Source organism: Carassius auratus, chromosome 22, assembly GCF_003368295.1.
Source record: "Carassius auratus strain Wakin chromosome 22, ASM336829v1, whole genome shotgun sequence".
Taxonomy (NCBI): domain Eukaryota; kingdom Metazoa; phylum Chordata; class Actinopteri; order Cypriniformes; family Cyprinidae; genus Carassius; species Carassius auratus.
The window spans coordinates 20625105-20769283 of record NC_039264.1 but is presented as its reverse complement, the minus strand read 5'-3'; the positions used below and the strand labels follow the sequence as shown (position 1 = coordinate 20769283).

The following is a 144179-nucleotide window of genomic DNA, read 5'->3' as shown; positions in this document are numbered from 1 at the left end:
AAATTAATCCTGGCCCGCAGCTCTGAGATGGTCCTCTTCCCACGATGGGAACATGACACATCCGCAAATGCCGCCTCAGCACGTTTGCCCAGACACGTGAGGCAATGATCATGACCATAACCCAGCACCAGAAAAAGACCGCATTCAGAAACTCACAGGTAAAACGGCATCTTTAAAAAAACGATCAGTTGTCTTTACAAAGACGCACCCATTTATTGCTCTTTTAGAGAAATTGCTCTTTTAGGGAAATGTTTTTTTTTTATGTGCCGAGGTGTACAGGGGAATGACTGCTTGCAGCACAACAGGGGGTAGTGCAACCTGAAGTGCGCCATCCACTCGACACAGGAATGACCACCACTGAAGTGCCGTACCGCCAACACCAAAAGCTTCCAAGAGCGCGTTGAACTCGTAGCTCACTGAAGACACTTTGATGGAGCAGAATAATGTTGTCGTTCAGCTCCGAAGCGAAAAGCTTGTATGCTTTGCACCTCCTGCCTTTTTATGCTAATGCTGTGATCAGCTGCAGCTGGATGGAATAATTGCATATTAATGTGCATTGACTCATTTAGTTTACACTCAAAGTAGATTGGTCTATCGAAGCAATATCCCAATTTGTTGGTCATCCAATGTGACGTAGAGAGTGACCGACTGAAAGGGAGCTGCTTGTTCCGTGCGTCATATGCCATTACACTAGTTCTGTGTCATTGCACATAAGCAGTCCTTTCAGTTTCAGTTCATATGCCTTGGGGAAATGTGTATGAATGGCAGCAATACAATAGTGTAGAACAACCTGAGTTTATCATAGCAAAGGCAACATATCATATGAATTACATGACTGTAGCGCCAGAGTTTATGGAGGTTAGAATAAATCTCTAGCATTAATTCTAATCTTGTCTTGAAAAATTAAGACATTGTAATCGTAGAAGTCACACTCCAGGACTGTGTGCCAAATCTTCTGACACTAGCATCATTTTTGGATGTCGGTGAACATGTCAAACCACCGATTAAAGATTATATATTATAGCCTAGGATTATAGAAATCTTTTAGGATTTTCAAAAAATTGTCTTCAAAATAGCCAAAATCTCACATTGTATACTGGGTTTAAGACTAGAGAAGACCACATAGAGGAAACAAACCCCAAAACTATGTGCTCACATGAACAAGACCAAAAGTTATACACTCAAAACAAAACACAACACAAGAGCACATGAAACGGGTACAAATAATTTCTGACCACAATTTGGTCACAGCAAATGAAACAACTTGGAGAATGACCATCCAGAGTGTCAGGATCCAGACAGCAACCTCCAAACACACACACCACACCACATGATGGTCAGGATCTTCAGCAAACTGAGGACAGGACATGACATTACACTAGACGTGAAAAAGTTACCTTTCCAAATCATTTGGACTTTCAGTACATCCTAAATTAAATGAAACATTTGTTTTCTGTTGGAATTTGTTGTGTCGTGCCACATCCAGTGTAGACAGCATCACGGATTATAGTGGGTCCTACAGTATTTTTACACTCAATTGCTTATATGATGTGCATAGGTGACTTGAGGTTAAACGTTAGTTTTGAGAATTTGAGAATCAAATATCAAAAGATGCTTAACTTAATGAAGTGATAATGGTGAGGAGGGATTAAGTGGTCAGAGCAAATTTGACTTTGACTTCCTCTGTTTGATGTGGAAACTTTTTCTTCCTGTCTTTGCTTCAGAGCTGCAGTAGGTTCTTCAGTGTTGTGTGGTGAGAAGCAGATTCATTTTGAAACATTTTATTCACTGCAGCAACATGACGATCTTTCAGCTTCAGCTCTGTGAGTCTATTGCATAATAATAATAATTGTACATGCTTTGTAAACAAATTAAAATGATAAATAATTTTATGTTATGCATCACAGGGGGTTTATTGTTTTTTATTAATTAGTTTATGTATTTATATCTTACAGATGTATTAATGTTTTGTCAGTATGCAGTGACAGATCTTTTAACTGATGTGGGATCAAATGTGACCATAAACTGTGATCTTGATGAAAAGGAGGTTTACTGGATTTTACTGAAAGCAGCAGATCCTCCAGCAGTCATTCTACAGTCATTCTCAACATCAGCTTTTTACCATAATGTAATATTCCAAAAGAAATATTCAGTGCAGTTTAAACATCGTCTGGTTATTAATAATGTGACTGCTGATGAATTAGGAGTTTATTACTGTATGAACACACGCATACCTCCAAAACTCAGCAACAGCACCAGAATATACTTCAACGGTAAGGTTATTTATTCCTTTAGCGATTAAAATATATTGATGATCACTGTTTATAATAACTACCTTCAATTTTAAATAATTTGATATTCAGAAATTACAATACACTGCCTGGCCCCAAAAAAAAAAAAAAAAAAAAAACCAACAACAAAAAAGTGCTGTCTGGATTGAAATAAGCAAATTCTTGAGATTTTAAAATTAGATTAGCCCTGTTGTTGCAGCGATTCATGTGTTTCTTGGCATGTTGTATATTGGCGACAATTATTTTCATTCTAACTGATGCATAGCTTTTCATTTACTAAACAACCATGACAGATAAAGTACACACTTACATATTCCAGGTACATATACACAGCCTGTCCAAACCATAGTTTGCCTTTAGCTTTTTTTTTATAACATTGTGCTTTTGTTGTGGCATTGTTTCGACAACAATATGCGACATCGCAGCATTTAATTCCATCAAGAGTTGCATTAACTTTTCGCAGAGATCTTTTATTGATAAAGAGAGAGTCGAACCAATCTCTAAAGTCAACTCCAGGACATCCTAAAGACTTTAAAATAGACTTTTAAGCTCAGGACTCAGTGATGATCAATGCATACATGAAAAAGATTACTCAAGTTCACTGAACCAGAATTTCACAAATTGGGTCCAAAGAATCTTGGTATTGGCATCCTGGAATATGGAAATGCTACATAATGCATAAGTTAGAAATAAACCAATTTTGGCCAAACATAGCCTACAACATGCCAGAAATATTTTAATCACTGCAAAAATGACTCAATCAAGTATTAGCTTATTGAAGTATAAAGCTAAATTGTTTCCAGTATAAACTGTCATCGATACAAATATGTAGCCTAACAATAGCATTTTTTACAGTAACAGACTGTGGACAATTTTATTACAGAACCAACTGAGTGTCACAATCACACAGTGACTGAGTATATCGAGCAGAATCAGACACTATGGAAGAGTATTATCATCATATCTGGACTGATGAATGGGCTTCTGGTTATTGTAGTTGTCGGTGAGATATTTTGCTCTATTTAAGCCATTGTCAGCTGAAGTTTATTAAATGTTTATATTCTTCATTTAGGCTTTTGACTGTTTCATTATTATTATCTTATTTATGTGATATAAGATATAAATATTGAACATGAAACACCATTTTTAGGACTGGTAAAGGTTTTTGTTGTTGGAAACAGAAGGTCTGCAAAAAAGCCAGAACAACTCAACTCTTATCTACAACAGACACAAGTTACAGAGCCACATCGGGACCAGTTACAGGTAAGAATATGTGAAACCATCATAAATAAAATTCATTTCTGTCTTGATAATCATTGAGGATTCTTGCTGGTATGAACAATTGCATTCTATAACACTTCATTTTGCTCTTTCAGTATGCCACGGTGGACTTTTCCAAGCTGCGTAGAAATATTCCGTCCAGCCAAATCAACAGCACGTATGCTGCTCTTAACCTGCCGAAGTCATGAATATATGAGTATGATTGATTTTATACTTCTTTGGTTCATATTTTCAAGATGTTCAACGCAAACATTTCTTATATTTTAAACTCGACTGGATTAAATATTATTAATATTTCAACCTGCTTTCTAAAGACTGGTTGGAAGTCATGAGGTCACATTTATTTTACAGAATTGACAATCACAATTTTGTATTTCTTTTTATGTATATTTCTGAAGAGTACTCAAATAATTAGTAGAAAATATTACCTGGAAACTATTCAGTAGACACTTGTTTGAATGTTTTATACATAAAAATATGTACCAGACTTTAAATGTATTAAGTGGGTCTTGTAAAGGACTGTTTATTTAGTCAGAATAGTTTAACTAATACATGTATAAAAAATCTGTTAAATGCTCATAAGGTGGTTAGGTCTGTTAGTGTGAAATGTTGTGGTTTGTCAACCTACTTTTCTCGAACTCGGCATTTAGGGCTTTTTTTTTTTTTTTTTTGATGTTGCATTTCAACCAAATGTACGTACGAAGTGTTTGTCTGCTGCGCTTTTTCTATTTATATTTTGAGAAAGTAAAAATATCTTTGCATTCAAATAGGAATCAGAAATAAATACTGTGTCGTGTTTGCAAAAAAATATTTTCTAGATGGAAGAATGTTATTCTTTTGCTTTAACCTGTTAACTGTCACTCACGTTTTTGAAGATAGGCTTGAATGTGCATGATACAAATCTAAATTTTTATAATTCATGACTGAAAACATTTTGTAACATGATTTTGATGTACCATTTACATGGTAATGCAATGTCTGATTTTAAAATGGGTTTTGAAGGATGAATTTTGAGATTTTATGTTTTCAAGTGATATATAACTTCTGATGATTTCTAAAATGTGATAGAGAAAAAGGCAACAAGGAAGTCTTTTTTTTAAACAAAGGTCAAAGCTCCTTTTGTAATGTAGATTTCTGAGGGTGCACTCTTCTCATAAATTCACGGGGTGACATTTAAATGTACTTATTTTATAGTTTTATATTAATGTGACTGCATTTAATACCTTATTATATCGACATTAAATTAAGTTAGTTTCACAATACATAAATAGTTTATAATTACAAAATAATTATATTGATAACACACAACAATTTGGTCTGAAATTACATTTATTTATTTGTTTATTTTTATTTCTCTTTCTCTGTTTCCCATGTTTTGTGTGTATTGGTATATTTTGAGTATATGAAGCACCATAAAAGTCTGAACTAATTGCCCCAATGGGATTAATAAAACTCTAAAACTAAAGACTAAAACGAACTATGAGATACAGCCTCACAAACACGATTTAGCCTTATAGTTAACCTTTATTATGACGTTGCTTCATTATGAACAAATGTATTTCTTTGTGTCCGTTATTGAGTATGTCATTCTTAATATTCTATGAGAAAGTTATTTAGCTGGTTACACACACTTTTACACAAAATAAAATAACACTGTGAAGTGTTATTTTCAAGTAAACTCATCTGAAGTGCTAAACCAAAACCAGAAACATGTTCCACGGGGTTTGGCACTTGACAACCAGCTACTTCTCACCTTTGTCTAGAGAGGAGGTTTAACTGTGAAATGACAGCAGTGTTTTTTCAACACCTTCATGTTTATGAAGTTCTCACAGTTGTCTTAACCTCAAATGGAAAGTATGTCTGCTTTGTTTGTTTACTAGACTCACACAATGACCAGATAGCATTTGCAAAGTGTTAATATAAACCATGTTCACAACACGTATACTCAAGTTTTTATTGCTGTGATTCTCCAAATGAACGGAATCTGGCAGAGTCATTTCACACAAACCTAGGCTTAATCTTGAAATAAAATAAATGATTTTACACAAATGTCATACTAGAAGGGCTGAAACAAAGCATTTTGGGGAAAGCAAGTGAACTAAAGGTTTGAACTACTGAAGGAATTTGCTGAAAACACAAACAAGTATGGCGAAGTATGCTGCTGACTAATCAAATCTGAGGATCAAAACTAACAGTTGTTTAATAATTATACAATATTTCACTATAACATTTTCTTTAACAAATGTATAATCCCGGTACATTTTTTTTTTTTTTTTTTTTTTTTGTGCAAATACCCTTGCATGTGTTTATTAGTATCTTGCATTTAGCTTTCCACATTCTTGTTGACTGAACAATCTAAAAAGTGACACTAATAGTTGCAACTTGAAGTCCTGGTTCAGCAATAATAATTGTAATGCATAAAAAATGGGACTGTTCCATAATCTGGGGACCAATCTTCATTCTATCATTCATTCATCTATGGCGAGGTGCTAAGAGGTTGCACCTTTTTATCTCTGCTTCTAGTTTGAAATTAATCCTACAATACCAACCAGAACTGTATTTAAAGTATTTAAAGTCCATCAACACTAATATAAGAGTACAGGGAATCAAAATGTTATATAATAGAGGCAAAAAAGGCAAGAAATGAAGATGAATATTCAGAGGGAGAAAAAATTAGCAAAGCATTGGCAGCTATGGAAGATGGCCCTGATGACAAAATTTATTGATTTATTAACATTTTACCATTAAATATGACTATGTCTCTTTTTCTTTTAAATTCTCATGGCCAAATATGTGTTCATTTTTTAATGATTATAAATAATTAAAAACAGATTCGGGGTGAAAGGGGAAAACAGCCTTTACAACAAATTAAAGCTTTTTTAAAAGCTTAAATAAAAGTGAGAGACAGCTGGCTCTTTGTAATACATGGACATGTCTTGGTCATAAGCGGTTGGTTTAAAGGGTGCATTTTATATTGTTGTATACTTGTGTGTTTCCATCAAATCAAGGAACACAAAACGAATAACCTTGGCACCAGATGACATATTGAGGCTTTAAGAAGTGAAATGATCCATTTAACTTAACATTATTTCAGAGGGGCAGTCGTGGACTGATGGATAGAGGGTTGGACTTATAACCTGAAGGTTATGGATTCAAGTCTCAGGTCATGTATTGTATGTAGGGGGAGTGAATGTACTGCGCTCTTCTCCTACCTCAATACCACGACTGTGGTGAGACCCTTGAGCAATAAATCCCCCATTGGCTGCCCACTGCCTTCTGTTTGTGTTCACATTGTGTGTGCGCGTGTTAGTTCATTACCTATTGCTGTGTGTGTGTGTGTGTGTGTGTGTGTGTGTGTGCACTTGGGTGGGTTAAATACAAAGCACAAATTCAAAGTATGGGTTTTATACACCATACTCGGGCTCATGTCATGTCCTTTCTTGGTTCAAATATCTCATTCACTGGTTTGTTTACAAAATCATGCAATGATGCAGCGTATAAACTATTATATTATTAAAGCACCCAATTTGATGTGAAATGTGGATGTTTTACATGTCTAAACATATGAAGTGAATAAACTTTTCTTCATCAACTCACCTTTTTACATAAACAATGAGAAACCATAAAAACTTTCATAATACCCCTTTATTCAGTGCATCCATGCATTCACATATCACATTTGTCCTTCAGTCTGAGTCAGAGCTGTTTAATCAGTTCAGTGACTTTTGAATATCTGAAGCGCTAAATGAGTTAAAGGGTTAGTTCACCCAGATAGCAAAATTATGTTATTAATAACTCACCCTATTGTTGTTTCAAACCCGTAAAAACCTCCGTTCATCTTCGGAACACAGTTTAAGATATTTTAGATTTAGTCTGAGAGCTCTCAGTCCCTCCATTGAAGCTGTGTGTACGGTATACTGTCCATGTCCAGAAAGGTAAGAAAAACATCATCAAAGTAGTCCATGTGACATCAGAGGGTCGGTTAGAATTTTTTGAAGCATCGAAAATACATTTTGGTCCCAAAAAAAGCAAAAACTACGACTTTATTCAGCATTATCTTCTCTTCCATGTCTGTTGTGAGAGAGAGTTCAGAACAAAGCAGTCTGGATATATGGTTCGCGAACGAATCATTCAGTTCACCAAATCAAACTGAATAATTTTAAACGGTTCGCATCTCTAATACGCATTAATTCACAAATGAATTAAGCTGTTAACTTTTTTAATGTTGCTGACACTCCCTCTGAGTTCAAACAAACCAATTTCCCAGAGTAATTCATTTACTCAAACAGTACACTGACTGAACTACTGTGAAGAGAGAACTGAAGATGAACACCGAGCCGAGCCAGATAACGAACAATAGACTGACTCGTTCACAAGTCAAGAGCCGGTTGCATCGGTTTTCGGATCAACAGTAGTTCTTTCGGACAGTTCGATTCAATAAACCGGTTGAAGAAAACGGTTCACCAGTTCTTTTGCGCTCGACGTAATGGTGTCATTTGCGATGATTGCCCTTGATTCAAGCCTTCGGTTTACCCGTGCTCATAACACTAACACAGAATCAGTTCAATCAATCAATCACCTTTATTTATATAGTGCTTTAAACAAAATACATTGCGTCAAAGCAACTGAACAACATTCATTTGGAAAACAGTGTCTCAATAATGCAAAATGATAGTTAAAGGGTAGACGCTATGAGGATTACTTGCATAATTGTTAAACAAATCCAATGAGCTGCTTCTGATAACAAGTCAGAAAATGCAGTCATTGTATTTTTATTTAAAATTAAAAATTAAGCATACAACAAATAAATTGAATTTCCTGTTCCAGTGTACCCCAAATAAGTGCCCTGAATCAGCGATATGGTCATTGTCAAATCGTCATCTTGTCAGCGTGTGAGATTGATGATACGTATCGACGATGTAATCGTGCTTGGGTGGAGTAAGAGAGATACTCTGTTCTTGTCATGGCATGACTATTTGCCGTTTGAAACCATGCAGGTGCACGAAAGAGAGCCTATGGATCACTGATAGTCTAAAAAATATATACTTTCAGATGCACTGATAAACTGACGTTAAATAAAAAATTACTATATTTAAAACAGCTAGTTAATGTAGTCGGGCACTACTGTCATCTCGCTTGTCCTGTGACAAATTTGCCGCATCTGCGCATGGAAGTTATCAGTGTAAATGTTCTGCAAAATCAGTCAACGGTGAAAAACAATAGTAGATTTCATTTAAAGTCCAACATTTTGACCCTAATATGGACGTAAACGAACAAGTTAAATATAAAGTATTCAAAACAGGTAAGTTCATTTATTTGGACTAAAGTTCAGTTGAACTGATGCATTGGTCGTACACGCTCCGCATTTGCTGCAGCCTGGAATTGAACTACTGGTTTCATCTGGTCAGAGGAGAACTGGCCCCCCAACTGAGCCTGGTTTCTCCCAAGGTTTTTTTCTCCATTCTGTCACCGATGGAGTTTCGGTTCGTCTTCTTCTTCTTCTTCTTTTTCCAGCCGGAAAATTTTTGTACACTAACTCCTCCTAGACCGTTCAAGCTACATACTCCAAACTCGGGTCCGACCTTCATACTGTTCTGACTTGGTGTGCTATATCTTTTCAGACTGGTTTGAGTTATGGTTTTCTTAAAAATTAATATAAAAAATCATAAAAATGCCCTAAGACTTTCATTGACAGGATGTTCAGATGACCCAAGCTCCAAATCCCATTAGACCCAATCAAGCTTTGAAGCTAATCAATTTAAACTCATTCAAACTCATCTAATCTATCTATCTATCTATCTATCTATCTATCTATCTATCTATCTGACTATTTCTATCTATCTATCTATCTATCTATCTATCTATCTATCTATCTATCTATCTATCTATCATATATCATAAATCACGGTAAACTATGATAAATCCTGCTAGAATCAGTAAATCATAGTTGAACATGGTAAATCGTGGTATACTATAGTAAATCATGGTAAACTATGGTAAATCATGGTAAACTACGGGTAAATCGTGGTAAATCATGGTAAACTATGCTAAATCAGGCTAGAATCAATAAATCATACTTGAACATGGTAAATCATTGTATACTATAGTAAATCATGGTAAACTATGGTAAATCGTGGTAAATCGTGGTAAACTATGGTAAATCATGGTAAACTATGATAAATCATGCTAGAATCAGTAAATCATGCTTGAACATGGTAAATTGTGGTATACTATAGTAAATCATGGTAAACTATGGTAAATCATGGTAAATAATGGTAAACTATGGTAAATCATGGTAAACTATGGTAAATCATGCTAGAAACATGCTAGTCGCATGCTAGTCATGTTATCAACATGCTAGTCGCATGATAGTCATGCTAGAAACATGCTAATCATGCTAACAACATGCTAATCATGCTAGAAACATGCAAGCCGCATGATAATCATGCTAGAAACATGTTAATAACATGCTAAAATCATGCTAATCATGTAACCAACATGCTAGTCGCATGCTAATCATGCTAGAAACATGCTAGCAACATGCTAGTCGCATGCTAATAATGCTAGAAACATGTTATTTACATGCTAATAATGCTAGAAACATGTTATTTACATGCTAACAACATGCTAATCATGCTAGAAACATGCCAGCAACATGCTAATAATCCTAGAAACATGCTAGCTACATGCTAGTCGCATGATAATCATGCTAGAAACATGCTAGCAACATGCTAGAAACATGTTAGCAATGTGCTAGTCAAATGCTAATCATGCTAGAAATATACTAGCAACATGTTAGTCATGATAACAATATGCTAGCAAACATGCTATTAACATGCTAATCATGATAGAAACATGCTAGTCATGCTAGAAACATGCTAGTCATTCTAACAAAATGCTAGTAATTTGTTAATCATGCTAGAAACATGCTAGCAACATGCTAGCAGCATGTTAATCATGCTAGAAACATGCTAGAAAAATGCTAGAAACATGGTAGCGACATGCTAGTCATGATAACAAAACACTATTTGCATGCTAATTATGCTAGAAACATGCTAGTCATTCTAACAAAATACTAGTAACTTGCTAATCATGATAGAAACATGCTACCAACATGCTAGCAGCATGTTAATCATGCTAGAAACATGGTAGCGACATGCTAGTCATGCTAACAAAACGCTATTTGCATGCTAATCATGTTAGAAACATGCTAGCAACATGTTAATCATGCTAGAAACATGCTAGCGACATGCTAGCAACATGCTAATCATGCTTGAAACATGCTAATCATGCTAGAAACATGTCGGTCGCATTCTAATCATGCTAAAATCATGCTTGCAACATGCGAGCTATTTGCATGCTAATCATGCTAGAAACATGCTAGTCATTCTAACAAAATGCTAGTAACTTGCTAATCATGCTAGAAACATGCCAGTCGAATGTTAATCATGCTAGAAACATGCTAGCATCATTCTAATCATGCTAAAATCATGCTAGCAACATGCTAGTCGCATGCTAGTCATGCTAGAAACATGCTAAAAACATGGTAGCGACATGCTAGTCATGCTAACAAAATGCTATTTGCATGCTAATATTGCTAGAAACATGCTAGCAACATTGCTAGCAACATGTTAATCATTCTAAAAACATGCTAGCGACATGCTAGCAACATGCTAATCATGCTTGAAACATGCTAGCAACATGCTAATCATGCTAGAAACATGCCAGCCGAATGTTAATCATGCTAGAAACATGCTAGCATCATTCTAATCATGCTAAAATCATGCTAGCAACATGCTAGTCGAATGCTAGTCATGCTAGAAACATGTTAGCAAACATGCTAGCAACATGCTAATAATGCTAGAAACATGCTAGTCGCATGCTAGTCATGCTAAAAACATGTTAGCAACATGCTAGCAACATGCTAATAATCCTAGAAACATGCTAGCGATATGCTATCAACATGCTAATCATGCTAGAAACATGTTAGCAACATGCTTATCATGGTAAAATCAACTAGCAACATGCTAGTCACATGCTAGTCATGCTAGCAAAATGCTAATCATGATAGAAACATTGTAGCGACATGCTACCAATATGCTAATCATGCTAGAAATATGCTAGCAACAATGCTAATCATGGTAAAATCATGGTAACAACATGCTAGTTGCATGTTAATCATGTTAGAAACATGCTAGCGACAAATGCTAGCAACATGGTAATCATGCTAGCAACATGCTAGCAACATGCTAGTCGCATGGTAATCATGCTAGAAACATGTTAACAACATGCTAATCATGCTAGCAAACATTCTAATCATGCTAGAAAAATGCTAGCAACATGTTAATCATGGTAAAATCATGCTACCAACATGCTAGTCGCATGCTAGTCATGCTAGAAACATGCTAGCAACATGCTAATCATGCTAGAAACATGATAGTCGCATGATAATCATGTTAGAAAAATTTTAACAACATGCTAAAATCCTGCTAATCATGTTAGCCACATGCTAGTCGCATGCCAATCATGCTAGAAACATGTTAGCAACATGCTAATCATGCTAATCATGCTAGCAACATGCTAATAATGTTAGAAACATGCTAACGATATGCTAACAAAATGCTAATCATGCTAGAAACATGCTAGCAACATGCTAATCAAGCTAAAATCATGCTAGCAACATGCTAGTCGCATGCTAATCATGCTAGAAACATGTTAACAACATGCTTATCATGCTAGAAACATGTTAGCAACGTGCTAGTCAAATGCTAATCATGCTAGAAATATACTAGCAACATGTTAGTCATGATAACAATATGCTAGCAAACATGCTATTAAAATGCTAATCATGCTAGAAACATGCTAAATCAGGCTAGAATCAATAAATCATACTTGAACATGGTAAATCATTGTATACTATAGTAAATCATGGTAAACTATGGTAAATCGTGGTAAATCGTGGTAAACTATGGTAAATCATGGTAAACTATGATAAATCATGCTAGAATCAGTAAATCATGCTTGAACATGGTAAATTGTGGTATACTATAGTAAATCATGGTAAACTATGGTAAATCATGGTAAATAATGGTAAACTATGGTAAATCATGGTAAACTATGGTAAATCATGCTAGAAACATGCTAGTCGCATGCTAGTCATGTTATCAACATGCTAGTCGCATGATAGTCATGCTAGAAACATGCTAATCATGCTAACAACATGCTAATCATGCTAGAAACATGCAAGCCGCATGATAATCATGCTAGAAACATGTTAATAACATGCTAAAATCATGCTAATCATGTAACCAACATGCTAGTCGCATGCTAATCATGCTAGAAACATGCTAGCAACATGCTAGTCGCATGCTAATAATGCTAGAAACATGTTATTTACATGCTAATAATGCTAGAAACATGTTATTTACATGCTAACAACATGCTAATCATGCTAGAAACATGCCAGCAACATGCTAATAATCCTAGAAACATGCTAGCTACATGCTAGTCGCATGATAATCATGCTAGAAACATGCTAGCAACATGCTAGAAACATGTTAGCAATGTGCTAGTCAAATGCTAATCATGCTAGAAATATACTAGCAACATGTTAGTCATGATAACAATATGCTAGCAAACATGCTATTAACATGCTAATCATGATAGAAACATGCTAGTCATGCTAGAAACATGCTAGTCATTCTAACAAAATGCTAGTAATTTGTTAATCATGCTAGAAACATGCTAGCAACATGCTAGCAGCATGTTAATCATGCTAGAAACATGCTAGAAAAATGCTAGAAACATGGTAGCGACATGCTAGTCATGATAACAAAACACTATTTGCATGCTAATTATGCTAGAAACATGCTAGTCATTCTAACAAAATACTAGTAACTTGCTAATCATGATAGAAACATGCTAGCAACATGCTAGCAGCATGTTAATCATGCTAGAAACATGGTAGCGACATGCTAGTCATGCTAACAAAACGCTATTTGCATGCTAATCATGTTAGAAACATGCTAGCAACATGTTAATCATGCTAGAAACATGCTAGCGACATGCTAGCAACATGCTAATCATGCTTGAAACATGCTAATCATGCTAGAAACATGTCGGTCGCATTCTAATCATGCTAAAATCATGCTTGCAACATGCGAGCTATTTGCATGCTAATCATGCTAGAAACATGCTAGTCATTCTAACAAAATGCTAGTAACTTGCTAATCATGCTAGAAACATGCCAGTCGAATGTTAATCATGCTAGAAACATGCTAGCATCATTCTAATCATGCTAAAATCATGCTAGCAACATGCTAGTCGCATGCTAGTCATGCTAGAAACATGCTAAAAACATGGTAGCGACATGCTAGTCATGCTAACAAAACGCTATTTGCATGCTAATATTGCTAGAAACATGCTAGCAACATTGCTAGCAACATGTTAATCATTCTAAAAACATGCTAGCGACATGCTAGCAACATGCTAATCATGCTTGAAACATGCTAGCAACATGCTAATCATGCTAGAAACATGCCAGCCGAATGTTAATCATGCTAGAAACATGCTAGCATCATTCTAATCATGCTAAAATCATGCTAGCAACATGCTAGTCGAATGCTAGTCATGCTAGAAACATGTTAGCAAACATGCTAGCAACATGCTAATAATGCTAGAAACATGCTAGTCGCATGCTAGTCATGCTAAAAACATGTTAGCAACATGCTAGCAACATGCTAATAATCCTAGAAACATGCTAGCGATATGCTATCAACATGCTAATCATGCTAGAAACATGTTAGCAACATGCTTATCATGGTAAAATCAACTAGCAACATGCTAGTCACATGCTAGTCATGCTAGCAAAATGCTAATCATGATAGAAACATTGTAGCGACATGCTACCAATATGCTAATCATGCTAGAAATATGCTAGCAACAATGCTAATCATGGTAAAATCATGGTAACAACATGCTAGTTGCATGTTAATCATGTTAGAAACATGCTAGCGACAAATGCTAGCAACATGGTAATCATGCTAGCAACATGCTAGCAACATGCTAGTCGCATGGTAATCATGCTAGAAACATGTTAACAACATGCTAATCATGCTAGCAAACATTCTAATCATGCTAGAAAAATGCTAGCAACATGTTAATCATGGTAAAATCATGCTACCAACATGCTAGTCGCATGCTAGTCATGCTAGAAACATGCTAGCAACATGCTAATCATGCTAGAAACATGATAGTCGCATGATAATCATGTTAGAAAAATGTTAACAACATGCTAAAATCCTGCTAATCATGTTAGCCACATGCTAGTCGCATGCCAATCATGCTAGAAACATGTTAGCAACATGCTAATAATGCTAATCATGCTAGCAACATGCTAATAATGTTAGAAACATGCTAACGATATGCTAACAAAATGCTAATCATGCTAGAAACATGCTAGCAACATGCTAATCAAGCTAAAATCATGCTAGCAACATGCTAGTCGCATGCTAATCATGCTAGAAACATGCTAACAACATGCTTATCATGCTAGAAACATGTTAGCAACGTGCTAGTCAAATGCTAATCATGCTAGAAATATACTAGCAACATGTTAGTCATGATAACAATATGCTAGCAAACATGCTATTAAAATGCTAATCATGCTAGAAACATGCTCTGTTTTCCAAATGAATGTTGTTCAGTTGCTTTGACGCAATGTATTTTGTTTAAAGCGCTATATAAATAAAGGTGACTTGACTTGACTTGACGCTCCGGACCACGTGCCTCATGATGAGACCGATGCACTGCCACAGAAACAAGAATGAGATGCATTCTAACGTAACTGTGGCATTAAACTCAGTTAGTGAGAGCTCGTTTAAAATATTGCACATTTCATTACCTGTTAAAGTGCAATGAAATACCTTGTATCTGCAGACGACAGTGTGACAGTGTGTTCACATCATACCAGCCCACTAACTCACTCTTCTACTCCGATAACTATCATCCTGAGTCTCTACTCTCATTAGATTGAGAATATTACAGACTCTTTACAGCACTTGAACAGTTTGTCAGAATAAAATTGAAAGAGAGAGTATATGAGACAGGTTTTGCTGGATTGAGAAAAGATATATATAAAAAAAAAAACTTGTTGTCAGCTGTTTGTTTTCATTGATGAAAACCATGTGAAAGGCAAGTTCATGTAAAAGTGACTGTATGTCACAAATTAGGGTATGTATAACTGGAAGCTCTGTATTCTTGTTGTTTTTTTTTACAGTACATACATTATTATAGACACAATGACAACAGGAATGTGTGGGAGACATAATTCAGAAAACATCATATTGTAAAGAACCAGAATGTACAGACATGCTGTAACTGATAACTCTCTGAGTGTGTAATACTATTATTTATAGTTTGATAATCTTAGAGGGAGTTCAGATTGACTGAATCTCAAAGGAAGCTGTCATTTGTTTCTCACTGAACACATGAGTCACTCCTCCCATCAGACTGAGTATATCACAGAGTCACGGACCCCTATTTCTGATGATATAAGAGCAACTTTGGTGGACCATGTCATCAACCATGGCCTGACTGTGAGGGAAGCTGGGCAGAGAGTCCAGCCACACGCCGCATGTCTCTTCTGCAGGTAATGGAACTGTGGTGACATTCAGGTGACAGCAATCCATGGATGGTTTCGACATGCAAGGGGATATTTTCCCCGGTGCCTAGCGGGAGAAGACATTGCTTGCGATGTGGATGAGGCCAACAGACGGTGGGATCCATGAGCCCACGAATGCACAATTTCCATGATTTTCTGTGTTTACAGTATAGTGATATATATATATATATATATATATATATATATATATTTTTTTTTATTATTTTTTTTTATTTTTATTTATTTATTTTTTTTGCTTTATCTGAGTTTATGTTACTGCAATGTACAGTGCTACAATGTACAATATTGACTAGGCCTATTTGCTTTTTTGGTTGTTTGAAAATATGCCTTCTGAATAAACAGTGAAAATTAAAGACTGCAGTGTTTTATATAAAGTAGACCTGTGTGTTCCCCCTGATCTGAAAGTGTATGCATAAGATGCAAGTATGTGTCATTTTGTCATCCGAGTTACATTTTGACAAAGGAATGTTAGGTTTTGATATTAGAGTTTAGGTTTTGATAGTAGAGCTTCAATTTGACACAGATGTGAATGGTATATTTCCCAGTGTTGTGTCGTGTTTACTTGTGTGTAGAGTTTTGTCACAATGAGCGAAGTTTTGCAAAATGTGTTCAAGCAACGGGCAAAAACTGTAATATGGGAATTGAGCTCTGACTCATAACACTTGGGCACATAAAAGAAAACACACTCCAGATCACATAATTCAGTGGATAATTCATAGAAATTCTATTAAGAACATGTGAGAATAAATTTGTTGTCAGATACTAAAGATAAAAAAACTCGTCATCCACTCTCTTCTATCTCAGGATACTCTTCTTCTGTGTTACAGAAGAATTTTTGTTTAACTGGTTTTCGGCACCGCTCTTGCTTTTTTGTGCATCAGTAGCTGCTCCGGGCACATGATGTAATGTTCAAATCCTATTGGACGGCCTGTGTTTTTACTGAAAAGATTTGTCGGACTGGTTTGAAAATAAATAAAAATTCAAATTTTTGCGACTGTTTGTGATCTATGCGGAAGCATCCATAGTAATCTGTTGTTTTATTCCAGCACGTCATTGAGTCTTATATTCGTTTAGCTTTTTTGCACTCATTGTGGAAAGGCCTAGAGTCTCCAGTACTCCAGCTCCAGACAGTCGAGACACTCAAAACTGTCTTGTCACTATAGCTACAACAACAGCATATCATGATTCTGCGAAACAAAGCAAATCCAGTGTTACTCACCTGTCAAGCAGAATCAGAGAAACTTCTCCATTTACTTTCCCAAACAACGCCTCTTCGACGCTGAAACTTTCTCCAATATTAACACGTTCAGCTTTTTCTTGATCATTACCTCAATTTTCCAGTGATATTCCAGCCATCTCTCTTTCTACAGATCTTCAATGTCATTTATCAACACTATCTCAGTCAAACACAACACATGCATTGTCATGTTTGAAGTTGTTTTGTGTAGTTTTATTGCACAGTGATTTTAAGAGGAAATCATAACCTATCTTGACATGATTGCAAAAATGCACCGTTCAAGACAATATGTTTTAATGATGATCAAAGAAAAACAAAACAAGCAAAACAAGCAAAAAAAAAAATAAATAAATACATAAACTACACATCTTGCACTTCATAAATCATTTCTAGTGTGTTTCGAAAGTGTGCTGTATATACAATGCTGGGCATAGAAGATATTCTGAAATGTATAATGCTCTTCATATGTGATCGTTTTATGGTAGGCCCTGAGACCTGACTATTAAAGATACAAAAAAATAAAAAAACATGTAACCAAAGGAAAAAAAGAGCAACCTCAGATTACAGCATGACAATAAAGAGATACCCCGTGTTTCTCACACGTTTCTCTCCCATTCTCATTTTGGACTCCTTTCTCTAATGTCTCATTTAACTCTGAGCATATAATGGAGTGTTGATCAGAATAGAGAGCAGGTCAATATTCACAAAATTGTTTGTTTGTGTGATTTTTGTTTATCAGTAGTGTTTCTCAGGATCACTTACTGCACCATTAAACTATAAAATCTATGCCACAGGCTGTGTTTGTCCTGACAATTTCTGTTATTTCAGTCTCTCTGCAGGTCACAGTAGATGGTTTCATCAGTGGTTCTGTTCTCCTGCCGTGTTCTTCAGCTGAACATCATATTAAACTTCAAGACACTAACGTGCACTGGAGACACAATGGCAGCATACATGTTTATGATATTACTAAAGGTGAAGATTCAATAGAAGATCAGGACCCACGATACAAGAACAGAGCCAAAACTTTCCCTGAAGAGTATGTGAGAAGAAATTTCTCCATCAGTCTCTCTGATCTCTCTCACGCTGATGCAGGAAAATACATCTGTCTCATCACTCCCTCATCTGAACAAGAGACTGTAGAGCTGATCATCAACGGTGTGTGAAACTATCTGTAGTCCATGATGTTTTAATCTAAAGATGTATTCTTTAAAATCTAAATATAGACTAAATGATTGATCTACTATTAAGTCACTAGTAATGTTTCAGTCTGAAACTGCTGTGTATAAATGATACGGATCTGTTGTCTTAATCACAGTGCAGTAATATTGTCTTCTCTCCTACAACAGAAGAAGGAAACACAAGAATTGAAGAAGAAACCAGACCAGACTGTGTTGAGAAATCATGGCTTTGGATCCTGATTGTCCCTCTATTAACACTGGTTATACTAATCATTGTAATTATCTTTAGAAAAAAGATCCCAAGCTGCTGTATGTCAGGTGAACACGGCATGGGTTCAGACACTCGTGAGGTTGTGAACCCTGACGCAGGTTATAAATCAGTAACTGATGATGATCGTGATGAAGAAGCAGGCAAATGAGACAAATGTGCAGCTTAGCAACAATTGTGCAAGGGAGAAGTACATTTTTAAATCTCAAAACAAATTTAATTTTAAAAGGCGAGCATGGAGGGAGGTACAGGTTAATAAACTGCCCTTTGATGTTAAACCATTCCCTTACCTGAGCAGCTCGGTGAAAACTGACATTGCCCCACACTATCACATAGGGGGTGAATGGGATTCTCATTTAGCTCTTCGCCCTGCTGCTCTTGAACCAGCTGCTCAAATAAAATATCTCTTAGATTTGCAATAAATCATAGAAGATGCTGGGTATCATATGACCCGAGTGTGACATGGTGATGCAGAACACCATGGTTACTGACACCAGCACTTTGCCACCTAGGGACTTCAACAATGGCCCGCTGTCCAATCATGTTTCGGCTTCTCCTTTTCCTCTTCCTCTTTCTTGTCCTCCTCCTCATTGCCCAACTCACATACACACTCGTCCTCTTACATTGTTTCTTCTATCCATTTTCAGACTTTCTCCTTCCCACCTTCAACAACCTGTTTGCTCTCTGAACTGGTTTATATTGGTTGTGTCACATCTTTTGAAACAGGTTCAATCGATTTTCAGTGGTTGCGTTCAATCAATGATGTTCTCTATTTGTATTTGATTGTTGACACATGTGTTTACCAGTATGGATGACATGTGCATTAGAGTGCAGTATGTGTTTTGAGAATGAGAATGTGTTTAGCGTTTTTCTGAAGAGTCTAAGTGAGATCTGGAAATTGTGTTTTACCATGTGAAATGGTTTAAGGTATTGACAACAGACTGAACAATTAGCTAAATAAGTTCAGGCAACTGAGAACTTTGTTCAGCCAGTGGGTTTTAGTGTTTTAGCAATTGAGAAAAACTGTAATAAATATATTAATACAATAAAAACAACATTAAAAGCATTAGTATTCTATAATCCAGTGGTTATGCAGTAGGCTGATTCCAAGTCCTTGTGAGAACATCTTTTTTTCCGTTATATTAAGGAAGTATGACACCAAGTAAGTTCATGCTATTGAAATTAAAACCAATAAAGAAATTAATTTAAAATAATACACTCCCCTGTATCAACTTAATGGTGTGTGTCTTGTTATTGTTTTCATAAGAAGAGTTTTTATATTTGTTTTAGTCACAGAACTATGTTATTGAAATTCAGCAAATAAGACAAAGCTGGAAAAGAGTGTTGTTTTGAAGTTGTTTTAACTTGAGTTTGAAAATCTACATTTTAATAAATTTGTTTATAGCACACACAGTTTTATTACACAACTTAAAAGGGTGTGTCTTGATACATATTAGACAAACATTTTGATAGCCACAGAACTATAATAGAACTCTTACTATTGGAAATTAAACCAATACATCATTTAGTTTCAGAAAGGGGGAAACTAAATGATGAAATGATTAAAATAAGAAAGGGGGTGGGTAGAATAAAATAGAATTATAAACAGAATTTTAATAATGTTATGTGAGCAAAATATTTAAAATAAAAACTGGTATGAATGAACTGCAAGAGGGGGAAAAATGTGTCCTTTTATTTTTTTTTTGGGGGGGGGGGGGTTTACATTAAAAGGTATCAAAAGCATGGTACAGTAAATGTGATTACTGTGATATCTGTCATATAAAAGCACATCAAAAACGACCATTACAGTTGTACAACCATAGTTAGTTCGATGATTATTGTATTGTTGTATTGATTATTAATATACCATATACCATAGTAAAACTACAGTATTAATATACCATAGTAAAACTACAGTTACTGTAGTAAAAACATGGTAAATGTCCTGTTCCTGGGTTTTAACTTCAAATTTAATTTGTTACTATTGTACGTGTCGTGGTTACCATAATTTTATTACAAATTTACATCTTTGAACCTGAAATGAATATAAAACGGACTGAAAGTCTATGCCATGTCACGTGACCGATAGTTTAATCACACTAGTTTGCAGGTGTGTTCATTTAGTTAAACGCAATGAAACTCAAAGACAGCCGTGGTTGACAAATATAATACAGCGAGTAAACAATACGGCGCTAATCTGATTAATAAAGAAGACAGAATACATTTTATAACAGGCATTAAAAGAGCGTATTTACGTCTACTCACCGAACCTGTGGTACATGTAAACTGATGGCAAGTATCGCAATGTGTGCTGAATGAGACTTCTTGAACGTGATTTCATAGCGATAAACTATGAATAAGCGATAAGGGAGAATGGGTTGTAAGAAAACGGTTAAACTGCTTACTTGCACGCGCCTTGGAGCATTGTTAAACTCACCTTTAATGCCGTTTTTCCTGCAGTTGCGCGTTGTTTTGGTCAAACTCACCGCTGAATGCTGTTTTACCTGCAGTTGAGTGTTGTTAAACTCACAGCTGATGAACGCGCTAAGCCTTTGCACCGAGTGCACTTTGATATCAGATTGCTCATGCAGTCTTTGACAATGCCACTGTTGGTAAACCGTGGTCTCGAGGTTTTTCACTATGTGGGTGAAGTTTGTGTGTTTCGCGTCAGCACTGATTGTTTCATGTGGTCGTCTCCGCTAATTGTTATCAGCAGCAGCTGTCACTCATTACTTCTCCCTATATATTGCCCTGTCTAGCGTCTTGTGTTTGTCAGAGTGTTGTTTCAGTTCCGTGTCTCATATTCTGCCCTCCTTGTGTTTGTTTTCTTTTTTGGATTGTCTTGTCTTGTCTTGTCTTGTCTTGTCTCCCCGGAACCCCATCCACTAATCTCATCTCATCTCACCGCTGGATACTCCACTTACCTTCTCGGCTCGCTTCCCCGCAGTTCCTGTGTCACCCTCTCCTGCTGCCAACTCACCACAGCACCCCGGATCCTCTGTACACCTGCATCTTCCCGGACTGTGTATCCCCTGCCAAGTATCACCTGTGTTCCTGTCTTCATGTGCCTTGTTTATTTACTTCTTTAAAGATCACTAACTCGCACTTGCTTCCTGCCAATCCTTTCACCAGTCATTACAGGCAACCCCTCCATCAGTAAATGGCTTTTTGTGTTGACCCAAAATCCAACTCTGAGGGAACACTCATGAGCAACAACACCACTTTTCTTTTTTTGGAAAATGCCATTTGTTCCTTATTTTTCTATCCCTACTCCATCTCACTTGCCTGTTTCTCTCTTTCTTCTCACTCATCTTTTTCTCAACTTTCTTCTTCTCCCTCGTCTTTTTCTCAACTTTCTTCTTCTCACTCGCCTGTTTCTCTATTTTTTTCCGTCTCACTCTCCCATTTCTCTCTTTCTCCGTCTCACTCACCCGTTTCTCTATTTCTCCATCTCACTTGCACATTTCTCTCTTTCTCCAACTCACTCACCTGTTTCTCTCTTTCTTCTCACTCACCCATTTCTCTTTCTTAAGTGGCCATCAGCACTTATTTGCATCATAATTCATTGTAAATGCTGCATTTCTAGCAATCTCATGATTTTCTGGCAGATGACACCAGAACAAGAGCAGTTTTCCTTTAATACACAGGAAAAAAAGAAAGATGCTAGATGTAAAAATCAGTAAGACAACTGAACTACGAGATGAGGATATTGAAGATACGGAAAGTGTGATTCGTCTGAATGCAGTGAGAGTTTTTCTCAAGGTGAACTGAAATGTATGCAGTTATGAATCTTGAGGAGATTAAATTCTTTCTCAGGTCAACAAAAATAAAAGAGGTGTAAAAGTGCAAGAATATTCAGAAATGCAATATATATCTGCGATGATGATATAAGACTCTAAAGACTCTATGTTTAATAGGAATAAGGGATGATTTATGAAATATCTGTACTGTATTTATAGTTAATGATGACACATTCACAAATTGAGTTTGTAGTAAACAGAACATGAACACGAGTAGAGCAGCTGATGATACTGAACTGCAGCATGCCGGTTAGTGCGATTCTTGTTCTCGAGTCAAGAACCGGTTGAATCGGTTTTCGGATCATCAGTCCACTGAACTGAAAACTGTTTCATTCAGATGACTCCGATTCAAGAACCGAGGAGCGGATGATACTGCACATGCGTGATTTAGCGTGAAGCCGACTGACACACAGCACGTCGGAACTGAAATCGAACATCACGTTAGTTCAGTCAGGTCATGTTAGTCATGCTTGCATCAGCTGACAGTCAGCTGTTCCTGACGTGTACCAATCCAGTCTTGACACATATCACCTGCTGTCTATTTAAATTCCCATTATTCAGTGTCTCTCCATCGCATTGCTGCTTGCAATTAACTCCCTCCTCCAACCCCAACTCCACCAACTGAACCTGTAATCTGATCTAACTTGTTCTTTCTTTACAGTGTCTTCATTGGAAGCATTCTGTACCCCAGAGGGGTTTGTCTTGCTGCTCTCCCCGCTCTCTCCAAGCATGGCTGCATGGACAGGCGTGTGGAGTGTTGCCCAGAACATAACCATACCACCAACACTAACTGTATGCAATTTTAATTGCCACTTAAATATAATTTCTGTGCTGATGACACCTAATTTATTTACTTCATATCTTCAAGACTTAAATCCTTGTATGCACATTATTGCTGTTGCTGTATTTGGGTGCGTTGTTGCAAAACAATTGTAAACTTTTCATGATTATGAGGTTTTTAACTGACTAAAGTTATGATTACTGACTTTATATATTTGAATGTATGATAAACGTGACGCCAGTACGTCATCGCCAATGACGTCATTACGTTGAGCGTAAAAGAACCGGTTAACCGTTTTTTTCAACCGGTTTATTGAATCGAACCATCCGAAAGAACCGGTTCGCGGAAAAGAATCGAACTTCCCATCACTAACACGATGGAGACTTGGAGACACTGGAGATTGCTGGAGAGGGGTAAGTAGAGAGATAGTTTAGTCCTTAGAGTAAGCATGCAGGTTAGACCTTGTTGCAAACGAGACCGGATGCTGACTGGGTGCGTGTGTGGTATTTATGTGAAATGGTGATTGGAGGTGGAAGAGGAGCAGGTGGGAGTGATTAGTACTCAGGTGAGGGAGTGCGCTGTGATTGGTTGGTGATGGAACCTGGCGTGTCTGTTACAGTTCCAGGATATTGTATGAGGCATTCACCTCTACCGTAAATATCGCTCAGGGAAAGTCTCAAATGTACCTTTTGTCACCTTATATGTCAAATAAACAGTATGCTTGCCATGTTTTCAAGTAGCAGTCCCTAAAATAATATGACATGAAGACATAAGACATTTTTGTAAAAAAAATGTAGTGGGACTACAAACAGATAAATGAATACAGTCAATCTTTCTACGGCTCTTCTTTAATATATATATATATATATATATATATATATATATATATATATATATATATATATTTTACAACTCAGGCCTCTGTGGCTCTCTCCGACAGGCACCGGAGGGCACCTTCACCGGAATACTGACATTCTTATGGACTACATTACCCTGTGGCCCCATACCTCGGACTAATCACCACCAGGTGTTCCTCATTCCACGCCCTATTTAAGCTGCAGCCAAACACACACACAGTGCAAAGTCTTGTTTTGCCTGTCTGACATTTCTGAACGTTTATCCCTGCCTGCCTTTCCGTGTATTAACTTGAACTGTTCTGATCCTGATGATTCTCTGCCGCCTGCCTTACTGACCCTTTGCTCTGCCCACGACTTGTCTACTGCCTACAGCCTGCCCGGATTCAAGCCTGGTAATGGACCCTGTCTTTGATTGTCTCTGATATCGCTGACGCTGTTGTCTGAACCCAGCCTGTTATCACTACAAGTTCTTAATAAACATTGCACATGGATCCGAATGACCCTGACTTCGCCACCTCAGGATCAAGCGATGTTCTTCAAGTTATCCTCCGAGGTTTCTGCTCAGGCCTCCGTGCTGGTCACACATCAACAACAGCTACAGAGACTCACCTCTCTCACAGAGGAACTAGTAAAGACACTACAAACTCTCCATGTGGCCGCCCCAGCAGTGAGTTCAACACCAGTCGCCACGCTCAACACCACCGTCTCGACTCACGCATCTCATGGCATCCGTCTCTCACTTTCAGAAAAATATGACGGCTCCCCAAGCAAGTGCAAGGGCTTCCTAATGCAATGCTACATCTGCATCAACCAGCATCCCCTCACTTACTCTACGGATGAGAGTCAGGTGGTGTTCGTCTGCTCACTGCTGGTCGGGAAAGCGCTGGAATGGGCAACAGCGATGTGGCAAGGTAATCACATGTCTTTGCTCCCTAATGACCGTTTCATTCGCCAGTTCCGGGATGAGTTTGAACATTCAGCCAGTGTAAAGGATGCAGGAGAGGAGTTAATTGTGCTACGTCAGGGTCGCAGCACCGCTGCCGAATATACCTTGGCCTTTCGCACCCTTGCTGCTCAAACGGTCTGGAAGGACAAACCGCTACGGCTCAACCATGATCTACAGTCAGAGCTAGCCTGCAGAGAGGAGGGAAGGACTCTGGATCAATTCATGGATCTTGCTATTTGTGTGGATAATTTGATACGTTCCCGGCGCACATTCAACAGACCGGCCGGTCGCTCAAGGACTCTCCGAGCCAGAGCCCTTACAGATCGGTGCCACCCAACTACCCTCTATGGAGCGAGAGAGACGCATTCGCCAACATCTGTGTGTCTGTACTGTGGGCAGGCCGGTCATCTAAGAGTCTCCTGTCCCATCAGACCCTCTCTCCAGAATTCCACTGCGGTGAGTACCCACCTTCATTCTTTTGGGGTACCAGTGGTCATTAACATTGAGCGGAGGAGAGTTGATTCCGATGCCATGATAGACTCTGGGGCTGCGGGAAATTTCATTGACATCTCTTTCACTGAAACTCACGACATTCCTCTCCTTTCGTGTGAATCCCGGGTGGCAGTGCTAGATGGTCATCCGCTGGGCTCAGGAAAAATTGAATACATCACGCCAGATATCAACCTTCAAATTGGAGCTCTCCACACCGAAACCATTTGATTGTTTGCCATTGACTCACCTCAGAATCCCATCACTCTAGGACTACCCTGGCTGGTAAGACATAACCCACGCATATCATGGTCAACCCAGGAAATCGTTCAATGGTCTCAATCCTGTCAAGACCACTGCCTCCTCACACATCTGCCATCCACTCATCCCCAGGACAAGGAGCGCAACCCTTCTGACATATCAGGCCCGCCTATCGAATATCAGGACTTAGTTAAAGCCTTCAGCAAAACCAAGGCTTCCAAGCTTCCACCTCATCGACCCGTTGACTGTGCCATTGACCTCATCCCAGGTTCCACTCCTCCCAAGGGCAGAATCTTTCCTCTATCGCAACCTGATTCAGCAGCCATGAAGGAGTATATAGAGGAGGAGTTGGCCAAAGGCTTCATTACCCCATCCAAGTCACCAGCTTCAGCGGGGTTCTTCTTCGTCAAAAAGAAGGATGGAGGCCTTCAGGCTTGTATCGATTATCGGGCACTCAATGAGATCAGTGTGAAGTTCCGTTATCCGATACCTCTGGTTCCGTTGGGACTGGAGCAGCTTCGCAATGCCCGGTACTTCACTAAACTAGATCTATGCAGTGCCTACAACCTGATTCGCATTCGCAAGGGAGATGAGTGTAAGACGGCCTTCTCTACAACATCAGGGCACTACAAATAACGGGTTATGCCGTTCGGGCTTGCCAACAGTCTTTCTGCCTTCCAGGCCTTCATTAACAATGTCTTCCGGGATATGCTTAACCAATGTGTGTGATCGTCTACATTGACGACATCTTGATATACTCTGAATCCATGGAAGCCCATGTCAAACAGGTCAGAGCGGTCTTGCAGAGACTCATTCGGCATCATCTCTATGCCAAGCTACAGAAATGTGAGTTTCACCAGACACAAATTTCCTTCCTGGGGTACATTATCAGTGCAGAGGGAGTCGCCATGGATGAGAAGAAGGTAGAGGTGGTGTTAGATTGGCCTAGACCATCCACAATCAAGGAGCTGCAACGCTTCCTAGGGTTTGCAAACTTCTATCGACGCTTTATCAGAAATTTCAGTGTGGTAGATGCACCTCTCACCTCTCTGTTACAGGGAAAGAGCCAACGTCTCACATGGACATCTTCAAGCGAGCAGGCCTTCCAGCAACTCAAGCGAAGATTCACGACTGCTCCCGTCTTGCATCACCCTAATCCGGAGATGGAGTTCACGGAAGAGTTGGACTCATCCAAAACGGGCATTGGTGCAATCCTCTCACAATGCCACAGTAACCCACCTAAACTTTTTCCATGTGCTTTCTTCTCCCGCAAGTTAAACCCAGCTGAGAGAAATTCCAACGTTGGAGACAGGGAACTATTAGCCATGAAGGCTGCCTTCGAGGAGTGGCGTCATTGGCTGGAGGGGGCTAAACTACCTTTCCTGGTACTCACCAACCATCGTAACCTGGAGTACATCTGTTATGCCAAACGCCTCAACCCCAGACAGGCCAGATGGTCCTTATTCTTCTCCCATTTCGACTTCAAGGTAACCTACAGACCTGGAGCCAAGAATGGCAAAGCAGACACCCTCTCTCGACAGTTTGATCACCTGCCCAAAACTAATGCTGTTGAGACCATCCTTCCTTCTACTGTAATTCTAGCACCTATCCAATGGGACATCATGATGGAGATCTCCGAGGCTCAGGTTCACGACGGACATCACTCAGTTCATTCAAGACTGCAACACTTGCAACATCACAAAGACCTCCCATCAACGGCCGGCGGGTCTTCTCCAACATCTGCCCTCAACGACCCTGGTCTCATATCACTGTCGACTTTGTCACTGACTTGCCCAGCTCCAACAGTTTCACCACCATACTGACCATAAGTGAAGTGAAAAGTGAAAGTGAAGTGACATTCAGCCAAGTATGGTGACCCATACTCAGAATTTGTGCTCTGCATTTAACCCATCCGAAATGCACACACACAGAGCAGCAGAGATGTATAAAGTACTAGAGAACCATACTTGAGTAAAAGTACAAGTGCTCTATCAAAAAAGTGACTTGAGTAGAAGTAGAAGTGCTCTTTAAGCACCACACTTAAGTAGAAGTACTAAAGTATTCAACATTTTTTGTACTTAAGTATTGCAAGTAGTCTATTTTAAAATTTACTACTCAAGTACTGAAAGTAAAAGTAGAAGTATTGTGTTATGTAGCTATTAAAGAAAGTAGTCAAAAGTTTGAACATTATTGTTTTTACTATTTCAAATGATTAACCTAAAGGACAATCACAATTCCTTTGACTGTAACTTCTTGTAAACAAAATATGGTTACTAGGGTTAGTTAGCCCAATTTGCAAAATGATGTCATTAATAACTTACCCTCATGTTGTTTCAAACCCGTAAGACATCAAGGGTCATTTAGAATTTTTTGAAGCATTGAAAATACATTTTGGTCCAAAAATAGCAAAAACTACGACTTTATTCAGCATTGTCTTCTCTTCCGTGTCTGTTGTATGACAGTTAAAAACAAAGCAGTTTGTGATATCTGGTTCGCGAACGAATCATTCGATGTAACCGGATCTTTTTGAAACAGTCCACCAAATCGAACTGAATCGTTTTAAACAGTTCGCGTCTCCAATACGCATTAATCCACAGATGAATTAAGCTGTTAACTTGTTTAATGTGTCTGACATTAAACAAGATTTTACCTGCCAGTTACCGTATCACACCCACCTTTCATGTCTCCCTGCTTAAGCCCGCCGGTGGTCCTGGAGGAGAGAGGGACCAGGAGGAGGTCTCTCCGACAGCCACCGGAGGGCACCTTCACCAGAATACTGACATTCTTATGGACTACATTACCCAGCGGCCCCGTACCTCGGACTAATCACCACCAGGTGTTCCTCATCCCATGCCCTTTTTAAACTGCAGCCAAACACACACAGTGTGAAGTCTTGTTTTGCTTGTCTGACATTTTGAGCGTTTATCCCTGCCTGCCTTTCCGTGTATTACCTTGAACTGTTCTGTTCCTGACGATTTTCTGCCACCTGCCTTACTGACCCTTTGCTCTGCCCACGACTTGTCTACTGTCTGCTGCCTGCCCCGATTCAAGCCTGGTAATGGACCCTGTCTTTGATTGTCTCTGATATCGCTGACGCTGTTGTCTGAACTCTGCATGTTATCACTACAAGTTCTTAATAAACATTGCAGATGGATTTGAATGTCCCTGACTCTTTGTTACAATATATACATTAGGGGTGTAACGGTATGTGTATTCGTACCGGACCGTTTCGGTACAGGGCTTTCGGTGCGGTGCACGTGTGCACCTAATGACCGAATGCAATATTTTGTATGCGGAACATAGGTTCATTGTCGTGTTTCCAAACGAACATATTAAGTGGCGGAAGTCTCCGCGTTCAGCACAAATCCCTCCCTGCAGCTGATTCTAAGGCTGGCGACACACTGGATGCGTGGCGCAAGCGTCTCAGCTGCGTGTCGTGTCCGTTTTTAATTCGGCTCCCATGTTAACAGGTTAGAGCTTGCAGACTGCCTGCGTGAGACGCGCATCTCAGGCGCGGCTCGAGCCATGTGGAAAACGCGTGCATGCTAGAAAGTGTTGGAATCGTTTCAAGGCAAAATAGAATAGGAAACTATATTTATATGTCATTTTGTACTCAAATACATATTAATTCATGACACTTTGATGTTTGAAAGTCTATAGGTTTATATATATTCAGATATAAATGTAATTAAAAAAATTAATTAATAATTATCGATTTTCAAATATTGCACCTGTCAAACATAGTCTATTTTGCCGTCAATACTGTTGACAGGTAAAATATGCCAGTGTGTCACCGGCCTAATGTTTTCTAAAGGCATCACGCGAGTGTGCATCACTACAACTAGGAAAAAAAATTATTGTAATTCAAACGCAGCTCCCGTCGGCATTTAAACAGACCTTTGCTCTTAATTCCGATCGGTCCAACGTGGTCCAAAGTTATATATATATATATATTTTTTTTTTTAAATTTGAGCAGGCCTATAAGCTGGGATTGGTAATGCTCCACTGTAATCATGGTTATTTTTTTATATTTTCATTATATTTTATTATATGATATTGGTTTGAGACTGAGAGTATTTTATTTAATGGGGAACTTTGCAGCAATATTTTATTTCTAATTCTTTATTTTATTTTAAATATATTTTATTAAAAAGTATTTTTAAAAAGTGTAAACAAATTGTTAAAAAAAAAAAATCTAGTTATAAACAACCTGCAGTTTAATGTTTGCATTTCTTTCCCTTACTGTACCGAAAATGAACCGAACCGTGACTTTAAAACTGAGGTACATACCGAACCGTGATTTTTGCGTACCGTTACACCCCTAATATATATATATATATATATATATATATATATATATATATATATATATATATATATATATATATATATATATATATATATATATAGGAAACTCAGAAGCTTGTCGAGGAAGAAGTAGCTGGACCTTAGGGGCTTCAAGTGAGGTCTTTATGAACTATGAATTATTAAAGTGTGATTAAAGGAAATCATGCATCTGAAAAGTTTTAAAAACTATGTCCCCTTCATATTTAAATTGCTCTGAAATATAAATATGATGCGTTGAATGCATACTGATACGTGTGTATTTGATTCATTAGTTTATTATTTAATTACATATAGGGAACTCAGACATCTTGTGAAGATGTCATAGAGAATGTTGTGGAAGAAGTAGCTGGACCTTCAGGGCTTAAGGTGAGGTCTTTACGAACTATGAATTATTAAAGCGTGATTAAAGGAAATAATGCATGTTAAAAGTTTTAAAAACCATGTCCCCTTCATATTTAAATTACTCTGAAATATAAACATGATGCGTCGAATGCATATTGATAGGTGTGTATTTGATTCATTAGTTCAATATTTAATTACTGTACATATATAAGAAACTCAGTCATCTTGTGAAGATGTCACAGAGCATGTTGAGGAAGAAGTAGCTGGACCTTCAGGGCTTAAGGTGAGGTCTTAAAGTGAAAGATCGTCTTAAAGAGAAGGTCTTAAAGTGATTCTGTGATGAGATATACTACTATTGATTAATAGCAAATTATTACCAGCCTGATCCAAAATTCATAAAAGTACAGCAACTTCGAAACAAGAAGTTAAGGTTTCTGGCAAAGTGGTTTAGTCAATATCCATGGCTGCATTATAGTCCTACATTACAGAAAGTTCTTTGTTTTGAGTGTGTCAAAGCATACACCATCAAAAAGACCACTCTAGAGAAATGAAATGACCCTGCCTTTTGCTCTAATGGGTTTAACAATTGGAAACATGCTGTAGAATACTTTAATCGCCACAAGAAAAGCAAAGCCCACCATCATGCCATTTCTGTCAATACAATGGAGCAAACTCCAGTTCACACACAAATATCAGGTTCAATGCCTAGATTACAGGAGGAGGCGAGGTACTGTCTCGAGCAAATTATGGGCTTTTTGAAATATCTAGCCAGGCAGGGAGTTGCCTTTCGAGGACATGAGGTTAATGAGGGTAATTTTTACCATCTTGTGAAATTCCTTGCAACCAAGGACCCTATTTTATCCTCTTGGCTCAAACGTTGCCATGATTATATCAGTCCACAGTGCCAAAATGAGTACTTAGCTTTATTTGCCAACACAATTGTGAGGGAAATTGCCTCAACAATCAGGTCCTTGTCTGTGGTACAGTTTTCAATCATAATGGATGGTACACAGGATATACAGGGGAAAGAGCAGGTTTCCATATGTCTCAGATACTGCAGCCAATATGGCAGGGAAATTCTCAGGAGCACAGGCAGTGTTGAAGAGAGAACAGCCATTGGCTTTGTATGTGCATTGTGGTACACATTGTGTAAATCTAATAACACAGAGTGCTTGCAGTGCCTCTACCTTACTACGTGAGACATTGCAGTGGGTCCATGAGCTTGGAACTCTGAGCAACCAATCAGGAAAATTCAAAGGGGTACTGGCTAGCTAACATCTGAGGAGCCTACCAAAACAGTTAAACCTCTGTGTCCAACTAGGTGGACAGTGCTTGGTCAAGCTGTTGATAGAGTTCTTAATCAGTATGAAGCTGTATTGTGTAGTTTGGAGGAAATGTCCTCTGTTGGTTCTCAAAATGGCACTAGAGCCAATGATATCCTAGATCGGTTCCAGAAGGGTAATACTGTTTTAGGACTGCTGGTAGCATCAGAGGTGCTGGGAGAGCTTGAGTCCTTAAACAAAATCTTTGCAAAAACAGTCCCAAACAATTAAAGGCATGCAAGCTGCTGTTGACTATGTTGGTTCAACTCTTCAAGAAAAAAGGAGTGAGGAAAAGTTTGCAAAAGTGTTTGAGAAGGCAGTGTCAATGGTAGACTCCATGGGAATTGAACCTATTCAACTACCTCATCAAATAAATCCCCCCAAAAGATTCACTGGCGGGGCAAGTCAGCATAAGCCAAAAACACCAGAGGAATACTATAGAATATAATTTTTCAAGGTGTTGGAGAGTTTGGGCATTCAGTTCAAGGAACGGTTTAACCAACCAGACTTAAAGAAACTGAAACAGATCGAGAATGTTCTCCTCACTGGGCAGATGGATGATATGATTGTACAGTATCCAGAAATAAACATGGATATTTTGAAGGTTCAGCTACCAATGTTTCTTTCAAAGCATACAATCACATAAAGTGATGAAGCTGCATGCATTCTGAAAGCAATGCCAGTGAGGTGAGAGGCTTATTTGATGAGGTTGAGAAGCTTGTTAGGTTGTTGTTGGTCGTCCCTGTGGCCCCAGCTGAAGCTGATCGAAGCTTTAGTGCATTTACAAAACTGAAAACCTGGTTACGATCTACTATGTCTCAGCAGCGCCTTAATAATGTAACTGTATGTCATGTACATCAAGAGGCCCTTGACAAAGTGGACCTTAACGATGTAGGCCAACAGTTTGTATCTGTAAATGACAGACGTAGGCATCTGTTTGGAAAGTTTAGATAAAAGGATGGAATCAAGAAAATGCAGTAAAATGTGGAAAGTAGCCATAATGGAGTTATAATTTTGAGTGCCAAATAGTAGAATGAAGATGTTTTTATGCTTTGTTTTTAGTTTAGTATGCTCCAAATGTTCTCAAATTCTACCTCTTGCAACAGTGTTTTTTTTTTTTGTAAGTATAAATAGGCTACTAACGTACATAGTAAATTATTTTTGTTTGTTAATAAACCGTATGGTTGTTCAGCATTTCACATTCCCAGGTATTAACGTGTACTGGAGGGTAAATGTTATAAACTAAAAAAATTAATTAAATTACATTTAGCAGACGCTTTTATCCAAAGCGACTTACAGTGCATTCAGGCTATCAGTTTTTACCTATCATGTGTTCCCGGGGAATCGAACCCCCAACCTTGCACTTGCTTGCTTCCTAACACAATGCTCTACCACTTGAGTTACAGGAACACTATGCTTTATGACAACGGAATTCCTGTGCAGTTACAATAAATCTCCTGAGGGTTTAAGAAAAACAGAAATGCAAAACAAATACATTTTTCAGCCCCAACATGACCCAGATCTCATCTGATCATCTAATTTTGTAGCTGCGAGATCACTGAGATGTTAATCATAAAAAACAAGAGCAGTGTGTCTTCACGATACAGTGAGTTCATGTGTTCCCAGTTAATAAGATTAATTGTGCAAAAGGCAACTGTTACTTTAAGATTTTTTCGAAAAAATATTAAAATCAACACAGAAAGTGTGTCGGATTCATTCAAATGCACTGATATAAAAATTATTTTGGCACAAACAGGATGAGAATCCATGAATATACTAGTAGAACTGTGTGTGTGTTTCCGTGTTTGTTTTGCTTGTGTTAAGGCAGATGACAAGACAGTGGGATTTGTTTAGGCTCATAAACTACCTAAACAGAAAGAAACAGAATACAGAGAGAAAGAAAAGGGGAACAAGCAATAACCAGCTAACAGGAGACTTTCCCACAATTTTAGTGAACATTTTGACAAGGTCCTTTCAATGTATATATATATTTTATTTTATTTTTTTTATTTTATTTTTTTACAGGAACATTAATTATTATTATAGTTATTTGTTCTTTAATAAGCCTTTTGTTTTTCAAAACATTAGCATCATTCATGCAGGATTTATACCTGAAACATTTTTGGATAATCATTTTGTATTAAAATGTTACAAATAAAATGTCATTTGTTTGTTTGAAGAATGGTGGAAAGGAATGTTCCCTTAATGTTCAAATAATCAAGAAAAAAATATTCTTAAAACATTTAAACAGATATTTAAATTTAAAAAAAGGTAATCTGATTTAAAACTAGCAAACAAAGTTACATGCTCATACATTTGCTTTCTGTCTTGTTTAGTTTCTCCGTATTTCAGAATAATTTTCTGGCGATTTGAAACTAAATCAGATAACACACTGTACTTGGTCTCTGGCCAGCTCATCTAGTCTGACAGCTACTTCCTTCTCCTCCCATCAGACCGGGAGTAAATATTATCTTTGAGTCTTGCAGCAACTATAAAATCTGTCAGGATCAAAGCTAGACAGAGGAACTATGAGGCACATCTTTACGGATTAAACCAAGCTATAAAAAAGAAAACAGGTAATTTATTGTTGTAGAAAACTTTGTTCATTCTTTTTTTTTAAATAGATTTGAAAAGCCAATTCGTAATTCCAGACTGTATTTTCTAATTCTCTCTCTTTATTATTATTTTTTTTATGTACTGTAGATCAGAATGATATAAGATGTTATTCAGAGAAATGTTTCACTTGAGGAACAGGAACCTTATGACATGAAGCTTCAATCGCATATTAATGTAAGTCTATTCATGTAGATTAATGTAACTCATTTTATGTTCTGCTGTTCATTTCATTATTGGATTAAATGTCATTTTATTTTGTATTACTACAATTTAAATTATTATTATTATTATTATTATTATTATTATTATTATTATTATTATTTGTGAAACTAGCTCAATAGAACTAAGCTTTGTCATATTGATTAATTAAAGACATAACTGACAGATAATTTTGGAGATACAATTAGATCTGAATCATGTCAATCATGCCAAGTAACTATTCAAATCAAAATTGTAATTTACTGAAGAACAAACCATGGTGCCAAAAAGACTTCAAATGTCTTTATTCACAAATTGTAAACTTCCATTATAAAATTCCACAGGAAATTCAAGAGGGAGTGCCCAAAATGCAAAGCATTAACTCTACCCCAAGCCTAAGATAACATCAGTAGCCCCGAGCTTCAAATCTGATTGGTCGATAGGGATGTTGTTCCAGGATGTTGAATGAGGAAATGTCCTGCCCGCCGAAATCACATTCATCTGTACTGTAAATATTGCTCAGGGAAAGTCTCAAATGTACATTTTGTCACCTTGTACGTCAAATAAACAGTATGCTTGCCATGTTTTCAAGTAGCAGTCCCTAAAATAATATGACATGAAGATATATTTTTAAAGACACTTGTATTAAGTCATAAAACATTTTTCATGTTTTAAACATAAACAAAATGTAGTGGGGCTACAAACAGATAAAATAACACAGTCAATCTTTCTACGGCTCTTCTATACTATATATATATATATATATATATATATATATATATATATATATATATATATATATATATATATATATATATTAATGGTTGCATAGTGTTTGTCCCACTGTTGTGTGGCGCCATCTACTGGACAAAAAAAAAAACCTGACTCTAATCTTTGAATACTGTATTCGGTGACTCAGCACACTGTCAGATAAGTGCACTTAGACTTAAGTGCACTTGTCCTTAGTTTCTTAGTAACCACATCATTCACATATCCATACTTATACATACTAATCATACAATCTTGACTGGCACTGACTGGTTGCTGTAACATTTATTTCTGTTGTGTGATAGGCTGTTAGATTAATCCAGTCCAACAGTCTGCATGGCCACTGTTATAAAAGGGTGCCTGAAGTAAAGTGAAAGTGACGTGACATTCAGCCAAGTATGGTGACCCATATTCAGAATTTGTGCTCTGCATTTAACCCATCCGAAGTGCACACACACAGAGCAGTGAACACACAAACACACACACACACTGTGAACACACTACCGGAGCAGTGGGCAGCCATTTATGCTGCAGCGCCCGGGGAGCAGTTGGGGGTTTGATGCCTTGCTCAAGGGTACCTAAAGCCGCGTTTCCACCGCAGGAACTTTACCCAGGAACTAGGGACTTTGGCCTGGTACTTGGTGTGTTTCCACTGCAGGAACCAGGAATTAAATAAAGTTCCGGGTAAAAAAATGCCCCTCAGAAAGTCCCTGCTGGCGAGGTGGTACTTTTCAAAGTTCCGGAACTTTCGGGGGCGGGACTTTGGCGCTAAACATTCTGTTTATTGTTTATTGACTTTATCAGCTTCATTACAGGTACCCAAAGACGTTTGTCGTAGGGGAACACTGAATTATTTTGCTGTTACAGTGAATTGTCAAAGCATATTTACTCAAGTTAAAATACAAGATTAAAAGAAAAAGAAGAATAAAATACTTAATAAAGGCTGATTGGTTAAGTTCACGCAGCATTGGTTGAGTTCAACCACCATTTATTCGGATCAACATTTTCAAAATATTACTGTTATTGTGTCATGAAATGTAATTTTAAATGTCATTGTAATGGCTGTATATAACGATACACATATCCCTGAACTAAGTACATTTCTGCAGCTGTTATTATGTTTAAATGAAAACGAAAGGAGGCAGTGGTATTTTATATCCTATTTCGTGTTATTGTAAATATACTGAGAGGAGAATTGCTATAGCCAAAGCCATCTGAGTTCACGCAGCATTGGTTGAGTTCAAACACCATTTATTCGGATCATTTTCAAATATTACTGTTATTATGTCATGAAATTTTAAAAGTATTTCAAGCGAGAATGTAGTTGTTCAAACTCAAATCTATGGTTTATTTATAAAGACAGCGCCTATTTAAAAATGTGTTTCGCCGATCTCTGAGACGGTGAGCTCCACTCGATCAGCGGGAGCTCAGTCCTCATGTATCCACAGAGAGCAGCCCCTCCTGGGATAGACCTTCTGATATGTGCCGCTGGCTCTGATGTGTCTTTAGTGGTTAAACATAAAATATCATTCAGCTGCGGGGTAAATCTAACAGGTTTTCTTTGGTCTGTATTAAATTTATCTATATGTTAAAATGAAAATAAAAAAGGCAAATTTATATAATATTGTTTTTCATTGTAATGGCTGGATACACATATCCCTGAACTAAGTACATTTCTGCAGCTGTTATTATGCTTAAATGAAAACCAAAGGAGGCAGTGGTATTTGATATCCTATTTCGTTTTATTGTAAATATACAGTAAGGAAAATTGCAGTAGCCTAGACGAGCTGACTGAAGTTATCAAGTACACTGCTGTTCATAGATTTACCGGACTTGCGTCGTTGCAGACATCACACTCCCCAGTCGAATGCACAAAGTCTGAACTAACTACCGATGATGCACGTCCAAAATCAGCGTACTTTTTTTTTTTTAAATCAGCGGTACTTTGTATTGAGAAACGCGCGCGGACCTACGTCACCAGTCATTTGCCTAATCTTCCCGGTACTTTACACCGCGGTGGAAACGCAGAAAGCAACAGGTCTGGGGGGAAAAAAGTTCCGGGGAAAAAAAGTTCCTGGGAAAAATGTTCCGGGTAATTTCGGTGGAAACGCGGCATAAGTCGTGGTATTGTAGGTGGAGAGAGAAGTGTACATGCACTCCCCCCACCTACAATTCCTGCCGGCCCGGGACTCGAACTCACAATCTTTCAATTGGGAGTCCGACTCTCTAACCATTAGGCCATGACTTCCCCACAGTACTCCATCCACTTGTTTGTCTGAAGGAGACGTGTGCAGGAAGGCCCAAAACATGGCACCATGAAGCAGTGTCTTGTTCCTTTTCTCAGGGCCATGGATATCTATGTACCCAGAGACATTCCCCTTCAAATGGAATTCGCACTGCATCCTCTCGTGGACACAAGCCATGCTGTGGGAATGACTGGCTTATTGATGATACAGTTAGGTCCTTTTAGGACAGTTAGGACATTTGACAATGACACAGTTTTCATAATTTCAGCTTTGTATACCGCCAGAACAGAATTAAAAATAAAACAATCAACATGAAATTAAAAAGCAGACTTCAACCCGGTCAAATCACGCTTCGCTGCTGTCATGTGTCTTTATGGCTGATGTTTCTTACTGGCTGCACATCTCAGGAGTTGAACTAAATTATAAGATAAAATGCTTAGGAATTACAACCATACTTATTGTAACGAGGAGTGAGAGGCGTTCGGATCCATGTGCAGAATTAAGAGAATGGTCATACAGGCAGAAATCAGGAACGGCGCCAGGTGTGTTAGGGATATCCAGAATCATTAACGGTAACAAGCAGAGATCAGGACAGGCAACAATCCAAGGTAATACACGGGAACAACAAACACTAAGAAAAACGCTCGGAAATGTCAGGCAGGCTAAACAAGACTTCGCAATGTGGCTGTGTGTGAGTGCTGCTTATATGTGTGTGTAAATGAGGTACATGTGTGGGAAGTAGATTAGCTGATGAATGAGGTGCAGATGTTGCAGGGTGATAGGGATGCAGAGGCTCATGGGAGATGTAGTTTGGGTGTGGTGCAACAGATGAGAGGTGATAGTATCCAAGTGATATGGTGACATCTGGTGGTTGATGGGTGGAATGGTCCTGAGTGGAGTGCCCTCTACTGAAGTTCGTGGGCACTCCAGCCTCATTTTAAGGGACTCAAAAATAATTGGAGAATAAATATAATCATAAATGGACATCACCAGAGTTTCTTCCTTTGTGACGCTTTGCCAGGCCTTTACTGCAGCTGACTTCATTTAACTTTTTTTACCTTCAAAAAATCCTGGGTTATATTTGCTGCATTTGGGTCATCATTCGTACTAGGAATCAACTTTTTGACTGAATCAACTTATCCAACCGTTTGACTGAATCTGGCCAGACAGTATATCCATACACTTCAGAAGTCTTCCGGCTGCTTCTGTCCTCTTTCAGATCATCACTAAACACCAGTAAGTCAGTGCCACTGGAAGCCATGCATGCTCATGCAAGCACACTGCTCCATCATGTTTACAGACATGTTTACTTAATTTCAGCCATCCAAAGAATGCTTTCCCAGAAGTGATCTGGCTTTTTTTATGTGTTTTGAACAAAGTCTAATCAGACCTTGTTTGCAACTTGTGGTGAACCCTCTGTACACTTGAATGTAACCTCCTAGAGAATGTTCTTCTCTTGGCTGTATTTTTTGAAACTTTTTTTTTTTTTATTTATTTTTATATATATATATATATATATATATATATATATATATACCATAAACAGGATTCTCTGATCATTCACCGCTGTTGTCTTCTGTGGACGTCCAGGACTTTTTATTCCAGAGGATACTGGAACATTGATTAGAAAATTATTTTCTTGTCAGCCCAATGTTTTTTTTTTTTTTTTTTTTTCGTTAAAAACAAAGCACAAACTATGGCCACTGCATCCTCTTTGTCCGCCATGATTGTTTACTCTGAAGTCACGTTTGATCTAGAGGGATTTTGCAAGATTTCCCGTCTGACCTGGGAATGCTCGGGAGTCAAATCGGTTCGTGTGTGATGTATTGATTTTGCCGTGTGGCTGCACACCATACACTGAACGACCTAAACTGTTAGACCTCTGATTTTTTATCGCCGTGTGTGGGGTCTCTCAGGTTTGGAAAATCGGCCGACAATTTTAAAATCATCCCGTGTGAACCAGGCCTTAGTTGGGGTCACTTCATCTACAGCGATATCATTGACTTGATTGCAAATAAATGCACAGACACTATTTAAACTGAACAGATATGACATCACTGAATTCAATGATGAACTGCCTTTAAGGCAACCAAATTGTTCTTAGTATTGAACTCCCTGTCAGGCGCTGAAGTGTGCTCCCGGTTGAGCCAACCTTTGCCTTTTCCGTTCAACTACCAGAAAAAGCTGCAAGAGCTTTCCCAGTTAAACAATCTTGGCTTTTCTGTCTTGCATCAGTGAAGCTACCTGTTCGATGCAGTGAGTATTGAGCTCCCATCGGATGTCGGTGAAAGCCTCCTGGTTAGGCAACTGACTTTTTCTTCTCCAATCCAACCATACTAGTCAATCTTCGAATAAATACTTGCCAAATACAAATACCAAATACTGGCTATTCAACTTTACCTTTCCGTCTTGCGTTCGGAGAGGCTTTCCCGTTTGATGTCGTGAGTATTTACCTCCCATCAGACATTGGTGAGAGCCTCCCATGTAGGCAACATTACTTTTTCCTTTCTACGGTCAGCGATTCGACGCTGTGAGTATTGAGCTCCCGTCGAATGTCGGCGAGAGTCTCCCGGCTAGACAACTTTTTTCATCCTATGGTCAAAAAAGGCTTACACATCCGATGCTGTCAGTATTGAGCTCACATGGGATGCTGGCGCGAGCCTCCAGGCCACACACCCTTACCTTTTCCTCCTACGGTCAGCTAGGTTTACCCGTTCGATGCCTTGAGTATTGAGCTCTTATCGGATGCTGGCGAGAGCCTCCTGGCAACACAACTTTACCCTTTCCGTTTTGTGTCCGGAGAGGCTTACCCGTTCGATGCCTTGAGTATTGAGCTCCCATCGGATGTTGGCGAGAGTCTCACAGCCACCTAACTTTTGGTTCCTGTTTGACGGCTGACACTGCTCGCTGTACGACGACTACAGTCTCGACCTCCCACCAAACTCTGTCCAAATCTTTCCCCCCCACCTGGTGAGGCTTACCCTTTCGATGTTCTGAGTCCTGATCTCCCATCGGATGCAGCGAGAGAGTCCGCTCAGTCGTGTTTTCTTTCTCCTGCTCCCCGGCCGGCAAGGCTTACCCGTCTGATGCCGTTGAGTTTTGTGCTCGTGTCAGATGTCGGCGAGAGTGCTCCCGGATGGGTTTTCTTAATTTGCTGCCCACAAACAGGTCTTATCTGATTATTTTTATTAACTTTAAAACGTAAATATAGGTAATAATAAGGTGCTTGCACAATTGATCTATATGGTCGTTTTTTGTTGGAGGACAGGCTCATTTATATGTAAGTGTGAACTCGTGAAATGTAGTTTCATTAACAAGATTCGGGAGAAGCACGTCAGATACTTAGCCTAGTTAGCACAGGTGGAGCCACTTAGGATAATCAACCCTAGGGTATAAATAAAGCTGACTTAGCCTACCTGTCTCCATTGACCTGTCCCCATCTCCTCCACCAGAGTTAATTTTACACTTTTATATACGGGGGTACTCTAGGTTCGGGCCATTCCCGAGCTCAAAGCCCTCCCCAGACAGCACCCTAAATATGCATTATAATACTTTGGCTAATTATATGTAAGTGTGAATTCGTGAAATCTCCATTCAATCTTAAAGTTACCTCATATCGGATCCACCGATATGAAGTAGTCCTTGGGCTAAATGTGCGTGACACTCTGCTTCACTTTAATCATTCTGAACAAGTGTTTCAACAGTGATTAGTTTAGCAGTTGTAAATCCAATATTGGTGCATTCCCCATCCTTTTTCAGGGCGAGTAATAGCTGCTATATAGTCCTCAATCACTCAGTGTCAAGTGCTAAGGTGGCTTTATAAAGAGGATAGCTGTGTTTGAAGAGCCAAGGGCTGAGGCCCAGTGAATTCTAAGTAAATATATAATATATATATATATATATATATATATATATATATATATATATATATATATATATATATATATATATATATATATATCATACGTTATTGCTTACATATATTTTTGCAGTCATTGTGTTTTTAATACAGTGTTATAACTTGACTCCAGTTTATGATATGAGCAGCACAAGAATGCAGATATTCCTACATCCTCATCCATGTTATGCAGAGAAACTGAAATGGAGATATAAAGAACTGAAAACAACAGGGGTACAGACTGGATTTTCCTCTGACCTTTCAAATTATGTTTATTAACTGCACCAACAGATTATCTGCTCTGTTCAGTCCCTCAATTGAATTAAAAGTCTGCCCTCGGCAGGCCCCCGATCTGCACCTGCACACCCTGCATAGCCAGACACTGTGCCCCTGTTAAACATCTAACACACAAGCTGTCATTCTGTGCATTAGTGGTGGATATTAGAACAAGATTTCAGTGCAGGTTACATAGTTACACCAGTAGGTGGTGGCAAGGGATTGTTTTTATGAGGGAGTGAGTGAGTGAGTCAGTTTCTGACACCAGAGATGTTAGATCCTTTTAAAGTTGCCATGAAATGGTTTGTGGTAGTCTTGGGTGGAGACATGATTTTGTCCACCAACATTAATTGAAACATTGTGGCTTGCTATAGCCACAGAACTGAATCCACTGACTGTGAATAACATGATGATTGTGATTACATTGTTACAAAGGCACCTTTCATGTGGTTAGAGATATTACACATCTAGTGAACATTTCATTCTTGAATTTCATGTGTTGGAAGCAGGGAGAATGGGCAAGCAAAACAATCTGAGTGGCTTTAACAAAAGTATTGGCTAGCAAGTCAAAGCCCACCTGTCTAGTCTGATCTCAAAAAGAGCTACTGTAGCTCAAATTGCTAAAATATATATATAATTCTGGCAATGGTAGAAAGGTGCCAGAACACAGTGAATCACAATTTGCAATTTGCAGGCCACTGTCTAATTGGCACAAGAGCATCAGAACTGAAACATGTGCTCCCAACAAAATACAAAACAAAAAATAGAGCATTAGCTTCTGGATCCTGACACTAAACTGAAACCAAATCAAACAAGTGTGTCAGGATCCCAGCCTTCACACACACTACATGAGTGTCCTGAACAGATGAGCATTTCTGAATTTCAGACATAATCTAAGAAATCTACCAAATATCTGAGAAATATCAAACGTGGTAAACTTAATGAAGTGATGATGGTGAGGAAGGATTAGGTGTTGTGGACAGAGAAAATTTCTCTTTGACTTCCTTTGCTTGATGTGTGAAGGTTTTTTTTTTTTTTTTGTCTTCCTGTCTTTGCTTTCGAGCTGCAGCATATTCATCTTCAGTGTTGTTGGGAGGAAAGCAGATCTTATACAGAAGTGTCTTAACCCACAACAACAAGATGAAGATCATTCAGCTTCAGCTCTGTGAGTTTTTACATGATATCTGCACATTTATATACTTTGCAACTTTATTAAAATTATCAATAGTTTTATGCTATGCATGACAGGGGTTTAATTATTTTTTATCTTACAGATGTATTAATGTGTTGTCAGTATGCAGTGTCAGATCTATTAACTGATCTGGGATCAAATGTGATCATAAACTGTGATCTTGATGAAAAGGAGGTTTATTGGATTTTACTGAAAACAGCAGATCCTCCAACAGTCATTCTACAATCATTCTCAACATCAGCTTTTTACCATAATAAAACATTCAAAAATAAATATTCAGTGCAGTTTAAACATCGTCTGGTTATTAATAATGTGACTGCTGATGAATTAGGAGTTTATTACTGCATGAACACAGGCATACCTCCAAAACTCAGCAACAGCACCAGAATATACTTCAACGGTGAGTTCATTTTCCTGACATGTTGATTATCACTGCTTGCATACTTACTAGTCATTGGTAATACACATAAAAAAACAAAAAAACTTTTATTTAAATTCCAATTAATATATTATAATTATCCTAAGTGCTACAAATCTGTAGTCATTAAAAAAAAATTATACAGTAACAGACTGTATATTTTTATTACAGAAGCAACCGTGTTAACTGAGTGCCACAATCATACAGTGACTGAATATATTGAGCAGAATCAGACACAGCGGAAGATTATTATAATCATAGCAGGTCTGATGAACGGACTTATGATCATTGTACTGATTGGTGAGTTGTGTTCAGCCATCTGTAAAAATATTGGTATGATTTGTATGATTTTGACTACATTATTATCGTGCAACCTTTTGTAAATACTGAATCTAAAAAAAGAAAAAAAAAAAACTGTTCTATTTCTAGGGCTATTAAAAGTTTTTGATGGAAACAGAAGGTCAGCAGAACAATCACAACTCAACACTGATCTACAGCAGACACAAGTTACAGAACAAGATCAGGACCATTTACTCTTAAAAAACTGTGAATCCATCCTTATTACTAAAATTAATTTCTGTCTTGATAATTATTGAGGGTTCTTGCTGACCTGCAGAACAGCGTTCTGACACTTTTTTGGTTAATTTTTGTATTGCTTAGATAAATATTTTTTTAGAATGCAATGGTAGACGTTTCCAAACTGTGTAAAAAATGTTCAGTGCAACGAATCCAGCGGACCCTCCCCCCCACCACCAAATAAAAAAATAAAATAAAAATAAATATACAAATAAGTAAAACAAAATACTACATTTCATATTGTTAATATTTAATTCTTCTTTCTAAAGACTGTAGAAGTTAGAAGTCATGGTAAATGGACCATAATTATAGAACCAACGGCTTTTATATTTCTCTTTATGATTAACATATACAAACCCGATTCCAAAAAAGTTGGGACACTGTACAAATTGTGAGTAAGAAAGGAATGGAATAATTTACAAATCTAATAAACTCATGTTTTATAGACAACATATCAAATGTTGAAAGTGACACATTTTGAAATGTCATGCCAAATATTGGCTCATTTTGGATTTCGTGAGAGCTACACATTCCGAAAAAGTTGGGACAGGTAGCAATAAGAGAACAGAAAAGTTAAATGTACATATAAGCAACAGCTGGAGGGCCAATTTGCAACTTATTAGGTCAATTGGCAACATTATTGGGTATAAAAAGAGCCTCTCAGAGAGACAGTGTCTCTCAGAAGTCAAGATGGGCAGAGGATCACCAATTCCCTCAATTCTGCAGCGAAAAATAGTGGAGCAATATTAGAAATGAGTTTCCCAGAGAAAAATTGCAAAGAGTTTGAAGTTATCATCATCTATAGTGCATAATATCATCCAAAGATTCAGAGAATCTGGAACAATCTCTGTCCGTAAGGGTCAAGGCCAGAAAACCATACTGGATGCCCGTGATCTTCGAGCCCACTGCATCACATACAGGAATGCTACTGTAATGGAAATCACAACATGGGCTCAGGAATACTTCCAGAAAACACTGTCAGTGAACACAATCCACAATTTGTACAATGTCCCAACTTTTTTAGAATTGGGTTTGTAACAGCACTCTAATAATCTGTAGAAAATATTACTGTCTATTTACTGTCTATGCAGGACACACTTGTTGTTCATTGTATAAATATTTTTTTTTTTTTTACAAATGAAATTATATCCCTGTCTTTGTATTTTATTGGGTCCTTGAGAGAAACATCATTTTTTGGTGTCGTGGCATCAAAACATTTGCAATATCCTGCTTCAGATGAAATGTGGCATTTATAATTTTTTATTATTATTATTCTTATTCTTATTATTTACTTAAAAAAAAATACTAGCTGGTTTCTTTGTCATTTGGAACAGTTTATTTGTCTTAATCACTTCTGCTGAATATTGTTTATCTGAGAGGTTGTCGATGTGGATATTTCTTTGTCTACAACTTTGACCTTAGATTGGATTCTGTACACATTATTCATTATTTGTGTGAAGCCTGATCATTTTCTTTTCAATGTTTTAGGACCAAGATGAGGTTACATTTGATACAATACAGAGGACTTTTTTATTTTGTCAAGATGGTTTAATTGATGCCTTTAAATGGAATCTGTATTAATAAAAGAGTTAAATTAAGTCTGTTGCTGTATTTTGTTGTGGTTTGTATATACTTTTCTCTTACTCAGGGTTTTTTAAAAATATGTTTTAAAGATGAAAAAACGTATCCTTAAATTTGAAATATACTTATTTCAGCTTTCCGTTTGTAATATGACTGCCTCTAATGCCTTCTTTTATTAAATAGTTTATCAATATATAAATAGTAATTATTAAATAGCAATATTTAAAACTCACATAAATACTTTTCCCAACCTGACATTTATGAAAAACACCATTATTCTAAGAACACAATTCAGTTATCATAACCTGGAATTCATAATGAAGCGATTTTTAGAATTTAGAATGTTTATTATAGAGTTGCTTCATTATGAATACATACTTTTCATGTGTACGTTTTGTTGTGTGTGTTTGATTATGTCACTCTTGATAATCTGAGAAAGATGTTTTGCTAAATAATTTCAGCATCATATTTAGTGATGTTAGTATCGCAGAATTTGGAGTTTATGACTGTATGAACACAGACAAACCTTTAGATCCATTTCCAGATTCATTGTTAATAAATAATAATATAACAATTAATAACACTACGCGGTTACTAAACTCAACTGATGAAGTGCTAAACCAAAACCAGAAACATCTTCCACTGGTTGTGACATTTGACCACGAACATCTTCTCACCTTTGTCTAGAGTTGAGGTTTAACTGTGAAATGACAGCAGAGTTAATATCTTTATTTTGATCAAGTTCTCACAGTCTTAACCACCAATGGAAAAAGAGCAGCATTGCAGTATGTCTGCTTTGTGCGCTAAAAATCTTTTTCACTTTCTCGATGAAGGAAAAAAAAATCTAAATAAAGCTACCTTTCTTGAGCCTTGAACGTGTTAGTTGTGATGCTTTCTATGAAGGGTCAGAAAGCTCTCGGATTTCATCCAGAATAACTTAATTTGTTTTCTGAAATGGATCAAAGATCTTACAGGTTTGAAACAACATGAGGGTGGGTAATTAATGATAGACTTTCTATAGTTTTGAGTGAACAATCATAAAACAACAAAAAAGCCCCAAGTGGTTACTACTGGAAGTGCAGGTTTTAAAGCAGTGAAGCGTTAAAGACAAAGACACCATCCTCTCATTTTGTGGTTTGTGTGTTTCTGTCCAACAACTAGTTGTGCTCTTCTGACAACAGTCTGCAGAGCTGCAGTATATCAATATTAATCAGTCTACTCTTATACATATTGTATGTCAACAGAACTAGAGATTTATTTGGAGAAAGTATTTAATCGTGCTATTCTGAAACCTACTCTAGAAATAGTAGTCAATATGTTTTCAGAACTGTGAAACTTTTATGTCATAGGTGATATTTTTGGTTAATTAAAAAATGACCATATATAATTTTTCTGACGCTTCTGCTGCCCTCTGGAGGCTGCAAGTGGTAGTTCTCAATTTAATGTTACAGTGGTCCAGCAGACATTTCTGGGCCTGCTACTACAGTAAATGCCAAATTCATGTGATGTTGATGATCACGTAATTAAAAAATTACTATATTATTATAGAAGCCAAAATGATTAAACAAAATCATTGTACTTGTTGTTAATTATATTATTTTAAGTATTTACACAAATAGTTTTCTAAAACCTGTATGTATCACAGTTTATAAACCTCAAATAGAAACAGCAGCATTGCAGTATAAACACTGTTGTACTTCATGATGGTTATTGTTTGTATATAGATATACATATTTAACAACATGTAAAGCAACTTCTTCCACTTCGACTGCACTGATCAGAATCAGAATCAAACAAAATTTCAGATTATTATCTTCATATCTGCTCTGATAAATGGACTTCTGATCATTGTAGTGATTGATGAGTTATCTTTGCTTATTGTTCTAAAATGATAAAATCATATATACGCATTAGAGGAAATAAACAAATAAACATCCAAATAATGCAGTCCTCCATTGGTGAAGTTTTGAATGTGGCCTTTGGAGTGTGTCTTCATATATATATATATATATATATATATATATATATATTACACACACACACACCATTTAAAAAAATAATGTAACCTTTATTAAATAAATTTCTGTTTAATTCTTAGTTTTTGTTGCTGGAAAAACAGAGCAGTTAGAAAAACACATTCATAATGCTGATCTGCAGACAGTGTCTCAGAGTTATCTGAAACTCATATGGAGAAAATAACATTGCAGTATGTCTGCTTTATTTTCTGTAGCCTGCTGCATGTCATATCTAAACATTTAATCTGTGCATGTTTTATATTGCTTTGAATATAGTTAGTAAGCTTTTAAAGGGAAAGTTGTGGCCTAGTGGTTAGAGAGTTTGACTCCTAGGGTTGTGGGTTTGAGTCTCAGGTTGACAATATCACGAATGAGGTTTCCTTAAGCAAGACACTGAACCCCCAACTGCTCCCTGGGGGCCACTGCATAAATGGCTGCCCTCTGCTTAGGGTGTGTGTTCATGGTGTGTGTGTGCACTTTGGATCGGTTAAATGCAGAGCACAAATTCTGAGTATTGGTCACCATACTTGGCTGTATGTATGTCACATTAAAGCTATTGTTAAATATTTACAATTGGACTTCATTGGAAAGGTGTGTGTTGAGGAAAAAACAGTGACCCTGAGTGTCTAACATTGGAAGTAAGTTTCGGATTATTAAAAAAAAAAAAAAAAAGAAAAGAAAGAAAAAAAATGTAAAAAGACGATTTATTCGTGACATCAGGTTTTCAAATCAAAAATGAAATACATTTAATTACATTGTTAATTTATATTTAAAACTCTTCAAACAGAAATTTTAAAACAGTTCTGTAACTTCGTCTGACTGAAGAAGAGAGAAGCTTTACGGTCTGACAAGGGCTGCTTCCACTGAGACACTTCAACAAAACTATTTCAACAAACCCAAAGAGAAATAATAAGAGACAGACTATGACCACTACAGCTGCGTTTCCACCGCTTGAACTTTACCCAGGAACTAGCTGGCGAGGTGGTCCCCTTTCTGTCCCTTTCGGTTCCTGCAGCTCATTGTGTACGTGGAGGATCCTCATTACTTTCCCGCTCATATGCAGTGACGATAAACTGAAGTTATGAAAATGTATTGCGACACAGTGACAGCAAGATCATATAAAATATCATTGAGAGAAAGGTTTCACTTGTGGATCGGGATTCAGAATACAATTTTATTTATTTTTTCAGAGGAGTTACAAAAGGAATCTTCCCCCTCATACTCATGTAAGTCCATGAGTTTATTTACTCATTATTTGATTCAATGCTGCTCTTTTTCTATTCAATGCTCTCTAACAGAATTAGATTGAACATACCTTGAACTTTTATTTTATTATGTAGAAATATCAGAAATCATATTACAAATGCCAATACATGTTCTTTTTTTTCCCAGAGACTCTTAATTTATTTACACTACTAAACCAAATGAAACAAATGTTTAATTTGTCATTTAGGATAGCACTTAAGTATTTTAATAAGTATATATATATATATATATATATATATATATATATATATATATATATATATATATATATATATATATATATATACACACACACACACACACACACACACACATCATTAAATTATCATTCAATTATTAACTAACCAAAATAATATTGTTCCTAGTTCAATTATCATGATACACTGATTTTATTTTATACAACATATTTATTGTGAAATTGTGTTACTGTTGTTTGATCCAGTTCATTTTAAATGTATAATTATTAGAAGAACAAAACAAAGACTTTCATAACTACTGTCATATGTCTTATATTTCCAGAAAATATAACAAAACACTTGCGAATAGCTTGTCAAAACATTTACTTCTTCATATTCACTTTATTCTTCCCTTTCATAACACATTCTACAATAGCTTACACAAATATTGTAAAATTATATTAATCTGTAGAATTCAACAGAAAATTGCTTACCCATGGAAATCTGTTGAGTTTAAGATGATTAATGGCTTTTGTATAAATGGCCACAGTATAAAATTAATATCGTATTTATATTATATAAACAAACAAGGAAGGCGTAAGAATACAAAATACATTTATACTGGCAAACAAGATACATTTATTCTGGCAAACAAAACATGAAGAAAGGACAATTGTGGTAAAGTTTTAAGGCAAAAAACGTAACAACTGACAGCATGTTCCCGTTTGAGTGTTTCACAATCTCATTGTTACACAATAAGAACAAGCAGCGGACAGTGATTTGTGTCCACAAGAATATCACAGCACAAAACAGTGTAATGCTTGTTTCACACTGTAAGGGGAGCACAGCATCAGATGTGCTCCATTGAAACCGCAACATAAAATGTGATTTGGCAAGACATGCCACTAACTCTTCTGATGAGAACATTAGTTACAATGGGTGCCAGAAAACATTAGTTATAATGGGTGCCAGAAAACATGCACTGCTAGGTGCAAAAGGCCTTAACAGTATTATACACCAGAAAGAAGCAATGAAAGCGGGACAAATTTGACTAAAAGTAACATTAAAGGTGCAATAAAGTTAGAAAATGAGAAAGTGTACTACTGTTCTTTCTATATGGGAGACTTCTTGGGAGAGTTCTTTTTCCATGCTGAAATATGAAATAAGACAAACCGAAAACAGGTAATAAAGTAAAAACACAGATCAGTAATATCTTCCACCAGTCTAATATTTGTGTTTCTGGTCCATGGTTTTCTTGATCTGTTGATTCTGTGGGGGGGCACACACATTACTGCACTTTGACAAATGAATGAAATGCATTCAGGCAGGAATTCAATCTGTTTTTCATTTAAAACTACAAACATAATGAACTATTTTTACCCACCTTTGATGATCAGCTGTACAGTACCCCGTTCATTTGAGCGTGTGATGAGGCAGATGAACGTTCCTTCATCAGCGTGAGTGAGATCGATGAGTTTGATGGAGAAGTTTCCTCTCTTATACTCGTCAGGGAAAGTTTGCACTCTGTTCTTATACCGTGGGTCCTGTGACTCTAAAGATTCTGTACCTTTAATTAAATCATAAATAGACTGACTAGCTTTGTTTCTCCAAAACACATCAGTGTCTTGAAGTTTAAGATCATGTTGAGTTGAAGAACACGGCAGGAGAACAGAACCACCGATGAAACCCTCTACTGTGACCTCTACTGTGAGCTGCAGAGAGACTGAAAAAACACATACTCTATCTGTAAACACAATCTGACATCCATACAAGTGGTATTTATTTACCTTTTTTAAACTTAGTTCAGATGCTCACCTTTGTTTATCAGCACCGCAAACACAATGATGAAACAGAATCTGCAGAAACAAAACAAAACAAAAAGTTATTTTAGCTTTATTAATCTTAGCTAGTACAGCTTGATATTGGCATCAGGCTTGTTTGAGATGTGCAGAACTGATAACCAGTGATCATGTTGGTTAAAAAAGTTCTAGAAATAGCTGTGATGTCAGTAAAATCGCAAAAACAATGTATGCAAAGTTTGTTTACCAGTTGCACAAACTAAAAGTATGATGGGACCAGGCTTGGACTTTATTTTGTGTTTTGGTTCTGTTTGTGTGCGACAGTCGTCCATGAGGAGGGGCTGACGCACTCTTTTGGCGAAGCTGTGGCCTAGTGGTTAGAGAGTTTGACTCCTAACACTAGGGTTGTGGGTTCGAGTCTCGGGGCAGCAATACCATGACTGAGGTGCCCTTGAGCAAGGCACTGAACCCCCAACTGCTCCCGGGCGCCGCAGCATAAATGATGCCCACTGCTCCGGGTGTGTGTTCACTGTGTGTGTGTGTTCACTGTGTGTGTGTGTGTGTGTGTGTGTGTGTGTGTGTGTGTGTGTGTGTGTGTGTGTGCACTATGGTTCGGTTAAATGCAGAACACAAATTCTGAGTATGGGTCAGCATACTTGGCCGTATGTCACTTCACTTCTTTTAGGTATATTTTATAATTAAAGTTTTGTTTGAATGTTCGCCGGTTCCCGCCGCCTCCTTCCCGAGACTACGAACGTTTGTTACACACTGGATGACTAAATTCAGTACACATTACACACCATATTCTTAAATCAGACAGACAAGCAGAATAGCCCAGAATATGAACATAACCCAGTCAATTGCACTTTAAGCGTAGGCTGTCCCTCATAGAAAGAAAATGCTTAATTAATGGACTAAGACAGTAACATAAAAATGCCAAATTCAGGATACCGTTTATTAAAAAATTTAAAGAATATCCAAAATATTGCATATGTGACATTGATTTTATATAGGCCTAACAGTTTAAGTGTGTTATATATAAGTGTATTACATACTGTATTAAGTGTACATTAGGGCTGCACGATTAATCGCATGTCTCGTCAGTAAAGCTGGTTCTCTGATTAGCGGTAAATGTCCATCACCTACTTTCAAGGGATACGCTTAAAGTGCAATTGACCGGGTTATGTTCATATTCTAGGCTATTCTGCGTGTCTGTATGCTTTATTAAAGGTGTGCACTGAATTTAGTCATCCAATGTTTTACATGTTTTAGTATGTCCCAAAGCTGTACCTTTATAAGAATGCCATTTCGTCCAAGTTCAAAATAAAACTCTATGAACCGCTCTATTGTGAACTTAACTTAAAGTAAACAGGAAGTGTATGTCCGAACTCAGGGAATGCAAATAATTTTGCGAGAGAACTCAAAAAGTTTTGCGAGGGAATGCAAAGTTTCTCGAGTGAATGCAAAAGTTTTGCAAGAGAATGCAAAAAAAAAAAAAAAACTATTTTTTTTTTCTTGTTGCTGATTTCTTCTGAGCGCCACATTAAAAAACCATTAAAAAAAAATATAAATGTTTAAAAAATGAATTTTTTTAATAAATTAATTCTGTACAACTTCTTACCATTGTGCAAATAATATGTAATCATGTAATCTATAAAAAATTGCTGTAGTCTGATTACGAGTATTTTAAAAATTTACACTTATTATGAGTACTTGAGTTATGGAGTCTGATAACGTAGCCCTGCATAGAATTCACTAAATCTTGAAACACCCCTGAAATAATTGCTCTCTTATTAACCTTGACTAAGTAAAAAAAAAAATATATACATATATATGTGGAAATGTGGAAATTTAAATTCTTCTAATATGCTAAATTCCATCTGATTTTTATAAAAATGTACATTAAATAGGTTATAAATATTAACTTCATTGTCAAAATGTATAACTGAATTAAAAGCTTCTGTTTATTTCTCTTAACAATATACTGGATGTTGCATAGGCCTAATTATTCTGTAGATTGCTAAACTCTGAATATGACTTAGCTGTAAATTTTGTTCATAAGGGAGCATCTTCACCCATCTTACCCTACTGGTCAAATATTTAATATGTTAATATTAAATGCATGGTCTCTGTCAATCAAATTACTATCAAAAAATAAGAATTACAGCACATGCATCACGCCGCAAAGACAATACAACGTGCCAATGTGAATAGCTACAACAGATATTTGTGATAACCTGCAACTCGCTAATGGCTATTTAATTAAACCACGATTAATGCATTAATGGCCTTGAGAGGAGTTTGTTTGTTTGTTTACTAAGTTGTTTGTTAATGCCAGTTTAAATAAACCAGGCCAAATACGAGCGAGCAAACGTCCCCGGTTACTCACGTAACCTTAGTTCCCTGAGAGGAGGGAACGAGACATTACGTATGGGGAAATCCATTTCCTCGAAATTATGAAGTCTGATTGAATAACTCTTTTGCTTGCAAATAGCCAATGGCGCCCTCGCCCTCACCTGATTGGCTGACAGCCATCAATATAGGTGACGGTGGGCGCCAAAACCCTCAGAATCTTCCACTGAACGAGAGTAATGAGGCTGGAAGGTTTTTCCACACGGCAGGTTACGTAATGTCTCGTTCCCTCCTCTCAGGGAACTAAGGTTACGTGAGTAACCGGGGACGTTCCCTTATCGAGTCGGTCTCTCGACATTACGTATGGGGAACAATAAAACCCCCGCCGTGTGGGAAATACTGTCCGGCCCAGCTCGCATCGAGCCACAGAAGAGCATAAGCACTAGCTCTTACAGCGCGTTAGCTCTAGGTCGGGTACCGGACCTGGTTGAAACACCTCTTGGCACAGAGCCAAATCAGCTCTTACACCATCGTAATCCAGTGCACCCAGATAAGCAACACTGGTGTGATATGGGGAAAATGCAGCAATATGTTGGTGCTTGGGAATACACTGCCGGCTTATAATGCGGGCATAATAAAGGGACCACATTAGATAGTGAATGAATACCTCAACCGCAGCTATTACAACAATAACTGACGCTGACCTGGTAGAAAGAACCACGGCTAGTGCACGCGCTAGGTAGGGCGTGCCCATAGCTTAGTCCGAAGACTGCTCAACTCCCTCCTCCTGCACTGACAGCACATGTGATGCGAACGAGGGAATGTCCAGATTATAGAATCTCGCAAACGTGTTGCGAGACGACCAGCCCGCTGCGAAACAAATGTCCTGAATAGACATACCTTTCGCCCAACCCCATGACGACGCCAAACTCCTTGTGGAGTGGGCGTGCACCCCGATTGGGCAGGCGGTTCCCCGGGAAGCATAAGCTAGTCGCACAGCCTCCACTATCCAGTGTGATAGCCTCTGCTTCGACAGCGCGCTGCCCTTCTTGGCACCCGCGTAGCAGACGAAAAGCTGCTCTGAAGTTCGAAACTGGCTAGTTCTGTTCACATATGCACGCAGGGCACGCACGGGGCACAAAGCACACTTCTGAGACACTGAATTACTGTCCTCCTCGGGGCAAAATGCTTGAATTGTAACTATCTGAGCTCTGAACGGCGTTGAGAGCACTTTAGGCGAATAACCGCGTTTGGGTAAAAGTCTGACCATACAATCGTCCGGTCCAAACTGCATACACGCGCTGTTCACTGACAGGGCATGCAAGTCTCCCACTCGTTTCCCGCAAGCTAGCGCGAGCAGTAGCGCCGTCTTAATGAGAGCACTTTAAGGTCGCTTAACTCGGCTGGTTCAAAAGGTGGGTTGGACAGCGCACTAAGCACTAATGACAGGTCCCAGACCGGCATCTGACGAAGGCGGGGTGGATTAAGCCGCCTAGCTCCCCGAAGAAAGCTCGTTATCAGGGGGTGCCTCCCCACTGAATGGCCGTCTAGCAAGTCACGAAAAACGGCGATAGCGGCCACGTAGACTTTCACTGTAGATGGGGTACTGCCAGCATCCAGACGTTCCTGTAGGAAGGTCAGAATAATGGAGATATCGCAACTCCTGGGGTCCTCATTTTTGTCAACACACCAGTTAGCAAATACTTTCCACTTCAGAGTGTATAAACGCCTCGTCGAAGGGGCTCTAGCCTCTGCTATTGTCTGCAGCACTCGCTGATATACTCCACGCTGATCTGCCACACATGCAGATCCCAAAGCTCTGGGTTGGGGTGCCATATGGTGCCCCTCGCCTGGGATAAGAGGTCCCTTCTCGGCGGGATCCGCCACGGGGGAAGCCGCGACATGTTCACCAGTTCCGGGAACCACGGCTGGTTGGGCCATTTGGGTGCTACCAGGATCAACGCACATCTCTCCTCCCTGATCTTCTGCAGCACCAGCGGCATTAACTTGACTGGGGGAAAACCATACTTCCGTCCCTTTGGCCAGCGGCTCGACAGCGCGTCTCCCCCCAGGGGGGATGCTGTCAGCGAGAAGTACAGAGGGCAGTGGGCGTTCTCTTGCGACGCAAAGAGGTCGATCTCCGCTTTGCCAAACAGATTCCAGATCATATTTATCGTTTGCGGATGGAGCCTCCATTCTCCATGTACAATGCCGTCCCTGGACAGTATGTCCGCGCCGCAATTCAAGCTGCCCGGTACGTGCACTGCTCGAATCGACAGAAGTACCCTGTCCGTCCATGGCGATTGATGTACGCCACCACCGCCGTGTTGTCCGTTCTGATGAGAACATGACGGTGTTTCACAAACGGAAGGAAACTCTGCAGCGCTAGATGAACCGCTTCCATCTCCAAGCAGTTTATATGCCAGCGCGTCTGGTCCCCTGTCCACGTACCGAATGCTGGTCTGCCATCGCATAGGGCTCCCCAGCCTGATAGTGAAGCATCCGTAGTGACCACTACACGTCTGACCACTCTCCCCATAGCAGTACCCTGCTCGAATATGGTCGTGCCGAACCAAGGCGCCAGAGTCTCGAGACATGAACGCGTTATGATAAGGCGTTCCGTTCCCGCTCTCCACGCCCGCGGCTTCACTCGGCTCTGTAACCAGTGTTGAAGCGGTCTCATGTGTAACAAGCCCAGTCTGCAGACGGAGGCTGCGGCCGCCATCAGACCGAGCAACCTCTGAAACGTTCTTAAGGGGATAGCTCTGCCTTGAACGAAGAGGGCTAGTGTATTTTGAATCGACTGGATTCTCGGCTCTGACAGCTTCGCGGTCATAGAGCGCGAGTCCAGTATCATACCCAGGAATGTGATATATTGGCGCGGCTGCAGTGTGCTCTTCTGAATGTTCACAGACAGCCCCAAACCTGTCAGATGGGCGAGGAGTCTGTGTTTGTGTTCCTCGAGAGCGCTTCTCGACCGTGCGATGACTAACCAGTCGTCGAGATAATTCAGTATGCGCATTCCACTGAGCTTCAGGGGAGCGAGCGCTGTATTCATGCATATTGTAAATACACGGGGAGCCAAAGCGAGCCCAAACGGCAACACTTTGAACTGGTACGCCACACCCTCGAATGCAAAACGCAGGAAGCGCCTGTGATGTGGGGCTATCTGGATGTGGAAGTAAGCATCCTTTAGATCCACTGCAATGAAGTAATCGTCGGGCTGAATGTGCGCGAGGATCTGCTTCACAGTTATCATCTTGAACGTGCGTTTCGCGAGCGCTTTGTTCAGTAATCTCAGGTCTAAGATGGGGCGCATACCTCCGTCCTTTTTCGGAACTAGAAAATAACGGCTGTAGAAACCGGAATTTCTCCGTTCCACGGGCACTATCTCTACTGCTTGTTTGGCCAGGAGAGAGGATATTTCTGCTCGTAGCAGCGGGGCGCTCTGTTCTGACACTTCTGTCATAATCACACCGCCGAAGCGGGGTGGTCTGCGAGCGAACTGGAGCGTATAGCCGCGTTTTATCGTGTTGATCACCCAATAAGATGCCGCGGGGAGCGTCGCCCACGCGCTGAGATGACTCAATACGGATGGTATTAATGCATGCTGCGGCGGGGCGTGTGCGCCAGCCACTGGGGAAGCGTTGACCGTTATATGAGTGGCAGGTGACTCGTTCGCGGCTTCTTGCACGGGAACATACATAGTCACCTCCTCGGGTTTCCCCGAGCTTCCGCTTTGCGAAGCGTCTCTCGGAGGAGAGGCTTCGCTTATGTAGCGGGTAATAGTAGAGGGAGGAAGAAAGCTCTTTTGCTGAGGCATGTAATGCATGTTTATTGAAACAGAACATAGCGGTTTCATTCTCACAACATTCACATCTTTGACGAACTCTGGGCGGGAACGCGCCCTTTTCGCCGCGGGTCCGACGAACACGTCCCGCGCTCTCTTCCCCCTGGCACGAGCATCAGGAACGCTGCTCCTTCTTGCCAGCCGGGCGCCCTTGGCTGCTAGAGGCCGGTTTCGGACCAAAACGGGGCTTCCTGGGCTGCCTCTGGCGGAATGGTGGCTCTGGCTCACGACGCTCTGCCGCGCTCGGGAACGCGCGCCTGGTATTTCCCGCTTGTCGCTGTGCCGAAGAAGATCTGGACCTCGCTGCAGGGGGGGCTTGAGACCGTTTCGGCAAAAGATGAGGCATCATCTTAGACTGCTTGACGGTCTCGGCGTATTTCTCCGACAGAGATTCCACCGCGACACCGAAAAGACCGGTGGGGCTCACCGGTGCATCCAGGAACTGCCTCTTTTCGGCATCGCGCATGCCGGACAGCGTCAGCCACAGATGGCGATGCAGGACCACAAGGCTGCTCATATTGCGGCCGATTCCCTGCGCTATCTTTTTTGACGCCGCGAGAGCGAGATCCGCCAACGTGCGCAGCTTCCTGAGCGACTCTGGGTCCGGGCTTCCCTCATCCAGGGACCCAAGGAGCCGAGTTTGGAAGACCTGCAGGATTGCCATCGTGTGGAGGGCAGATGCTGCATGTCCAGCAGATATGTACGCCTTCTCAGCGATGTGAGCAGTAGCTCGACATGGCTTAGAAGGCAAAGAGGCGGTTTTCCAGCCGGGAGAAGACGCGAGATGGGCCGCGATAGCATCCTCGACGGGAGGCGGTCGCGCGTATCCCAATTTCTCTGCCCCTTCCACCATCGTCAGCAGCTGGGTCCCCTGTGCATGGGCTCGGGCTGAGTAAGGGGAGCGCCATGACCGGGTGAGTTCCTCGTGGACCTCAGAGAAAAAAGGCGCGGGTCTCTGCGGGGCTTCAGCCTGGCGGCCCGCGCCGAGGAAAGAACCGTCCATCCATCTCTTAGACGGCAGCTCCTTGGGGGCTGTCCACTCCAATTCCATATCTGCCACCGCCTCCGTGAGGATCGCCATAAGCTCGGCATCCAGCGAGGCGGGGGCGGCTTCAGACGGGGCCTCGGACCACGCTCCCGGGTCTGAGGCATTAGTAGACATGGCGTCGTCCTCGTCATATCCAAACGAGACCATTTCCCGCGCTTCTAGTGGAGGGCGGTAACTGGCCTCAGAGTATGAGAGGGGATCTTCCACGTGAGGGTGGCGTGGGCGTTGGGCCGACGCCAGTACCTCGACAGAATCCGTCGACGGAGCTCTCTGCAGTCTCCCGGTTCGCGGCTCGACGGCGGCGGACGGGGGAGAGGCAGGAGATACAGGGCCACCGTTACGGGTAACGGCCAGCCTTGCACGAAGGATCTTGATGGGAAGCTCCTCACAGGCACGACATCCGGATCCTTCGAATGCCGCCTCTGCGTGAGCCCGACCCAGGCACAGCACACACTGCTCGTGTGCGTCCGGGAAATCAATGGGCCCACCACACATGCGGCAAAGAGACATTTTAAAAGTAAAATCACCGGAACGCGAGAGGGGATAATTTTCCACAATTTTCCGCTCTGTATGCGTGAATCCACGGCGAAACCAGACTCAAGTGAAGAAAAAAGATTCTGAGGGTTTTGGCGCCCACCGTCACCTATATTGATGGCTGTCAGCCAATCAGGTGAGGGCAAGGGCGCCATTGGCTATTTGCAAGCAAAAGAGTTATTCAATCAGACTTCATAATTTCGAGGAAATGGATTTCCCCATACGTAATGTCGAGAGACCGACTCGATAAGGGAACTTTCACTTTGCACATTTCGCGGCAGATCCGAAATATGTGGGAAGCACGATACGGCTCGTTTTGTGAAAAACCAAGTATCATGTAGAAATTATGAACATACCCGATGATCATGTTGTCCCGAAATAATTAATTTAGCTTATACATAATTTGCGAAAACAGAAGGTATCTAACGCGTTGCCCTTTCCGGGAGGAAGTTGTCATACAGCAAAAAAAAAAAAAAAAAAAAACATCCGGCGATAAGCAAATATATGTCATATATAATCAATAAAAAAATATTAATCAATAAAAAATGTCGAATACGTTTTTCACAAATATAGAAAAAAAAAACAGAGACAGAAGGCTAGACAATTACAAAAAAAAAAGTAAAGAGCACATTTACAGTCACTTCCCGTTCCTCTTTTTGTAACTTCCGGTTAGTCACTGCTAGTGGATCATGGAACTACACCCGATGGCATGTTTCTCCATTCTCCCATATACACCCTTTCAAAAACAGACATGATTTCTACTGAAAAAAAATCATTAAATTGTAACGCAAAGTAAAATATTACCATAACATTTAAAAAAAACGAAAATGTGGAGCTACTTGGACCAGACATGCATGAATTATATACCTATATAAAGTCTGTGTGAATTATTTAAAAGTTTTTTGTTTTGTTTTTATTTTATTTTTTATTGCCAAACATGTAAACATAATCGGGGTGTATGGTTGTATCTCTAACAACATTTACAGTGTGAACTGGGAGTTGCAGTCGCCTTTTCAGTGTTGTGACATATTTCCAACTGAAACAGAATAAAGGCATGTTGACTTGAAGCAGTGCTGCGCAGATCGATCGGTGTATGATGTCAAAGTACGGCGAGGGCGATTAGAGAGTAGATGGCTCATTATTCTTTTGAAACGCTGTTGCGGTACTTTGATGTCATAAACTGATCTATCTTCGCAATGATGTTTCAATTCGAACGCCTATTATTGAATAGGGGGGCAGTTTTTCTATCACACTTCCTCTCCTTCTCCCACTTTAAGCAAACCGTTGGAGGGGTGCGATTAATCAGTTATTATTCTGCCCACTGCTGTTAAACTGACAAAATCGGAGAGGGAATAACATTTGCAGAGACGCTTGAAACCAGAGTTGCATTCTTTGATCTTTGGAGCTTTCAAAAGATGTATTCGACAGATGGCGGTTAACGAGATTAGACGCTTGCAGTCGGGGACGTAGTTGAAATGGAGCAGTCAAGCTGGACACTTTCAGCTCTATCACAGATGAAGTGTATATAATGCAGTATTGTGCAATATAATACACAGACGTTTCTGAAACGTTTTCATGAGCAACAGAAACACTTTTTACAACTCTGATCGGAAACGAACAATGAAATGTAATTTTCTACCTAGATTGTGTTTTATTAACGTCTACACCTAGCTCGGCTAGCGTGATTTCACAAAGTACAACATGTTCCTGGATCAATATCCTTGTTGATCCTGGAACAACATTTCCAATCAACCAATCAACCAATCAGAACTGAGATATAACTTTTCAGAAAATATCTATTTTAGGCTTACAATCAGAGTCAGGTGCTTCTACACCCTTGTTAATCAGCTATTATTTCCCACTGATTTTAGGAATAAATGATGGGTAAGGTTAGGTTTAGGGGTAGGGATTGGGATTGGGTTAATTCTATATTTTTGGACAGTAATGTTGATCATCAGAAGATGTTGATCCAGTAACATGTCTTACTTGGCAAAATCACGGCAACCACCTAGCTCAACCCTAAACCTACCTCCTTCAAAACAAAACCACATTTGCATGATGTCGCAACTGAAAACGTGTGTAAAACGCTAGGCGCGCTCTCCTTATTTCCAAAGCACTCTGTAATCTGTGCTAGGGCTCCAGTGGCGTCTGCTGTTGCTGGGCAACCATGACCCACTCTCCATGAAGACGCAGAAGTTTCAGCAAAGAATAAATTGATTTCTAGCACTAAACATCAGGCGGCAAGGAAGTCAACCAGAAGTTGAAGTCGGCTGGGTGCCGCCATCTTGTAGCAGAACTTCACTTGTGTTAGCATCCCATTGACCTCCCATTCATTTTGGCGTCACTTTGACAGCGAATAACTTTACATCTGAGGCGTTTAAAGACTCCAGTTGTCCATTATTTATTTATAAAGATACACGACAATGTATAAAGGGCTCCATTACCTTCTATGTTACATTATGGCCCGTATAAACAGTTTTTGTAAAAATAGGCTAACAATTGCGTCATAACCACTCGACTCTCTGTCACATTACTGTACAGACAGGAGGAGAAGCTCGCAGGCAATTAACTTAATATGGCGTACTGGCGTTACATTTTAAAATACTATACAAAATAATTAATCAGAAAACTTACTCCTGCTCACTCACGCCAAAGAACTCCCCGCTCAAGCTCGCCGTCTCTGCAAGATTAACGATGGCAGTTTGCACGCACAGCTACTAGAAGATTTACATCTGGCAGACAGGTTGCTGACGTCATCAAGCTTAGTTTGAGTCTGCGCGTCAGAAATGGAAGTGCTAAAAAACGCTAAAAACGGGCATCACTTGTCTCAATTGAGTTCCAATGGGGTCGCTGTCCATTTCTTTTACTGTCTATGCTAAACATCCCGTTCAGTAGCTCTGCTAATAGATTCATTTAAAAAATGGCTATCCTTGTACAGCTATGATCATCTTTTTCTCCATCTTAGCTTTCAGTATGTTCCGGGAAAGGATGTGAATGACTAGCGGTGCACTTGCTGCGACCTGAAAAGTTTAGATGTTTCTAATTTAATTTTCTACCTGTTAGATTGTGTTTTATTTACGTCTACACCTACACTCTCAGAAAAAAAAGTACAAAACGGTACCTTTAAGGAACAAAAGCTTTATACCTTCTAAGGGCCAATACTGTACCTTTTAGGATCAATAATGTACCTTAGACAAAGGTACAATAAAGTACCTCTGGAAAAAGGTACAATTTTGTCCCATTAAGGTACCACCCCAGTGATAAAGCCATTTTGTACCTTTAGGTGGCAAAAAAGTTCCTTTTTATTCCTTAAGGAGTGAAAGAAAATAAAGGCAAACAACAACTAACTGAATTTTAGACATTTATTTTAGTCCTTAAATGGAAAACAGTTTAATTCACAGATTCAATTATAATTCATCTCACAACCATACAATGTAACAACCCAAAATAAAATGTAACAATGTTTAGGATGTCATGTCTGATATAAAAAAAAAACAATAAAGGGGGGGGGGGGGTGAAATGCTATTTCATGCATACTGAGTTTTTTACACTGTTAAAGAGTTGGATTCCCATGCTAAACATGGACAAAGTTAAAAAAATTAAGTTGTACGTTTGAAAGAGTATTTCTGTTCCAAAAATACTCCTTCCGGTTTGTCACAAGTTTCTGATAGTTTTTTTCGAGTATGGCTCTGTGTGACGTTAGATGGAGCGGAATTTCCTTATATGGGTCCTAAGGGCGCGTCTGCCGGAAGAGCGCGCTCCCGTATAGCAGAGCACTGAGAGGCTGAGCACAGACAATCACTGATCAGAGCGAGAGTACTCCAATATTTACCCGTGTCTTGTTGCTTCTCTTGTCCCAAAACCATCTCGGGTCATTTATTTCACCCGTGCGTTTGCGCTTCACAGAACGTGCAGGCAAAGCATAATCATGATCCATAACTAAGTTATAGATTGAGGTTAAAATACGAATATAAACAATATAAATATAATAGTCTCGATAAAGGCTACTACTTTTTCTTCTGCGTCTCGTCTTTGTTTCTGTTCACCTTTGTATTTGGCGATTCCGCAGGAAGTTAGATAAACTTGAGGGGTCAAAGTTTATATGACGTCATAGACGGGCGACAAAACGGAAATAAAGAAACGTGCCGTGTCTTCGAATTAAACTATAATTTTCTCCGGATTTGAAAGTTCGTGGAAACTGTCGGGATGATGTAAGTACACAACAAAAATATATATATAACATAGATATAGTGATTTCTGCTATTTTTAAAGCAGAAAAATTACATATTGTGGCTTTAATTAGAAGCACCACAAAATAATTTTCATCTTTAATAGGGACTATTGAAAAGACATTTAGAAGTTTCTTTTAAAATGCAAAGTTGAAATGAACTTTGTCATGTTAATATCGACACACACTTGTGATCTTCATGCTCACTTGGGCCAATAAAGGAAATGTGCAAAGATGGCAAGTGTGGGTATTTGGACCGTACAACAGTTTAAGAAACAACAAATGCTGTGCAAATGATAACAACAGGAATGTTTGATAAAAGGGACAAACTATCAAACTACCTGCCTCTGCAGCTTTCTGTCTTCTCCATTTCTGAAGGAATACCTCTCCACAAACACCACTGGGGTGACTGCTTCATTTACGTCTTTTCAGCTAAAAAATTAATACAAGGGAAAAGAAAATAAAACAGAATTATTTACAGAATGTTAATAGTGATCTGTGAGCACAGTAAATGTGATTACTGTGAAATGTCATATAAAAGCACATTAAAACATTACCATTACAGTGGTTCAACTATACCCAGCCGGCATTTCAACGTTGAATTTCCTTTCGATTTTGCAAATTGGATCAACGTTGAAATCACGACGTGGATTCACCGTTGAAATCGCGACGCTGTTTCACCGTCTTACCTGCATTACGGGTGAATTAGGGTCGTGCTGCAGACCTGGGATGAAAGCTGAATGAGGTGTTGATTTTGAAAAGTTAATCAGCGTTGATAACACAACGTTGTTTCCCCGTCGTACCTTGCACCGTGTATAAATACACCTAGATCCTAGTTGGCATTTAGATCAACATGGTACATGCAAGGCTAAAAATCTAATGACTGGCAGCAATGGCTTTACAAACAACTTCAATAAACTACCACATGGTCAAAATTGTCAAACAGCAGTTTAATTTTGGAAACATACTGTATAAAACAGATGAAAATAACCCCACACTTTATTATGCAGTATGCATGGAGGTAATGCCAAAAACAGGTAGTAGAACAATCCAAATACAATAATATTTAAAGGTTTTTGTGAAATAATTTGGCACATAAATGCATATTTTTTGCAGCACTTACAAGACAAACCCTTGTACCTTTAGGACTGAAACCAGTGGATCTTTTATTTTGGTGGAAACCTACAGTTTCTGACAAAAACATGTTTTAGTAATGTGTCTCATTACAAGAGTTGTGTACATTTGTGCAGTGAAAATGTGTTACACAGTTCGAGAAGGGAACCTTCCACCAGTTGATTTCTAATGGGAACCCCCCCGGACTGTGCCGTCTTTACCGTGGGGAATGCAGAATGAGATTTCTACTGCAGGGCACTCTAAAATGTTAGAACCAGCAGCCTCGTGTATATAGTGTGGTCGTGCTTCGGGTGATCCTTGAAAGTGTCCCAGCGCTAGGTCCATTCTGACGCCGTCCCCTCCACTCTCTCCCACTTGTGCACTTTCTGTACCGTCCTGTATAAACATTTACATTTAATCATTTAACAGACGATTTTATCCAAAGCGACTTACAAATGAGAACAACAGAAGCAGTCAGGTGTACAAGCGAACAACAACAGTATACAAGTGCCATGACAAGTCTCAGTTAGTCTAGTGCAGAACGCAAAGCCAGGTTTTTTTTTATTTTTTATATATAAAAGACAAGAAAAGAAGGAAAAGTGCTAGCATTAGTAGGTTAAGTTCTGGTGAAAAAGATGTTGGTCTTTCAAAAGGGGCCTAAAACCATCTTTTCAGCCTAAATTAAATAGTTATTATGAGTTATGGTTTGTATATTATTATTGTATTTTCATTTAAACCATAACATGCACAAAGTAAATACAGGTAGGTCTCACATAATTAGAATATTATGGAAGTTTGTCAATTTCAATAATTCAAATGTAAAACATGAATCTCATACATTATATAGATTTATTAGACACTGTGTGAAATATTTCTATTAGGTGTGTTAATTTTGATTACTACAGCTATATCTAAATAAAACTAAAAATCAGTATCTCACAAAATTAGAATATCACAACCAATAAAAAACAAATATTTTAATACAGAAATTAGGAAATCTCCCTGAACTCTGTCAACACCACTCGCTGTCAGCAGTCTGCCTTCATCCAGAAACAGCTCAGATAACGTGACAGCAGTGTATAAAACTGTTACAGGCACCGACATAATATTTCGATCTTCATCATATTTCCTTCAGAAATATAAAAATAGTTTGCAACTTTATATTTTGGAAACTATGATAAATGTTTTCATGATTCTTTGAACTAGAATTTCAAAAGAACAGCATTTATTTGAAACAGAAATAATTTGTAACATTACACGTTAAGTTCACGATTTTGATCACTTTTCCTTACTGGAAAAAAAATCTGACTAACCAACACATTTTTGAAATATATTGCAATATAAACACTGTCAGCGTGATCAACAAAGTATCCTCTTAATTTAGCAGTCGGAGACGGAACAACTTTCTGCTCTTATGTTTACTCCGTGCACTGTCAAGGTCTTCATCATATCTGTCGTGGTACCAGTCTTTGGAGTAATTATTTTACTGCAAATACTGCATCGCGCGCTGTTGGGATCGAGCCTGGAGAACTGTAGCCACACCTTAGATAGACTTTTCCACATCTTTAGTGTGTGTGTGTGTGTGTGTGTGTGTGTGTTTGTGTGTGTGTGTGTGTTTGTGTGTGTGTGTGTGTGTGTGTGTGTGTTTGTGTGTGTGCCCCTCATAGGAGTATGTTTTAGGTGTGTCGTTGAGCATTTCTTACGTATTTGTTTAAGCATTGTGACATTGACGAGTTAACTCTTTAGGTATCGGAATCTGATACTAAACAAGAAGTCATTTTTTCGATAGTATTGAGGCAATTCGGTCGGTAACGTTACCTAAAAAGTATCGAACTCGGTACCCAGCCCTAGCTAATATTATTTCAAATTCCCACACTCACTTACCTCTTATAACGAAATTTGCAACCACTCGCGAGACCTTCTTCTTTAACACCGTATCCACTAACCCGTCAACCAAATATTGCCTAACGGCATCGTAAAGGGCAAACTTCTCATTTCTTCCGCTGAACTCCATTTTCTTTCGCTGTGAGGGAATTGAATTCTCGCGGTACAAATTTGCGCATGCGTGGAACGGATCGTGCAGCGTCGTAAATCATCACAAAACAGAATTATCATTTGCGCATGTGCGTTTTCTAAAGAGTCTACTACGCATGCGTAGAACGGATCGTGCAGGTAGACAGCCTACTCACTCCGTGCTCATATCACAGATTTGAGTTAGGCTAACAGAATCAAAGTGAACTTGTATGATGGCAGGACAATGCAATAGTTACAATAACAGTCAGGTTGGACATGGTATTTGGTGTTGAAAAAATAAAAAATACTTCAAATGTTGCGTTTCCAGATGAGATAGCATGTCCATTGAGTGAGGTCTGTACTCCATCACTAAAACGAGTTTCCGTTTAAGGACCACGGAAGATAAGTGTCATTGACTTGCGTTAGAGTTATCCGTGATCTCAGCACAGACTCCCCTGCTAACAACATTACGTAACTGTTACGTAACTGCAACGTAATCTGGTGACCAAAGTTTCGTCGTGGTGACGTACCGGAAAAGTGAAAGGTGCGTATACGTCGCCACAACATAACTTTGTGACGTTGCCAGTAAATAACTGCGACGTCATGGCAACGTCGCGGATCGGTGATCGTGTGGTGATCGTGTGGTGATCGTGTGCTGGTAATAAATTGGTCATTTTTTTTTTATAATTATTCTATGGGCGGACATGCAGTACTTGAACCTAATTTATGTCCTCATATGCCCAAAATAAATTAAAGGCTGTTTCAGCAGCTGTGAATGATGAATCAACTCGAAATTAATTCAGTTAATTTATTAACAAGCAAATATGAACAGTAATACACCCAGATTATTAATAAAAACAGGAAATACAGCGAAATATGAATGAAAGCATTCAGCCCATACAGAAGCACATAGATTGAGATATATTAATAATAAATACATTTCCATATATTTAAATATCTATACCCTTCTGTAAGCATCCAGGGTCAAAACATCATGCACAAACATGCAAGTCTTAGTAAGCACTCAGCACATTGCATTTAAATATTATCATTAACAATGCACACATTCATCAACTAATCACAAGCTCCCATAATAATATGTCAGCTAATCACACCCTTAACCAAACCACTACAAATAATTCATTAAAAATATTATGCAATGGCTTATGAACAGATGTATTATAGCAAATCAAGTTTAATGAATCTCACACCTATCATACAGCATTATGGCCAGTTCACACTGCCACAAAAATATATCTATATATATATATATATATATATATATATATATATATATATATATATATATATATATATATATATATATTTAAGCAATTAACATTAAATTCTAAAATCTTTATTCTTACTTTCTCTATTCTTGCAATATTCAAGTGTTCTTGTCCCTGAGTAATATCTGCATCCGCCAAAGTCTGAAGAGAACACAATATGCTAGTAGACAGCAATCCTCGTGAGACAGAGGTCTGGTGTGGAGGGTGGATCTGGAACTGACTTCTCTTGATTATATGTTTTCAAAAACTGCCCTGAAATACAATTCAAACATTAACAATGATTGTTATAAATGTAATGTAAGGCTCTTACATTCATAATGCTCGTTTTGGAAATATAGTTAATATCCGTAATATGCAGCATGCACGATACAAGGAAGTGGTCAGTAACAACACTTTGAGGTATGATATCTATATCAGTAAGGCTACCTTTAAGAAAAAATAAAATGAATAAATTATGTTGTGTTATGCATTCAAATAGTTAGACATGCTAAAATACAGAATTTGTTAACAATAATGTTGTTTTTTTTTTTTTTTTTACTTTTAATAAATCGATGTGAAAATGTATGTACTACGAAAAAGGAGTAGAGAAGAATAAAATATTTATTTTATCATTGAGGATTTCTTTAAAAAAAAAAAAAAAACTTGTCTCCCTCTCATGAACCCAGTCTCGTGTCTCGTCTCGTCTTGTGGGATAAGTATCTCGTCACACCCCTAGTAGCCAGAGCAAGAGATACATTAGATTTCTTTTGCATGTCTGACAGTCTAACATTAAGCTGAAGTATTGAGAATGAGTTAAACCTGTATCCTGTTTTCTGGGTAACATTGAGAATATTACTATATATTGTTGCAACACCCCCGCCACGACCAGTCTGACGGGGCTCATGCTCATAACAGTAGTTTGGTGGAGTTTAGACTAATGCTAAATCAAAAAAGCCTGTCAAAATTAAGACTGGAACAAACACAATCTTTATTGATTTGACAGCACAAGTACTTCTATTTGAGCGTGTAGAACAAAAGTCACCATAGCAGTTATTTGAGAATTGGCTTACTAGTCATATGGAGTGAAGTGTCCTTGAGATGTTGTCCAACAGGAGATCTAAAAAGCCTAGGACGCTCCCAGAAAAGATCCCAATTATTAACAAAAAGCAGTTTCTGTTCTTTACACCATGACAATAACCATTCGTTTAAAGCAAAAAGTCTGCTGAACCTTTCATGTCCTCATCTATATGTGGGAAGTGGTCCTGACACGATGATCATCATGCAGGCGATATGCTGCGCACCGTCTTGATCAGGCTCCTGGAGTCACTCTTCAGCGTCTCTGTCTGCCGCAGCATTGTGTCGTTAACCCCAGCGTGAAGCACGTCCGCTCCGATGCTCCCCTCACCCTTCAGGATCACGGGAATCTGTGCAGAAATATCAAGAACATGAGCACCAGGGAAACAGTGAGTGTGGACTTTACCTTCAGCTAAATATCACGAACGTGCTGGACGATGGAGTCTCCGATGATCACAGCGTTGTGTTCTGTCTCGCGAAGTGGAAGCAAACCGGGTTCTGGTGGAGATCCTGAAGACCGGAGGCGGCGGATGGAGAGAGGTCGTCGCCCAGGGCCTGGTTCATGTCTTACACTGGGTGAAGGACATCTGGGAAGATTGCATTCTGGGTACACCGGGCCTTTGCAGAGAACCACACAGAGTAGAGGTGGTGGGAGGGTTAGCTGTATACTTACCCTGGACTTATGAGCATCAACCCCTGAATATTTCCAGCACAGCCCTCCACTCGCTTAGCTGGGCCTGCTTCTCCACAATATCATGGATCTGTTTCTTCACGGCCTCAAGCTCCATCTCTTTAACCTGGCATACACATAACATACTAATATGCTTTTAATATCCAAATCCGTTAAAGGATTTTTAGGCTGCATTAATTAGGTAAACCAGAACCAGAAACACTTCACATAGCACCTTATGTACTTGCTACATCATTAGAAGAATGGCATCTACGCTAATATTTGTCTGTTTCTCTCTTGTTCCGAGGTCACCGTAGCCACCAGATCCAGTCTGTATCCAGATCAGAGGGTCACTGCAGTCACCCGGATCCAGTACGTATCAAGACCAGATGGTGGATCAGCACCTAGAAAGGACCTCTACTGCCCTGAAAGACAGCGGAGACCAGGACAACTAGAGCCCCAGATACAGATCCCCTGTAAAGACCTTGTCTCAGAGGACCACCAGGACAAAACCACAGGAAACAGATGATTCTTCTGCACAATCTGACTTTGCTGCAGCCTGGAATTGAACTACTGGTTTTCGTCTGGTCAGAGGAGAACTGGCCCCCCAACTGAGCCTGGTTTCTCCCAAGGTTTTTTTCTCCATTCTGTCACCGATGGAGTTTCGGTTCCTTGCCGCTGTCGCCTTTGGCTTGCTTAGTTGGGGTCACTTCATCTACAGCGATATCATTGACTTGATTGCAAATAAATGCACAGACACTATTTAAACTGAACAGAGATGACATCACTGAATTCAATGATGAACTGCCTTTAACTATCATTTTGCATTATTGAGACACTGTTTTCCAAATGAATGTTGTTCAGTGCTTTGACGCGATGTATTTTGTTTAAAGCACTATATAAATAAAGGTGATTGATTGATTGATTGATTGATTATCTCTAGCATCCTGTTGTCGATTATCACCACATTAACTCCTTGGTGAAAGTGAAACATCAAATCGGCTGACATCCAAACTAAATAATACGTGTCTATGTATTTAACAACCAGTCTGATCCCTCTGAGAATAGGTTTCAATGACATTATTTATTTTAATACAGAAACACAATACATCAATTATTCAATACATATAAAACAAAATGCTCTGATTTGCATGCAAGGAATTTCTTTGAAGAATAATATTTTATGTTAAATAAACAACTATCATTTACAGCCTCTTGGAGACAGCAGAGTAAACTGCAGTATCTCCTCCAAAAAATATGTTTTACTTTGGTTTGGCCACATAGGCATACACTTTAACATTTATTTTAAAATATTTATGAATTATATATGAAGTTTCAGTGGTCAGAAAACATACCAAGCTTGCAAGAATCTTAAACTGTGTAAAAACGAAAGCTGGAGGTTCTTGGGGTAGTGGACTCAAACTCTTTAAGGGCTGCAAAGGTCTCCCATCATATGGTATGAGGATATTGTTGACAAACAGGGCTGGGCTACTTTTACTTGTGGCAGTGTGTGTGACAAACATCTCGGTGAATAAATTACACGCACACACACACACAGTGCACACAGAGTTCAGAAAAATCAAACTGAATGAAAACAAGCAACATAACCAGTACCACCCATTTGCTCAAAAGTAAGGTTTGAAAGGACAAGGCTCTGTTGGGGACTTTTGTTTTCTATCTCTTTAAGAAGAAGATTGTTCTCCCAATTCCTCAGCATGAATGAGGATGTAACTGGAATCGCTTTTCATCCTTACATTGATGATAATCAAAACCTATGACATGACAGTGTGTTCACATCATACCAGCTCACACACTCACTCTTCTGCTCTGATAACTATCATCCTGAGTCTCGCCTCTCATCAGATTGAGAATATTACAGTCTCTTTACAGCACTTGAACAGTTTGTCAGAATAAAATTGAAAGAGAGATATATGAGACAGATCTTGCTAAATTCAGAAAAGATATAAAAGCAAACAAAAAACTCTTGTTGTCAGCTGTTTGTTTTCATTGATGAATACCATTTGAAAGGCAAGTTTATGAAAAAGTGACTGTATGTCACAAATGAGGGTATGTATAACTGAAAGCTCTGTATTCTTGTTGTTTTGTACAGTACATACATTATTATAAACATGATGACAACAGGAATGTGTGGGAGACATAATTCAGAAAACTTCATATTGTAAAGAGACAGAATGTACAGAGATACTGTAACTGATAACTGTCTGAGTGTGTAATACTATTATTTATAGTTTGATAATCTTAGAGGGAGTTCAGATTGACTGAATCTCAAAGGAAGCTGTTATTTGTTTCTCACTGAACACGAGTCATTCCTCCCATCAGACTGAGTACATAACAGAGTCTCTTCACAGCACTCCTTCAGTCTGTCAGGATGAAGAAGAGAGAGAGGAACTATGAGGAAGATCTTTCTCCACTGAGCCCAGATACAGAAACATGAAATAAAATAAAATAAACACCTTCAGTGCAGGTATAGACTATCTACAGTATAGCTGTGTGAGTTGATAATAAGCTAAATCTGAAAGTGATTTCATGGAAAATCCAGGTTTTCAGTTTTCTGTCTTTTGGTTTCTCTGCAGCTCAATGAGGATGTTACTGGAAACTCTGCGATCTTGTCCTGCTCTTTCAGTAAAAAAAAAACAAAAAACAAGACAAACCATGAAAATGTATTAAGACTCAATGATGGCAGGAATATATAAAACATCATTAAGAGAAATGATACAATTGAGGACCAAAAGTACAACATTTCCCAGAGGAGTTTACGAAAGGAAGCTTCACTTTCACACTCATGTAAGTTACTGATTCAATTTGATCATCATTTTGTTTATTCCTTTTCATTTCACTAATATGAAAACATAAGCAGTGTTGAGACAGTTACTTTGGAAATGTAATAGGTTAGAAATACAAGTTCTTTATTTAAAATGTAAAAAATAGCATAACCATTTCAATTTTTTTATTAAAGTAATATAGCTGATTGTATTTCATATTTGTTTTAATAACTTTCTAAATAATGTTTTCAACTGTTAATCTTTTCAAACATGTAAATCCGGCAAGGTTAACCTTACAATAGCTCTCAACACTGATTAGACGTTTGTCTCTTTCGAAAACTTTAAGAGTTTTTCATTTTAAAGCACAGCCACCACAAAATCAGAAATACTTTGAGATTATTCTGAAGTTAAATACAGATTTAAAACCATAACGAGAAATAGTTTAGTAGTGATACTGTTTTTGAAATTAAATCATTGCATAGTTATGTCATGAAACACTGGCATCTAACCTTAATCTTAAAAAGAAGTATATAGACTACATAAACCCAAAAAGGAAATAAAACAATTGTTTAAAAAGCATGTGTCCTGTTCTGTATCTCATATGTTAGAGCAGTCACTGCAATTTATCAAAGAAATCAATTCATCTGTATGTGGGGGAGTGTGAAAATAAATAAATTCAGATGTAACCCCTTTGTAATTGTTAACATTTTCATAAGTAACTGTAATTACACATTTGGTTCTCAGTAACTGTAACTGATTACAATTATATTTATTTTATAATTAAATTACATAGTTTAGTAACTTAACTATTCACTCCCCAACATATATACAAATATATTGATGCTTTAGCTACCTGCTGATAATATCTATCCATCTAAGATCTAATGGAGCCAGAGATTGAATATGTGGGTCAGAAGAGAGAAAACTGTCATCAGCTGTTGTATTAGAAATCCTCACACAGCAGCATTAACTGTTTTCTGAAGTTTAACTCCTAAGTAATATAACATAAAAGTATAGTGCATAAAATAAATGTACATAAGAAATAAAAATAATATAAACGATTTGCTATATAAACAATACTAATAACTGTGGAAACACATTCTGAAGTCTATGAAAAGGATCCATAATTTTACAGTTAAACTGCTACAATATTTTGTAGTCTGATAAATGAAGATGAGAGACAAAACGAATCTCCTGAAGAACTGAAGTCGAGACATGACAGAGATACGATTGGAGACACAGTGACGGACAGCAGAGACTTGTTCAGTATTACTGATGATGAAGACTGAGTCAAAGATCAAGAGTTGGCTACATGCGATGAAAAGCTTGTGAAAGTCACCTTCTGTCGTAGATGTCTGGAATATACTGAAGTAAATCTGAATACGTTTAACACATTTCTGGTGTGCGTTTCTTATCGTTAACACGGTGTTGACGTCACTTCCGTCTGATGTCATTACGTAGCACACGTGACATACTGATGCGGAAGCATGTTCGATACTTTGTTATCTGAAAAATAAAATAGTATTTAATCTTAATTTAAGATATATTTGAATGCAATATATTAAAATAAAACATATCAATAATAGTAGGGCACCATGATGATCAGGTATGTTCAATGAGTTCAGAATGCTATGTGGACAAACACGTTTTATTTTTTTATTTTTTTTTTTTGGGGTGGGGGGGGGTTGTTGCTGATGCGTTATTGAAACTAGAATTAAAAGAGAAACTTTTTAGTTTAGATTAGAAACTTTAGCACCATTAACACAATAAACATAAATTGGTTGATTAATGATTATCTGGTTTATCTAGAGTGGGAATAATTAACAACATTATTAGTAATTAGTAATTTTCAATTAGCATTAGCAGTTAGCATTGTCTCTGGAGTGTTATCTTTGTATTATCTCATCGTGTTTGCGTTATTTGTAAATAAAACCCAGTCGAGTCTCAGTATTTAACAGGATCTTGTTTCTGTCTGTTCCTACAGCTTCATCTGTGTATTCACATATATATTTGCAGTGCTGATAAATAAAGGTAAGCTTCTGAACAACACACTTACAGGAGCAGAAGGTGATTTCTGATAAACACTGCCTCAAACCCTAGTGAAAAATAAATAATACTTAATTATATTTAAAATATATTTATTTAATGATAAGTATATTAGATATATTAAATATATATTAGTGCTGTCAATCGATTAAAAAGACAACAACTAATTAATCACAAATTTGTTCCATGACTGTTTCACACAAACACAAAATGTATCCACTATTTTGATTTTAAATGCAAACTAGTGTTGTCACGATACCAAAATTATTGTTTTTATACCGATACCTAGTCAAGAATTGTGATTTTGATACTTTTTCAATACTTTTCCTGAAAAGGGAAAATATACTCTCAAATTTCATTGCTGTGCTTTATTTTAAAACCAGGACAACATTCTAATCATATAACACACTAATAAATGAACATATGAACAGCAGATATATTACACATTTGAACAAAATATGAAATATCAAAATATCAAAAATAAAATAGAGCAATGATATTCAAGGTAAAGAAAGAATAAATTTAGCAGCATTATCTCAGCTATCATAATAAACATAAGAGTAATACATTTATCTTGATTCTGAACTTTGAATAAAAATATGAACAACAATTATATTAAACAATGTTTCTGAACTTAGAAGATTAAATGTCAAAAGATAAATATCAATTTAAGCAATGGCATTCAAGTAAAAAAAAAAAAAAAAGCAAATAAATTTAGCAGCAATATCTCAGATATTGTAACTTATTCTGTCAGTTGTACAACCTTCTCTTTCAGAGGAGAAAACTCAGCCAGTGAGCTTTATTGCGCTCTTTTTCGTGGATCGGTGGCCACAGTATCACTTGTGCTCGCACATGCAGTCTAGTGATGCATGGGTCAGGTTTTTTTTCCAACCCGCGGGTCCCGCTTTTATGAAATTATTTGACCCGCCCCAACCCGCAAATAAAGTAACATTTCTTTACCCACCCCGACCCGCTCATCGGGGACATCACGGAAGTTTTTTTTGTTTTTGTTTTTTTCAATGTAGTAAGTCTTTGCAATATATTAAATGCAATATATTAATTACATTAGTTACTTGCTTTTTATGAAAAGTAATCAGTTACATTATTTTTTTGTGTCACTTTCACGTTACTAAGAATCCCATATGTGGGACCGTACCGCTCAAAGGGTTAAGATGAACATCTAAAATGCTGCTGATAGTAAAATTAGAGATATACGAGAATCTCATCTAAGTCTCCTGGGCTTGGGAAGGGCAACCATTGAGCAAAATGTTTATTTATTTATTTTTCCTCTGTGTAGCCAGTCAGTATGACAAAAAAAAAAAAAAAATCATAATAGAGAGCTAGCAAATATCCACAAAATTTTGTGAAGCTTTTTGTTTATCAGTAGTGTTTCTCAGGATCACTTACTGCACCTTTAAAAGATAAAATCTATGCCACAGGCTTTTTGTCCTGACCATTTCTGTTATTTCAGTCTCTCTGCAGGTCACAGTAGAGGGTTTTGTTGGTGGTTCTGTTGTCCTGCCGTGTTCTTCAGCTGAACATGTTCTTAAACTTCAAGACACTGATGTGCACTGGAGACACAATAGCAGCAAGATTGTGTATGATCTAGTTAAGGGTGAAGATTCACTAGAAGAACAGGACCCACGATACAAGAACAGAACCAAAACTTTCCCTGAAGAGTGTGTAAGAGGAAACTTCTCCATCAGTCTCTCTGATCTCACTCACGCTGATGCAGGAAAATACAACTGTCTCATCACACCCTCATCTAAACACGAGACTGTAGAGCTGATCATCAACGGTGTGTGAAACTATCTGTAGTCCATGATGTTTTAATCTAAAGATGTTTAAAATCTAAATAGACTAAATGATTGTTCCTCTATTAGGTCACTAGTGATGTTTCAGTCTGAAAACTGCTGTGTATAAATGATACGGATCTGTTGTCTTCATCACAGTGCAGTAATCTTGTCTTCTCTCCTACAACAGAAGAAGGAAACACAAGAATTGAAGAAGAAACCAGACCAGACAGTGGAGAGAAATCATGGCTTTGGATCCTGGTTGTCCCTCTATTAACTGAACTGGTTATACTAATCATTGCAATTATCTTTAGAAAAAAGATCCCAAGCTGCCGTATGTCAGTTGAACACTGCATGGGTTCAGACACTCTTGAGGATGTGAACCCTGACGCACGTTACAAATCAGTAACTGCTGATGATTGTGATGAAGCAGCTAAAGCAGGTGAATGACACAGATGTGCAGCTATTTTACTTCATGAGCTTTCACCTTTAAGAATGAGTCAGAGATTCATTATTTTTCTGTGTGTGTTTCATATCTGTAAATTAAGTCAATAAGGTCAGGGGATCACCATATGCAGATAGTGTCATACTAACCTGAAGCCACAACAAATTAACCTTGAATCGAAAATAATTTTCTAACAAAACCACCACCCATAGTAAAACACAAATATATATTGTTTGGCTATTTCTAGAAATATGGTTAGTTTGTGGGAAAGTTGTGAAATTTGGCAGACTGATAAAGGAATGTCTGTTCTGTCACCATAGCAGATTTACAGTCTCTAAACCAATCCCTCTAGCGCCACAAACTGTCCAAAGTTGCCTTCATGTTTTTGTTAATAAAGTTTGAAGCGTTTGGTCGTCTGATTCCTTTGCTCATGCCGATTCGATATGACTATATGATGTCATTTTTCGTCATAAAAAAATTCTCCCATTTTGAATTTTCCTTCTTTTTGTTCATCTGATTTTCACCAAAATTGGCACAGATCCTCTTCAGACCATGCTGGCAAAAAGTTAGGAATTCAAGTTCATTCATCCAACCCTTCTCGAATACCACATTAATGAATTATATTTTGTCAAACTGTTTAAAGTTGAGATGAGCAATTCTGTGTCTGTTAAGTGTGTTTCTTGAAGGAAGCAAACGTCAGCCCCCAATTTTATTAGATGATTAATTACTCTGAGTCTTTTGATTTGGGTACAGAAGCCGCGTACATTCCATGTTATCAATTTAAGTGGTTGCATGTGTGTATGTCAGGTAAATCAGAGTTGTGGGCTAGCACGTATATATGGGTTAAGAGACATACGAAGTGATAAAGAGAAAGAGAGAGTGTTGAGCGGGAGAGAGGGATAAAGGGGTTCGGTTGATGTAATATGGCGTGAGTGTTTTTTATCATCAGTATTGGGTGAATGTGTGTCATATCTCGCACAGTGTTAATTTTTGTTGACGAAGACTATGACTAAAAATATTCGTCAACTAACCTTTTTCACGGACGAAAACTAAATAAAAACTAAATAAAAAGTCAGATATGATGACGAAAAACATGACGAAATGTAACTGACACTTTAGTCAACAAATAAAAATGAGACGAAAATATATGGGAGGGACGAATGGAGAAGAGATCCAATCAGAGCGAATCTTTGAGGGTAGGTTGATCTATGCAGAAGCAGCCGAGCCATTTTAAAAAGCGTAAGTGTATCGCTGATTATTTTTGTACCTAGTTATGTGTAATTCTATGTTTTAATATGAGCATTTATTAAAACAGAAATGTGTATTTTAAGAATACGTTTTATAACGTGCTCCGAGCATTCAACACATCAAGTTGGCTTCAGCCCCGCGATGCGGGAAAGTTGAACTGAGCAGCTGGTGACTCGCGCAACACTGAACCGAGCTCTCCTTCAGGACGTTTGGGTCCTCCTGCACCTGAACGAACAAATACAAATCGCATTTTAAATAAACATAAGAAAAAGAGCGAAAAGTGAAAGAGCTCAATTCAGCAGCGCGGTGTTCTGGTGTTCAGGGAGCAAGCAGAGACGCGTCTCAAAGTCTTCTTGCTTTTGTACCGACAACAAACACATACTAAATATGTCGAAATACCCGTCTTGGAAAGTGTGTTCGAAAAAGTCTGTAGTTATGTCTTCAGTGAAAGTAAAGAGTTGGAAAGAAATTGGATGCGTATCTTTATAATGGATGCATTTGTCTCTTAAAGTGACCGCGCCTAATTTACTAGCTCTGCTGTCAGTGTCTTTAATGTATGAAAATAAAAGTAAATCACTCACTGCTCTTGATTGAATTACTTTGTAATTTTAACAAGAATTTATCCAAAGTCAATCCAAAAATCAGATAGAATAGATTATATTGTTTTACTAGTGACTAAAAAAAGAAAAGAAAAAAACATTAGGGACCTGAGCATGTTTTGCTTAAGCGTTTCTTTCTTTAATTTCTAATGCAACCTTTTCACACCACAGACTGAACCAAATTAAGCATTGCATCAGACATTATCAAGATGAATTTGTTGTTCTGACACAGTTTAACCCTGAGTTATTGTCATATTTTATTACCAATTTCTGAACTACAGCAAATAAACTGTGATATTGTAAGAAACGTTGAAGGTGTCTGAATACATTTTGGTTTGATTGTGTATTTTATTTTACTGTAAAGACTATGCAGTGCTATTTTAAATGAACAAAAACAAACTTAAAAAAATGTAAACTTTGTGTAAATAGCACAAATAAAGAAATAGAATGAACATACAATACAAATATAATATAGGTGGTTGTCTATTTCGATAATACTGTACTTCATCTTGAAAGAATGTCATATGCATTGCATATCATTCAGGACGAATGCATGTCTTTTTCAGAGAGCATGTATATTTTTCATTGAGAGCGGCCTTATGTTTATTTTATTAATACCATTCCATAACGGACTGATGGAAACATTTAGTCAAGTCAACTAAGTTGACTGTGTTCTACTAAAAAAAAAACTAGACTAAGACTCTTATGATATTTAGTCAACTAAAACTAGACTAAGACTAAAACATTTCAGATGACTAAAATGTGACTAAAACTAAATGGTGTGTTATTCAAAAGACTAAGACTAAGACTAAATCCGAATTTGCTGACAAAATTAACACTGATCTCGCATAACATGTTTTCCAACATCTTTGTTTATGGTTGAGCTGAGAGGGAGTAGTGGTGAACATGAATACAAAACTAACAAACAGATACTGGACCAGAGAACTTTACACATATAGACAAAGACAAACAGAAAGTCAAGACATAAATACTCAATATACAAGAAAAGGCACATGTATGCTTTATCAGAGATTGAAAGAAAGGGAGAGACAGTGAGAAAGAGAGCGAGAGAGATAGCTAAACAAAACAAACACACAAAAAAGGGAAAAAGAGAGACTATTAAACAAGAAAAATTGCAAAGAAAACAAACAAACAAATCAAAAATAAATCGAAGATAAATAAAAAAATAAGAGAAAAAATATAAAAATGTCGAAAGAGCAGATATGCAAATAAGTAGAGAGTGTGAGCACAGAACTTAAACGCTGGGATAACAGATTTTGTAGATTTAGAGGTGTAGGAGAGAAAATAGAAAATAAGTAGAAATAATAATTATACATAGCCTATTGCATATTTGTATATTTATTCAGAAAAGCCATGGTGTTTTTTCGTGGCTTCGGAACAATTGTCCATTTATATACAGTTTACAACTGCTAGTACTGCATTTATGTTGTTTCTTCGGTTTTCTTTTAATATGGGATAGAGAACTTTTCTTTTTTTAACCAGTTCCTTTTGTTGATAGTGTTCAAACTTTGCCATGATGGGACGAGTATGTCCTGCTGTTGTTTGCCGAGAAGATGAACTCGGTGGAAGGTAATATTTTGAACGACGTCAGCGGGTAATTTGAGTTGAGAGTGCATGACGTTTTGAATCTGTAGCTCTGGATTATTGGGTGATATTTCTGGGATGCCTGAGAAAGATGAGGTTATCGCGCATCGAGCGTGTTTGGATGTCTTGAATTGTTTCTTTCATCTGTTTGTTTTCTGCGGTGACTTTTTGCATTTGCTGGGTGAGTGTTGTTATTGAGGTTTGGAGCTCTTGATTTGATTGTGAGCAAATTCAAGGCTTTCCCGTATACCCTTTAACTCCTCGTTACTTGTGACCAGTACGTTATATCAAGTTTTTTTATTTATGCTAGCCAGCACACTAACCTCAACTTCGGTTAAACTCGTCCTGTTGAGTTTGTCAACCACTGTGCGCCGCCGTGTTCGATCTCACCTCTCCCCTCTCAGCTGGAGTCACGCGATACTCACACCGCCATCCAGTCTCGTTAACTCACGTTAATGAATTAGATGAAAAGGCTATATATCCTCATGCATGCCATTCTTATTTTATAACAGACGAGATCTTGAAACATGGAAATGAGAACATTTTTGATGAAAATAAATCAATATACAGCTGCCTTAACAGTTATGTACTGCAAGTATTTGTGCATTTTAATTAGACATATTTTGCATTGGTCCATTTGTTAGAGAACATATTCATACTGATTTTTTGTTTTTTGTTTTGTTAAAACAGACTTCAATATTCTCAGGTATGTAAAAAGCATTGTTTAATTTTATACTGATATAAACTTTATGACCAAATAAAATGTCTAAATGATATGGCATCTATCACTGTTTTTTACTGAAATATATTACATTTATTTATTTAGTATACATCTGTATGCAAAGCAACATTTTCTCATAAATGTCTCAGCCAAACAATTCCATTGAGTTTACTTCTATACATAAATCCCTAAAACAAATGATTGTTTATTGTGTACTCTCCACAATCATTAAAATGTGGATGTTATTACATGTAAAAAGAACTGATCATGACCACAGCTTTATTGATATTTCATTTGAGGAAGCCAGTATTGTCTACTGTTTCTAGGTTTACTACCATCCTCATAGATCTTACTTTCAAGGGTGTCACAGGTTTTCATAAAGATTGAGGTCAGAGGATGATGGTGACCTCACCATGATTATTTTTTAGGCTTATAGCAACCAATGAGTCTATATATATATATATATATATATACAGTACAGACCAAAAGTTTGGAAACATTACTATTGTTAATGTTTTTGAAAGAAGTTTCTTCTGCTCATCAAGCCTGCATTTATTTGATCAAAAATACAGAAAAAAACAGTAACATTGTGAAATATTATTACAACTTAAAATAATAGTTTTCTATTTGAATATACTTAAAAAAAAAATTATTCCTGTGATGCAAAGCTGAATTTTCAGCATCATTACTCCAGCCTTCAGTGTCACATGTAACATCCAGTCTATCACATGATCATTTAGAAATAATTTTAATATTCTTAATAAAAGGTTAAAAAGAACTGCATTTATTCACAACAAAAAACAATTCTAATAATATATATTCTAATAATATATTTTCTTTACTATCACTTTTTATCAATTTAACACATCCTTGCTGAAAAAAGTATTGATTTTATTTAAAAAAAAAAAAGAAAAAAAAATTACTGACCCCAAATTATATATATATATATATACAGTATTGTTCAAAATAATAGCAGTACAATGTGACTAACCAGAATAATCAAGGTTTTTAGTATATTTTTTTATTGCTGCGTGGCAAACAAGTTACCAGTAGGTTCAGTAGATTCTCAGAAAACAAACAAGACCCAGCATTCATGATATGCACGCTCTTAAGGCTGTGCAATTGGGCAATTAGTTGAAAGGGGTGTGTTCAAAAAAATAGCAGTGTCTACCTTTGACTGTACAAACTCAAAACTATTTTGTACAAACATTTTTTTTTTTCTGGGATTTAGCAATCCTGTGAATCACTAAACTAATATTTAGTTGTATGACCACAGTTTTTTAAAACTGCTTGACATCTGTGTGGCATGGAGTCAACCAACTTGTGGCACCTCTCAGCTGTTATTCCACTCCATGATTCTTTAACAACATTCCACAATTCATTCACATTTCTTGGTTTTGCTTCAGAAACAGCATTTTTGATATCACCCCACAAGTTCTCAATTGGATTAAGGTCTGGAGATTGGGCTGGCCACTCCATAACATTAATTTTGTTGGTTTGGAACCAAGACTTTGCCCGTTTACTAGTGTGTTTTGGGTCATTGTCTTGTTGAAACAACCATTTCAAGGGCATGTCCTCTTCAGCATAGGGCAACATGACCTCTTCAAGTATTTTAACATATGCAAACTGATCCATGATCCCTGGTATGCGATAAATAGGCCCAACACCATAGTAAGAGAAACATGCCCATATCATGATGCTTGCACCTCCATGCTTCACTGTCTTCACTGTGTACTGTGGCTTGAATTCAGAGTTTGGGGGTCGTCTCACAAACTGCCTGTGGCCCTTGGACCCAAAAAGAACAATTTTACTCTCATCAGTCCACAAAATGTTCCTCCATTTCTCTTTAGGCCAGTTGATGTGTTCTTTGGCAAATTGTAACCTCTTCTGCACATGCCTTTTTTTTAACAGAGGGACTTTGCGGGGGATTCTTGAAAATAGATTAGCTTCACACAGACGTCTTCTAACTGTCACAGTACTTACAGGTAACTCCAGACTGTCTTTGATCATCCTGGAGGTGATCATTGGCTGAGCCTTTGCCATTCTGGTTATTCTTCTATCCATTTTGATGGTTGTCTTCCGTTTTCTTCCACGTCTCTCTGGTTTTGCTCTCCATTTTAAGGCATTGGAGATCATTTTAGCTGAACAGCCTATCATTTTTTGCACCTCTTTATAGGTTTTCCCCTCTCTAATCAACTTTTTAATCAAAGTACGCTGTTCTTCTGAACAATGTCTTGAACGACCCATTTTCCTCAGCTTTCAAATGCATGTTCAACAAGTGTTGGCTTCATCCTTAAATAGGGGCCACCTGATTCACACCTGTTTCTTCACAAAATTGATGACCTCAGTGATTGAATGCCACACTGCTATTTTTTTGAACACACCCCTTTCAACTAATTGCCCAATTGCACAGCCTTAAGAGCGTGCATATCATGAATGCTGGGTCTTGTTTGTTTTCTGACAATCTACTGAACCTACTGGTAACTTGTTTGCCACGTAGCAATAAAAAAATATACGAAAAACCTTGATTATTCTGGTTAGTCACATTGTACTGCTATTATTTTGAACAATACTGTATATATTTAGATATATTTTTGTGGCAGTGTGAACTGGCCATAATGCTGTATGATAGGTGTGAGATTCATTAAACTTGATTTGCTATAATACATCTGTTCATAAGCTATTGCATAATATTTTTAATGAATTATTTGTAGTGGTTTGGTTAAGGGTGTGATTAGCTGACATATTAAGTTGTGGTATTGAAGGTGGAGTGCATGTACAGTTCTCCCTCCACCTTCAATACCACGACTTAGTTGTCCTTGAGCAAGGCATCGAACCCCCAACTGCTCCCCGGGCGCCGCAGCATAAATGGCTGCCCACTGCTCCGGGTGTGTGCTCACAGTGTGTGTGTGTGTGTGTTCACTGCTCTGTGTGTGTGCATTTCGGATGGGTTAAATGCAGAGTACAAATTCTGAGTATGGGTCACCATACTTGGCTGAATGTCACTTTCACTTTTATTATTATGGGAGCTTGTGATTAGTTGATGAATGTGTGCATTGTTAATGATAATATTTAAATGCAATGTGCTGAGTGCTTACTAAGACTTGCATGTTTGTGCATGATGTTTTGACCCTGGATGCTTACAGAAGGGTATAGATATTTAAATATATGGAAATGTATTTATTATTAATATATCTCAATCTATGTGCTTCTGTATGGGCTGAATGCTTTCATTCATATTTCGCTGTATTTCCTGTTTTTATTAATAATCTGGGTGTATTACTGTTCATATTTGCTTGTTAATAAATTAACTGAATTAATTTCGAGTTGATTCATCATTCACAGCTGCTGAAACAGCCTTTAAATTATTTTGGGCATATGAGGACATAAATTAGGTTCAAGTACTGCATGTCCGCCCATAGAATAATTATAAAAAAAAATGACCAATTTATTACCAGCACACGATCACCACACGATCACCGATCCGCGACGTTGCCATGACATCGCAGTTATTTACTGGCAACGTCACAAAGTTATGTTGTGGCGACGTATACGCACCTTTCACTTTTCCGGTACGTCACCACGACGAAACTTTGGTCACCAGATTACGTTGCAGTTACGTAACAGTTACGTAATGTTGTTAGCAGGGGAGTCTGTGCTGAGATCACGGATAACTCTAACGCAAGTCAATGACACTTATCTTCCGTGGTCCACACACGGAAACCCAGTCTCACGGCAGTTCGTGATTTTGTCACGTAATTTAATCTATTTATTCGTGGCAGGCACACGCTTATTTCGTTATTTTCGTGACTGCAGCACGTTTTTTAAACTAATGCATTTCAACTGGAGGTATCTTTCGTGCATCAGCACGATATTTTCGGATTAATTATTATTATTATTATTTTATTTTCCACAGGACAACAGTAGAAACTCACTGAAACTTGAAAAAAAAAAAAAAAAAAAAAACACCGGAGCTTAACTTACTGTAACAAAACTGAGCAACATACTGTATTGCTGGTGACAAAAACACATATTAAAACTTTTTTAGCTGTAAAATGCGCAATGGTTCTTTTTTTTACTTTTTCATTGATTTTTATTTTTTTTCATAGGCCTAGATTTTATTTTTTTTATTACAGAATTCAATATCAAGTCCTTGACAAATAACTGTAACACATTTTCACATTAAGAAACAATTTAGTTTAAATAAAAAGAAAAACAATAAATAAATAAATAAATAAATACATACATAAATGAATAAATAATTTATTAGAGATAGGCCTACAGATTTTTTTTTTCTTTAGACTAAAGTTAAAAGTTTTTATTAAGGTTATTGTAAAGGCTTCTTAAAAATGCTGTCGCTGATGAGCCTCTGATCGCTGTCAGATTCTGTGATATGAATGTCCGCTAATGGGCTTAGAATGAGCCCCGCTCGGCCCGTGTTCTGTCTTACTGTAATATTTCCCCGGTTCTTCCTTATTAATCAGATGAGCGCCTTATGTTTACTCTCTGTATTACATCGGTCATCCGAGGCTGTCTTTGAGTTTCATTGTGTTTAACTAAATGAACACAGCTGCTAACTGGTTAAACTCTATCTGTCACGTGACGTGACGTGCCACAGACCTGGGATCCGTTTTATATTCAATTCAGGTTCAAAGATATACTGTAAGTTGTATTTGTAGTAAAATCATGGTAACCATGACACCTACAATAGTAGGTAAAACCCAGTAAACAAGACATTTACCAAGGTTTTTTTTAGTTTTTTCTTACCACAGTAACTGTAGTTTTACTGTGGTATAGTAATAGCACAATAATCACCAAAATAACTACCCAGCCGGCACATGACCGACCGTCAACGTTGAAATATGGTTGAAATAAGGTCAGTTGTGGTTTCAACGTTGAAACAACGTTGATTCAACGTTTAAAGCTGAATGGTTGAAAAACATCCAGCACATGACCATCTTTCAATGTTGAAATATGGTTGAAATAAGGTCAGTTGTGGTTTCAACGTTGAAACAACGTTGATTCAACGTTTAAAGATGAACTGTTGAAAAACTTCCAGCACCCAACTTTCAACATTGAAATATGGTTGAAATAAGGTCAGTTGTTTTAATGAAACAACGTTAAAAATGTTTACTGCTAAATGGTAGAAAAAGGTTAACAAGCTTTTAAATTATTTATATTAAATTATTTAAATTAATTATTATTTTAATAGCATTTAAAAATATTTTAGTCATGATACCTATTCTAAAATCTAAAGGTATATGTTAAATATTATCATCATTAACAACAATAAAACTATACATTTCGCTGCTTTATCACACTGAAACAACTCCCATTGGTAGTTTTATTTTATTCCCAGCCGGCATTTCAACGTTGATTCAACGTTGAAACAACGTCAGGTACCATGGTTGAAACAACGTTGAATAACCTTTCGATTTTGCAAATTGGATCAACGTTGAAATCACGACGTTGATTCACCGTTGAAATCGTGACGTTGATGTATGGTTGAAATCACGACGCTGATTCACCGTTGAAATCCCGACGTTGAATCAACGTTGAATAACCTTTCGATTTTGCAAATTGGATCAACGTTGAAATCACGACGCTGTTTCACCGTCTTACCTGCATTATGGGTGAATTAGGGTCGTGCTGCAGACCTGGGATGAAAGCTGAATGAGGTGTTGATTTTGAAAAGTTAATCAGCGTTGATAACACGACGTTGTTTCCCCATCGTACCTTGCACCGTGTATAAATACACCTAGATCCTAGTTGGCATTTAGATCAACATGGTACATGCAAGGCTAAAAATCTAATGACTGGCAGCAATGGCTTTACAAACAACTTCAATAAACTACCACATGCTCAAAATTGTCAAACAGCAGTTTAATTTTGGAAACATACTGTATAAAACAGATGAAAATAACCCCACACTTTATTATGCAGAGTATGCATGGAGGTCATGCTCAAAACAGGTAGTAGAACAATCCAAATACAATAATATTTAAAGGTTTTTGTGAAATAATTTGGCACATAAATGCATATTTTTTTTGCAGCACTTACAAGACAAACCCTTGTACCTTTATGACTGAAACCAGTGGATCTTTTATTTTGGTGGAAACCTACAGTTTCTGTCAAAAATATGTTTTAGTAATGTGTCTCATTACAAGAGTTGTGTACATTTGTGCAGTGAAAATGTGTTGAACAGTTCGAGAAGAACCTTCCACCAGTTGATTTCTAATGGGAACCTCCCGGACTGTGTCTTCTTTACCGTGGGGAATGCAGAATGAGATTTCTACCGCAGGGCACTCTAAAATGTTAGAACCAGCAGCCTCGTGCATACAGTGTGGTTGTGCTTCGGGTGATCCTTGAAAGTGTCCCAGCGCTAGGTCCTTTCTGACGCCGTCCCCTCCACTCTCTCCCACTTGTGCACTTTCTGTACCGTCCTGTATAAACATTTACATTTAATCATTTAACAGACGATTTTATCCAAAGCGACTTACAAATGAGAAGAACAGAAGCAGTCAGGTGTACAAGCGAACAACAACAGTATACAAGTGCCATGACAAGTCTCAGTTAGTCTAGTACAGAACGCAAAGCCAGGTTTTTTTTTATTTTTTATATATATAAAAGACAAGAAAAGAAGGAAAAGTGCTAGCATTAGTAGGTTAAGTTCTGGTGAAAAAGATGAGTCTTAAGATGTTTCTTGAAAATGAGTAAAGACTCAGCAGTTCGGATTGAGATTAGGAGGTCATTCCACCAGCTGGACACAGTCCAGGAAAAGGTCAGACATGGGGACTTGTGACTTGGTGACTTGAACTCGAATCGACTCGAGTCGCTATTTTTAGGACTTGAGACTTGACTCGGACTTGGAAGTTAAAGACTCGGGACTTGACTTGACTTGAGACACGATGACTTGAATGACTTGAGTGTTAATCACATCATGTTTTCAGTTTGAATATAAAATATATAAATTATTTTTTTAAATAAAGTTGATTACTCAGCTGGAGCGCAGGCTGAGAATAGCGTCGAGACTGGATCAGGACACTATCATCAGTCATGCCCTCTCTACCTTACACACACCACGCCCACTTAAATCAGATATCACATCACATCGACATGTCAGCCTGAGAGGTACCGAGGGTCATCGCTTTTGTCTTCAATAGTTCGCGCCTAAAAACGCGTGGAAAACGCTAGTCGCGCCGCTTTCTCCTTCTTTCCAAAGCGCTCGGGCAGAAGTGCTCCTGGGGCGTCTGTCCTTGCTAAGCATCCATGACACGCTCTCTCTCAATGGAGACGCGGAAATTTCAGCAAAGGATAAATGGATTTGCAGCACTAAAAATCGCTCGCAGTAGCTCTGCTACTAAATTCATTTCAAAATGGCAATCCATATACAGCTATGAACAGCTGTTCCTTCATCTTAGCTGAGCTTTCAACGTTGATACGGGAAAGGATGAAGCTGATTGGTTAGTTATTGTCACATGACCCGCGGTGCGCTTGCGGCATTCTGAAAAGTTTAGATGTTTTTAACTCGATGCGGTGCCTTCCATTATGAGCGCGCATACCGTGCGCCTACATTGGAAATAGCGAACTTGCGCGCGCAAAAGACGTGATGTGAACGGCCCCTAATGATCTGCTAGCAGGCCGTCAAAAAAACGCATTCCAGGGGCGGCGCTAGGGCTGGGCTAAGGGGGCATAAGCCCCGAATATTTTGTTACCTTGTCTTTCTCATAGAGCAAAACAATTAATCAGAAAAACAAATGTAGCTGCCGCTATTACCCAATCATGAGAAGTGCACATTGCATATATATATATAAACCCCATCACTCTCCTTCTTGCTCAAATAGCCCTTGATGCCTTCAGTGTGAATCTACAATTTTCCTAGTCATGAAAATAAAGAATACTCTTTGAATGAGAAGGTGTGTCCAAACTTTTGGTCTGTACTGTACATAACAAAAAAGTATGAAACAACTGAAAATACGTCATATTTATATTCTCCACTGAGAGAGAGAGAGAGAGAGAGAGAGAGAGAGAGAGAGAGAGAGTATGTGTGTGTGTGTGTGTGTGTGAGAGAGAGAGAGAGAGAGAGAGAGTGTGTGTGTGTGTGTGTGTGAGAGAGAGAGAGAGAGGAGAAATGTAACAAAGTTTAATGTTGTATGTAAACTGTGTTTGAGAGAGAGAGAGAGAGAGAGAGAGGTGTTCAGAGAGGAGTCTGTTGGATGTTTAGCTGTTATTTGTTTTATGGACTCAATGTTGAAAATGTAAAACATTTCAAACACTGTTGGCAGAAGTGAAAAATAAATAATTTTAGGAAGTTACAATTTTGTTTGATTCCATGATGTATTTTACTGAACATGAGTATTTACAATGCAAATCCAAATTATTTTAATTTACTGACAGTTACTTATATCTTGTCTTTTAACTTTATTAAGATCAGATTCTGCAGCTAAAATAACAATATTAAGGTGACTTGACTTGGACTTGACTTGACATAGCTTGTGACTTGACTTGACTTGACTTGCCCAAGAAAAAAATACTTGGGACTTACTTGAGACTTGAAGGTTAAGACTTGAGACTTACTTGAGACTTGCACATGTGTGACTTGGTCCCATCTCTGGAAAAGGTCCTTGAGAGTGATTATGAACCTCTTTGGGATGGCACCACAAGGCGTCTTTCACTTGCAGAGCACAAACTTCTGGAGGGCACATAAGATTTAACCAATGAGTTTAGGTATGTTCACAATGTTTGACAATAACTTTGATATTGTGAAATATATTTAACTGAAAACTGAATGCAAAATAAATCACACAATATTTTCACTTTACAGTTCAGTAACAGTGAGGTTGGAAACAAAGTGGACAACACTATTCATTAAACACTTATTTAATGTATTCAGATGAAAATGTACAATATTAACAAATTATTCACAAGCAGTGTTTTCAGAGCCCCCAGTTACACTGTTTTAATCATAACACTAGCAATACAGTGTATTTAGTAAAACAAGTCAAATCAAATTCAGTACATTTTTATTAAACTAAGCACAATCAAAACCTATCACAAAAGGTCAAAGCATCTCTAGCAGAAGTGACAGTGCAATGTAGCAGATGAACAATTTCTTACCAATGTTTCAAGAACAAGCTGGATCCTCGATGACTCTACAAGGGGAAAGAAGAAATGGTTTACTGAAAAGTTCTTAAAAAGCAGGATTTCATATTATACCATTTCTTTAAACCACTGGTTCTCAAACTTTTTATACCAAGTACCACTTCAGAAAATATTTGTTATTAAATATTAAGTTCCACCATAATGACCAACATTACATTTCAGCAGCGTAGCAGGCCAAACTATTCAGCTAACGTTACAGGTCTACAGTTAAAAAATGAGGCAGTTTTATTCTAATAAGAATATTAATTGTTGTCAGACACTTTACCATGGTAAATACAGTTTGAACATTAACACTACAACTGTGCTTACATACACAGGTAAATGAAAAAAAAAAGTTTAAATTAAAATGTAATTTTAAATGTAATTATGTAACAAAAGTTGCAAAACTGTACTGTACTTTAACTATAACATACTTAAATGTGCAAAAAAAAAAAAAAAACTTACTCAAAGATGAAGTTAAAATATATTAACATTAATTAGTTTAATGCATGGGATTCATATCAGGAAAATATGGGAAAATCTCTAAAAGACCAGCAACACATTGGGTGAGCATCTAACTTGATCATTTGTGATAAAGCAATACAATAATAGACACACGGGTATTTATTTATCTGCAGGTTACATGTCCTTTAAGCTACCCATTTGTAAACTCTGGTAATACTTTACTATTTTCAAAAGATAATAAAGATAACGTTAGCGATTTTCTTACCTCATTTTGCCAGGATGTTTTCAGGACCTCGCAGAACACCTGACCCTTCTTGTGTTCACAGTTTGTGTTCTCCATTGACATGTCACGACTCAAATTCGCTCAAAATAAATAAAAAATGTACAGGCAAATATGAAATAATTCGGGACCGACCGAGCAGTCAGTATATATAATTTTAATGAATTAATGGGAAAAAAAAAAAGGATTGTTTAAAGCCATGGTTCTCAAAGTGTCAGGCCCCCTCTAGTTGTTATGCAGGTGAATCACTAAATTAAACTAATTAATGTTAATATATTTTAACTTAATCTTTGAGTAAGTTTTTTTTTTTTGCACATTTAAGTATGTTATAGTTAAAGTACAGTACAGTTTTGCAACTTTTGTTACATAATTACATTTAAAATTACATTTTAATTTAAACTTTTTTTTTTCATTTACCTGTGTATGTAAGCACAGTTGTAGTGTTAATGTTCAAACTGTATTTACCATGGTAAAGTGTCTGACAACAATTAATATTCTTATTAGAATAAAACTGCCTCATTTTTTAACTGTAGACCTGTAACGTTAGCTGAATAGTTTGGCCTACTACGCTGCTGAAATGTAATGTTGGTCATTATGGTGCAACTTAATATTTAATAACAAATATTTTCTGAAGTGGTACTTGGTATAAAAAGTTTGAGAACCAGTGGTTTAAAGAAATGGTATAATATGAAATCCTGCTTTTTAAGAACTTTTCAGTAAACCATTTCTTCTTTCCCCTTGTAGAGTCATCGAGGATCCAGCTTGTTCTTGAAACATTGGTAAGAAATTGTTCATCTGCTACATTGCACTGTCACTTCTGCTAGAGATGCTTTGACCTTTTGTGATAGGTTTTGATTGTGCTTAGTTTAATAAAAATGTACCGAATTTGATTTGACTTGTTTTACTAAATACACTGTATTGCTAGTGTTATGATTAAAACAGTGTAACTGGGGGCTCTGAAAACACTGCTTGTGAATAATTTGTTAATATTGTACATTTTCATCTGAATACATTAAATAAGTGTTTAATGAATAGTGTTGTCCACTTTGTTTCCAACCTCACTGTTACTGAACTGTAAAGTGAAAATATTGTGTGATTTATTTTGCATTCAGTTTTCAGTTAAATATATTTCACAATATCAAAGTTATTGTCAAACATTGTGAACATACCTTAACTCATTGGTTAAATCTTATGTTCCCTCCAGAAGTTTGCCCTCTGCAAGTGAACGACTCCTTGTGGTGCCATCCCAAAGAGGTTCATAATCACTCTCAAGGACCTTTTCCTGGACTGTGCCCAGCTGGTGAAATGACCTCCCAATCTCAATCCGAACTGCTGAGTCTTTACTCATTTTCAAGAAACATCTTAAGACTCATCTTTTTCACCAGAACTTAACCTACTAATGCTAGCACTTTTCCTTCTTTTCTTGTCTTTTATATATATAAAAAATAAAAAAAAACCTGGCTTTGCATTCTGTACTAGACTAACTGAGACTTGTCATGGCACTTGTATACTGTTGTTGTTCGCTTGTACACCTGACTGCTTCTGTTCTTCTCATTTGTAAGTCACTTTGGATAAAATCGTCTGTTAAATGATTAAATGTAAATGTTTATACAGGACGGTACAGAAAGTGCACAAGTGGGAGAGAGTGGAGGGGACGGCGTCAGAAAGGACCTAGCGCTGGGACACTTTCAAGGATCACCCGAAGCACAACCACACTGTATGCACGAGGCTGCTGGTTCTAACATTTTAGAGTGCCCTGCGGTAGAAATCTCATTCTGCATTCCCCACGGTAAAGAAGACACAGTCCGGGGGGGTTCCCATTAGAAATCAACTGGTGGAAGGTTCCCTTCTCGAACTGTTCAACACATTTTCACTGCACAAATGTACACAACTCTTGTAATGAGACACATTACTCAAACATGTTTTTGACAGAAACTGTAGGTTTCCACCAAAATAAAAGATCCACTGGTTTCAGTCATAAAGGTACAAGGGTTTGTCTTGTAAGTGCTGCAAAAAAAATATGCATTTATGTGCCAAATTATTTCACAAAAACCTTTAAATATTATTGTATTTGGATTGTTCTACTACCTGTTTTGAGCATGACCTCCATGCATACTCTGCATAATAAAGTGTGGGGTTATTTTCATCTGTTTTATACAGTATGTTTCCAAAATTAAACTGCTGTTTGACAATTTTGACCATGTGGTAGTTTATTGAAGTTGTTTGTAAAGCCATTGCTGCCAGTCATTAGATTTTTAGCCTTGCTTGTACCATGTTGATCTAAATGCCAACTAGGATCTAGGTGTATTTATACACGGTGCAAGGTACGATGGGGAAACAACGTCGTGTTATCAACGCTGATTAACTTTTCAAAATCAACACCTCATTCAGCTTTCATCCCAGGTCTGCAGCACGACCCTAATTCACCCGTAATGCAGGTAAGACGGTGAAACAGCGTCGTGATTTCAACGTTGATCCAATTTGCAAAATCGAAAGGTTATTCAACGTTGAATCAACGTTGAAATGCCGGCTGGGTATAGTTGAACCACTGTAATGGTAATGTTTTAATGTGCTTTTATATGACATTTCACAGTAATCACATTTACTGTGCTCACAGATCACTATTAACATTCTGTAAATAATTCTGTTTTATTTTCTTTTCCCTTGTATTAATTTTTTAGCTGAAAAGACGTAAAGTAAGCAGTCACCCCAGTGGTGTTTGTGGAGAGGTATTCCTTCAGAAATGGAGAAGACAGAAAGCTGCAGAGGCAGGTAGTTTGATAGTTTGTCCCTTTTATCAAACATTCCTGTTGTTATCATTTGCACAGCATTTGTTGTTTCTTAAACTGTTGTACGGTCCAAATACCCACACTTGCCATCTTTGCACATTTCCTTTATTGGCCCAAGTGAGCATGAAGATCACAAGTGTGTGTCGATATTAACATGACAAAGTTCATTTCAACTTTGCATTTTAAAAGAAACTTCTAAATGTCTTTTCAATAGTCCCTATTAAAGATGAAAATTATTTTGTGGTGCTTCTAATTAAAGCCACAATATGTAATTTTTCTGCTTTAAAAATAGCAGAAATCACTATATCTATGTTATGTTATATATATTTTTTAGTTGTGTACTTACATCATCCCGACAGTTTCCACGAACTTTCAAATCCGGAGAAAATTATAGTTTAATTCGAAGACACGGCACGTTTCTTTATTTCCGTTTTGTCGCCCGTCTATGACGTCATATAAACTTTGACCCCTCAAGTTTATCTAACTTCCTGCGGAATCGCCAAATACAAAGGTGAACAGAAACAAAGACGAGACGCAGAAGAAAAAGTAGTAGCCTTTATCGAGACTATTATATTTATATTGTTTATATTCGTATTTTAACCTCAATCAATAACTTAGTTATGGATCATGATTATGCTTTGCCTGCACGTTCTGTGAAGCGCAAACGCACGGGTGAAATAAATGACACGAGATGGTTTTGGGACAAGAGAAGCAACAAGACACGGGTAAATATTGGAGTTGCATTTCCAAGATAGAGAGAGCTTCATGACAAGCTGAAACTACAGAGAGATGCCGAACTCGCTTGCATTCTGATAAACAGGTATGCATCTATTCAGCTAACTTTATATATCCGTATATTTTGTGAAACGATGATGTCTTGTGTAAAACGCAAACGGACTAGCTCTCATGTAAATCTACATTTGTTCTATATCTAGCTGAATAAAGTAGCTTCAAATGCAGTTCTCTAACTTGTTCGATATCATAGTATAACGTAATTATAATTATTAACGAAAGGCGGCCGTGTTTTTTAACATGTATTACTACTAGCTAGATGGAATATTGACTTGATAGGGGTCTCATAATTCATATAGACTGTTTCATCGGGCGCACGGTCGTGTATATCGGTCTGGCTGCGGTGCCTTCTACAAACGCAGTTAAAGGCAAGGTGATGAGTAAACTGAAGTTGGCCACAGGTGGATGTGCTCCAGGATGTGTTTCACATACATTTATTTATTTTTTTGAGACTCGCCACAATTTTAAAACTGTTCTTTTTTCAAAAAGACTTCATTGAGTAACGTTGCGTACCGCACATTTAATAATAATAATAATTCCTTACATTTATCTTTAAATATCAAAGCGAGGCACAGGTGTTTTTATATCGCTGTATTTCTGAAGGAAGACTTGCATGTTATATGCCTGATAGCAGCGTGTGAGCGTACCAGCTCTGCTTCGTTTACAGCTGTTACTGGGGAAACCTCTATTTCTGGCAAATAATGAATTAGCATTTTCATTAAGTCCGCCTGATCCACGCAGCAAACATTTTGTTTGTTATCAAAAAATATCTACTCTAGAGGGACTTTGCTGTTGTTATTGATTCTATTTGGAAGTCTACCGGAAGTTAAGTTATGTCCACAAAAGCGCTCATGCGCAGTAACGTTTGTTTATGTTGTTGCCGTTGAAACCGTCTATATCTCTCCGTTCGAAAAGACGTGATTGTCAAAATACTAAGTTAGAATGAGTGAGGAATGATAGGGCGCGTGTTCCAATGAACAACAACTCCCATGAGTCTTACGCTCTTTCCCGAGGTCATCAAAGTACGTCTTATGTTATTATTTTGATTGAGTGACCCCTGGTGGCCAAAAATTACATACTTCACGTTTAAGTAAAAAGAAGTTCCAAATGATGTACAAAATAAATATACTTTTCTGTCCACCAAGAAAACGTGCAACACTTTGTTTTACTACTAAATTATTCTCAATTTCTAATTATCATAATTAATATTTTACAAACATTGGAAAGGTTTGCGTGACCTCCTGTGAGATCTCTGCAAAAAGTCTCACATTAACTCCAAAACATGATGCATGATGGGATACACTAAGCGTTGTATAGCGCTCCGGAGCAGTATTGGAGAGGTTTAGTGTGAGTTAAGGACGCTGTGCTTTGGCATTATTAAGACCGGGGACAGTTTTGTGCATGCACTGTCACGTACACACACTCTCAAGTGAATAAGAACTCAAGTGTGGGTATCTGGAAAGGGGAAAATTCTTTAAAATGATCCCTAAATAAAGTCGCACATCAAAGTCTTAATAATTCACTAATTCAATTTAACAATTGTATGATATTGTACAAGCCCCTGGACAATCTCATCTTACACTATCACAATATTGGAAAATCAGTTGCCCCACACAGTCAGAAAGTGTATATTGTTAATTTGCTTCTCATTAAATTACTTCAAATAAGCCCCATCAGTTCATGTTCCCACTATATGTGATCTCTAGGAGTAGAAATGCTAGTTTAACATGTCACGTGATATATATTAAATCTTTGATTAATTTGTAAGAACCAGATCAATTACACTACTGAAAACAGTCCTGTTAACATGAATTCATTTTTAAACCAACTCATATGAATATAGCTTGCTATTAATGACTTGCTTTTAATAATGGATGCATTTAACATTTAATTATAGAGCATCTTTGCAAAGGATGCTTTCATGGTCTAAAAAATATTGTATAAGTAATGTATAAGTTAAAGTATATAGTAATGTATAAGTTGCATGTAATGAAATAATATTTCCTTTCTTTTTGTCTTACAGGATTGTTTGCAGATAATGCTGTTCTTCTTTTTCAGAAGTTTTTGGGGAGCCAACCCTGACAAACCTTCCTAAAAACTAAAAGAGCTATTACTGAGTCTCAGCGAATCTTGCCACGATCAGCTCTTCCCAGGTACATTTGTTTACTCATCAAATGCTCTGGTCTGAATCTTACTTTAAATTAACTTAATTATATGTTTCATGAGCAATATTGCTCATTGCACACAGAGTAAGATTATCTTGTTTCACAGAAGAGAAGGAAGACCAAGGAAATGATTTGCTCAGGATGAGGAATGAAGATGGTCATCTTGTGCTCAAGCAAACAGAAGTCCTCTGGTATGTGTGTGTTGTGTGTTACAGCACTTTATGATGATCTCTCACGGGACTGGTCATGTCAGCCGTGATTATTCTTTCCAATGTTTTTATATTTATTTTATTTTATTTGATACAGCTATTATAATTATAGCATGTTAGCAAAGTGTGACTGGAACATTTTTAATCTAAAGTTTTTAAAAAACACCACATGTTATTCTTAAAAGAACACAAGTGTCATGAAAGTGGTTTAGTTGATATAAACACCAACTGACATTATTTCATTGTTTTGTAAATGTTATGTTATAAATTGTGAATTGATAGTTGATTGGTTTGAAGCCAGGCCTTACACTGCACAGACTAAAACACATTTGTGAGAGAAGTCAGGAACTTTGGAGAAAGATTCTAGAGGAAGAAAACACATTTACTGCAACAATAGATGAATTCTAGAGTCTCTGAGAACTACACATGCTAATGCAGTCTCATGAGCAAGACCTTTGCCTCTGTAACCTTTTCTTAATTCTTGCAGAATGACATTTTTATTGCAGTATTTTAATTTGTACAGATGATCTCATCAGCCAAATGAGGGGTTTTGACCAAGTGATGCTCTTGAAAGGACTGAAAGAAGAGGATGTGGTAAATTGTCTTCAGAGAAAAAGCTTCTCAAAAGGTCTCAAAGCAGCTTGAAGAATGGTAAGTGTACAGTACTGCAAGGGTAAAATCACACAGAACATAAGCTGAGCTCTCTGTCCATTAAACAACTTCATCTGGATTGCTTGTTTCACTTTGACCAGGTCTGGGATCTTAGGACTGAGAAATCCTCTGGCTGAGAGAAGCTACACCACATCAGTGCTGGATATCAACCACAAACTGTTTCCAGACACGAGAGAAGAAGAACACGATGGGGAGATGAAACCAGTTTAAATGTGACGATGGGAATCATTATTTTCTGGAACAGTATCACATGTCTTATATGTGTCACATGATCTGTATCACAGTTGACTGAATGGGACTGTGTTACTTTTAAGGACATTTCATCACTCATCTGTGTGAACTGATTTGTATATGAGATTAATGTATTTTTGATGATAAATAATTATTTTCCTTGAATCGTATTTGTCTTGATGCTACTTTATCATCTTTATAGTCTATGCTTCAATAAAATGTATATGATGAATAATTGTGGGTGGTGTTGGTGCAGTGGATAAGACACATGCCATTGGTTTGAGAGACCCGGGTTTGAATCCACTGTGAGACACCTATGTGTCCCTGAGCAAGACACTTAACTCCTAGTTGCTCCAGAGGCGTGCGACCTCTGACATATATAGCAATTGTAAGTCGCTTTGGATAAAAGCGTCAGCTAAATGTAATGTAAAAAATGTAATGAATATTGTGTTCTGAAGATTCTTGGTAAATACATCATTTTACTAGGTAGGCTCATATGTGTTTATTTTAGACTTGGAAAAACTACATAATCATTATTGGGATTATTTTTTACTTAAGACATAAAAATATTTGATCAGATTAATGACATCTGGGACATCAATACACCAGAAAGTTATAATTGTTTATATTTAGTAACAAATGCCAATTGTTTTGTGAAATAAAGGGAGTTACAAGTTTAATTATTCTGCATTACAAGATGGTGCCATGGGCTTTATAGTTACAAACACTTGAGGGATAACTGAGAATGTAGCAGGAATGATCAACGTGGATCTTGTACTGCATTAAAACCAAGAGCACGCACATTACTGATGTCCAGCACATGAGGAGCAAGAGACAGGGGTGAGAGGACATTTTTACACTGATTTTTGCTAATTAGTTATACATACACACACACACACATATATATATATATATATATATATATATATATATATATATATATATATGAATGAATTTGTCCTCGTGTAATAGGATCACAATGTGTATACATTGTCCTTGATTAATGCTTAACAGTGGGGAATAGATAATGGCATGTTGTTGCAGGTTCATCCTTTATATTTATTGATGTTTACTTCAAAAATCAAATAAATAATCTATTATTCTATTATTAAAACATTTCTTTCTAATTTTTCCATGTTTCATCAGATGGCCTCACAATGTCCTGTCAAAAGGTATAATAGCAATGATGTAAGAATTAGAAAACAGAGGACTGTGAAAACTGTCAGATATAAATGTGACTCAGCTCAGTTTGTTGTTCATGATGAGGAGAATACATATATGTAGGTTTTACTACCCTTCTACCCCCAGGGGCCCAGTAGCACCCCCCGGAAGAGCCCAAAAACTGTACATTTCAAATGGCTGTAAATCAGAGTCCAATAAACGTATCAAAGCGAAAATCAGCAGGATTATTACATATTCTATGCTGATAAAATAATGTTGGGCACAGTTTTCAGAAATAAATGGAAAGGTGGCATAAAGGCATTTTACATATTGCATACTCTAGCCGTGGAGCCGCCATCTTGGACCGGTCACCAGCTCCACTCAGTGTAACTTGTTTGCTAGGTGCAATGAGCTGTTAGCGCAATAAATTAATCATAGCTCACGGAATACCTAACTGATTTTGACACGGGTTTTTTTTGCTGCAAAGGTCATTCATGCAGCTATGATACAGGACACATGATTCAGAATATTGTAATATTCATAGTAGGCATACAGTGACATATTATATTCTGATATAATATATAAGTGACCAGACGCCCAAAATCTAAATATGTGAGGTAGGATATTTATAAATCACACACTATAAATATGATAAAGAAGCAGAAACAGATAGTTGCAGTAAAATAAGATATTTTAATAATTTGAAGAAACAATTTATTATAATTTGTGACATATACACTCTCTGGTTCTCTCTCTCTCTCTCTCTCTGTCTCTCTCTCTCACACACACACACACTTCTCCTCTCTCTCTCTCCCCCCATCTCACACACAAACACTTCTCCCTCCCTCCCTCTCTCTCCATCTCTCTCACACACACACACACACACACACACACACTTGTGAGGTTATAAAACAACTGCTCTCTTATAATTATTTAAAAATAATCATGCAAAATGCAGAACCACCAAAGAGGGAGAGAGAGAGTGAGATGACAGGATGAGACAATACAATTTAGCAGGCACACACACACACACACACACACAAACCTGCTCCAACCCCGTCTACAGAAGTCATGCGGTTTACCATGCTTACTGCCTGCAATGCATTGTAATGTAACATTGAAAAACTGGGATTTTTTCAGTAAAAAATAAAATAAAAATTTGACTAAAAATATTTTATTTTTGTTATAATTGTGATTTTATAATATTTAGATATGAATCCAAATGAATCCAACTTGTGAAAAGATATCTTTCAGGTAGTCAAATAGCAAATAGCATATGGTGGAGCTCTATAGACATCTAGTGGTTAAAAGTGATTTTTTTTTATTTATTTTTTTTTTACTTCATTTTCCAAAAAATGGGTATAAATGTTACATTAAATCATTTAAAATTATCCATGTTATCCCCATGAATGAAGGTTAGAAATCTGTGTCTTTTATAAAGTGAATTTTACATAAAATGCAGTTTTTTTTGTAAAAAGCCTATTTAAATAAATATTTATTTATAGAAATTTAGAAGTTATCATAAATCCTCCAGAAACTGCACAAATGTTGAGTAAAAACATTAACAAACAGAGTAAAATTACATTTGTAATATATATATATATATATATTATCTTGTTACAAAATTAAATGTTATTGTCAAAAAACACGAGTATGGACAGGAAACGAAGACCATCAGAGGTTTAATATACATTACTTCCTGAAATCACGTGCGCAAACACAAATAACAACAGTAGTAATAATAGTAATGTTAAATCTTACTTGTGAAAAGTAATCCCGAGCCGTACTTGCGATGGTACGCCGATTAGAACAGGAAAATGCTGCACAGTGCTCTGGCACTTTCAAGATGGCGGCCGCAAATCTCGTCGCCCAGCAGCCAATAGGGCGTCTACTTATATGATGTCTATGCCTGCGATGACAAGGGACATTCACAGCCAATGACATCAAAGCTGAGCAGCGTCATCACACTTCCTTAACCATTTATTGTCATTCATTAGCGCTGTCTTCCGTTTTTCGGCTAAAGGGATAGATTGGTTAACAATAAATTACATTTGCCACCTATTAGATAGTGTTTTATTAACGTCTACAGCTTCTTCCAACAATAATGCTATTAAACAATAATGCTAAATAAAACAGAAATTATTGTTATTCAGCTTGACAAAAATTTGGCAATATCGATGTGCACATGTGTGTGTACAACTACACATGTGATGTGAACTGCACAGTCACAGTTGTATCTTATCTAACCAATAGATTCATTTTATTCAATTTAAAAAGATATTTTTTTTCCTGACCAAAGACAAGAGCTTTTACTAATAAAAAGTAAAGAGTGAAATTATGAAGTTATTAAATTATTCACATTTGTTTCTGTGATTTGCTACTTGATATCTAGGAATAAAAACTGAAATAAAGCATAATGAACATACATAATTTTGTAAGAATTTTCCAGTATTTACTGATATGTCAAACTCATTTAAAGACAAAGTGCACATATTACTGCACTGTCACCAAACTCGTTTTTGAAGAATAAAACTATGAAGAATAAAAAGGCAGTTATGTTGTAAACGTTAACAATTTTCAGTGTGCAAATTCTTTTATTAAAAAACAAAACATTATAAATATGGCATATATCTTTCAGAGAACACCGTAAAAATATACATTTTCTTAAAAAAAAAAATTATATTGACCAAAAAGTGATACAACACAATGTAAATGTTTCAAACTCACGAAATAATATCATGAAGACATGCATGTCAAGTGTGCAATATCATCTATAAAACTCAATCAGCAGAGCATCAAATAAACACTGATTGTCCGAACAATGGAAGAAAGATGAAGTGTTAAGGAAAACAAAAACATGACATAAAATGTTACATAAAAATGCAGAAATATACAATAACATCTTTCACTTTCTAACTGAAACTAGGGAATTGCTGTGCATGAATATGTCCTTTACTAAAACTCCTGATGAGAACTGATGCTTTTTTTTATGATAAAAGCACCAGAAGTAAAGTTTACTGTATGAAGCTTGAAAAAGAGAACGCAATGCTTCATCAATATGATAAATGCTATTTTTAACTATTGTGGTCATCACTGGTTGTAAACAGTACAGTATATGGGTTGCTGGAAGGTCACAATGTATTCATTATAAGCTTAATTAAAACAAAGTTACATCTTCTGCAGAAATCAAACCACTGCAAAGTCTTGAGTCACTGATCCAGGAACCATTTCTGTGTGTGTGTGTGCATGCAAACAATCCTGTAAGGCAGAAAGGATAGAAATATTATGTAATTAAATGCAACATTACTGTGTTTCTTTTAGACCATGAAAGCATAATCTTCAAAGATGCTGTATAATTAAATGTTAAATGCATCCATTATTAAAAGCAAGTCATTAATAGCAATATCTACTCATGGAGATCACGTATAGTGGGAACATGAACTGATGGGGCTTATTTGAAGTAATTTAATGAGAAGCAAATGAACAATATAAACTTTCTGACTGTGTGGGGCAACTGATTTTCCAATATTGTGATAGTGTAAGATGAGATTGTCCAGGGGCTTGTACAATATCATACAAGTGTTAAATTGAATTAGTGAATTATTAAGACTTTGATGTGCGACTGTATTTAGGAATCATTTTAAAGGGGAAACAGCATTAAGGGACCAGTGGATGGAGTTTATTTTTACAGAGCATCAATGGAGTTGTGCAAGTGTTTTTGTTTGTTCCCTGCATTTCGGATTGCACATTGTTTATTTCTTAAGGATAATGCAGTCCCAACGAAAAAGGGTCACGATCGTGTGTTGGAACCGCAGGCGGTGAGTAAAACTGCTTCAAATATCTCTGTGTTGTTAACTTAGCTATCAGGGCATAAGCACATCAAGTAAACAACATGTGATGTTGTCATCAAACTGCACTTTCCACATGTAAGTTACAGCTAAAAAAAAAAAAAAAAGACGACATAAAGTGGAACTTAGTCATTTTCCAAAACCGCTAAGCAAATATATACAGTTTCAGTGCATACCGCCTTTGCTGATGCTGCTCTTGTTAAATTTCAGCCTCTGGATCTGTGTCACAGCTTCCACATGCTCTCAACTCAAAAGCCTACTGGCGCTCGTGATTCTTTAGCTCCGCCCACACGTCAAGCCTCTAGACGCTCGTGTTTTTCCGGGAAAAATCGGTACAAGAAAATAAAACAGAATTATATACAGAATGTTAATAGTGATCTGTGAGCAAAATATTTAAGAAATATACCAATATGAATTGAACTTAAAGATGGGAAAATTATTAATATTATTATTTTTTGATTTACATTAAAAAGGTATTACAAGCATGGTACAGTAAATGTGATTACTGTGAAATATGTCATATAAAAGCACATTAAAATATTACCATTACTGTGGTACAACCATAGTTATTTTGGTGATTATTGTGCTATTACTATACCACAGTAAAACTACAGTTACTGTGGTAAAAAAAAAAAAAAAAAAAAAAAAAAAAAAAAAAAAAAAAACCTTGGTAAATGTCTTGTTTACTGGGTTTTACCTACTATTGTAGGTGTCATGGTTACCATGATTTTACTACAAATACAACTTACATCTTTGAACCTGAAATGAATATAAAACGGATCCCAGGTCTGTGGCACGTCACGTCACGTGACAGATAGAGTTTAACCAGTTAGCAGCTGTGTTCATTTAGTTAAACACAATGAAACTCAAAGACAGCCTCGGATGACCGATGTAATACAGAGAGTAAACATAAGGCGCTCATCTAATTAATAAAGAAGACAGAATACATTTTATGACAGGCATTAAAAGAGCACATTTACTACTACTCACCATAGACTGTATAACTCACCCAACCTGCGGCTCTTGTAAACTGATGGAAAGTATCGCGATGTGTGCTGAATGAGACTTCTTGAACGTGATTTCATAACGATAAACATCTCATGTTAGTGACGCTAGAGGCGTTTGACCACGCTTCAGTTTTTGACGCTTTGGGGTTGACGCACAGCGCGTGATCCGCGTGGTGGGAGGGGCGGCGTTGTTTATTAATTATGTATTATTATTATTTAGGTCTTTCTCGGTTTTTATTTCGAAGCTGTGTTGATTTGCTGTTTATTAATATTTTTTAAAACTATAACGCTAAATCTATCAACATTTATTTAGATGTTATCATGTATTCATTCATTTCTTTATTTTAATTATATTATTTCGGTCTTATTACCGGTGAAATATTACAGTAAGCCAGAACACGGGCCGAGCGGGGCTCATTCTAAGCCCATTAGCGGACATATCACAGAATCTGACAGCGATCAGAGGCTCATCAGCGACAGCACTTTTAAGAAGCCTTTACAATAACCTTAATAAAAACTTTTAACTTTAGAGTCTAAAGTAAAAAAAAAAAAAAAAAAAAAAAAATATGTAGGCCTATCGCTAACAAATTATTTATTTATTTATTTATTTTTGTTGTTGTTCTTTTTATTTAAACTAAATTGTTTCTTAATGTGAAAATGTGTTACAGTTATGTGTCAAGGACTTGATATTGAATTCTGTAATAAACAAAATAAAATCTAGGCCTATGAAAAAAAATAAAAATCAATAAAAAAGTAAAAAAAAAAAAAAAAAAAAAGAACCATTGCGCATTTTACAGCTAAAAAAGTTTTAATATGTGTTTTTGTAACCAGCAATACAGTATGTTTTGTTACAGTAAGTTAAGCTCCGTTTTTTTTTTCAAGTTTCAGTGAGTCTCTTCTGTTGTTCTGTTTTATAATAATAATAATTAATCAGAAAATATCGTGCTGATGCACGAAAGATGCCTCCAGTTGAAATGCATTAGTTTAAAAAAACGTGCTGCAATCACGAAAATAACGAAATAAACGTGTGCCTGCCACGAATAAATAGATTAAATTACGTGACAAAATCACGAACTACCGTGAGACTGGGTTTCCGTGTGTGGACCACGGAAGATGAGTGTCATTGACTTGCGTTAGAGTTATCCGTGATCTCAGCACAGACTCACTCCGTGCTCCTATCACAGATTTTAGTTCTGACTATAGCCAAAATGTGTGTAAAACGCCATCAAACTGGATTTTATGATGACAGGACGAGAAAAAATGTCAAGTTAATTACATGCCATTGCAACAGAGTCGACGAAAAGCTTATAAGTTCCTAAGCAAGTGAGTGAGGTCAGGTTGTTGAGTTCCGTGGTCCTTTGGTTATCTAACTGAAACAAACATAAATTTTTATGATGACAGGACAATGCAATAACTACAATAGCTGTCTGGTTAACGTCATGACATTTGATGTTGGAAAAGAAACAAATACTTCAAATGTTGCGTTTCCAAATGAGAAAGCACATCCGTTCAGCGAGTTCTGTCCTCCGTCATTGAAACGGGTATCCGTGTGTGGACCACGGGAGGTCAGTGTCATTGACTTGCGTTGGAGAAATATCCGTGGCCGCGTCACGGAATTTGGGGCAATTCCGTGATGGCTTCACGGATTTTGAGTTAAGAGACCGTGGACATTTCACGGAATTCTGTGAGACCAGGTTCATACACACACACACACACACACACACACACACACACACACACACACATATATATATATATTATTATTATTATTATTATTATTATTTTGTTTGATGTCTTTTTTAATGGTCTTCCATAACTGATTGCTCAGCAGGGCTTGTTCTTTTGCTCTAGTATCAATATTCAGTAAGAGAAGAGACACTGGATAAAATCAGTGAATCAGAAACAAGAGGATGATTGTTCTTATCTGTCTATAAACAACAATACCAGATTTAGTTTTTTGCTACAACAAACAAGTTTCAAAAACACAGCAGGCCACACACAAAATAATAATAATAATAATAATAATAATAATAATAATAATAATGTTAAAAAGTCATGGTTCAAGAGCCCAACTAAAGTAAACACTGATCTCCATCACAGTAGTGAGAAAAAAAAAAAAACATAAAAAACCTTGTAAACCTGTGTAACTCTCATAAGATCTTCTGTAGACATCTGACCAAAATAAAGTCAGTATGGGTAGTAATGTGAAGCTGCTGAAGATGTTTTAGGAGTTGTTTAATCGGATCTTGAGAAATTTCATGTCTTTTATTTCAGTTGATTTCATCTAGCGCAGTGGTAGGATTCGCGAGACCACGTGATTTGTCTGTCCAACATAGTTTTTCTTGATTTTTGTGTGTTCTAACATAGTTGGCTAAATTTGAATGTTTTTTCTGGTTTAATTATGTTTATTCTACTCCTACATCTCCTGGAATCAAATTCCACACCAAGTCCTTTTTTCAATTGTCCTTGTAAAAATGATCTTTGGTGTCATATAAGAATGTGAGGTTTTCAACATTGAGGAGCAAAGAATATAGTAGCTAATGTGAAATTCTATTGGGAGTATGCACAGGGTGTTTATTTTGAAATATACATGATTTTTTTAACTTCTATTTTGTATTTGCTATGCGGTTTGGACGCGGCGTGTGTCAGTAATAGATTAGGTGCCTATCTTTAGCGAAGCTACACGGAAAACCGCTTCTGGGACACTTTTGAAGAGTGCCTAGTTGAGTCTGGTGTAAACACAAAAGATGACTAGAGTGGCCGTGATCGGTGTCCCTACTGCCAGTAAATTATTGTTGTTTAATGGCACAATTTTTTACAGTGTACTCTCTTCTTATCTTCCTGTCCGGCTCTTTGGACAGCATCTCTCAGAATACTTTTTGTGTATTGCAAAGAGAGTACTAACTGATGACAGAATTCAACAATTAAATTAAATTTTTTGGGTGAACTGTCCTTTTAAAACTTTGTGTTCTTCTATAAGATAGTTATGTCAACGCCAGAACATTTCACTTGAGTATTGACTATTAATTGTTATCAGTGACAACCTTGTCTTTGTAGTCATTGTTTCCCATGTATCTGAAAATGTTTTGAATCTTGACTGTTTCATAGTGAAGTTTATCTTTGTGACCACTATTTGTTGCAACACCAATAGTGTTGAAGTTCTTGCTCAAATTAAATTTTTCTGCCCATTGCTGTTTAAAACCAAAAAGTGTTCCACAATACAAGCATTTTCAATGGTTCTTTACTCATTGTTAAATTAATTGACGTCATAATATGTTTTGCCTTCACCGGTTTAGGGCAAACAAAAGCCACTGAATGCACTTTAAGACTATTTACATGAGGTAAAAATAATGTTCAAAATATGTTAATTTTGTATAGAAATTATTCTGTATTTATTTGCTAATCAAGATAGGCCTATGCATTAATTTTATTGAAATTTGTGGATAACAGATTGTCCATTTATGTTACAGAAGATAATATAAATCTACAGAATGTTTAATTTCAAAGCTGAAGGAAATGTCTGTAAATTTAACAGAAAAAGTCCTGGTAATTTTCTGTCAGTACATTATCCAATTATTTATATATATTTTTAAGTGAGTATCGTGCTGAAACTTATGAATGCTTGAAGATAACAGATATTTACAAGCTTTCTTATTCAGGAAGTAACAGAAGGCTCTCTTGGGGGGGGGGGGTGCTTTGAACTTATTTCATTAGCTAAATAAAATCTAAATATTACTATTGTACTGATTGTTATAATTATATTAGTTTTTTTATTTTTTATTTTTTTATTTTAATGTTTGCTTTAAAGTTTCAAGGTAAACTATCCACCTTCAAATGATTTAACATTTAGCCTATTTCAATAAAACTATTTTTAGTTATTGCAGTATTTAAGTTTAAGTCTGGAGGAAAGTAATAAATAATAATAACAAACATGGTGTAGCCTGAATGCCTGTTTGTATATATTCCCTACAGTGTTTTCAGAGATAATTGTACAATTTTAGTTGTATATACTGGCTGTTTAGAAAATGTTGTATGTCCATTTGTTATTAATTAATTTATTTATTTATTTATTTATGTTTTGACAGAACAAGAGTGAAGATTTGTACAACCATTTAGTTTTTTTTTTTTTTTTCACATGGAAAGTACCACAAAAGTCATTGTTCCATCACATTCCTAAAAAGTAAATATTAATAATAATAATAATAATAATTCAAATTTCATTTTTGTCACATGACTCTCTGGGTTCTTCCAGATGCTGGCTTTTACAAGTGAGATCTTCCAGGAACCACTTTAATATTCTCAGAGCTTACAGTAACCCTTTTTTAAAATGTGAGTTCCTGCAGGAACCTCCAGAGCACTTTGAGGTCTCCGTGTAATGAAAGGGTGACTCCAGAACCTCAGAACTGGGAACACAGTGGTTCAAGGATCCCATGAGTTCCTGCACGAACTGCAAAGACTATAATGGTTCTTCTAGGAACCTTATTGTGAGAAAAAGAGCTTTGAGGCACTTAAAATACATTTGAAGGTTCTTGGAGTACTCAAAAGGATACCTGAGGCACCTTTAGTTTTTACAGTGTGCCTGTAATGACGCCATATAGCCTGCTGCTGGCCAATGTTACACAATCAGTAGGGTTCAGTGAATAGTAAAAAAATGTTTGCAAATCCAGGAAACAAAAAAATAAAATTGAAACCACACAGGTTTTAAAAACTCAGAGATCCTTCAATGTATCTAAGCAAATCATTCATGATAGCTCAGAGATTTATGTCACAACCTTACAGAAACACAAAACAGTGAAAAATATCTGATTTGATATGTGTGAAACCTAACACTAATGAGTTTAAAATAATGTAACACAGATCTACTCATATGGTGTAATTGAGGTTTATAGCAGGTTAAATTTAAAATCACACTGAGGACAGTGGTCTTGGGTTTTATAAAACAATAAAGCTCATTTCATTAAGTTGCGTTCACATCATATCATAATTGCAGTACCGCTTTTGTACCCTGCTTGTAGCACGTGATCGCTGCACCTCATACAGAGCCAGAGAAAAATTGCAGTGCTTTCAAAGAGATGGGGGGGGGGGGGGGGGGGGGGGGGGGGTTGTTGTGCGGGCCATCTGCAGAAAAAGAAAAGAAGAAATAAAACGGTAAACAGCTGAGAGTATAAGTTCTTTGACAGAATGGAAGATGGATCAGTTTGTGAAAGGGAAGAGAAAAGATATAGATGAAATAAGCTACAGCTATACAGAAAATATGACAAGGTTTACAATCATTATGCATTAAAATCCCATGCTACCTGACTAAACCCCACACATAATAACAATACAATGCAAAATAACTTGTGATCAAAACTGCATTGACCTTTTTTGTGTACATTATAATAATAAGAAAGAATAGGTGCATTAAGCAAAGAAATTCATGCATGTCTAATAGATCAAAACAAACAAATCTTTCACCAAACCTGCTAACAAATGAAAGGGAAATTAGTATGGGAGAGGGCTGCATGTTTTTCAAATTCTTGCTCACTTGGTTTCTATAAATAGTTTTTGTCTAAGGAACCAAGTATGAGAAGCAGGAGACAAGTCAACAAACAGCAAAAGTTTCCATTCAATCTTAAGAGAACTTCATTTCTGTGTAGGAGCAGTGTTAATTTTGACAGCAAATTCGGATTTAGTCTTAGTCTTAGTCTTTTGAATAACACACCATTTAGTTTTAGTCACATTTTAGTCATCTTAAATGTTTTAGTCTTAGTCTAGTTTTAGTCGACTAAATATCATAAGAGTTTTAGGGCCCTATTTTAACGATCTGAAGCGCAAGTGTCAAAGCGCGAAGCGCAAGTAACTTTGTGGGCGGGTCTCGGCGCTGTTGCTATTTTCCCGGCGGGATAAATGGCTCTTGCGCCCGGCGCAAATCTAAAGTGGGTTGGTCTGAAGTAGCTTCATTATTCATAGGTGTGGTTTGGGCGTAACGTGAAATAAACCAATCAGAGCGTCATCCAACATTCCCTTTAAGAGCAGGTGCGCAAGTACTCTTGGGGGGGGGGGGGGTGCTTTGAACTTATTTCATTAGCTAAATAAAATCTAAATATTACTATTGTACCGATTGTTATAATTATATTAGTTTTTTTATTTTTTATTTTTTTATTTTAATGTTTGCTTTAAAGTTTCAAGGTAAACTATCCACCTTCAAATGATTTAACATTTAGCCTATTTCAATAAAACTATTTTTAGTTATTGCAGTATTTAAGTTTAAGTCTGGAGGAAAGTAATAAATAATAATAACAAACATGGTGTAGCCTGAATGCCTGTTTGTATATATTCCCTACAGTGTTTTCAGAGATAATTGTACAATTTTAGTTGTATATACTGGCTGTTTAGAAAATGTTGTATGTCCATTTGTTATTAATTAATTTATTTATTTATTTATTTATGTTTTGACAGAACAAGAGTGAAGATTTGTACAACCATTTAGTTTTTTTTTTTTTTTCACATGGAAAGTACCACAAAAGTCATTGTTCCATCACATTCCTAAAAAGTAAATATTAATAATAATAATAATAATAATTCAAATTTCATTTTTGTCACATGACTCTCTGGGTTCTTCCAGATGCTGGCTTTTACAAGTGAGATCTTCCAGGAACCACTTTAATATTCTCAGAGCTTACAGTAACCCTTTTTTAAAATGTGAGTTCCTGCAGGAACCTCCAGAGCACTTTGAGGTCTCCGTGTAATGAAAGGGTGACTCCAGAACCTCAGAACTGGGAACAAAGTGCTTCAAGGATCCCATGAGTTCCTGCACGAACTGCAAAGACTATAATGGTTCCTCTAGGAACCTTATTGTGAGAAAAAGAGCTTTGAGGCACTTAAAATACATTTGAAGGTTCTTGGAGTACTCAAAAGGATACCTGAGGCACCTTTAGTTTTTACAGTGTGCCTGTAATGACGCCATATAGCCTGCTGCTGGCCAATGTTACACAATCAGTAGGGTTCAGTGAATAGTAAAAAAATGTTTGCAAATCCAGGAAACAAAAAAATAAAATTGAAACCACACAGGTTTTAAAAACTCAGAGATCCTTCAATGTATCTAAGCAAATCATTCATGATAGCTCAGAGATTTATGTCACAACCTTACAGAAACACAAAACAGTGAAAAATATCTGATTTGATATGTGTGAAACCTAACACTAATGAGTTTAAAATAATGTAACACAGATCTACTCATATGGTGTAATTGAGGTTTATAGCAGGTTAAATTTAAAATCACACTGAGGACAGTGGTCTTGGGTTTTATAAAACAATAAAGCTCATTTCATTAAGTTGCGTTCACATCATATCATAATTGCAGTACCGCTTTTGTACCCTGCTTGTAGCACGTGATCGCTGCACCTCATACAGAGCCAGAGAAAAATTGCAGTGCTTTCAAAGAGATGGGGGGGGGGGTTGTTGTGCGGGCCATCTGCAGAAAAAGAAAAGAAGAAATAAAACGGTAAACAGCTGAGAGTATAAGTTCTTTGACAGAATGGAAGATGGATCAGTTTGTGAAAGGGAAGAGAAAAGATATAGATGAAATAAGCTACAGCTATACAGAAAATATGACAAGGTTTACAATCATTATGCATTAAAATCCCATGCTACCTGACTAAACCCCACACATAATAACAATACAATGCAAAATAACTTGTGATCAAAACTGCATTGACCTTTTTTGTGTACATTATAATAATAAGAAAGAATAGGTGCATTAAGCAAAGAAATTCATGCATGTCTAATAGATCAAAACAAACAAATCTTTCACCAAACCTGCTAACAAATGAAAGGGAAATTAGTATGGGAGAGGGCTGCATGTTTTTCAAATTCTTGCTCACTTGGTTTCTATAAATAGTTTTTGTCTAAGGAACCAAGTATGAGAAGCAGGAGACAAGTCAACAAACAGCAAAAGTTTCCATTCAATCTTAAGAGAACTTCATTTCTGTGTAGGAGCAGTGTTAATTTTGACAGCAAATTCGGATTTAGTCTTAGTCTTAGTCTTTTGAATAACACACCATTTAGTTTTAGTCACATTTTAGTCATCTTAAATGTTTTAGTCTTAGTCTAGTTTTAGTCGACTAAATATCATAAGAGTTTTAGGGCCCTATTTTAACGATCTGAAACGCAAGTGTCAAAGCGCGAAGCGCAAGTAACTTTGTGGGCGGGTCTCGGCGCTGTTGCTATTTTCCCGGCGGGATAAATGGCTCTTGCGCCCGGCGCAAATCTAAAGTGGGTTGGTCTGAAGTAGCTTCATTATTCATAGGTGTGGTTTGGGCGTAACGTGAAATAAACCAATCAGAGCGTCATCCAACATTCCCTTTAAGAGCAGGTGCGCAAGTTCCATTATGGATTGCTATTATTATGGCGTATTTACCAGGCGCACGCCAGGAGCGGTTCATAGCCGAGGAGACTGATGTTCTTGTAAGAGCAGTGAAAGACAGAGAAGTTGTGTTGTATGGGGATGGGAGAAACCCACCCAAAATTGCGTCGGTTAAACAGGCGTTGGAGGAAATAGCCACAATTGTTTCATCGATTTTTTTTTGACGGACAAACATATTTGTCAGATGTCCTTATATACATGTCTTGCCACTATAGGGCAAACAAGTCTTATTCTTAATTACTACAATTAGCCTGAATAATTTGTAAGCTAGATTTATGCCTATTTTTTCACCACAATGATTTCCGTCATCTCATGTGTTAATATTTTTTTAGTGTAACAATTTAGGATTTGCAAAAATAACTGTTGCATCTGTGTAGATTACATGAGCAAAGTGTATGCGCGTTGTGCACGCTATACATTATGGTCAAGCATGCGCCCTCAAAATAGCATAATGATCAACGCGCAACGCGCCACTGACTTTAGACTAGGTTTTTTTCTGGTCAGTGGCGCAATTGTTTAATGAAACAGCAAAATAGCACCAGGGATTTTTTTTTGCGCCGGAACACGCCTCCTTTTTTGCGCTGAACCGACCAGGGAGCGCAAGTTCATTCACTAGTTTAGCGACGTTCTTCTGTGGAGGGAAAAGCGCGCTTTGTGCGGGTGCAAAATAGGAATGACACATGCGTCTGTGTACAAAGTCAATTGCGCTGGGTGCAAGATAGGGCCCTTAGTCTTAGTCTAGTTTTTATCTCTTTTAGTCTTAGTCTTTTTTTTTTTTTTGTAGAACAAAGTCAACTTAGTTGACTTGACTAAATGTTTCCATCAGTCTGTTATGGAATGGTATTTATAAAATAAACATAAGGCCTGCTCTCAATGAAAAATATACATGCTCTCTGAAAAAGATATGCATTTGTCCTGAATGATATGCAATGCATATGACATTCTTTCAAGATGAAGTACAGTATTATTAAAATAGACAACCACCTATATTATATTTGTATTGTATGTTCATTCTATTTCTTTATTTGTGCTATTTACACAAAGTTTGTTTTTGTTCATTTAAAATAGCACTGCATAGTCTTCACTGTAAAATAAAATACACAATCAAACCAAAATGTATTCAGACACCTTCAACGTTTCTTACAATATCACAGTTTATTTGCTGTAGTTTAGAAACTGGTAATAAAATATGACAATAACTCAGGGTTAAACTGTGTCAGAAAAACAAATTCATCTTGATAATGTCGGATGCAATGCTTAATTTGGTTCAGTCTGTGGTGTGAAAAGGTTGCATTAGCAATTAAAGAATGAAACACTTAAGCAAAACATGCTCAGGTCCCTAATGTTTTTTTTTCTTTTTTTTTTTTTAGTCACTAGTAAAACAATATAATCTATTCTATCTGATTTTTGGATTGACTTTGGATAAATTCTTGTTAAAATTACAAAGTAATTCAATCAAGAGCAGTGAGTGATTTACTTTTATTTTCATACATTAAAGACACTGACAGCAGAGCTAGTAAATTAGGCGCGGTCACTTTAAGAGACAAATGCATCCATTATAAAGATACGCATCCGATTTCTTTCCAACTCTTTACTTTCACTGAAGACATAACTACAGACTTTTTCGAACACACTTTCCAAGACGGGTATTTCGACATATTTAGTATGTGTTTGTTGTCGGTACAAAAGCAAGAAGACTTTGAGACGCGTCTCTGCTTGCTCCCTGAACACCAGAACACCGTGCTGCTGAATTGAGCTCTTTCACTTTTCGCTCTTTTTCTTATGTTTATTTAAAATGCGATTTGTATTTGTTCGTTCAGGTGCAGGAGGACGCAAACATCCTGAAGGAGAGCTCGGTTCAGTGTTGCGCGAGTCACCAGCTGCTCAGTTCAACTTTCCCGCATCGCGGGGCTGAAGCCAACTTGATGTGTTGAATGCTCGGAGCACGTTATAAAACGTATTCTTAAAATACACATTTCTGTTTTAATAAATGCTCATATTAAAACATAACATTACACATAAGTAGGTACAAAAATAATCAGTGATACATTTAAGACCCCATAAAAATTTGGGTCGCAATGGCATTTCAAAAGGTCGCAGTGTAGTTTCTTGTGTAAACAACTTAACTGTTATGAAAACGTCCTCCAAACTGTGCGAATTTCTGCAAACTCATCTTCGTTCTCTTTTCTGTGTAACTGCTGCTTTGTTTAGCTGTTGCGCTTGCATTTGCCGCGGCTTTTTAAAATGGTTCGGCTGCTTCTGCATAGATCAACCTACCCTCAAAGATTCGCTCTGATTGGATCTCTTCTCCATTCGTCCCTCCCATATATTTTCGTCTCATTTTTATTCGTTGACTAAAGTGTCAGTTATATTTCGTCACGTTTTTCGTCATCATATCTGATTTTTTATTTAGTTTTTATTTAGTTTTCGTCTGTGAAAAAGGTTAGTTGACGAATATTTTTCGTCATAGTCTTCGTCAACGAAATTAACACTGTGTAGGAGAAACATTTCCAATGCTGACGAGATCTCTTTTTTATTTTATTTCCCTTCCCTCTGGTTAGCTTCAATGTCATTTTTAAGTTATTTTATGTAGAGAGTGTTTTATTGCAAAGTAATTTAACAGACGAAACCATAGCCTATATTTCCATACATGCAAAAATGGGCTGTACAAGATAAAATTTCAATGCTAAACAAATAAAGAAAAGATTTGTATATATAAAAAAGTAATGCTCGTACTAAACATCTTGCACTTTTAAAGGGTTAGTTCGCCCAAATAGCAAAATTATGTCATTAATAACACCCTCATGTTGTTCCAAACCCGTAGGACCTCCTTTTATATTTGGAACACAGTTTAAGGTATGTTAGATTTAGTCTGAGAGCTCTCAGTCCCTCCATTGAAGCTGTGTGAATGGTACACTGTCCATGTCCAGAAAGGTAAGAAAAACATCATCAAAGTAGTCCATGTGACATCAGAGGGTCCGTTAGATTTTTTTGAAGCATCAAAAATACATTTTGGTCCAAAAATAGCAAAAACTATGACTTTATTCAGCATTGTCTTCTCTTCCGTGTCTGTTGTGAGAGAGAGAGAGTTCAATACAAAGCAGTTTGTGATATCCGGTTAGCGAACTAATCATTCGATGTAACCGGATCTTTTTGAACCAGTTCACCAAATCGAACAGAATCGTTTTAAACGGTTCGCGTCTCCAATACGAATTAATCACAAATGACTTAAGCTGTTAACTGTTTAAATGTGGCTGACACTCCCTCTGAGTTATAACAAACCAATATCCCGGAGTAATTCATTTACTCAAATCAGTGTTAATTTTGACACAAAATTTTAATTAAGTTTAGTCTTAGACTTTTGACTATAATTCTTTTTAGTTTTAGTCAAGTTTTAGTCATCTGATTTGTTTTAATTTTAGTCTTATTTAGTCGACTAAAATTGCTTGGTATTTTAGTCGACTAAAATTGCTTGGTATTTTAGTCGACTAAAATTGCTTGGTATTTTAGTCGACTAAAATAAGACTAAAATCAATAACAGATTTACTAGACAATTTTTTACAGCTGGTATAGGAAACAAACTTAACCAAAATATATAAATCACAAATTCAACTTTATTTCAACATAACTGTGTCTTTATTTCGATTCAAAAGCTTTTATGCAGCAACAAACACTGTCATGATAATGTAAACAATAACTAGCTGCCAATTGACCATCAATAAAATAAAAATAAAGTTAGGTCCAGGACCTTAAAGCTTACAGCTGAGCTGAACAATAAGTTAATACAGTTAAAGTAAATATTTAATAAGTTGGGTGGATAAAAAAGTAACAAGATTTTATAAGGTATTCATTTGTCTAGCAATATTGTATGTTTAAATACTAAAATATTGCTAGATTAGTATGTATAATGATAGGATGTGAACATTCACGTTTCACATGACTAATATAGAAATATTTGTGATATTGTCAACAAGTAGAACATTATAAAATATACTAAACATTAGTATTAATCAAATGTATGTATCATAATATTACGTATTAGTATTGTGCTCTCATCTAACTTGAAGAAGGGGCTATTTTACAGTACTTTTCAGTTCGTAATATTTAATGCTACAACATCTACGCACTGCAGTCTTCCAATTTTGCTTAGCTCAATAAACAAAAGAACAGAAAAAAAAGAAAAGAAAAGAAAAGAACCTTCGCTTCACGTTTCAATAAGTCAGGCTCGGATTGGTTCTCTTCTCTCATGCAGTCTCGCCTGTTCCGTTTTGCCGGTTCTTTTGTTGATTCCTCGCATCTCTCCCGTCTGCTGATTTTATTTTCGTCACAGTCTATTTTCGTCTCGTCCTTTATTCGTTGACGATAATGTCAATCAATTTAGTCATAGTTTTAGTCTCCATCAGTGCCTTCTTTTTTAGTTTTCGTTTCGTTTTCGTCCGCAAAAATATATTTGTGACAAAAATATTTAGTCAACGAAATTAACACTGACTCAAACAGTACACTGACTGAACTACTGTGAAGAGAGAACTGAAGATGAACACCAAGCCGAGCCATGCTGAAATGCATCATTGGGCAGTCATTTATGCTGCGTCACCGGGGAGCAGTTTGGGGTTTGGTGCCTTGCTCAAGGGCACCTAAGTCGTGGTATTAAAGGTGGAGAGAGCACTGTACACGCACTCACCCCACCCACAATTCCTGCTGGCCCGAGACTCGAACTCACAACCCTTCGATTGCGAGTCCGACTCCCTAACCATTAGGCCATGACTTATCCTCCTCCCTTCTTACTCACTGTCTTCCACAGATATTTCCTTTTAAGGTTGGTTGTGAGTGTTGTTGTCTCCCTTTCTGTCTCCTTGGTTTTCTCCCTCCTCCCATCTGTGCTTTCTCTCTCTATTCTCTAGTCTTATGTCTCTTTACCTCATTGTAAATGCGTAGATGATACATAGAGTTGAATTGGTGAAGAGGGGTGGAGGATCCTTTTGGGCCCAGGTTGTTGAGTTCAGTACGTCCTTTACTGAAAGTTGGAATTTTCTGTGTCCATATTATTCCTTTTATGTCCAGCATTTGCTGAATGTATGCTTACCTCAGACATAACGTTGTTTTGGCTTATACTCAACACACATGTAATCTATATCCTATTGTTTGAAAATATTTTACCACCCTAATTTTATCCTATATAAACTCAATGTAAAACAATAAAAGATTTGAAGTGAAGGTATATTCAGATTGTGTGTCTGCTGTGCCTTTTCTTCCCACGGCCGTGAACACTTCAGGAGGACTGAGAAATAATGTAGGCTATTAATTTCCTTCCTGTCTATAAGAGAAATTGATGTTATTCTTGTTTCGCTATTTTGATTGAGCCATATTTGGCATTTATTCTGTTATCCTCACATAGGGTATGTGGGAAGAAGAGTGGATGTTTTTGTGTTGAAAACTTTCATTACCTATTTCTAAAATACGAAATAGACGCTTTGTGAAAGATTATCCATTTCTTTGCCAGAAGTGTTCTCAGTCCTTTTAGGTGTCTTTATGAATACTGCTGAATTGGAAGTTTTCTTTTGGCCAAAATATCACAAAGTTTAAATAAAACTGCAGACTTTGTTTTGACTCTTGTTTGGACATTTTTCAGTCCTTCCTAGATTTAATGATTTTAAATGGTTTGAGAGTTTAGTGAAGTCTTTACAAGGCACTAAAACAAATGAGTTGCTAAATCGCAATTATTTTAATTATAGGCATGTGTTCCTTGATCTGGACAGGATTGGTGATACAGCAGAGTAGCATGTTTCAGCAAATTGTTTAGAACTCAACTAAAGGCTTTTTGCCATTCTAAGTTCACTTGGATTTAGTGACGTTTTGAACCAAATCTACTCTTGCTTTGTTCTTACTCAGCTGTGGTAGATCAGTGCATTGTTATTTTAGGAGGCATCAGGCGCTTTTCCATTCCATTTGAAATATGGTTGAAATAATGACAGTTGTTGTTTCAACGTTGAAACAACGTTGATTCATCATTGAAAGCTGAATGGTTGAAAAACATCCGACACAGGACCAATCTTCAACGTTCAAATATGTTTGAAATAAAACGGATAGTTGTTTTACCTTTCAAACGACGTTGAAAATGTTTAATGCTAAATGTTTAAAAAAGGTCAATAAACTTTTTAATTATTTATATTAAATTATTTAAGATTAATATTATCATAGCGTCATCAAGCTTCGCCTTTGTTATTGTTGGAAAAGCGCCCTCTTGTGGTCAATTACAAATATCCCATATTGCAGCTTTAATTAATGTTAACACATTTTAATTTAATCTTTAAAAAAATTTTTTTTTACATTTAAGTACAGTACAGTTATGTAAATTTTGTTATAACACATTTTAATTTAAACTTTAAGTCTTTCATTTACCTGTATTTAAGCACAGTGCGGTGTCAATGTTCAAACTGTGTATTTACAATGTTAAAGTGGCTGACAACAACACATATTCTTATTAGGAATAAAACTGCCTCATTTTATAACTGTAGAGCTGTAGCTGAATAGTTTGGCCTACTACGCTGCTGCCATTTAATGTTGGTCATTATGGTGGAACTTAATATTTAACAATATTTTACCAACATTCATAAAAAGGGTTTCTTTATAGGTTTGCTCATGCTTTCATTCTGTTGTTTGACCTTATGTTCTATAAAATTAAGAATATTCCTGCAAAAGACAATTTAATAAATAATTACTGAGAGTCCATCAACTTTCTGAGATGAGCACACACATGAGGGTTGTCCCTCTTCTCTGAGACTTTTCCACTTGTTTTGCCTCTATGTGTCCGTCTTGTATCCAGTGAGTGTGTGATTCCAAGAAAACATCTGCACGTAAAAACAAGCAAAAGCATCTGGATAAAGTTATGAACTTTAGCTCAATAAAATAAATGTCAAAATGCCACTTATACAATACAATCAGCATTTACCAGTACTTAAAAGGTTACTCCACCCTTTGTATGTCTTTGGAACACAATTTAAGATATTTTGAATGCAATTGGGAAGATTGTGACTGTCCCATAGACTCTCCAGTAAATACAGCACGTCCTGATTTTGCCAAGTTCGATGTGTTCCTAGGTCAACATATTTTGTTGACCCTGGAACAACATTTTACTCCAAAAATATATTCTTAACCATATCCCCACACCTAAACCTAACCTTAACCATGAGTAATCCCTAAAATCAGAGGAAATGATAGATGAATGACACTGATGTACAAGCACCAAACAGTGATTTTAAGCGTAAACTTCACAAAATCTATAAACTGGTTCTTCAAATCTGATTGGTTAATCACATTGTTGTTCCAGGGTCAACAACGATGTTGTCCCAGGAACATGTCTCACTTGGTAAAATCAGGTTCTGCGTAAATACCACTGTCAAGGCCCAGAAAATTATGAAAGACATCATCAGAATAGTCCATCAGTGGTTCAACAGTAACATTATGAAGCGACGACAATACTTTTTGTATGCAAAGAAAACTAAAATAAGGATTTATTCAACAATTAGTCTCCTCTGCGTCAGTGTAGAGCCATTTTTGGAGAGTATCTGTTGGACACACACTACATAGCCTGTACTGTGTCAGCTGGGTCACATGGACATGCTTTCTATGTTTATTTACGCTTTGATTTGAACGAAAACAGCGTATCCGTGTTGTGCGGCTGACATAATAAAAAAAATAATGACTTTGTTGAATAAAGTTGTTCCTTTTTGTTTTTTTTTGCATACAAAAAGTATTCTTGTAGCTTTGTAAAATTACAGTTGAGCCACTGATGGCAGATGGACTATTCTGACAATTATTTTCATAGTTTTCTGGGCTTAGACATTGTTAATTGTTTGGCAGTCAGTGGGAGAGACGCAAGCCTCCCAGTTCTCATCTGAAATATCTTAAATTGTGTTCCGAAGACGAACATAGTAGGGGTGTAACGATTCACTCGTTTTCTCGATGCATCGATTACAAATCCTGACGATTCATATGCATCGATCTTGAAACATGATTTTTGAATCGTGAATCGCCAATCTCGGACAGTAATCGATTCAAAATGCTAAGAATCGAATGGATCGCGATTTCTATAGCGATTCAATGCTTTCAAAATATATACACATTAAATTAATACATGCACAAATTAATGGAGACCTTGAAGAGTGTTCGTGAATCGTGACTCTATTCTGTCCTTCATGCACTCCACTGTTAACCGCTCGAGACTGTCAGAGGACTGCGCTCGCGCTCCGTTCGTCTCTGAAATAACTGACGTGCGATCTATATGACTCGTGCCCAGTAATACTAAAGTGAAGTAGCTTTACTTTTCTGTAGTCTGTCAATGGCTCTCTTACCGACGGTGTTACCAGAACAGTCGAAAGCTGTATTTATTGCATGGACGGAGCAGAAATGTAAGTGTCTAAATCATACGCACGGCTCCATTGAATGATAAATATGTTTAAACAATGCGGATGAACCGAATGTACGAAGGAAACTGTTAAAATAACCACAGCATTAACAACGACCTTGAAATAAGAGTGCGAGGTGTATCTGATAATCAGATGCATGAAAGTAGCATTTGTAGCTTTAGCAAACAGACAACAGGTGCGTTTTCTCTCAGAATCATCATTCGCTGATGGAGAGGAAAAGTTTAATAGCTACTATAGCATTTTATTTTGTGAAAATGAGATAAAGACATTTTCAGACTGAAAGAGAAGTAATTTCGCTCTCATAGACGTGTCAGGCTTTATCTGCAGCTAAACTGAATAAAAGCAGAATGAACTGTTAAAAAACCCACACAATAAATAAAATGTATGAATGATGCAGTGCTAATTAACATATCATTTATTACAATACAGAAACTATAAAGTATATTTTCTACCTTATTCTGTGCAGAATAATTAAATGTAGCCTAATATATAAAACAATTCATAAAATTGCCATTAGGAAAAAAATATCGATAACAAATAATTGATTATTGTCCAGCCCCTGTTGTGACAAAATGTTAGCCTATACATAATACTCTTAAAGCTCTTTTCTTAAAATCTTACATACATTTTTACATATGCCATGTCACATCATTAAAATAGCATTTAACAATGGACAAAAGTTTTTCTAACCTATGGTTCTCTTATCATAAAGGCTGCTGTAATTTGCCCCCTGACTAAGCATTTAAAGAATTTAGGGGAACATTTAAATAAAACTGTGAAGGCACTTAAAGAATGCAGAATCGAATCGTTATAATCGGATCGAATCTAATTTAATTGTGAATTGAATCGAATTGAATCATTCTAAACTGGCAAAAATCGTTCTTGAATCGAATCGAAAACCTATGAATCGTGAATCGAATCGAATCGCTGCCTTCTCAAAGATTCACAGCTCTAGAACATAGCTTTTACGGGTTTGGAACGACATTAATCACTGTTAACAGTTAACAGTGATGAATGACTACATTTTCATTATGGGGTGGAGTAACCCTTTAAGTAAGTAACCTTTTTCGCAAAGGAAATTACTTAAGTAAAACTTGTTACCTTTGAAAAAAATCAAGTGTGCAAAAGATGCCCGCTCCCGGGACGCACAATGTTGAGGAATGAATTCACAACCATCTGACCCTCAAATAGTCAAAAGCCACTGGGTGGACCTGAAATGAATAAATATAAGCAATAATGTAACGTACAATGCAGTATTTCAATATAAAATGTAATCTAAATTACAAGTTTATCAAATTATTTAAATAATTAATACATTGCCTAATAAAATCAGCTTCAGAGTCTTGAAGATTCGAACATTTCTCCACATCAGCTGCTATTCTTTGCACCTACAAGACATAAAGGAAACAATCTTGTGATTACTTTAAAGCATTATGTAAATGAGACCTAAATTAACAACCAAAAAGGCATATATTTTAGAATAAATAAACTATTATAAATTATATAATTTATAATTATAAATTGTAATATAACATTGTAGAACTGTACCACCAATCAAATTAAATAATTAACAGTGCAAAATTACAACTGTGTAATGACATAACATTTGAAAATACAATTAATAAATGTTGGAAAAATGCAATGCTACTTATTAAACCTTAAACTAATCCTCCATTAGGTGGCAGTAAATAACTTAATGAGGGAATCAACTGAGTCATTTGTTGAACCGATCCGTTCAAAAAGAATCATTTAGCTTAAGTTTGGAGAGTTTTGATTTGAGAATGAGCAAAATACTTTTGCTTTGGTCTTTGTTGGAACTATATTCGTTGGTGAAATACAACAGTTAATATTGTGTCTAAAAAAGTAAGTAACTTGTTAACTAATTGTTTATTGAACTATGTATTTGCAATTGTGATACTCAGCAAAACAGCTCACTTGTGATGCTTCTTACATCATATGTTATAAATAAACTCAACAGTTGAACATTTACCTCATGTATTTTCTGTGAGTTTATGTGTGCTGTTAAGCTTGTTTTGATGTTGAATGAAACGTTAATATAATCAGAATCAGTCTCGCGTTTCGATGCTTCCTCAGTCTTTTTTTTTTTCTTTTCTTTTTTAAATCAGGCTAACTTGACCAGTCGGGCATATAAAGATGTCTTTCACTTATTATAGTAAGCCGTCGAGTCAATATGGGATAGTTGAACACATATAAACAAATTAAATTTCAAATTTTTCTGTTCGTCATGGCTGGGTTATCCAGAAGCCGTAAAGAGACTTAACAACTACATCTTTAAATGAAATCATCTGAAGATTTAAACAACTCTGCAAACAGCAGATGGGAGTTTTACTTACTCAAACATGTTCTGAGGGCAGAAAGGAAAATGATTGGTTTACAGATTCAACCAATGAAATTGAAGCAGAGGCGAAATCAGGAAATTTGAACATGTGGAAGGAATACTTCAGACAGCTACGTTACTGACACTTCGTGGGAGGCATTTATTGCAAGGTAAGTTCAATTACCATGTATTTTCAGGAAAAAAAAAATAACATCTCTAACATTTAATAAGATAATTAGCAAACAAAGATGAACAGGACAAGAAATCATGGACTAAATATTATATAGTATGCATTTTCACTTGACTGCTTCATCAGTTGATTACACCAAAGCTAGTTATGAGATATCTGGAGTAAAACATGCTTTTCCAATGCTTCCACGCTGTCTGTGAAAACGATATGAGCGACAAAAGAACTCTCCTTGAAATTAGATCAGTCAGTTAACGTTAGCATTAGCTTTAGCACTGCTCTCAGGGCAGGAGTACTCAATATTGATATTACTGTTATTTTTAATGAACTGTGTGCTGCTAACAGGGCATGAGTATTCAATATTTCAATTTATACTATTTTTATGCTATTCATATTACTATTATTTTACTAAACTATGTGCTGCTCTCAGGGCAGGAGTAATCTATATTCATATTACTGTTATTTTACTAAACTATGTGCTGCCCTCAGGGCAGAAGTCCTCAATATTCATATTACTGTTATTTTACAAAACTATGAGCTGCTCTCAGGGCAGGAGTACTCAATATTCATATTACTGTTATTTTACTAAACTATGTGCTGCTCTCAGGGCAGAAATACTCAGTATTCAGTAATTATTATTTTACTAAACTATGTGCTGGAAGCAAAATATGCGGAGGTAGCATGATTTCATAATAATAATAATTTTCGTTGCAAAAAAGTCACATATATCTTAGCAGAAATTTGAAAAATGTTGCGTTTACTTCACAGAAGTAAATCGCCATTATTTCCCAATGGGAACCTTATGAAGTGACATGATTGCGCGACGTGAACATCATCTGTGAAGCTAGCGGTGAAACCAGGGTGAAGGATGCAAATCATTCTCATCTGCCAACAAAAATAAGCTCAGAAGACAGCGCGAAGCAGTTACCCGGTGTGTTACATGACAGTGGGGGCAAATTATTTTGAGAGAGGGATGAGGATGAGGATGGCGAATGATAGGCCAGTGTTAAGGGCTAAGCAGTTAGCTTTCATTTTCACAATGGACTGTTGTAGTTTCATTCAGAAGTTGATGCCCCTCTACAGTTGTAAGATTGTACTTTTTTGTTACAGAATAGTACCAAAACCTCACATATTAGTAGTATCTAAAATAATTTACGTTGCAATAAGAGATTGCACTTTGCAATTCCTGTAAAATAGCATTTGTATATTTGTGTTAATATTTTATTTGTATTCATTTTTACAGAAGTAGTTGAATATTCCTTTTGTAAAGCTAGAGAACTTGTTTGACTCAATGTTTTGTAAGTTTGAGCCATGTGTTAATTAAGGTCTGAAATAAAACAGAATGAGAACTTAAATATTCTGTGATTTAGTATGCTTGCTTATCATAGGAAGTCATAAGAAATGACTCATTACAGTAAGGTAGTAGCCTAGTGAGAACAGGGTGTTTGGGGGGGGGGTTCACCTTTTTTTATCTTTTTCATCAAACCAGCAGTTCTTGCAAGTTCCCGCAATTTCATCGCATAAGATTGCAAAAATATCCAGCGTATTCCATCGCATTTTTTAAGAACACCTGCCGCAAAATCAAGGTTTTTTGCCTGCAACAATCACAAAAAAATCCGCGATCTTGAGAGATTTAATGAGATTTAATATATTTTATTTCAGTTGATTTAATCTAAAGGGGCTTTCACACTGGCAGTTTAGTGTGGAACGGGGCACGGTTTACATGCAAAATCTCTATATGAACACTGTCATTGGACCCTGGTGCTCACTGGGGTACCGAACCCGAGACTAAGGTGAAGGTGGTCTGAGTTCAGTTGCTCCCGAACTGTGGCACCATGCAATGAACATAAACGCAGTTGTCGTTCACTATGCTGTGCATAATAGCACCAAAATAACAAAAAAATTATAACTATGCTCAGTCACGTTGTGTTCTCCATGCGTTTTCCGTGTGCGTTTGTGATGACCTAAGGTGACTGCAAATGCACCTGGGTTCGATACAACTATTGAGTTTGAAAGCAGACCAATGCTGCGGGCGGCACCGGGAACAATCGCGCTCGGGCTCGGACCGCAGCAAACGAGCCTAGTGTAAAAGCCCCATCAGACTGTAGCTGAAGTCAGTTGTAGAGATTCTGCTTGTTAATAGCAGGTGTTCATCACTAATGCTCAATCATCACTTAATTAAACACAGAACTATCTCATTAACTTCACTGATTCACTGTCACTCTAACCCCTGATTTACACTGTACGTGTCTGCAGCACACTATGCTCCGAGGAGGTGTTGTTGCATCCTCCACGTGGTGCCAATTAAGTGAATTAAGGATTCACGAGATCACGTGATTTGTCTGTTCAACATTGTTTTTCTTGATTTTTGTGTGTTCCAACATGGTTGGCTAAATGTTAATGTTTTGTCTGGTTTATTTCTGTATATTCCACTCCTACATCTCCTGCAATTAAACTTCACACCACGTCCTTTTTTTAATTGTCCTTGTAAAAGTTATCTTTGGTGTCATATAATAATGTGAGGTTTTCAACTTTGAGAATGAACCTCTCGTCATCTATTTCTTGCCTCCTAGCAAGAATATAGTAATGTGAAATACTATTGAGAGTTTGCACAGGGTGTTTATTTTGAAATGTACATGATTTTTTTACTTCTATTTTGTATTTGCTATGCGGTTTGGATGGCGTCTGTGTCAAAAACTGACTAGTTGCCTATCTTTAGCGAACCGACCCGGAAAGTCGCTTCTGGGACTCTTTTGAAAAGTGCCTAGTTGAGTCTGGTGTAAACACAAACATTGACTAGAGTGGCCGCGATCAGCGTCAGAGCCGTAATGCCACGCAGATTTGTGCAGTGTACATCAGGGGTAACACTCTGTAGTGTGCACACATTATAAGTGTTCGGTTAAAACTGAGGACTTTGTTGTGGGGTTTGAAATGTAGTGCATGAAATGTAATTTAACAGTAATAAACTGTAATTGAATTACAGCACCAATCTGTAGAAAAAAAGTTATTTACACTAAATAAAACACTACAAATTAAGAGTTGTAAATTAATTGTTGAGAACTGTAAATTAACAGTACCTTACTGGCAACCCTACTGCCAGTAAATTATTGTTATTTAATGGAACAATTTTTTACAGTGTACTATCTTTTTATCCTCCTGTCCGGCTCTTTGGCCAGCATCACTCAGAATACTTTTTGTGTATTGCAAACCTGTGAGACTTTTGTTCACTTTTGGAACAGTATTCCTTTTTCAAAATCCTTTTTTAATGAAATCTGACAGCTATACCTTACTGGACCATATAATGGTAGTTGCATAGTCTGTAAGTGGAGGGACAGAAAGCACAAAGATTTTATTTAAAATAAACTTCATTTTTGTTTTAAAGACAAATTAAAATCTTATGGATTTGAAACGGTTTGAGGGAGAGTTACTGATGACAGAATTCACCTATTTTGGAGTGAACTGTCCTTTTAAATAATGTTGTGTTCTTCTATAGGAAAATGGTGTCAACACTAGAACATTTCACTTGACTACTGACTATATATATATATATATATTATTAATGACAGCCCTGTCTTTGTAGTCATTGTTTCCAATGTATTTGAAAAAGTTTTGTATCTTGACTTTATCTTTGTGTAGTTTATCTTTGTGACCACTAATTGGTGCAACACCAATAGTGTACTAGTTCCTGCTCAAGTTTTTTTTTTCTGCCTGTTGCTGTTTAAAACCAAAAAGTGTTACAAGCATTTTCAATATTGCTTTACACATTGTTAAATTAATTGATGACATACACTCTAAAAAACGCTGGGTTGTTTTTTCAACCCAACTGCTGGGTTGAGGCCGTTGGATAGGACTTTGGGATGTTTTAACCCAAGTTTGGGTTGAAAATAACTATCTTTTTTAACCCAGCGGGGGTGGGTTGAGGACGCGGACGTGAAGGAGAGCATGCACGTCACGTCAAAATCGTACGTCTCTCCAGTGCGAGCAGCCGCCATTTTCTCAGCGTGATAGAAGCGAGAAGCGAGTGAAAGACTATGGTAAGTAACGTTAAATATTCAAAATGTAAAGTTATCTTTTATTGTTTACCCGGTTGTATGAAAGGCGGAAGGTTTTATGAAAGGCGGAAACAAAGGAGCTTAACGTTATATCTAACGTTATATAAAAAAACGGACGCGGTTTTCGCCTCGGACACGGAGGTCTTAACTGCCTCATGTAACGTTACTGAACGGAGGATGTACTTTTAATATAACGTCTGTGAATGTATTTTGTCATATTTACATAAGATTTTACATTATCTGTTCTCTTTGAGGCGTTAACAGACGGTTATGGTCACGGTTACGCTCATGTGAATTTGTCTTTTATTTTCGCGGTTAAACTGAATGTATGTTTGTCTCCTAAAGGAAACGGCATTGTGTAGTAAAGACTAGCATAATTATTTTGAGGCTGTTGAAGTGGTAACTGTTAAAAGTATGTTTTACATGTAATATTTCAGACTTGTCCAGCTCCTGTCTTCATTGTCCTCGCGCTGAGAGTTAAAGACACAGAAGCTGTTTGTGTGAGGAGTCACAGACCTGTGTGAGGATGAGGAGGAGGTGTTCTTCTGAAGAGAGGGACAGACGGTTTAAGGAGAGTAAACTTCAGAATAACATCAAGTTATCTTTATTTTTTACTAAGACTAAAATAATGTGTGTGTTTTTTTTAGATGTTGAAATCCAGAGACAAGATAACTTCATTCTTTTGAGACTGATGTAAGTTAAATTATTATTACTTTTTTTTTTTTTTGAAAATTTATGTTTCTGTTGTGTCCTGCCTGTTAACTTCACATTTTGATGCAAAAACAGTGTGATTTTATATATGTATGTATGCATATGTTAATATTTTATTGAAACCATTGATGTCCCTCTTTGCAGAACTCAAACTAACTGGAGTTAAGGACACAGAAGTCTGCTTGTGTGAGGAGGAGGTTTTCTCAGCTTCTTCTGAAGAGAGGGAAATATCGTTTAAGGCAAGTAAACTTCATATTTCATGTTATCAGTTGTTGTTTTTTACTAAGAGTAAAATAATGTTTGTTTTTTGTTTTTGTAGATGTTAAAAGCAAGAGACATGGGAGATCATCATTCCCTTGAGATTTTATGTAAGTTATTTTTAGAAAATAAATTTTTCTGTTGTCTCCTGCCAGTTTACTTCACATTTTGATGCAACAACAGCATGATTATGTGCTCATTTCATTAAGACCATTGATGTCTGTGTTTTTCATTGCAGAACTCAAACCAACTTTGTAGTTGTCTGATTTGGAGAGTCATTATTCTTGGTCTGCGCTCTTAGAGGTAAAGTTCACACAAAACATCATTTACTTGCCCTCAAGTCATTCCAAACCTATAAGACTTTTGTCTGTCTTTACAACATAAATTAATATATTTTTAGTTTTCTCATAATATTTGTTAATCCATTTATAGTTTAGATAATCAGTATTTTCAAGCTTCATAAATATAGAGTTATTGTAGAAGTAAATTCTGATATTTATGTATGAATACATCTTAAATTATATGATAGCAAACATGTATGTTCAAAATAAAATACTGGTCTCCCAGACCAGCAATGGAGGATACAAAAAGAGAATATTAAATATATTCATATGTTTTCCAAAAAATGAACAGAGTTTGTATGAGTCTGGAAAAACATGGGGAGAGTAAATTATGAACATTTTAATTATTTGGTGAACTAACGGTTTGAAGAGCAGCCCTCCATGTACATGAATATTGTGAGGTATGTGAATGTCATGTCAGTTTTAATGTTTCAGTAAAGAAGCTTTCTGAAAGCAATATTTATTCAAACAATATCACCTGTCCTCACACTAGTGCTGCCATTATAGACTTCATGAGAGCTGTGGTGGACTGAGACATTAAACAACCGCACAAAGTGTTGAAACTTTAAAACCGATTATTTACCTATCCTTATGGATGTGAATACACCTCTACCTGAAAATCGATAGTTTAATTAAATGTTTAATTTTTTCAAATTTGTTTCTCTTAGGCCACTGATGAAGAACAGGCGGTGACTGGATGAATGCTGGTCAGAGAGGAGAATCTTCTTTCCCCTAAACTGATGCAGCGGTGGTTTTAAAGGAGGACGCTGCCCTGGATGATGTAGAAGATGTCAGATGCTGTGCTGATGGGGTTTCTTCATGACTACATCAGTTATGCTAAAGAGATCATGAAAATTGACCGTGATGCATGATCTGTATTAATGGACTATGAAACAAACTGTAAGTGTATAATTTGTTAAAAAAAAAAAGTTAAATGCTTTTTCTGTGTTGTTTAGTAGAAAAGTTTACACTCTGTCATTTATACACCTGCTCACATTCTTTCACACACACACATGCGTCTGTTAAAGGTTATAATATCAAAGTTAATGTTGTGATTTATTTGTGTACTGTCATGCCAGAATAGTTGGAAAAAAAACTAACTAATTGTAAATTTATTTTGTGTTTTCGTATATTTTTATACAATATATACAATTGAACAAAGTCCAATTTGATCTTAAGTTATATTCATCAAATGTTCAATGCTTTGTTTATGAACTCTGTAGCTGTTAATGCCATCCTTTTCTGCATTTCTTCTAACATGTTACTTTTTGACTTTTCTCTTGTTTTTAATAAATATTTTCCTTTTGGTAATTATTATTTGTGTGTAAAAGTGATATTTAAAATGAACAACATTTGTAGGTTTAATGCCTAGCTCAATTTGGGTTAATTTTAACGTAGAAATGCATTGTTTCCCCACATGGCTGCACTCTGCGAGTTTATTTTCTGCCAGCAGGAGGCGCTAAGAGCGGGAGAGGTAGGTTTCTCTGGTAACGGCTGCAGAGCGGTGCTGAGCTCACAAACGCTGCCTTATCAAGCATATGCGAAATGATATCGAACATTTTCTAAATACAGTAGTTTTCCTTCTGAAATACAGTGATAAAAAAACACCCGCTCTGTTTTTTTAAACCCTGCAATATAGTCATTTTAAACCATAAAAAAGGCAACCCAGCAGGCTGGGTTAAATATGATAACCCAACTGGTTGGGTTAAAATAACCCAGCGCTGGGTTCGTCCCTTTTTGACCCAGCGCTGGGTTGTCAAAATAACCCAAATTGGGTTGTTTTCAACCCAGCAGTTTTTAGAGTGTAATATGTTTTGCCTTCACCAGTTTAGGGCAAACACAAGCCACTGAATGCACTTTAAGAATATTTTCATGAGGTAAAAATATTGTTCAAAATATGTTCATTTTGTATATAAATTGTTCTGGATTTATTTGTGTAACGGCGAAAGAAGGTGAGGAAGCAAGTGCAAGTAAATGGATATTTAATAAACACAGTAAGACACACGAGTAACATAAAACAGGATAACAGGTGGGTGAGGCGAAGTCTGATGGTGATCCGGGAAGTGGCGGTGAGGAGATGCAGCAGGAGAGTGTGAGAGGTACAATCCGTGGGTGGTGAGGAGTGGATGGGATTCCAGAGACACAGATGATCCAATGAAGAGAAGAACACAGAGAACAGGAATGAGAGACCAAGCATAACATGAGAGACAGCAAACAACGCTCTGACAAACACAAGACGAAAGACATGGCAATAAGTAGGGATCGGGTAATGAGTAGCTGCTGGTGTAGATGAACAATTAACGGAGACGCCCACAAGAAACAATCAGTGCTGAGGCGAGACACACAAACTCCATCTACATAGTGCTATTCCCGAGGCCACGGTTTACCAACCGTGACAGTACCTTCCCCTCTAGGAACGCCTCCTGGCGTTCCCAGATGACCCTACCTGTCAATTGTATCATCAATCAGGGAGTGATCCAGTAAGTCCCTAGCAGGTACCCAACTCCGCTCCTCCGGACCGTAAGCCTCCCAGTCCACCAAGTACTGGAATCCTTGTCCTCTCCATCTCGAGTCCAGAATACGATTGACTGAATAGGTGGGTTCCCCATCTACGAGTCGCTGCGGTGGGGGAACCGGGGTGGGCGGGTTAATTTGTGAATAAAACACAGGTTTAATTTTGGACACATGGAAGGTGGGATGAATCTTCCTGTACGCCGAAGGTAGTTTGAGGCAGACTGTCACCGGACTAATAATCTTGAAAGACAGGAAACGGGCCAAAACATTTGGGAGCTAACTTATTAGAAACAGAACGGAGTGGAATGTTGTTGGTTGAAAGTCACGATGTATACGGGAGTGTGGTGGCACCTCTGGACAAAAGCGTTGGCGGAGGGGACCACGACTTCAGATTCAAAACTAGGAAAAATAGGTTGCTGGTAACCTATGCTACACTCAAACGGGGAGAGGCCCGTGGTTACACTGGTAGGGATTTATGAGCGTACTCAACCTAAGAGAGTTGTTGACTCCAGGAAGAAGGATTCTTGGAGACTAAACATCGTAAAGTTCTCTCTAAATCTTGGTTGGCCCGCTCAGACTGACCGTTGCTCTGCGGATCCTAACCCGTAGACAGACTAAACGTCACTCCCAATAATTGACAAAACTCCCTCCAAAATTTGGACAAAAATTGGGATCCCCTGTTAGAAACCACGTCTACCGGGAGGCCATATAACCTAAAGATGTGATCAATTACAGTAACTGCTGTCTCCTTGGCTGAGGGTAATTTGGGCAAGGGAATGAAATGTGCTCCCTTTCGACAATCGGTCCACTATGGTCAAAACGGCCGTCATGCCATTAGAGGGTGGGAGGGCGGTAACAAAATCTAGACCAATGTGGGACCAGGGTCTAGAAGGGACAGACAGCGTTTGAAGAAGCCCATCCGGAGGTCGTGACCCCACTGAATAGCATCGGACCGTAACTCCTCCGGAACGAACAACCGATTCTTTGGGCACCCTGGTGGAGGCGTTACCCCATCTAAGGCCATCTTGACCTTTTATTCGACCTCCCATATGAGTGATGAGATGACTATACTCTCAGGTAAAATACACTCGGGAGTCACCGGGCATTTGGATGGATCAAAAAGACGTGACAAAGAATCGGGTTTGACGTAAAAAAATCAAAACGACTGAAAATAAAGTGCCCACCGAGCATGACTGGAGTTGAGTCTTTTGGCAGTTCTAATATATTCTAAGTTCTTGTGATCGGTCCAGACAATGAAATGTACCCCCGACCCCTCCAACCAATGACCCACTCCTCCAATGCTAATTTGACGGCCAACAACTCTCTGTTACCAATGTCATAATTACATTCGGCAGGAGATAAACGATAGGAAAAGAATGCGCACGGATGCATCTTAATGTCTGAGGCAGTGCATTGGGAAAGAACTGCACCTACTCCCACCTCTGATGCATCGACCTCCACCACGAACTGACGTGAGGGATCAGGGGCTACTAAGATGGGAGCCGAAACGAAGCGGCTCTTGAGGTTGTAAAATACAGTTTAGGCTGTATTAGACCACCTGAACGTAGTACTGGGGGAGGTCAAGGCAGTCAGAGGTGAGACTAGTAAGCTGAAATTGACGTTCCCCAGAAACTGCTTTAGGGCCTTACGGGATTATGGACTAGGCCAATCTTTCACAGCATTAACCTTGTCAGGATCCATACGTATTCCCTCAGATGAGATGATGTAACCTAGGAAGGGAACAGAAAACCAACTGTGACAATTTGCTACTCAAGATAGGCCTATGCTTTCATTTTATTGAAATTTGTGGTACAGAAGATAATAAATCTACAGAATTTTACATTTGAAAGTTGAAGAAAATGTCTGTAAACTTAAAAGAAAATGTCCTGGTAATTTTCTGTCAGTACATTATCCAAGTTATTTTTTTTTCATTGCGTAACCACATCATGATCGAGGGAGTATTGTGCTGAAACTGAAGACTGCTTAAAGAGAACAGATTTTTTAACCTTTCTCAATTAGGGCAGAACGGAATGCTCTCTTGAGCTGAAGGGTGGGGGATGGTGGAGGGGATTTCCTAAAAGAAAATGCTTTGAGGATAACGTTTTCTCCCACCACCCTTTTGTACTCTGTTCCTGCCTGTAGTGATGCCATTAGCCTGCTGCTGGCCAAAGTTACACAATCAGTAGGGTTCAGTGAATAGTTCAGTGAATAATGCACCTCATACAGAGCCAGAGAAAAATTGCAGTGCTTTCAAAGAGATGGAGGGCCATTCGCAGAAAAAGAAAAGAAGAAATAAAATGGTAAACAGCTGAGAGTATAAGTTCTTTGACATAGAATGGAAGATGGATCAGTTGGTGAAAGGGAAGAGAAAAGCCATAGATGAAATAAGCTAGGTGCATTAAGCAAAGAAATTAATGCATGTCTAATAGATCAAAACAAACAAATCTTTCAACAAACCTGCTAACAAATGAAAGAGGAATTAGTGTGGGAGATGGCTGCATGTTTTTCAAATTCTTGCTCACATGGTTTCTATAAACAGTTTTTGTCTAAGGAAACAAGTCTGAGAAGCAGGAGACAAGTCAACAAACAGCAAAAGTTTCCATTCAATCTTAAGAGAACTTCATTTCTGTGTAGGAGGAACATTTCCAATGCTAACAAGATCTCTCTTTTTTTTCATTCCCTCTGGTTAGCTTCAATGTCATTTTTAAGTTATTTTGTGTAGTGTTTTATTGCAAAGTAATTTAACAGAGGAAACCATAGCCTATATTTCCATACATGCAAAAATGGGCTGTAAAAGATAAAATTTTAATGCTAAACAAATAAAGAAAAGATTTGTATATATAAAAAGGTATTGCTTGTACTAAACATCTTGAACTTTTAAAGGGTTAGTTCGCCCAAATAGCTAAATTATGTCATTAATAACACCCTCATGTTGTTCCAAACCCGTAAGACCTCCTTTCATCTTCGGAACACAGTTTAAGATATGTTAGATTTAGTCTGAGAGCTCTCAGTCCCTCCACTGAAGCTGTGTGAACGGTGTACTGTCCATGTCCAGAAAGTTAAGCAGAAAAACATCTTCAAAGTAGTCCATGTGACATCAGAGGGTCAGTTAGAATTTTTTTGAAGCATCGAAAATACATTTTGGTCCAAAAATAGCAAAAACTACGACTTTATTCAGCATTGTCTTCTCTTCCGTGTCTGTTGTGAGAGAGAGTTCAAAACAAAGCAGTTTGTGATATCCGGTTCGCAAACGAGTCATTTGATGTAACCAGATCTTTTTGAACCAGTTTACCAAATCAAACTGAATCATTTTAAAGGGTTCGCGTCTCCAATACGCATTAATCACAAATTACTTAAGCTGTTAATTTTTTTAATGTGGCTGACACTCCCTCTGAGTTCAAACAAACCAATATCCCGGAGTAATTCATGTACTCAAACAGTACACTGACTGAACTGCTGTGAAGAGAGAACTGAAGATGAACATAAAATATATGTATAAATACATTGTACAGTTTTCACTGATTAAAAACAAGTTAGAATGATGAGAGACATAGCATGATAATACAAATGTTATAAAAACAGGTTGTTATTTTTTTAGCTGAACTATACAGCAGTTCACAAGGTCACGTATGAAAGTGAAAGTGAAGTGACATTCGGCCGAGTATGGTGACCCATACTCAGAATTCGTGCTCTGCTTTTAACCCATCCAAAGTGCACACACACAGCAGTGAACACACACACACACAGTGAACACACACCCGGAGCAGTGGGCAGCCATTTATGTCTTCCACAGATCCCACACTGAAAAAAACGATTAGTTGCCTGAACAACCATTACTTATAAAAGTAAATATATCCAACACAAAAAAACTTAGCATTTATAACTTTTCAATGATTACTAAAAATATATATTTTGTGTAATGCAAAAATATAAGTTACAAAATGAACTTAATTATATGCATAAGTAAAATAAAAAAAGAATAAGTAATGTCAACTACTAGTACAATTCCGTTAAAATTAAGTAAATCTAGCATAATATTTTCAGTAAGTCTTGGAGCCACGTGATATGCAAATATTGTTTCCTGCAAAGAAAGCAGCCATTTTGTGAAGCACATGTGTAGACCGTGATAAGTGGTAAGAACTTTTTATTTTATTTTGAAAACGAAGTATATTATATTTTTAGCGATTTACCATCAATGAACGCTTGTTTGTGTGTGTGTTAATGGGTGAAGGAAGCAGTTCTGAGTGCAAAGTGATGTCGACGCTGAAAAGAGGTAAGCCTATGATGTCTTTTTATACTCGTTTATTGCGTTTTAGATAAAAAATAAACTTTTAAACTTAATTTCTGAAGAGTTATGCTTCAGTAATTAGAGGCATATTATGAATACTTATGAAAATGTCGAGTTTATACGCATAAACCCATTCCCGATTATATATTTGGTTTATATTCTAAAATATATGCTGTCCATGCAATTAAGGGTGTACTCACACTAGCCAGTTTGAACCGTGCCCGAGTGCGTTTGACCACCAAAGCGCGGTTCGTTTGACTAGTGTGAGTGCTCTGAATCGTGCCCGGGCGCGGCTCGATTAGCCGGCCCTGGCCCGCTTGGAAGAGGTGGGCCAGGGCACGGTTCAGTTGGACTCGGGCGCGGTTCGCATGCAGTGTGAGCGCTAACCGTGCCGGAGCACGGAAAAGGACGTGTTGCGTCACAGTTTTGCGACGCTCCAAAACCAACATGACAGGGAAAGGGTCGCTTTGGTCTACGGCAGAGGTGCAAAACGCATAAAAACTAAAAACTGCAAAATCCTTGCTGCACTTCAGCTGGTACATTGCAAACATCCTCATACGAGCAGCGCGATTATGTGAAAATTTTCGCGCCACTAAGGCGACACATCTGTTTAACAACAGGCTGTGAGAGGGCTGTGGACAAAACGACACAAAATTATCCACAAAGAAAATAGAGCGATGTACTCCATTGCGTTCAGAGAGCGCCGCTCTTCCTGTTTATCCCGAAACCATCGCACCATAATGACGTAAGCGTGCTCCGGCACGAATGCTGAAACACTATATGTGAGTGCAGGCCAGAGGGGGAGTGGGGAGGGGGGACAATCGTACTCGGGCCCGGTTCATGGCAACCGTGCTTAGTGTGAGTACACCCTAAGTAATGGCGTTCTAGATTCAGGCACACGCAAACTTATTCCTAAATATCAACGAGTCCTCCATCTTCTAAACCTTAAATATGATAAAAAATGCTAATTTAAACATGCGTTTACTCTGCCGTTGATCCGAAGAGAGCGCTATTAACAGATAAGGTAGCGTCAGATAGAAAATGTGTAGAGCGGTGGCACTTCAGTACCAAGATTGAAAATCACTTTTTTTTCTTTTTTTTTTTTTCAAGAGCAGTTCACTTCATATGGTATTGTAAAGCGATCTAATATTGTGTTGGAGTCCCCTACAACAGGTTTAAATGCATCTAAGGTCAGAAAACATTGTAATTTTATCAGAATATACATTTAATATTAGAGTAATTTGCCAATGATTAAGAAATTCTTCGTTCCAAGCAAGTTTAGAGCAAACCCCTCCCTTACTCAAGCCTACTCTGCTCTGATTTGTCAGCTGGACAAGCCTGTCGTGATTGGCACAGAGAGCAGTCCATGGAGCCAGTTAGCCAGCGCCTTTCACATAAAACAGTAATATGATGCGCTAATCCGTTCTTATAATAATTACAAAATAAAAAAACACTTATGCAAGCGTGTACACCGCTCAAGTTTAGCTTCTAAACTGTGAACAATTAAAACAATAATGGTGAATATGTCAGCCGAGTGCTAATGTGACTTACTGATTAAATATGTTGATTTCACTTCCAAAAGTTTTGTATAAAAAAATAAATAAAATAAACACTAACTTTATCAGTTATTTCATGCAATTTAATACTGCTGTTTTTCTATCCATTCATATTTCCATACATCCAGCTGTGAAACAAGTTATGGTGCAAGACCTTTGAACGGAATAATTGGAGGTAACAATTCATATATATTTTTGTTTTATAACTACTTTTTTTATTATTATTATTAATTTCACACTTTAATATTAATTGTTTTTGGAAATTGTCTTTGGAAAAAAAGGTGACTTCATTTCTCAGTCATTTAAGATGTAAAAGCTTACTGAAAAGATCTGTGATAATGAGACAATGCAATGTCTTGCACATTAATACAAAATGTAAAACTCGATTTCTTTTCTTCTTCTAGTCCACAATGAAATGGTCATGCAAATTTTGTATTACAGTTGTTTCTACAAAAGCAGACTTACTGAAACATTACAGATTCCAACACGACTGTCTTGGACGGCACCGGTCACTACCATGCATTTTTCCGGATTGTCCCTGTTCATTTAAAACATTGAACTCAGTTCGTTCACACTTGAAAAGGCACCATGCCCCTTGTGATGTACAGACTCCTGATGAGAACTTTTGCTTCTTGTGTCAACATTGTGCCTCCATCACATTTTCAACAGAGGCAGAATTCTTTACACATCTTGGACATAATTTAAAGAAACAAGAGACTGTTGATTGTGTTCTTAAACAGTGTGATTTCAAGACAAATGTGTATGGCACATTTGCGGCTCACAAAAGCAGAAGGCATATGCCTCATTGTGTCGATGACTTTAAACCACAAGTTCTCCATTCAAGATAAGATTCTGCCTTTTGCAGTTCTAGCAGCATAACTCATGAGGAAGAAAGTGAAGAAGAAACCATTTTGCCATTGAGGGCAGTAAGTGAAATTTTGCCTGATTTAATTGAAAAAAAAAAAAAATAGGCTCTGTGCTTCTTAAGTTGGAAAGCCTGTTTCATGTATCAGCCAAGTGCATTGACCAGTTGGTGGAAGACTTATACTTCATTTCAACAGAAGGGTCAGCTGAAGCATTTAGACGTGTGGTTGAACAAGCACTAAAGAAGCATGACTGCGTTCTTGAAACTTCAGTGATCAGAGATTTGGTAAAGGAACTTTGTGAGTCAAGGCCATTATGCAAGTCACTTGGATTGGATGGTCCCTTTAGGTCCTCATATAAGAGGAAAGAGTATTATAAAGAAAACTTCCTAATTGTGGAACCTGTTGAATATGTTACTGATGCAATGGAAAAACTGAGTTTTCAGTATGTGCCCATTCTCAAAGTGTTGTCCCATTTAATGAATGACAGTGATATTTCACAAATGGCACTTGAAAGACCTCAGATATCTAAACAGGATGTCCCAACATATAGATATTTTCATGATGGGCTACATTTTCAGCAAAACACTTTTCTTTCTGAAGGAGAAGTGAAAATTTCACTGATTTTATACATTGATGAATTTGAGATTTGCAATCCACTCGGAACGTCCCAGAAAAAAACATAAAATTACAGCAGTGTATTGGGTGCTAGGAAATGTACCATCGGTCCTTCGTTCTGAGTTGTCTTCCATTTATTTGGCAGTTCTGTGCAAAACAGAAGATGTAAAACGACATGGATATTCAGTTTTGCTTGAACCCCTTTTGAAGGATCTAGGAGTTTTGGAGAAAGAAGGCATTTTTATTTCTAGCCTCGGAAAGAATATCAGAGGTACAGTGATGTGTGTTGTTGCTGACAATTTAGCAGCCCATTCACTTGGTGGCTTTGTGGAACATTTTTCTGGCCCATATCCCTGCAGGTTTTGCCTTGGTCAGCGTTCAGATTATCAGCTGAAAGAAGTACGTTTGGGTGCATTTCAGAAAAGAACAAATGAGCAACATACTCTACATATTCAAACAGCATTGGAGGATACAAGTGTTGCCCATTCATTTGGTGTCAAAAGGCAATGCATCATGACTGACAAACTGGAACATTTCCATGTTTTATCAGGATATCCACCAGATCTCTTACACTATGTTTTTGAAGGGATCGTTCCAGTAGAACTTGCTGTATGCTTGGATCATTTTATCAAAAAGAAATACTTGACAGTGAGTGAGATTAATGCTGCAATCCAACATTTTCCATTTAAATGGTCCGACAAAACCAACTGTCCAAAGTCAGTGCCTCTGTCTTTTGGAAATCGGAAGAGTATCGGCGGAAATGCCCATGAAAACTGGGCCTTGCTCAGGTTTCTTCCATTTCTCATAGGTCCAAAAATTCCAGTGGATGAACCTGCATGATTAATTCTTATGTACCTTAAAGAAATTTTGGAACTAATAGTTTCACCAGTGCATTCTCACGAGTCCATTGGCTACCTTGACAGCAAAATATCTGAGCACAGACACAGATTTTTGAGTGTATTTCCACAACAGAAGTTGCTCCCTAAGCATCATTTCGTGGAGCACTATCCGGAACTGATACAGGCTTTTGGTCCTCTGGTGGCAATGTGGACCATACGCTTCGAGGCGAAGCACAGTTTTTTCAAACGTGTTGTGCAACACACCCATTCTTTCAGAAACATCTTGCTTTCGCTTGCAGTGAAGCACCAGTTGTTGATGGCATTTCACTTTCATTATTCAGAAAACTTTAAACCATCACTTTCTGTTTCACATGTGTCCAATGTCAGTTTGGATTTGCTACATAATGATGTACAGGAAGCAGTTCGCAAAAAATTCCTTAATGAAAAATCAATAGTGTTGGCAAAAACAGTACCTTGTTATGGAACAAAATACTGTAAAGGAATGGTTCTGGCTCATGGTTCCACTGCAGGACTTCCTGACTTTGTTCAGATACACCAGCTGATGGTTGTAAATAACTCTTTAGGGTTTGTAGTGAAAACGCGTACAGCCTGGTACAATGAGCACTTGAGATCCTTTGAACTGGATGCACCTGGCCATGTTAAAGTTCTTCTCCAAGAAGATTTTAGTGATGTTGTACCTCTAGCTGCATACACTATCAAGGGAAAGTGTATGGTGACTTTGAAGCGTTTCATAATGTAATCATAATAAGGTAGCCATAATTTGTTGATTAATTGAGTATTTTACAGTAAAGAGTAGTCCCCCAAAATGAAAATTGACTTGTATGAATAAAAATTAAATTAGTGTCTGTGTACTCATACAACATGAAATTTAAGTTTAGAACAAAATGAGATTTAGTAAACTGTAAATTGTCTTGAATGGGTGAACTCTCTCCTTAATTGATTTCAATTCTTTCTAACAGTGTTTCTTTTTTAAACAGGACACGTGTGAACCAGCAGTATTATGGGTGATTGTTGATCAGAACTCCATTCGCAAACTTCACCTGCCCTCTGGAATTCCAGATACATGTGATAAATTGCAGTCAGTAGTTAGAGAGACATTTCAGATAAAAGGGAGCTTTACTCTACATTACAAAGACACCGATTTTGAAGAGTTCTTTTTTCTGATTTCAACATCTGTGCTTAAAGATAAAGACACTATTAAAGTAGTGCAAACTGAGCCAGTGATAATAAATTTAACCACAATTGACAGTTTAGAGTGTGCTGGCCCTTCTGCCACAGATTCCCAGGTTTCCTCAGATGACTGTTCAGTTGCCTCTTCAGCTCCATCAGCATTTGGCTCATCAGATGACACAATATTGCTCTCATTTCCAGACAGTCATGGACAAAGATCTAAGCCATGGCCATCACCATTTGAAATTCCAGAGTTTGCTTATGACACTGAGTTAGTTCTGAAGTCTGCTAATGATGCATACAAAAATGATGGAACTGCTCTGAACAATCCCAGTGTGAAGTCTGATTTTCTTGAAAAATTGGCAGAAAAAATCTTCCAGTTTTGTGCATATCCAACCAGCCAGCAAATTTTCTCAGTTGCAGAAGCATTAATCCAAAAGCATCCTTGCTTAAAGGAGCCTGGGTCATTCTCTGGATTCTATGGATGGCAAACAAGATTGAAGTACAAGATGGGAAATTATCGGTCAAAACTGAGAAGTTTAGGTTACCCAGAAGTAGCTGTGAACTCAGCTAAAAATAAAAGACCTGCTGCTGTAAAAAAAAAACAAAGAAAGCAGAAATAAACTACCTCCCTCCACATCCTTCAGGAGTAACTATACAGAGTCTAGAACAAGAACGAGTAGAGCTTCTTGATGAGGTTAAGATAAAGGATAACTGGAGAAATATCAATAAAAAATGGCCAGAACATTCTCCTACCGTCGTCAGGAGATCATTGAGAAGAGTCCTTTTATAGCGAGTATTCTGGAAAGATGGCCTGTTTTGTTTGACACCTCTCAGGTATCTGCATTTATATTTACTTGTTGTAATTGTGCTCTAAATTTGTAAAATTTTTGAGTTAATTATTGTTGTTTTTTTTTAGGTCAAAGAAGAATTCAGGAGGTTAACAGCAGTTGAGCTGGAGACAACATTTATGGGAAACCTGGACAAACACACCAAGGGTGGAAATGCTGGGCAGCAAATTAGTGAAATTTTGAATATGCTTTTAACCAGGTATGTGACTTGTACGTTTTTCAAAGGTACCTATTTATAATTTATAATTCTGTATCAATTCAAATAAAATATGACAATACCCGAATTTTGTTTTACTTTTCAGACCAGCCCTGTGGAACAACGTAGAGAAGTTGTAATTCGATGCTTAATTGTCTACCTCTCTGAAAGTCCAGAGAATCTTATCAAGCACCATCAGGTGAGCATCTGAAATCGATCAACAACCAAGTTACTCTCCAAACCTAAATAACTTGTATAATGGAAGTTAATTAAGTTCAACCAACATAGATAAAAATAAAATGAATGGCTGTAATTCACTTATTTTATAAAATATAAATGTCTATATTTGTCTATATATATCCTCATGTTGTGTTGCAATGTGTTTTTTGCACTGAGAAACAATCAGAAAATGTCAAGTGGTGTTGTAATTAAATACACATTTGCAATGTTTTTTTTGTTTTTTTTTAAGGATACTCATGGGAACGAGGAGGAACTGGAACCGCTCACACTTAAGATCATAATGAAAGGTGGCTCAAAAGATGATCCATTACAGAATGGGATAGTGCTGGAAGGCATTGAGGTGATGACGGGATTGGCAGGTGTTGCAAAGGCTTGTGTTTATCTGCTGGGCCTAATTTATGCAATTAATCTGAGTTACCCCAAAGAGCTCAGATACTCATTTGAATTTTTTCAGAAGATTCTACTGGAGCTAGATAGTGGGAAACTTTCACCAAAGGTTTACTCTCTGAAGAACAAGCTTCTTTGTTAAAATGAAAGATATTGATTGTGTTCTGACTATTGCGCCTTGTAATGTGTTTGTCACAAGACACATCTGGTTATAGTACAATGTTTGTCAGCAGTTGTTTGATTGCATTCTTGTTTTATTCTTAGGATGTTTGTTGCGTTTTCCAAAAGTAAATGTTAGAAAAACTGTTGCAAAGGGTGAAAAAAATAATTTCAACTATTGTGAAGATTGCAATCTGTCTTACAAACAAAACAAAAAGAAAGAAAATGTGTTTTTTCCCCCCCAAATTGTATTAGAATTTTGTACAAAAGTAAATGTTGGAAAAATGTCAATCTTTTAAGAAGCGTTGCAAAGGGTGTAAAAAATTATTTCAACTATTGTGAAGATTTGCAATCTGTCTTACAAATAAAACAAAAATAAGCTAAATGTTTTTTTTTTTCACATTTATTAGGAATTTTGTACAAAAGTAGATGTTGGAAAAATATAGATAAAGATAAATCTTTTAAGAAGTGTTGCAAAGGGTGAAAAATCAAGGAAGTAACCTGTTGGAAGTTAACTTCAATTTGTCGATTTGTCACATTTTGATTCATGATTTGTGGTTTTAGGCTTCACCGTTGCTTTGCAGCCTGTCAAAAAAATAAATAAAAATAAATAAACTGAAATGCTTTAATTTGTAATTCGCTTGTTTACTTCTTTAAGATATTAAATGTACTATAAGCAGACCAATAGATTGAAAATCAGTAAAAAAATTAAGTTCATTCTTCTCAGTTTTTTAATATAAATGAGCTTAAATGTTAAGTTAACACAACTTGCAATTACTTGGTAGATTCTCTTATTACTTTTTTCTTTTTTTAAGTAAAGGCTGTTGGTTCAACTCAATTGACTTTTTTATATATATAAATTAGCTTAAATGTATACATATACAATTGCATAATAAATGAAAAGAAAATAGAATACAAAACGATTAGGTAGTTAGATTGTTTAAAGAATATAATTAGAATAGTGAGTGTTAACGTTAGAGGGTCAAATAAAGATGGAAGAGATGTGTTTTAAGCCGATTCTTGAAGCTGCTCGGATTGAGTTGGGGAGTTCATTCCACCAGAAGTGAACATTTAATTTAAAAGTCCGTAAAAAAGTGACTTTGTGCTTCTTTGGGATGGCACAATCAAGCAAAGTTCAATTGCAGAACGCAAGCTTCTAGAGGGCACATAAGTCTGAAGTAATGAATTTAGGTAAATGGGTCCAGAGCCAGTGGTAGTTTTGTAGGAAAACATCAATGCCTTGAATTTGATGCGAGCAGCTATTGGAAGCCAATGCAAATTGATAAACAGAGGTGTGACGTGTATTATTTTTTGGCTCATTAAAAAATAATCTTGCTGCCGCATTCGGGAATTAATTGTAAAGGTTTGATAGAATTGGCTGGAAGACCTGCCAAGAAGACCTGCAATAGTCCAGCCTAGACAGAACAAGAGCTTGAACAAGGAGTTGTGCAGCATGTTCCGAAAGAAAGGGCTTGATCTTCTTGATGTTGAATAAAGCAAATCTGCAGGATCGGAGAGTTGTAGCAATGTGGTCTGAGAAATGTGATCATCAATCATAACTACAAGGCTTCTAGCTGTTTTTGAAGGAGTTATGGTTGATGTGCCTAACTTGATGGTGAAATTGTGATGAAACAATGGGTTTGCTGGAATCACAAGAAGTTCTGTCTTGGCAAGGTTGAGTTGAAGGTGATGGTCCATCATCCAGGAAGAAATGTCAGTTAGACAAGCTGAGATGCGAATAGCTACCGTCGGATCATCATGATGGAATGAGAGGTAGAGTTGAGTGTCATCAGCATAGCAGTGGTATGAAAAGCCATGTTTTTGAATGACAGAACCTAATGATGCCATGTAGACAGAGAAGAGAAGTGGTCCATGAACTGATCCCTGAGGCACCCCAGTAGTTAGATGTTGAGACTTGGACACCTCACCTCTCCAAGATACTTTGAAGGACCTATCTGATAGGTAAGACTCAAACTATTGAAGTGATGTTCCTGAGATGCCTTTCGCCAGTAGCGTTGATAGGAGGATCTGGTGGTTAACCGTGTCAAAAGCAGCGGACAGATCAAGCAAGATAAGTACTGAAGATTTGGATTCTGCTCTTGCCAGTCTTAGAGCTTCAACAACTGAGAGCAAGGCCGTCTCAGTTGAATGTCCACTTCTGAAGCCAGATTGGTTGCTGTCAAGGAGATTGTTGTGTGTGAGAAATGTAGAGACTTGTTTGAACACAGCTCGTTCAAGTGTTTTTGCAATAAAAGGAAGAAGGGAAACTGCTCTGTAGTTCTCTAAAAGAGATGGGTTGAGGTTGGGTTTCTTAAGTAGTGGAGTTATACGTGCCTGTCTAAATGATGAGGGAAAAACACCAGTGTGGAGGGAAGTGTTGATGATGTGAGTGAGTGCAGGTACAACTTCAGGAGAAATGGATTGAAGGAGATGAGATGGAATTGGATCAAGCGGGCAAGTTGTAGGGTGATTAGAATATGGAGCCAGAAGAGTCTCAATA

At 37.3% G+C, this 144179-nt stretch overlaps 3 protein-coding genes and 3 long non-coding RNA genes across 7 annotated transcripts; 4 read left to right on the top strand and 2 right to left on the bottom strand.

Moving 5' to 3' along the window:
* Positions 1-1584: 1584 nt before the first annotated feature.
* On the top strand, positions 1585-4203 carry LOC113039976 (uncharacterized). The gene is made up of 5 exons (XM_026198160.1): positions 1585-1823; positions 1956-2273; positions 3175-3294; positions 3442-3554; positions 3668-4203. Exons 1-5 carry the CDS (start codon positions 1799-1801, stop codon positions 3758-3760), a joined length of 669 nt encoding a protein of 222 aa, XP_026053945.1. The 5' UTR covers positions 1585-1798; the 3' UTR covers positions 3761-4203.
* A 30351-nt stretch (positions 4204-34554) lies between these two features.
* Positions 34555-49281, top strand: LOC113039984 (uncharacterized). Its single transcript, XR_003275119.1, has 3 exons — positions 34555-34658; positions 34786-34872; positions 49057-49281. It is a non-coding gene; the product is annotated as an uncharacterized LOC113039984 (long non-coding RNA).
* LOC113039988 (uncharacterized) lies at positions 43180-44195 on the top strand. The gene is made up of 4 exons (XR_003275123.1): positions 43180-43249; positions 43359-43676; positions 43866-43994; positions 44124-44195. It is a non-coding gene; the product is annotated as an uncharacterized LOC113039988 (long non-coding RNA).
* Positions 49282-49495: 214 nt separating the features above from the next.
* On the bottom strand, positions 49496-63503 carry LOC113039978 (CD276 antigen homolog). Of its 2 annotated transcripts, none has more exons than XM_026198163.1 (4): positions 63461-63503; positions 51124-51164; positions 50693-51031; positions 49496-50577 (listed from the first exon to the last, which is right to left on the bottom strand). In XM_026198163.1, the coding sequence occupies exons 1-4, from the start codon at positions 63487-63489 to the stop codon at positions 50372-50374; spliced, it is 615 nt and encodes a 204-aa protein (XP_026053948.1). In that variant the 5' UTR covers positions 63490-63503; the 3' UTR covers positions 49496-50371. The 2 variants fall into 2 exon arrangements, with proteins under 2 accessions (XP_026053948.1, XP_026053949.1); XM_026198164.1 differs by lacking the exon at positions 63461-63503 and adding an exon at positions 59248-59365 and having other exon boundaries at positions 49504-50577.
* Positions 63504-73495: 9992 nt separating this feature from the next.
* On the top strand, positions 73496-77440 carry LOC113039977 (ICOS ligand-like). Its single transcript, XM_026198161.1, has 4 exons — positions 73496-73646; positions 74025-74071; positions 75558-75884; positions 76070-77440. Exons 1-4 carry the CDS (start codon positions 73636-73638, stop codon positions 76327-76329), a joined length of 645 nt encoding a protein of 214 aa, XP_026053946.1. The 5' UTR covers positions 73496-73635; the 3' UTR covers positions 76330-77440.
* Positions 77441-89167: 11727 nt separating this feature from the next.
* Positions 89168-100273, bottom strand: LOC113039987 (uncharacterized). Its single transcript, XR_003275122.1, has 3 exons — positions 100164-100273; positions 89615-89649; positions 89168-89189 (listed from the first exon to the last, which is right to left on the bottom strand). It is a non-coding gene; the product is annotated as an uncharacterized LOC113039987 (long non-coding RNA).
* Between the last annotated feature and the right edge of the window lie 43906 nt (positions 100274-144179).

What these genes read in the sequence shown, in the direction of transcription:
- LOC113039976 (XM_026198160.1), top strand. Translation starts at nt 1,799, where the DNA reads ATGACGATCTTTCAGCTTCAGCTCT. An exon ending in CACCAGAATATACTTCAACG is followed by an intron (nt 2,274 to 3,174) that starts GTAAGGTTATTT and finishes ATTTTATTACAG; the next exon opens with AACCAACTGAGTGTCACAAT. An exon ending in TCTGGTTATTGTAGTTGTCG is followed by an intron (nt 3,295 to 3,441) that starts GTGAGATATTTT and finishes CACCATTTTTAG; the next exon opens with GACTGGTAAAGGTTTTTGTT.
- LOC113039978 (XM_026198163.1), bottom strand. Translation starts at nt 63,489, where the DNA reads ATGGAGAAGACAGAAAGCTGCAGAGGCAG. An exon ending in TGCGGTGCTGATAAACAAAG is followed by an intron (nt 51,032 to 51,123) that starts GTGAGCATCTGA and finishes GTGTTTTTTCAG; the next exon opens with TCTCTCTGCAGCTCACAGTA. An exon ending in TGTACAGCTGATCATCAAAG is followed by an intron (nt 50,578 to 50,692) that starts GTGGGTAAAAAT and finishes GCCCCCCCACAG; the next exon opens with AATCAACAGATCAAGAAAAC.
- LOC113039977 (XM_026198161.1), top strand. An exon ending in TGCAGTGCTGATAAATAAAG is followed by an intron (nt 74,072 to 75,557) that starts GTAAGCTTCTGA and finishes CTGTTATTTCAG; the next exon opens with TCTCTCTGCAGGTCACAGTA. An exon ending in TGTAGAGCTGATCATCAACG is followed by an intron (nt 75,885 to 76,069) that starts GTGTGTGAAACT and finishes CTCCTACAACAG; the next exon opens with AAGAAGGAAACACAAGAATT.